At 40.6% G+C, this 124,032-nt stretch overlaps 1 protein-coding gene across 1 annotated transcript; it reads left to right on the forward strand.

Annotated features, from left to right (window-relative positions):
• Positions 1 to 54,386: 54,386 nt before the first annotated feature.
• Positions 54,387 to 121,008, forward strand: NHSL1 (NHS like 1). The gene is given in 9 exon segments (XM_020893067.2): positions 54,387 to 54,886; positions 58,053 to 58,205; positions 85,083 to 85,210; positions 98,772 to 98,964; positions 103,071 to 103,202; positions 109,992 to 110,656; positions 110,659 to 113,128; positions 113,657 to 113,789; positions 118,242 to 121,008. Coding segments are annotated over 9 exon segments (4,668 nt in total). The 5' UTR covers positions 54,387 to 54,828; the 3' UTR covers positions 118,978 to 121,008.
• The last annotated feature ends 3,024 nt before the right edge of the window (positions 121,009 to 124,032 follow it).

The raw sequence follows: 124,032 nt of genomic DNA on the forward strand, positions 1-124,032 counted from the left end.
GTGACAGATTCCTTTGCTGATCTTACCGAGCAGGTTTTGGAAGCCTTTCACCCACTCTGTGTCACAATGAAAGTTTTCTAAATAGATGTGTTGAAGACAAGCAGCTTACTGATGATGGCAAAGGCAAACGAGGAACAGCATTCACCCTGGAAACAGGCTCTTCTGGGTCACTTTGCTTCTGCTTACAAAGGCAAAATTCATTCAGGTTTCAAGGAATTGAAGGAAAAGAAAAAAACAACCCCTCCCCGCAAACAAACCGAAAACCTCAAGGGTCCCAAGCTGCAGCCTTTCCTTGATATGAGCTGAAGGCCCTAGAGACAGTTGAATAACTTACAGCGTCAGAAACCCACCTGCCTCAAGAGAAATAAGTGTATTTTAAAACTGTGAACCTTGTATTATGGTTTTGACATAGATGTTTTTCCTCTTGAGAGACTGTAAACTTTCATTATCCTTAATAGCTGAATCTGCTGAGATGTGTTAAATAAAAATAAAGCATGAAGTAAATGCCAGCTATTTCCATCAATAGAATGGTAGGTGATTTCTATTAGATGTTAAGTGAAGAAGAGGGGAAAAAGAGAAAAGGAGAGAGGAAGAGAGAAAGAAGGTGGGCAGGGAGGGACAGAGGAAGAGGTAAAACAAAAATAAAAATGGAAAAGGCTCAAATCTGTTTGATCAAAGAGGAGAATCAGAAAAGAGCTGTTTCTGTGGGATGTTCTACCCACTGTGGATCATGTAACTCTGTGATTATCCTGCACTGTGGCAAGAAGCCACCCTGAAATTGGTCTGCCAATTTGAAGAACCATTTTCCTGCTTATTTTTAAACTCCTAAGGACAGGGAAAAAGACTGAAGGAGCCCAAATGCTGCGGTTTCCTCAAACCATTATTGTTGTAAACCCTATGGGTCCTGAAATAACTTGCTATTCCTGAATTTTCAAACTGCCTGGCTGCTCAGAAGACTTGGCAGTTGAAAGGGAAATGATTAGCTCTTTCCTTTAAGTGTTGTCCGCAAGGTTTAAGTGGGTCAGAAGTTGGAGAATGTGGTGATTTCAGAAATAAACTACTCTTTTTAAGTGGAAATTCTCTAGTTCTTTATACAGAGCTCTGAGTTTTTAAAATATTTTATAAATCAAAATATTTTAAATGTACAAACCTTAAGTAACTTAAATATTAGATTATTTAATTATCTATGCAGAAATTTTCAGGAGCCTGAGCATTTTAACTTGGTATCTACCTTTTAATGTTAATGATTTTGCTTGATGATTAAAAGTAACTAAGTAATTATAGTCCAGTAACTGTCTCTGGTTACAGGCTTATGTTTTATTAACAAGTAAATTGTGGCTGAACTTGTGTTCCTCCTGGTTGGCTGGTTCGTGATCCTGAATTCTGTTGACATGTAGTCTGACTTCTCTTTAGAATGATTTAGGACCGTGATTTTGTGGATAGAAGATCTTGTGTTGCACCTGTTTCTACAGTTGAAGGTTGACTAATGTTTTAACTTCCTCACATTACTCAGATGCTTAGGAGAAAATGATACAAGTGACCTCTTTATTTCTGGTTAGTTGGATTTTTGCGGGAAGGGTTGCCACTGAAGTGTGTATGTTTGGAGTCAGTCCCTTCACAAGTACATTGATGAAATACACAGCATGAAAGGATGTGAGGTTATTTTGATGCTCCAAAATATACACATATTTGGTGCACTGACAATGGTAAATCTTGAAGAGGATAAAATTTTACACTCTAGTGGTTTTATTTTGCTTCTATAATACATCCATTGTAAATGCACCAAGAAAGGAGATCTGGGGTCATTATTATGACATCTTTTGGTGTACTCCCTCCAGCTGGACACACTGACTTCAGCGTTCTTGTATGGATAAAAAAATTTTTCCCTTTCCTACTTCCATCATCCTTCAAATATTTAACTTAGGCTGAATGAGAGAAGGAAAAACTGCCTTCTGAGTTTGTTCTGACGAACTTGCCTTGAAAGAGAATAGCATCTGTGTTTGAAAATGAAGCCTCTTTGGACTATTAGTCTTTAAAGAAATGATGATTTATAAAAATTCTACCATAAGTTCAACTATTTAATAACTACTATTTAGTGATGAGCTTTTGTACAATTGTGTGTGGGGCAGTAGTGTCTATTTAATTCTAAGGAATATGTTAAATAATGCAGATTTGATACACTTTCCTCTATTTGCTTTTGAATGAAATGGTAGAGTGATGATAATTCCGGTTTAGGCTATAAGCACTGATCATCTGTTGTGTTTCAGGTACTGCACAGGGCGTTGGAAGTAGGTGTGCCTGAGCAAGTCCTTATTTTGACAAGTAACTCATTTTAGATGGGCAGACAGAATTGTGACACTCTCATAGCTACCTAAATAAAGCTGGGGGAGAGAAGAGTGGTCAAGGGTGGCTTCAGAGAAGTGGGAAAAAAAATAAAAAAAACAACAACAACCCAAAACAAACAAGCTGTGAAGGTAGGGCTGTATTCCAGACAGTGATAGTCTGATCCAGGACAGTGCAGATAGGAGACCATATGAATTATGGAACAAAGCCTACTGATAGGGCGGCTTATAGGGAAATGGCCAGAAAATTTGCAGAAGAGAATTGAGTTCAAGTCCAAATTTATTGCTGGATGAGGAGTTTGGGGTTTATTCTTATCTTGTGTCTCTTACATAAGCAGAAACATGTGTTTTGTTTTGTTTTGTTTTCCTCTCCCCTCAGGGAGAGAATGGAGTGGTTGGGGCTCTTTTGGAAAGATGTAGTAGGTATGACAGTGGTTTAAGAAGTCTGACTTTGAGAGAAATAAACTAGTATAAAGTTACAAAGGAATACTGTCACTTGAAGAAATATCTAAGCCATTGGCACAGCCTTTTGGAGCTTCTTCTGGCTGGATGAATGGAGCGAGGTTTCCCATTAAAGGCACCTTCCTGCTGTCTTTGCCTCGGAAGTATTCTGTGCTCCTACACGGGGTGGACTGAAGCCCAGTGGACGGCAATGAAGTCAAGGAATCTCTGCACATCTAAGAGGAACAGGAGAGGCTGTAGGATGACTCAAGAGCTCAGGTCAACGTGGACATTTATCCTATATTCCCTAGGGACATTAGAAGCACAGAGGCCCAAGGGTTCTTAAAAAAAGAAGAAAAAAAGAAAGAAATCATTGAGTGTTAGAAGAGCTAGGGTTTCATGAACGAGACAAATTTCATGATAAAGAGACAAATGATGGCTTCCTTCTTGGTTGTGATGTCAAGAAGTCTAGATTAGGCTCTGAAGAAAAAAAAAATTGAAATAACTCTAAAAACTGCCTCAGGAGAGTATATTTTAACCTGGCCCATTAAAGCAGAATTTCCATGATTCCAGGAGGAAATACAGTGACTCAAAGAGGCTCCCTACAGCCAGAAGCCATTCAAGAGCCCCCAGTGCAGAGTTCGCAGGACTTCCTGGGGCTTCATGGTTGGTTTGTGTTCAGCACAAAGTTACCTGTCTTTAATGAGCCAGGATTCAAAGGTCTCCTGAAAGAAAAGTGACTGCAGGAAAGGATAAAGGTTGCCCTTAGTTTCAGGTTGGTCAGCTCTGGCTGCAGAGTGCAGAAAAACCAAACAGGATACCAGGTTAGATGAGGTGAGGAGGAGGAGGTGTCCACAACAAAGTCCTGTGTGCCAGCTTTCCCAATGATGAGCAGTGCTGCCTACAGAGGTGGCCAGACTGGGGCACTGTGACCAGTGCATGCTGTGTCACTTCAGTTGCGTGCAACTCTGTACGACCCTCTGGACTGCAGCCTGCCAGGCCCCTCTGTCCATGGGATTCTCCAGGCAAGAGTACTGGAGTGGGTTGCCATGCCCTCCTCCAAGGGATCTTCCTGATCCAAGGGTTGAATGTCTCTTACATCACCTGCATTGCAGGCTAGTTCTTTACCATAAGGGCCACCAGTAGTAGCTTTAAACTAGCCAGTTTAAAGGTACCATGTTATCATTTTTTTTTTTCCTTCTTTCTTCTGGGTCTGTGGGAGTGATAAATATGCAGAAAAACCCAGACCGAATCTCTTTCTTCTGAGAACTTCTGAATATTGGTAAGAACCGAAGTATCCTAGCACAGTGGATGAGATAAGAATGACTAATACTTTGGTAAGATGTTCAGATGGTGTCAGTCAACTTTGGCCACCAGCATGGCTTCTTCTGTGGACATTCTCATCCAAACAGCCTCACAAGTTTTCAACATCTTCAGTCTCTGGCAGTGTAGTGGAAATAGGAGCACCTGTGACGGGGAATATGTGTTTGGTCTCCTCTGACTTTTATAAAATATATTTTAATTTATTTATTTTTAACTGGAGGAGAATTGCTTTACAATATCGTGTTGGTCTCTGCCATACATCAGCATCAATCAGCCACAGGTATACACATAAGTCCCCTCCTTCTTCAACCTCCCTCCCACCTCCCACCCCATCCCATACTCTAGGCTGTCACAGAGCACCTGATCTGGCCTCCCTGCACCACACAGCGAATCTCCACTGGCCATCCATTCCACATTTGGTAATATACGTGTTTCCATGCTACTCTTCCCACGCTCTCCTTCCCCCACAAGTCTGCTCTCTATGTCTGCGTCTCCATTGCTGCCAAAGATACAGATATGAAAACAGACTTTGCCTGATTGAATACCTTTTTAGTTGATGTGAAACAAATCCTCAAATGGGTATGGAAAATGGTTTTTCCATCTTTGGCTTTTTGAGTAAAAGTAAAAATCAGGATGCATTAAAACAACAACAACAACAACAAAACTATGGTTTGCCTGTGTTTCCTGTATAATTTTGTTTTCCATTTTGCCAGGAACAAAGTAGAATTTTGAGCCCATCTAGACTCACTCATTATATGTATTATGCAAATTAATTCCTAATTTACCCACATCCATACGATTTTATTGAAACCAAACAAATTTTTTTAGCAGGCAAATGAAATAGCCTTGGAGTGGTTCGGAAGACATGAGCATCTAAACATTTTTGGCTGTGCTTGTGGCTACCACTCCCTCTGTCTGAGACAATAATATTAAGCTTTAACATGATGCAGAATGTTGTAATCCTACAAGGGAGTGAAGAGGTTGGGGCTCTAAAGTCATGGTTGGCAAAGGCAAGACATTTGTTCTGTCCAGAGGACTATAAATTCTTCAAGCAAGCATCATCCCTGGCCTGCTCCATTCACTTAGTCTTCCTAGGGATTAAGTTTTGAGTTTCACTAGCAATGATCAGTTGTTGTTCGGTTGCTAAGTCATGTCTGACTCTCTGCGAACCCATGGACTGCAGCACGCCAGGCTTCCCTGTCCTTCTCCATTTCCCAGAGTTTGCTCAAATTCATGTCCATTGAATTGGTAATGCCATCCAACCATCTTATCCTCTGTCATCCCCTTCTCCTCCTGCCCTCAATCTTTCCCAGCATCTGGGGCTTTTCCAACACACACAATAAGCCCAATAAGCTCAGTAAACATTTGTTGTTCAGTTGCTAAGTCATGTCCAACTCTTCACAACTCCATGGACTGCAGCATGCCAGGCTTCCCTGTCCTTCACCATAATCCTGGAGCTTGCTCAAACTTATGTCCATTGAGTTGATGATGCCATCCAACCGTTTTGTCCTCTGTCATCCCCTTCTCCTCCTGCCTTCAGTCTTTCCCAGCATCAGGAGCTTTTCCAATGAGTCAGCTCTTCACATCAGGTGGACAAAGTATTGGAGCTTCAGCATCAGTCCTTTCAATGAATATTCAGGACTGATTTCCTTTAGGATTGACTGGTTTGATCTCCTTGCAGTCCAAGGGACTCTCAAGAGTTTTCTCCAACATCACAGTTCAAAAACATCAGTTCTTCAGCACTTAGCCTTCTTTATGGCCCAACTCTCACATGACTACTGGAAAAACCATAGCTTTGACTTCATGGAACTTTGTTGGGAAAGTAATGTTGCTGCTTTTTAATATGCTGTCTAGGTTGGTCATAGCTTTTCTTCCAAGGATGAAGCATCTTTTAATTTCATAGCTGCAGTCACCATCTGCAGTGATTTGGGAGCCCAAGAAAATAAAGTCTGTCACTGTTTCAGTTGTTTCCCCATCTATTTACCATGAAGTGATGGGACCGGATGCCATGATCTTCGTTTTTTCAATGTTGAGTTTTAGCTAGTTTTTTTACTCACCTCTTTCACCTTCATCAAGAGGCTTTTTAGTTCCTCTTCACTTTCTGCCATAAGGGTGGTGTCTTCTGCGTATCTGATGTTATTGATATTTTGCCTGGCAATTTTGGTTCCAGCTTGTGCTTCATCCAGTCCAGCATTTCGCATGATGTACTCTGCATATAAGTTAAATAAGCAGGGTCACAATATACAGCCTTAACATACTCCGTTCCCATTTTGGAACCAGTCTGTTGTTCCATGTCTGGTTCTAACTTGACACTGTTAGGTCTGTTGCTTCTTGATCCCCATACAGATTTCTCAGGAGGCAGGTAAGTTGGTCCAGTATTCCCATCTCTTTAAGAATTTTCTATAGTTTGTTATGATCCACACAGCCAAAGGCTTTAATATAGTCAGTGAAGCAAAAGTAGATATTTTTCTGGAATTCTCTTGCTTTTTCTATGATCCAATGGATGTTGGCATTTTGATCTCTGGTTCCTCTGTCTTTTCTAAATCTAGCTTGAACATCTGGAAGTTCTTGGTTCATGTGCTGTTGAAGCCTAGCTTGGAGAATTTTGAGCATTACTTTGCTAGTGTGTGAAATGATTGCAGTTTTGTGGTGGTGTGAGCATTCTTTGGCTTTGCCTTTCTTTGGGATTGGAATGAAGATCATCTCACATAGATAGAATATTAAGGAAATAGAAAAAAATGTTTTTTCTTGTGATGAGAACTCTTAGGATTTACTCTCAATAATTTTTATATTCAAATACAGCAATGTTTTTTTTAATTTATTTTTTTATTGAAATATAGTGACTCAGCAGGTAAAGAATCCACTTGCAATGCAGGAGACACAGGAGATGCAGGTTCGATCCCTGGGTTGGGAAGATCCCCTGGAGGAGGCCATGGCAGCCCCCTCCAGTATTCTTGCCTGGAAAATCCCTTGGACAAAGGAGTCTGGCGGGTTACAGTTCAAAGGGTCACAAAGGGTCAGACACGACTGAGCGACTAAGCACAGCACATATTTGAATTTCACTATGGTGTTAATTACTGTTGTACAGCAAAATGACTCAGTACATATATATACATTCTTTTTCAAGTTCTTTTCCAATTGCACTTTATCATAGGATAGTGAATACAGTTCTCTATGCTATATAGTAGGACCTTGTTTGTTATCCTTTCCTTATATACTAGTTTGCATCTCATACTGCAGTGTTAACTATATCTGTCAATATGTACATTACATCCCTAGTGCTTATTTATCTTATAACTGAAAGTCTGTACCTTTCGACTACCTTCATCCAATTCTGCCTCCTTCTCACCCCAGGTAACTAGAAATATGACCACTATTTCTATGAGTCTGTTTGTTTTTGAAGTATAATTGACCTAAAACACTGTTAGTACCCGGTACACAACAAGGTGATTTGATATTTCTGTGCATTTTAAAATGATTGTCCTGGTAAGTCTAGTTATTATCTGTCACTGTACAAAGATATTATATAATCGATAGCTATATCCCCACACTGTATGTATATCATACCTGTGACTCATTTCTTTTGTAAGCGAAAATTTGTACCTCAATCTCTCTCACCTTTTTCTCTCCTCCCTCCACCCCCACCCCAGATAATAATTTTAATGAATAGTTCTTATTAATTTTTCCTAGTTGGAACAGCATGCCTTTACATATTTTATTTCTCAAACATATTCAGTTGTTTGGTGAAAACAAGGGATTTCTTTTTAAAAATGATAATCTTATTCAATGTTAATAAAGGCCTATTCTATTTCCACTGCTTGTGTTTAATGCTGTGAGCTTTCCGACAGTGATGTCTATCATTTCACCAATCTAAGGTCATGTTTGTGCTGTTTGGCAGTGTTATAGAAAGATTTTTCTTTTTGGTACTATACTTTTACAGTAATAATTTAGCCATACTATATGCAGTGATTTGGGAAAAACAAGTTTTAAGCCCTTGTGATCATAAATTGAAGTCAGTTTAAAAAGAAAAAAAATTATACCCCTTCTCCCACACTTACTGCCTTGCTAAATGTAGTCGTTCCCTTGAGCTGTTGTACGAAAGGACCACAGATGGGGTTGCTTAACAGAAATTTATTCTGTCGTGGTTCAGGTGCCTGTAGGGCCCACTCCAGCATTCTTGCCTGGTGAATCCCATGGACAGAGGAGCCTGGTGGGCTACAGTCTAGGGGTTCACAAAGAGCCAGATACAACTGCATGACTGAGCAGGCACACATGCGGGACCATGTTCCCTGCCAAGGCTCTGGGAGAGAATCCTTCCTTGCCTCTTCCAGCTGCTGATGGCTCTAAGCAGTCTTTGCCTGGTGGCCTCATAACTCCTTTCTTGTTTTCACATAGTCTTTATGTGTCTCTGTGTGTTGTTTTCTGTCTATCATTATCCTTATTAATATTGCTGTTGTTACACTTAACACCATGCTGATCCAGTGTCACATCATCCTGATCCTTATCTCAAGTGTGTCTACAAAGGCCCTATTTCCAAACAAGGTCACATTCTGAGGTTCTGATAGGTAGGAACTGGTGGGGAGAGGACACTCTTTAACCCATTACATTACAGATGATTTAACCTGGGTAGCAAGAGTAACTTGGTTAAATGGTAATAGGCAAGAAGCTATCATTGATCATTATTAATTTTGCATATTCATCTATTATATAATTTATCCTATTGTATTATAGTTATTTGTTATATTTACTGACCTCTTGCATTATGTCATAAGAAAGCAAAGATTGTCTTTTTCTTAACATCATGCACTTAACAAAAATACTCATTTATGTTAATATTAATATCCACTTCTGTATATGTCACAGCAAAAAGAAATCAATGGAGTAGGTTAGGATAGAATCTTAGAGTTAATTTAGTCCCTACCTTCAGTCTGCATCTTTATGGGTCATGAGCTAATATACAAGCCAGCTAGATAAGGCTATAGACGTGGCTGCAGTCATGTTCTCTTTAGTTTCCAATTCATTGTTCTTTCTACATTGTTAGGTTGTCTCTGTATTAAAAGGTTTAAATGTGAGTTTCCTTGGAATAAGAAAGGCAATCCCAAAGAATGCTCGAACTACTGCACGATTGCACTCATCTCACATGCTAGTAACGTAATGCTCAAAATTCTCCAAGCCAGGCTTCAGCAATACGTGAACCGTGAACTTCCAGATGTTCAAGCTGGTTTTAGAAAAGGCAGAGGAACCAGAGATCAAATTGCCAACATCCGCTGGATCATTGAAAAAGCAAGAGAGTTCCAGAAAAACATCTATTTCTGCTTTATTGACTATGCCAAAGCCTTCAACTGTGTGGATCACAATAAACTGGAAAATTCTTAAAGAGGTGGGAATACCAGACCATCTGACCTGCCTCTTAAGAAACCTGTATGCAGGTCAGGAAGCAACAGTTAGAACTGGACATGGAACAGCAGACTGGTTCCAAATAGGAAAAGGAGTACATCAAGGCTGTATATTGTCACCCTGCTTATTTAACTTCTATGCAGAGTACATCATGAGAAACGCTGGGCTGGAAGAAGCACAAGCTGGAATCAAGATTGCCGGGAGAAATAGCAATAACCTCATATGCAGACGACACCGCCCTTATTGCAGAAAGTGAAGAGGAACTAAAAAGCCTCTTGATTAAAGTGAAGGAGGAGAGTGCAAAAGTTGCCTTAAAGCTCAACATTCAGAAAACTAAGATCATGGCATCTGGTCCCATCACTTCATGGGAAATAGATGGGGAAACAATGGAAATAGTGTCAGACTTTATTTTTTTGGGCTCCAAAATCACTGCAGATGGTGACTACAGCCATGAAATTAAAAGACGCTTACTCCTTGGAAGGGAAGTTATGACCAACCTAGATAGCATATTTAAAAGCAGAGACATTACTTTGCCCACAAAGGTCCGTCTAGTCACGGCTATGATTTTTCCAGTAGTCATGTATGGGTTTGAGAGTTGGACGGTGAAGAAAGCTAAGTGCTGAAGAGTGGATGCTTTTGAACTATGGTGTTGGAGCAGACTCTTGAGAGTCCCTTGGACTGCAAGGAGATCCAACCAGTCCATCCTAAAGGAGATCAGTCCTGGGTGTTCATTGGAAGGACTGATGCTGAAGCTGACACTCCAATACTTTGGCCACCTGATAGGAAGAACTGACTCATTGGAAAAGACCCTAATGCTGGGAAGGATTGGGGGCAGGAGGAGAATGGGACGACAGAGGATGAGATGGCTGGATGGCATCACCGGCTGGATGGCATCACCGACTCGATGGGCATGAGTTTGAGTAAGCTCCAGGAGTTAGTGATGGACAGGGAGGCCTGGCGTGCTGCGATTCATGGGGTCGCAAAGAGTTGGACACGACTGAGCAACTGAACTGAACTGATCGTTAGAATGCTGTTAAAAGCATGCAGTCACTCCAAACCCAACTCAGCTGAACACAGGTTAGTACCCAGGGTTTGGAGTGACTGCATGCTTTTTAACAGCATTCTAAGGATACTCTTAACTCTTCAAAGTGTAAAGTTTCTCTCTGTGTGTACAGTTTAAAAAGTTCAGTCCAACACACAAGAATACTTTCAGGAATATCTTGCAGTTCATACATTGCAAGAAAGACCACTCAAAATAGGAAAAGATAAAGGATGACTCCAACACTCTGGGGGGAGGGTCAGGTGGTTGAGATGGTCAAGGCTGAGTCAGGTGGTTTGACTTTGATCTTGAAGTTGCTGCTACTTAGTTGGACAAATCACCTCATCTCCGAACCGTTCTTCCCCATCAGATGAGCTACTCGTTTCCTTCTAGTTCTGTTCTAGGAGTGAGTATCACTGTTTGTCATTCCGCGTGCAGGCTTCTTTTCATTCCTGCTAGCTTCTGGCTAGGGACCACTTCTATTTCTCAGTGGTCATAGCAACTAGTATTACTGCAGTGACTTCCTTATGGTAGCTTGTTAACCAGGCCCTGCTAGTGATACTAGATGAGGAGCAAAACCCAACTAGGCTATGCTGAGCCCAGTGTTGAAAGCCAGAGACTCAGCATCCACAGTCTGTAGCCACGGCTGCAGCAAGCACCCTAGGACACAGACAGATAGATTGGTTCTGAGTCAGTTTCCTGTATCCTGTAGAGTCAAGAGGAAGATCTGCACACAGCAACGGGCTTGTGAACAATGGTCATTTCCTGTGACCAGGAGACTGGAGAGAGTCGCTGAGAACTGGGAGACACTCCTGGTCCAGCTGACACTTTCAGGCAGGGGTACTCCTGGGGCCTCATCTGCAGACTGTCCCTCTTCAGATCTGCAAAAAAACCTTCAAAACAATCTGTCACTTTTTAATCTGTGTTAAAAGAGTTTACGGTAAAGTAAGCCTTGAACTTGCCAGAGTGAATTTTAGCTTTCTAGTGGAGGGTGAGATACTTAATGATATGCTAATGACTGCAACAGAATTAGAAGTTCACATACTCTGATGCCAACTTGTGTGTGAATCTTTATTTCCTCATCTGAAAAATGGCAGTTCCATAGAAGTGTAATACCCTCCACATTTTTTATCCTAACACAAAAGCCCATTAACAGTGTGTGTGTATATTAGTCACTTCAGTCATGTCTGACTCTTTGTGACCCATGAGCTGTAGCCCCCCAGACTCTTCTGCCCACGGGATTGCCCAGACAAGAATACTAGAGTGGGTTGCCATTTCGTTCTTCAGGGATCTTTCCAGCCCGGGGATCGAACCCAGGTCGCCTGCATTGCAGGCAGATTCTTTACTGTCTGGGCCATCAGGGAAGCCCATATTAATAGTAGTAGTATTTATAGCAGTAATAATAACGGTAGTCAATGCTTCCATGATGCTTTACAATTTGTCTAGCTCTGTTTTGAGCACTTCACACATCAACCCATTTATGTAGACTCAACTGTGTGTACAATTTCGTATCGCAATGTTTAGTGCCAGAACTGTAGTGGTATATGAGTTGTTCCACATGAGAAAGAGTGTGCCTAGCAGAAGAGTAATGATGACAAAGCATAGTCATGATAATTAATAGCAAACAGTGAAACCAAATCGAGGGATTTCTTTTTTGTGTTGTTGATCACGTGAGGTGCTCCATCTGCTGCAATGGAAAATGCTGAGAGATAAAGACAGACTAAACCCGGCCCTCGCGCTGCCCGGCACTGGACCACACGAACAGCCACTGCCCACCTGCCGGCTCCCCTCACTTTCCCAGATGATCCTGGCTGATTCCAGGGTGTGAAACTCCCCGTGAGAGATAGGGAGGTGTCAGCAGCTCAGCCCAGAAAGCTGGGGATTGGGCAGTGGCTTCCTGTAATCCCCGGCGCTGGCTGGCTGCCCCGTTCTTGGCAGTGAGGGCTGGGCGGTGGGCTGGAGACAGCTGTGTGAACCCTGCTGCCTGCTCGGCCCGGAGCACGGCCCCGAGCACGGCCCCTCATGGAACGGCCGCACCATGTTCTGCCTGAAAGGTGAGGGGGCTCTGGGCCCACCAGGGTGGTGAACTAGAAGAATGTTCATCAGCATCAGAACCGAGGGCTGGTTCTCTTAAAATCAGAGTTGGAGAGAGTTTTGTTAAGTATGAAAGTGAAAAAGTCATTGTTCTTTTCTGGTTGCAAACAGGAAGAAAGACCTCCTGCTGGGGAGATGGAATTTTTCTTTTAGACAGGATATTTCTCTGTTTGGATGCGTTTGGGATGTGTGTTGTCATAGACTAAGTAATTAAAAGTTTAGAATGAAAGGAAACTTCATCATCTAAGTGGGCATGGTTTACAGTTGGGATATCAGTCCTGTTAGAGAAGTTTTCATGTGATGAGTTGCTCGTGGAAAGGGTTAGAATAAGGGGGGAGCAATCCTATTACTTGCAGCTTTAATGTGTGATTCAGGAATGAAATTAATTTTACCATAGAATAGAAATTCTTGTCCTAGCTATGTGTGTATGGACTATAGTACTTTGGGAAGTACTGGAAGATGGTGACTATATGAATATATGTACTGATTCCCCCATTAGTTGGAGAGCGCTTTTCTCTCTTTAGGCAATTATTTTTTCTTCAACTCTTTTTCTTCCAGCTCTGCCAATGTAATTATAATTTAAGCATTTGAGAATGTGTTTTTCAATGAGATTGTTGGAATGGGGGAGTTCAAGTGAATTTCCTTGGAACTGGAGTTGACTATTTTGTTCATATCTTTCAGTGTATGTCAGCCTGTTGATGTGAAATTCTTGACAGTTTTTCAATTCGGGGAATAAAGTGAGCCTGGCTTGCTTTGCTGATTGCTTTTTTGGTCCTCCCTCTGTCCTCACTGTTTCTGAGGTGCCGACCAGTATTCTCTACTCTCAGGCTTTACAGTTTTAACCCTAACCTGGCACCTTAAAAACCACCCAAGTCTTTAATATTAAATTCTGAGTTTGGGTTATTTGTTTATATGGTTGGTACAAATTTGATCAAATTGACAAGGTGAAAACAGGAAACAGCTTCACATCTTTTGCTCCCTAAGAATTCAGCTAATTCTTATTTTAGTGCATTTAGTTGAAATGGATTTCTAAGGCAGCCCATCAGCTGAAGTGAATTTGAGTATTTCTGAAAAAATATTCTTAGGTGAAGTGAGTCATGGGCCCTCCTGATGCTGTTTCTCAAAAAATTGTTTGCTCCCAAAAACATGTGACTAAGAAGAGCCAAAATTCAGTATCATTGGATGAGGATGCCTGCTACCCTGGTGTCATTTCCCCAGCTGAAATCATTATGATCTAATGATAGCTTCCGGTTTAGGGTTTTTAATTGAATGCAGGTGTGGAGTTGTTGCAGGGCATGTTTTCTGTTGCTTCAATGTATTTGCCCCACCCATTCCCATCACAGCAATTTCATTTTATTAAGGAATCTTACCAGTGTCATGGACTCTTAGTCCGAGGTAACTTGGGAGATTTGAGAAAGTCAGATCAGTGGCATGTGATAGCAACTAAGTGCTTTTATGCTGAATTGTGTGTTCTAACCAGGAGTCTACAATCCCTTTTAAAATCTACTTTCCCATCACCCAGCAGCCAGGACAGCCGTTGCCATTCGCTCTCTTCCTGTGATTTGCAGCCTCTTCATTTACAATAATGACTTTCAGATTGCCCTCCAGGTCCTCCGTGTATGGCCGACCTGTGATAAAGTCGTGGTGAGACTAAGTCCAGGAACGTCAAGGGCTGCTGGGGATGCTTTGCATCCTTCCTTCATTCGTGTTTGCCTCTGTTGGAGGCTTTTTTAGAGGATTTCACTAATTGGCCTGTTTCTGTGGCTCACTGAGGTCCTAGGAGCTCTTTAAGTCTGTGGTTATGATTTGCGTGGATGTTAAAGGAAGCATGATTGCCCTTTTGGGTTAAAATCATGTCTTGTGTATTTCTTTTAATTGTTAAAGAAAACACATCAGAGAGCTTCCCACATGCATGCAGAGTTTCCTTTTCCCCATTTAGACTACTTTTTTTTTTTTCTTGAAGTCATGTCTACTCAGGTTTTGGTTGATTTGGTGCTAGAAAAATTGCCTTCTTGGAAGAGAGATGTCATCTTTATCATTGCTCTTGACTATAATAGCTCATGTAGTTATAATCTCTACTGTCTACTGTTGCCATTGAAATAGCTCAGATACATTCACTCCACCTAGGTTTTTTTCGCATGAGCAACATCTGAGCTCCCAGTCTCTGGGAGCATGTTCTCTCAAGCTCTGCCCAGTCCCTGTTGGTACCAAAGCCATGGTGTGTTGTTCTTCACTGTGTAATCAGGGGTCTTGGAAGTGAATTTCCAGCTTATTAAATAATATGATTAACAGGAAACTACCTTGCATATATTATATACCCTTCATGGATTACTTTATTCAGAAAACTTAGAATAAAATACTTCTAAACCTGCATGGAATACAATTAAGTTTTCCTGAGACAATTCAGAAAATGCAAATTTCTTAATTACCGTGTGCCAGCTTCATCTTTATAAATATTAATTATCTGTTCAGTGCATCTCTAACTGTGAGGACTAGGTTTTTTTCTTTTAATTTCCAATCCATCACGGATATTTTGTAAAACATAGAATCACATGCTGTGGGCTATCACCACAATGTCAAACAGCTGTAATAAAGTTCTTAAACATTTATTTCATTTCCTGTTGTAATCTTATTGTGTTCTGGTAACAAGGCGTTGGCACTATTTAGTAGACAAATCTGTAGTAGTTTCCTAGAGAGACTGCAACAAATTACCACTAAGTGAGTGGCTTGAAACAGAAATGTCTTCTGTCACAGTTCTAGAAGCCAGAGTCTGACAACACGGTGTTGGCGCGGTCATTGTCTCTCCACAGTCTCGAGGGTGGACTCTTTCCTGGCTTCTCCTGGTCTTTGATGGCCTCAGGCATTTCATGACTTGTGGCAGCACCTCTGCCTCGGTCTTTGCATGGCCTTCTTCCCTAGGAGCCTGTCTGTGACTCTGTCACTTGGCTTTCTTATTAGGACATCTGTCATTGGATTTAGAGTTCACCCTCCTCTGGTATATGACCTCATCTTAGCTGATTACATCTGTAAAAACTCTGTTTCCAAATAAGGTCACGTTCTGAGGTTCCCAGTGGACATGGATTGGGGGGCACTAGTCACCCCATTAGGATGCCTAGTTGCTTGGATTGAGGGTAGCATCATAGGAGATGTATTTAATGGAGAGCTGTAAGGATGACCATCCAGTATAGCTGTTTTGATGATATATTTGAAATGTGTAGCATTGTTAATTTTGACCAGTTGGTGTAGCTAGAAGGGTTGAATATATGCCCACTACAATTAGTCGTGCAAAAGAAAACATTGCCTTTTTGTTTCCTGTAAATTACCCAGTTTCCATATACTCTGATCCTGCTGAGAAGGGGGAAAAACAAAAAAACAAAATCAAACTTTAGTTCACTGCAGTCAACTCAGTGTGAGCCAAAAATTTAAACAGTTGCATTAGCTAGCTCAGGCTGTGAGATGACTGGGTCTCTCAGAATTCTCCTGTTATCTCTTCTCTCCAAAGTGGATTCTGTTGTTCAGTTTCTTCCTTGTTAACATAACAAAAGTGATGCCTGCTAAATTGTGTACTTTTGAATCATGGACTTGCTCCTTACATAATTTTTGAAATGTTGGAGCAGGATACTTCTCTATAATTGAGTTTAAAAAAATTAAGATATTATTTTGAAAATGTCCTTGCTCTGAATGTGGAAATGATAAATATATACATCCTTTTGTACCCTAAGAATTATTTCAGTACACTTTATGAGCATCATGGATCTCAAGCTTCTGAATTTAGTATTGGATTTTACCTGGTCCAGATTCTCTCCAGGGATTTCAACCTGGCTTCAGTGTTGGTCTAGATTCTTTCCCTTACTCTCCTCTTACGTGATGTCCAAGATCTAGAAATTGAGTTTCATGGATTAAAGAAGTGGTGCATTCTGTTGATGGGGTGTATCCCAGCTGCCTGCATACTTAGCATGGTAGGGTCCCATCTATATCCTTTTCTGCTTCACAAGTTACAGATTTAGGAAAGCCTTTAGGTTGTCTAATAATAGCAGAGTTATGTTGGAGATTACAGCGATGAACTATGTCAGGCATGTACGTCTGCTCCCGAGAGGGCAGTTCATCCTAGAAACCCTGCTCTGTCCTTCCTCCTCGTGCACGCTGGAGCAGATCATAGGCCTCTTCCCAGTTGTCTCGTGCGTGTTGTACATGTAAAAGGATTCCTCAGATTCTTTTCTTGGCAGCATTTGGAAAATAATGTCTGGAATCAGAAACAGATTTGTTATTTCTGTGCTGAAACAAGTGCATTTTTTTCAAGTTAGCAAGCAGCCATTTGCTCTGGACGGTTCCCCTACCCCTTCTTCCCACCTTTTATGAATCCAGTAATAAACTGTCAAGTAAGCATTGAGCAGAGTTGATGCTATTTTACTATTTGATTCTGAGTATCATTTTAAAGGGCTTGAACAATCAAAATGTGAAGTGACTTTGGGAATCTTGTATCTGGGTGAATCTGGACATTTCGTTATCATACTTTCATATTTTGAATTTTACTTAAATTAGCCATAGCCTTTAGAGCCATTTTTCTTCCCTCCTTTCATTTAAAAATTGCATATAATTGCTAGCCAGTAACCTACAGCTACCAGAGGAAATTCACATTTGCTCAATCTGCAATTTAAAGTAGCACTTTTAATAAACACACTGATGATATCATGCATTTTTCAAACTGGCGGGCAAAGCCTTTGAAATTTAATAAACCAAACAAAGCTAGCCTTTTATTTCCTTTGTTTTTCCCTTGAAAACTTGATCATGCTTTCCAGTTCTCTTTCTTCCTTCTACTACTAATCAAAATCTTGCTTTTAAATATATTGCAGCAGAAGCCAGATCACTGTGCTGAAGAGATGATATAATAGAAACTAGGAGATGCTATCCTTAAGGTATGAAAGAGCAGTTAACAGCTTTGCTGCCAGAAGCGTGCAGGGCTGGGGGTCTGCTTGTCTGTGGAGCATGCTCTGTGCAAGGACAGTGCCCTGTGATTTGGTGGAACTGAATCAAATGACGAATTACCAAAAACATTGGCAAAGGTTTCCATGAGTTTCTTTCTCCATTTGAAGATCTCCTGTCCCATTTTCACCTACTCTTGTTTTATTTCCTGATTTCCATATCTCTTTTTTCTAGTTATTCCATTTCCTCCTTTCCTCCTCCTCTGATTGCACGTTGATGGGGGGTGTATTATCCCTACGCCAGATTGAACTCCCTCTAGTTAAGAAGGTGTGATCAGTAATCTGCACATGCGTTAGTAAAGGTGATAGTTAATAGACGAAGGCAGATGGACCAGTGTGATAAAGGCAATTTACCACTCAGGACGTCATGTCACCACCATCAGCCAGGCACAAAGGTATGCAGGGATATGTATTTTTCTGTTTTAAACATCAGAAGAAAATCCTGCTGAAACAACCTAAGGGCTTTAAAAGCAATTAATAGCTTTTGCATGATTGAACATATTGGTGATGCAGGGTAGGAAGATGGATATTCTTAAATTTGAAAAATGTCCATTGGTTTATAAAATCACACATAGCAGTTGGATTTGAGATAAAGAGGTCTTCATTTGACAGGCAGTAGTATAATGACAAACTATTGGGTATCATATTAGCAATGTCCATCCTCCATCTGCTGATTATGTCATGTTTATCAGGTTTTGTTAACTTGGACTTTAGAATTTTTATTGTTGTTACTGCCAAAACGTGGTTAATGCCGAGAGCCATTGAAACAAAGGCCATGATGACTTGAACAAGGATTTAATTTGAGGGGGACGGGTTAGTTGCATGATAAGAGAAATGTAAGTGCTCATTGCCACTTCTTCATTGGAATGTCTTCTTATAACAAAAAGATATAAATAGCATAAACTGAGCTTTAAGAACCAGGAGTTGAAATATAGTCTTAAGCCAATTTATATTTAAGCGGAGTATGGTTTTCAAAAGTCAGGTTATATATTACATGTTTGCTCTTGAGAGATTTGGCAAGACTGCATCTGGAAACAAAAGGGGAAAATTCCCTCCTCTGATGACCATAAGAGGACATCTATGCTATTTTGGTCTTATTTCACTGAGTGAAACTGTGCAAGCTTCGGAAACTTTTAGAATCAAAGTTGTGACACATGCCTCCACTCTCACTGATGAGCCGCTGATGGGCGGAGGAGGAGGGAGGGAAAGGTACACTGCGACTTGCCTAGGGGAGTGTTCTTAGGAGAAGGAAGGCGCAGGGCATCCAGAAGGGTTAAAGTGGCTTCAGGAGAAGGCAGGAGTCCAGGAGACTTCAGAGTTGGTTAGAAGACTGGCTGGGGAAACTTAAGTTGTAGTGAGTTTTCTGTTTTCAGAGAGAAAAGTTTCCTCAGCCAATCTGCCAGAGAAGATGCCCATGAGCTGGCATGGCAGAGAGAGAACCAGACTTAGTTAGGGGAGCCCCTAGACCCAAGTGGTCCTGCATCGCTCCTCCTTCGGCTGTCTCTTTCAAATTTGTTGGAGTTTTTCTTTACCCCTTTCCTCTTTTTTAAGAGGATAAAAGAAACTCTAATCCCTTCTATTCCTTACAAAAGTGTTGCTGTAACAGACTACCTAGTTTTATGCAAAAATGCATATTATCCCAGAGTGGCTAATTTATATATATATATAGATATAGATTCATCCCAAATTTGTTGATACCTTGAAATACCTCTTGAGGTTCATCACATCTGACCAAAATGTTTTGATAGAGTTTGGGGTGTAAGTATTCATCAGATGTTGATGGCACTGACCGTGTGCCTGGTTTCCCTTGCCCCAGGAAAGCCTCCCTTCTCCCATGCTCCCAGACTTTTTCCCCAGGCCTGGGTCTTCTCAGCACCAAAGACCTTTCCAGCTGCTTTCCTGTCCTCTCAGAAGGCACTACTGCTTGTGCCTGCTTTGAAGGGGGCAGGGGGAGTTCTTCTTTCCCCAAGATTCACTTTGAGTACAAAGCAAGGCCAGAGACTTTTTTTTAAGGTTTTCTCTGCTAATGGCCACCCAGATAATAAAACATCAACAGGTTAGTGAAGAAGATTCAAGAAATCCCAACTGTGTCCATTAATAATATAAGCCTGAATAAAGATCTCTTAACTAAGAGTAGCATGCGTGGCTGCTCAGTCGCTCATTCGTGTCCAGCTCTTTGCAACCCCGTGGATGGTAGCTCGCCAGGCTCCTCTGTTCATGGGACTCTCCAGGTAAGAGTACTGGAGCTAGTTGCCATTTCCTCCTCCTGTGGATTTTGCTGACCCAGGGACTGAATCCATGTGTTTTATGTCTCCTGCGTTGGCAGGTAGATTCTTTACCACTGAGCCGCATGAGTAGCATCTACTTGACAAAAGATTGAGGAGTAAATAATAACTTACATAAGGTGCTAGACATTTTATCACAAGTATGTAGTAATATTAGTTAACTGTGACCTTGGTAAGTGCTTCATAAAGTTACTGATTAGAGCTACCTTGGGTTTTCTGAAAGTAAAGACTAATTTCTATTAATATCATAATTTAGGAATATGATGTAACTACATAGTGAGAAAGGCAGATATATTTCTGGTTTTTCATTGCAGCATATTTACACCAACTTTTGTAAAGTTTCCTGGCATCACAGTTGTATAAATACACCCAGGTGAATACAAAGACTCATAAGTCACATATACTGGCAAATGAACCTTATAGCAACACAAATATTTTGAAAGCCAGGGAAGCTATGGAGAATATCCTGACACAGTTCTGACTGCTCCAGCGGAAGTATTTGCTGCCACAGCATTTGAGACAAAAACCATTCCTTTTTGGAAATGTTTTCTGGCAGAACATACACTTGATAAAAATCCTAAACAAGATTTGGACTACTTATGTGGTGCCTTTTATAAAATTGCTTGTATTAAAAGAAAAGAAAAATCTCTCCATATCTGGTGAGGGGGAACGGCTAGGTGAGTGGTTTGATCCTTCATCGGTAGACATGTCCTTATCTCAGGTTGACTGCTGAGGAATCGGTAACTGGCTCTCCTTACTGAGTATTTCTCCTTTCACTCAGTTCCTTCCTCCATTGGTGACTGACCCGTTTTCCATCTCAGAACAAGTTAGTGAGTGTAAGAGTTGTCCAGCTGAATTATCAGTAAATTACAATGAAAGTTAAAAAAAAGCAGACTCAAAAGATGACATTGTATGTCTATCCTTCCAAAACTGCAGGGTCCATAAATTCCAAAAAGACTGAATGCAGATGAGTAAATTTTTGATGGCTTAAAGCATGATTTAAAGCATTGGTTAACATGAGATAAAACATTAGTTTGATATTTGCCATCAACTTTTAGGTTTAAAATTATAAGACTGTGACAGAGATGGCTTGTTTTCAGTCACCCATTGAGAATATCTAAATTTAAAGTCCTGTGCATTTTCTGCTTCCCACAGAAAGTTCATGTTGGTGTGGCAGATATTATGAATCTTTATTTATATGCTTTTTGGCTTAAGGTAACAAATTTGGCTGAAATTGAGTTTGACTTAGTTGTTCCCTGCCCCTCACTCACCTTCATAAAATTGGTGAATAGATGCATTGTGGGACTGTTATCTGCAAAAGATAAAGTGTCTGTGAACTGATGGGAAAACAGGAACCCCTAAAATATGTGAGATTCCTTTGGCACATGACATACCAAAGGGTTCTCCTTGACTCCTGTTTTGGACAGTGCTCGACTGGATTTCCTTTAAATTTCGCTTTGCCTCATTTCCACATTGGAAAGTGATCTGCCTGCTCTGTGCATGAAGACAAGCTTTCTCTCCTGCTTGATACTGGCCTCTAGCGACTCTTGTGTGAGGCCTGCAGTCAGGTCCCAGGCTTCTCACATCTGTTCTAAGACAGTTCTCTAATCAGTGTCAAGAACTTTTCGCTGCTTTCCAGTAGGGGAATCCAGTACTAGTGATACACTGATAATTCCCACATGTCTCTCTGCAACTGAGACCTCTCCCCTAAATTTCAAATATGAATATCCAGCTGTCTCCTCCACATTTCCAACTGTGTGTCCAGTGGGCTTCATGAACTCCTGGTGCCTCATCCATCTCTTTACCCTCACATCTATTCCGCTGCAGCCTTCTTCATTCCCATAAGGGACAAATCCTTTTTGTTTTTTCCAATTGAATAAGCTATAAACCTTGAAGTCATGTATGACTCCTGTTTTTCTCTTACCCCCACCCCCACCCTGGTTCAATGTGTCAGAAAATCCTGTAGACTCGATGTAAAATATCTTTTCTGGGATCTGACTCCCTCTCGCCCCGTTCACTGCCGCCTCCTTGCCCGGGTCCCACCTGGGCAGCTGTCACAGCTTCCCTCAGCAGCCTGTTTTCAACCCCGTAGCCAAAGTGAGCCTTTGTGAGTTCATGCTACTGCTTTGCTCAAAACACCATTTTACTCAGAGTAAAAGTTCAGGTCTTGGCAGTTCCTCTTTATTTTGGGAACATCAGTCACGGGCCAAAATCAAACCATAGAGGAGAAAGGTGGTTTTCTAAGCTACAGAACTGGTAGCTGGTCAGATCCTTCATTCTGGCAGAAAAGGAAAAGGTGTCTGTGCTGAAACTGCAGCTCCCGGTTAGTCGCGCTCGTGTCTGGTGCTCCTGGAAGGTATAGTCTACTGAGAGGCCTTCATCTTCTCTGCAGTGGGGGTGAAGATCATTCCAGTCTGTGTCGTTCCATCGTCACATGTAGCCATGCGTGTATTTAGCGCAGCTGCAGGTGTGCCTTTAATTTGTACAAAACAAGTTTGATAGAGTTTCTGTTGGAATTTTGAAAAATTGATTCCCACGGCTTTTTTATCCCCCCCTTAATAGGGATTCAGTTTGAACTAAATAGTAGGGAACCTGTCCATATTCAGTTAGGAAGCTAACTGAAATGTTTAAAAAGCAGTTCAGTTTTTATTCTTGTGCATATATTTGTTTTGCTGAGCTTTGGTTTGTTATAAGGAATATCAGAAAGTCCTCTCATGATAAGTGCTTGATATTTTACTCTTTCATAGAACCCCTGTTTTTGTTTTTATTTTTTCTTTCATAGCGTTATTAAAATAGAGGGCAGGCTTGGACCCCACTCATTGAGTGTAATTTCTTTGGGACATACACATATACATACACATTGTGTGGGTGGTAGTGATAGGTGCTGTGGCTTCACTATTAGATTCTAAGCTCCTTGAGGGCTTATCCCATTGCCTTAACCAAGAAGGAATCCTAGTTGACATTTGTAATTAAGGGGGGCTTCCTAGTGGCTCAGTGGTCAAGAATCTGCCTGCAGGAGACCTCGGTTTGATTCCTGGGTCAGGAAGATCCCCTGGAGAAGGAAATGGCAACCCACTCTAGTTTTCTTGCCTGGAAAAATCCCATGGGCAGAGGAGCTTGGCGGGCTACAGCCCATAGGGTTGCAGAAGAGTCAGGCAGGACTTAGCAACTAGACAACAACAACAGTTTGCAATTAAAGGAATGAAATGTAATAGTTAATCTAGTTCAAGTAAAAAGGACTTTAGCCATCACTATCCATGAAAATAAAAGGACTCTTTTGAGGGTAACTTAAAAATAGAGAAGTGGATTTTTCTACTTATAATGGACTGAAAATATGAAGGCAATAAGCAGAGCAAGAAAGATTTTTAACTTTTGAAGTTTTATCTTCTATAGCAACTGGATGGAAAAACCCAATGTGACAATTTCAATCAGTAATGACTTATAAGAGGGGGAAGGAAGCTGATCATGGAAGAGGAGAAAGGTTAATGTGTTTCTAGAAATTCAAACATTCAAGACAAATGAGTCTAGACTTTCTGGTGACATGGTGAGAGATACACTTCCCAGGTACCCTCTTGGTCTTTGAAGTGGCAGGTCACCCTCAGGAAAATGGACAGTCCCCCGCCGGCTCCTCTCGAGTACTGTTCTGAAGTGGTTACTCTTCTCTTAGAGGACTGAGGTTTTACTCAGCACGGAGAAACACAGCCTTCAAGCACTTTCTTCCCTCTTGAGTTTTCAATTGGAAGAAAGAGAACCAAAGCACTCCAATGCATAGTTCCAAGAATGAGCAATTGACTGTAGATTAAAGGGAAAAAAAGTGATAAAATTATATTTAGAAATATGAGATCATTTTCTCATAGCAAGTCACCATGTAACTATGGGACTTTTTCCTTTTTATATCTGTTTAAATATTTCTACTGAAATTTTATCTCATTTGACCTTCCTATTCCTTATTCTAAATTTTTCAGATCCACTGGATTACTTTTTAGGATTCTCCTGTGTGCTTTTCATTCTATTTCCATTACAACACTGTTCCCCATTTTCTATGTAAATGTCCTTACAATTTGGTCACTGTGTTTTTCTGTCCATCTTAGGTGCAATGAGAACAAGCTGGTTATTTATTCAGGACCTTCTATCAGAGAGTACCTCAAGGTGTTATTAATATCTATTGATTGAATGAGTGCTTGACTGCATTGAGGACTTTATTTCTTCCTCTTTACCTCTGTGAACTATTACGTTTATTAAAAATTACAGGAACTTTGACTTGGAGGTTGTGTTTTCAGCTCAATAAAATGGAAGTGATGGACCTGTCATTTTAATGACCAGTTGAGATCTTAATAAAATTCACATTCAGGGTGGTGAGCCTGAAATTTGCACGTTGTGATTAGCCACGAGTAAAGTTTTTGCATGTGAAGCAGAAATACCTTTAACCTAGGCATCAGAGTTTTTCTTGTCTGAGTCTGTCGCTTACTGACTCAGAGGAAACCACTTAACCACGAACCATTTTCTTCATCTAATAAATAGAAATGTCTCCCCTGCCTACTTGATGGGATGCTCTTTGTGGGAATCAAATGAGATAAAGCACCTGGGATGTTAGCACAGAAAGTGGCAGTCCTCTTTGCTACTCCCTCTTTCATTCTCCTACACGTCCTGTCAGTTCCACCTTCTTAGCATGTTCTGGATCCCATTTCTGCTCTTTATTCCCTGGACTAGCACTGCCTTAGTATGATGGCTATTAGCATTTCATGCTTTTAGTTTATTGGGCTCCTAAGTTTCTGATTCTGGGCTAATTGCTCTCTAATCCCTTACTCCAAACCCTATCCAGAAACTTTCTGATTCTCTGCTAATTGTTCTCTAATCCCTTACTCCAAACCCTATCCAGGATGTGAATAACAGACTTCACTTATAATGTTTTTTCTCTAAAACTCTTCAGTTTCCCCCACCCAGCCCCCTACCAGTACAGTGCCTTTTGGATAAACTTTAACTTTGGAGGAGCCCTGTATTAAGGAACACCTCCATTTTCCTCTTCAGCGTCAATTCTCATGAGCCTTTTCACCCATCCACATTCATAACTTTTGCTTATCTTTCTTTGTTGGGACCCTCCGCTTAGAAGGACTATCTGTTCTCTTGTCCCTTCTACCTAACACTGAGTTTGGACTGACAGGACTTATTTCACATGTCACCTCCTCCAAAGCCAGTTTTTAATCCCTGCTCTGTGCTGCCTGTCACATCATCATGTAGCGTCTTGTTTTAGGCAATAGGAACCTAAAAGGCAGGGCATATGTATTAGTCGTTGTCCTTGATGCCAAAGATCATGTAAAACCTGGTTGAATTATTTCATTAATGTTTGAAAATCTTTAAAATAGGAGGGAAAATTCTGGTGTATCATCTGGCTTTGTATTAAAAGCAAAATAGAAAACATTATCCTGCCCTTGTATATATAAAGTTATAAACTGTTCATACCTGGGGTACTGAGGCTCTTTCCAACTGTTCTCTTTAAGTAATTTCTAAGGAGTTGAAATGCACTAAGAATTGCACAGGTAAACTTTTTTTGCCTGGGAAGAAGTAACTGTGCAAAAAAAAAGTCCTAAAATAATTTGGATTCTACCTGGGAAAACCATGATTAGGATGCAGTACCACAATTTTCTGTAGGAGTAAATGACATGGATGTTGTCAACCAAGGTCAAGTGCTCAGGACTAGGGATTTATTACCTGGATGATGGTGCAAGCTAAAAATATGAACCTGTTCAAGAAAAATACACATAAACACTTTCATGGTTGAGCCATAAATGCTGATCAAGGTAAAATGGTATGTTTGAGTCTAGAATTGAGGAATCCAGATTATGGAATGCTGCTCCCCCGTCTCCTGTGACAGGCAGACTCTGGGCCCCTTGATGCTCATCACCTGGTGTCATGCCTGTCAGTGTGTTATGCACATGTGTGCTGAGTTGCTTCGGTTGTGACTCTTTGTGACCCTATGGACTGTAGCCCACCAGGCTCCTCTGTCCATGGAATCCTCCAGGCAAGAATATTGGAGTGGGTTGCCACACTCTCCTCCAGGGGTTTTCCCAACTGAGGCATCGGGCTGCATCTCTTATGTCTCCTGCATTAGCAGGCAGGTTCTTACATTGCTTGGTAAAAAGGGACTTTGCAGATATAATCAAAGTTGCTATTCGGTGACCTTAAGAAACGGAGATTAGCTTGGATTATCTAGGTGGACCTCATGTAATCACATGAGCCTTTAAGAGCAGAGATGCTGGCAAAGGGGAAGTGGGAGAGGTTGAAAGGATTCAGTGTGCTGTCACTGGCTTGACTGGGGAACCTTGAGAAGGAATTGAATTCAGGGAGATCAGTCCTGGGTGTTAATTGGAAGGACTGATGCTGAAGCTGAAACTCCAATACTTTGGCCACCTGATGCGAAGAGCTGACTCATTTGAAAAGACCCTGATGCTGGAAAAGTTTGAGGGCAGAAGGAGAAGGGGACGACAGAGGATGAGATGGGTGGATGGCATCACCGATTCAGTGGGTTTGGGTGGACTCTGGGAGTTGGTGATGGACAGGGGGGCCTGGCGTGCTGCGGTTCATGGGGTCACCAAGAGTCGGACACGACTGAGCGACTGAACTGAGCTGAACTGAGCAGCCTGAATGAGCTCGGGAGCACTTCTTCCTCTGCAGCCTCCAAGTAAGAGCCCACGCCAGCTGACACCCTGATTCAGGCCTCGTGAGACCCTAAGCAGAGAACCCAGCTGAGCCCACTGGACTTCAGACCTGTACAACCAAAAAAAAAAGTGGGTATTGTTTTAACGTGCCGAATTCATGGCATTTTGTTACAGCAGCATAGAAAATGACCGCACCAGCAAAACAAAGCAAAAGATGGAGCTGGTATATGGGAGCTTCTTCGTTTAGGAATCTGTTTGTTAGGAAGACTTGATTTCCAGCGTCCCTTCATGTTGAATGGACTATGTTTGACGAACCCTAAAATTAAATGCTCTTTCTGACAGCCGCGAGGGGATCTTTATTTCTGGCTGATCTGAGATCACTCCCTGACCTCTGGGACATCAGAGCTGACCTGAAGCATGAACCTGAGTGAGTCTTAGACTTCAGGGGCTCCAGTGGAAAAATCAGCCTGGGGACTCTTACATTATTATGTGCTGACTTTGTTCAGGACAGTTAACAATAATCAATCAGAGGAATGGAGGTTGTTTTGGGTAGTACGATATCAAAGGCTCAAGTCTCAGGTTTTCCAAGTGATGTATAAAGTAGGACATTTAAGATGTTTGCTTCCTTTTAGCATAGTTTCTCTAATATTGTCTTTATGAGAGTCATCCTCTTTGTCAAAGGCCCCCTCAAGCCCCCAACACTTGAAACACACTAAAAAATCTTTTGTTAATGAAAACAGAGAGGATTTGATTTTGACATCACTTCAGAAATACTATACTCTCGTATCACAGTTCTAAAAGCTCTTCATTTTATTTGTGATGTAAGGGACAGGCAAAGACTGAAGTCTGGACCATGCTTTGTCAGTGTGGTAAATCTGTTCATATTAAACACTAAAATAGTTGCCTTGTATCAAAATAGGGAACAGTTGTGTCTGCATAGGGTGATGATAGCAGAGTCAGAAATAAACAGAGCTGATAACCTGCTTGCTTGCTTACCTTGGTAGAAATTAAATGACCGCCGTTTCCATCTTTCTAGAGCACAAATGTATTCCTCTCAGGGTGTGAAATAACAACCTTATAGATAAATCTTTGAATTATTAAATAGTTGAAGAATGAAAATTAAAAAGAACGGGTTGCTGGCTTAATAGACCAACACCACTAACAAAGTTTTAAACCGTGAGTTTCTCTTATTTTCTTGCTTTGGTTATTGTATATGCATAGTGCATTTGAGATGATTTTGACCTTGGAAATGAATTTCATTTGACCTTCTGCACATTCATCATTCAGATATTGTCTACATTTTCTTGCTTTTCTTCAGTTTGTCTCTGTACATTTTTTCAAAAGAAATATTTACTTAGTATGAGAGCAAACTTCCTGCCCAGTGGTGTTTGAAGACTAGCTTGGCCACCAAACTGTCTCTGTCCCTTCCCTTCTTTCTTGGCTCTCACACTTGGCGTATTTGTTAACTCAGATCTGCTCGCTTTTTTTCTTCTAAATATGTTTCATATCTTCCTTTTGAATGCAAACCTTTGGTTCCCCCCCGCCCATTCTACCACTCTTTTTTTCTTCTTTATTACTCAAGTTTCTCTCTATTAAGAATGTATTTTAAAAACTATTATTGGAAACAAAATCTTGATATTTTAGGCTTTTTATATAATCGTCTGACATTATATTTACTTATAAAGCCTTATAATTATGTCAGATAACTTGCTTTCTCTTCCTGATCCTCTCATCTGAGTCTTTTGTATACTATTTACTAGTTTCCTGTAAATTACAAAGTAGGAACTGGAATATGGCCCATGAACCTCAGAGGAGGAATGTTCAGTCACTCAGTCATGTCCAACTGTTTGCAACCCCATGGACTGCAGCACACCAGGCCTCCCTGTCCCTGTATCCTGGAGTTTGCTCAGACTCAGGTCCAAGAAGTCAGTGATGCCATCCAGCCATCTCATCCTCTGTCGTCCCCTTCTCCTCCTGCCTTCAGTCTTTCCCAGCATCAGGGTTTTTTCCAATGAGTCAGCTCTTCCCATCAGGTGACCGAAGTATTGGAGCTTCCAATGAATATTCAGGGTTGATCTCCTTGCAGTCCAAGGGACTCTTGTAGTCCAAGAGTCTTCTCCAGCACTGCAGTTCAGAAGAATCCGTTCTTTGGCACTCAGCCTTCTTTATGGTCCAACTCTTACATCCATGCATGACTACTGGAAAAGCCAGAATATGGAGGGATAAATTGGGAGACAAGTCTGGCATCTAGTTCACAGGCTCTTTTGTGGAGCTGATGACTTTAGTTCTGCCAGGAGACCGTATGACAGGGATTGAGTCACTCACCTTCCCTGTGTCTTCGCTCTTTCACCTCTAACACACAGATGGTAATGCTCTAACTCAGGAGATTTTTCATGCACTTTAAGTGGGATAATGCATGTGAAGCTTGCTTGGAACCTGCTAGCCCCAGTAACTGTTAACTATGGTTTTTCTTTCTGTCCTATATGTGCGTTCAGTGTGGCATAGCCTCTGCTAATCCAGCCACTATTTGTTACACCGCAGCGTCAGAGACGACCCTTTCATTTTGTGTTTTCTGTTTCCTAAGTGGACAGGTAGGGATCATGGTACTCACCCACTGGTTTTTATGGTTCATATGCAAATGCTCTCAGCAAGTGCCTGCACACTGGTAATCCTACTGCTCTCTGACTTGCCAGTAATGGGAGCTATAAATTCAGCTGCTATTCATGAATGAAAATGAGGGGATTTGTTTTCATAGTGTGACAAGCCTTATAAGCCTTATTACTCTTTTGTCAGTTCAGATTTCAGAAAGAACAGAAACTTCTTTTATCGTCATTGCACTTTTGCCTTTTCTGCTCCACAGTCCCAGGCCGCCATTTGTGAGCACCACTGAGACTGTCATCTAAATGGTCTTGGTGTTTTGTTGTGGGTTTTTTTTTTTATATTGGACTATAGCCAGTTAACATGGTTGTGATAGTGATTCAGCCATATATACACATGCATCCATTCTCTGTGGGGTTGTTTTTCCTCCACACATAACTTTAGTTTCTAAAATATGTAACTATGGAAAGATCCTTATCTGTACAAAATCCAGTGCAGCCTCACAGCCCTGATCTTGACCTCATATGTCAATAGGATTGAAAGGAGGAGCCCGGAGAGAGACAACGTTGATTTGCATGTGCTTACACAGCCGACTCGATTTGCTCTCTTGTTTAAACACTGCAAAGCCAAGACAAAGAAGCTAATGTTATACATTACAGGGTGTATTACCTTTTTAAGGCATCTCTTTGAGTGTAAAGAAGCAGGGCAGATGCTGGAGTGATTTCAAAAAAGGATCAAGATTGACAAAGTTTTGTGAGTGTTATCAAGACAGATTTTATTCTACTTAAGACCCTGTGTCAGATCATTTAAAATTCATTAGTATTGCAGCTAAAAGATAGAAGGAAATGAGGATATTTAAATACATAAGTAGACTCTTGAGAGTAGTAACTCAGAGGAAGTTAAGTTTCAGAACTGATGAATCATAGCCAAAACTGCATGCAGAGGAAAATTAGTAAACTTACATGTTTTTATTTCTAAACAAAAAAATGAATAAAAAGCTCTTGACTCCAGGAAAAGTATGAAGGTACATGGTTATTGAAATGGCTTATAATAAAATTTGGAGAAAAATGGCAAATCCAGTGGGATTTGTTCACCATTATTATTTTAGATGTCTCCGGTGCTCTTTTTTTCACTATGGTTTGTCATAGGATGTTGAATATAGTTCCCTGTGTCTCTGTGCTGTACTGTAGGACGTTGCTGTTTATCCATTCTGCATGAGTAGTTTATCTCCGTTAGCCCCACACTCCCAGTGTTTCCCTCCCTGTCCCCACTGTGCCTTGGCAGCTACAAGTCTCTTCTCTACATCTGTGAGTCTGTTTCTGTTTTGTAGATAGCTTCATTTTTGCCAGGTTTTAGATTCCACATATAAGTGATATCATATGGTATTTGTCTTTCTCTTTCTGACTTACTTCACTTAATATGATAATCTCTAGTTGCATCCATGTTGCCGCAAATGGCATTATTTCACTCTCTTTTGTGACTGAGTAGTATTCCATTGCATATAAGTACCAGGTCTTCTTTATGCATTCATCTGTTGATGGACATTTAGGTTGTTTCTGTTTTGACTGTTGTGAGTGCTACTATGAACATAGAGGTGCATGTATCTTTTTGAATTATAGTTTTGTCCATATATGCCCAAGAGCAGGATTGCTAGATCATATGGTAGTTCTGCTTTCAGTTTTTCTGAGGAACGTCCACACTGTTTACCCTAGTGGCTGCACCAACTTACATTCCTACCAATAATGTAGGAAGGTTCTCTTTTCTCCACACCTTCTCCAGCATTTATTATTTGTAGACTTTTTAATGATGGCCATTCTGACCAGTGTGAGGTGACACCTCATTGTGGTTTTGATTTGCCTTTCTCTAATAATAAGTGCTGTTGAGCATCTTTCCATGTGCCTACTAGCCATCTGTATGTCTTTGGAGAAATGTCTATTAAGGTCTTCTGCCTATTTTTTGATTGGGTTGTTTGGTTTTTTGTTGTTATTGAGTTGTTTGAGCTGTTTATATATTTTGGAGATTAAGCCCTTGTCTATCACATCATTTTCAAATAGTTTCTCCCATTCTGTAGGTTGTGTTTTCTTTTCTTCTTTTTTCATAGTTTCCTTGGAAAAGGAAAAGCTTGTTAAGTTTGTAAGTGCAAAAGCTTGTAAGTGTGACTAGGTCCCATTTGTTTATTTTTGTTTTTATTTCTACTGCCTTGGGAGACTGACCTAAGAAAACACTGGTACGATTTATGTCAGAGAGTGTTTTGCCTATGATCTCTTGTAGGAATTTTACAGGGTCTTGTCTTAGGTTTGTCTTTAAGCCATTTTGAGTTTACTTTTGTGCATGGTGTGAGGGTGTATTCTAACTTCATTGATTTACATGCAGTTGTCCAGCTTTCCCAGTTGATCTGGTGCTGTTACATGGGCATCCACTTTGTGGCAATTCAGTAAGCTGCTCACTTACCATTTGTGCACTTTTCTGTACCAGATAAAAAGTGCACTTAAAATTCATGCTTAATTTTAGCTTTTGGTTCTCAGGTTTTGTGTGCATCTGTGTGGGACTTGGTTCTCTGCTTCCCTAAGTGCTTTTTTCCTGCCATAGGCATCTCCAGAGGGCCTATGAAATGGTGGGTAGTTAGGAGGTAGCCCCTGGCATGCCTGGTTCTAATGAACCTGGTTCTAATCCTCGGGCCACCGCTGGACATATGTAGGGCCTTTGAAAATTACTTTGCTGCTTACCGTGTCTCCATCTCCTCAACAGCAACTCAGACACCTCAGGACTCTGATTAGCATCGGTGAGTTAAATGAGACCATGTATGGGAATACTCAGCTCAGGGTAAGCAGTGCTAACTTCTAGCTATTGTTTTTATTTAGTCTCCCTAAAGGATATTCTGTGCTTTATCATACACAGCAGTCTTACCATTTGGCACTAGGCTAGACCTACAACATAGACATGGGTTTGGGCTTCCTGTTCTTAACGTTCTCAGGTTTTGTACTCTCCATTATTCTTCTATTCCAGGACTTCCTATTCATGATGGTTCCATGTCAAGAGTTCCCAATCAAGGAAATTGAGAATTCCCATTTTAGGGCACTGTCTTCCATTCTTGGGGCTGTTGAGCTCTTTTGCTCCAGCTTTTTTACCTTAAAAAGTTATCTTTAATCCATTGCCTTCCCCTTCCCTCACTGATAGTTTCTTCTCCTAAATACAGAAATTGCTGGGTGAGCAGCAAGACACTGTGGACAGACTTTCTTTAATTGCTTTTGCTGGGTATTTTTTGCCCAAATGAGTGATTCTTCTCAAGAATGTTTGGAACCTGGCTCCAGCCATTGTTTGGTGAGAAGATGGTGGTTGCAAATGTTATGCAGAGAGATCGTGAAAAGGTGTGGTGAGGGGATGGAGAACTTTTCTTTTTTCCATTAATGAAACTTATCAATTCAGAAAATAATTCCCTGCCTTTATGCCTAAAGATTATTGTCATTCATTAACCCTGATTGTTGAATCTTGTTTTGCAATGTGAATCTGAAAAGGATTTTTCAGTGACCTGTGGACACAGAAATAAACCAGAGAGCTTAATGAGAAATAAAGCAAAAATTTTCTGAAAAAGGATGTTACAATGATGTATTTCAGATTTTGAAATTTTCTCGACCTCACATACTCCTCCATGCCCACTGTCCACCCATTTTTCTACTTATCTTCAAAGCAAAACATGTTAATAAACAAATTACTAAAACCAGTGGTCTGTGTCTGCACCGTCTCCTCACTTTCCCACCTCTTCTTCATAGTTTTCATGTATCTGCATTCCTGCTTCTCTGCAGTGCTGTTCATCCTCCACAGGGGTACTCACGGCTTCTTCATGGCAAATGCAGCGCTCTCATTTCTGTCTTTTCCCCACTTAGGAGCACAGTCTATGGAGTTGGCTATTATTTATTCCCCCCACCACCCGCCCCTTGAAACAGTTCCCTCCCTTAGATTTTAAAAACCTACTTCACTGACCACTTCTTGACTCTTTCTTCCTCTCTCTAACCAAGAGCTGAAGGGTTCAATCCTCTTTCCTCTTCTCTACCCACCCCTTTCCCCAAACATCCTCATTCCGTGCTTTTTAAGTACCTTTTTGATGCTCATTTCCAAGGGTGTGTTTTCTTTTTTAGTTTATTTTATTCAAGTATAGTTGATTTACAGTGTAGTGTTACTTTCTGCTATGTAGCAGAATGATGCAGTTATATATATGTACATTCTTTGTTGTATTCTCTTCCATTATGGTTTATCACAGGATATTGAATATAGTCCCCTGTGCTATACAGTAGGACCTGGTTGTTTTCTAAGTTGTCATTAATCTCCTACCCTGCCCTTTCCTCTGAGCTTCAGACTTCGATGCAATAGCCCATGTGAGATGTCCTTTTGCACTTGAGGGTTTCCATGAAGCATGTTTTGACTCCCTTCTCCTTCAACCATTCCCCCTCCAGAGTTCCCTGTCTCAACAAATGGCATCACTAGCATCCTCCCAGGCAAATTCTGCAACCCCCCCCCCCCCCAAAACCAAACAAACAAAAAACTCTGAAATTATCATTGATCTCTCCCTTTCTTTCTGTAGCACATCTAACTAACCTTTCTGTTCTACCTCTTAAATATATTTTGAATCCACTCATTTCTCTCATTTTTCAGCATGAGCTCAAAACCACATTATTTCTTGCCTAGTTTATGACAATAACTTCCCACTTCTTGTTGCTCATACACAATCTGTTCTCCATGCAGTGGTCAAAGAGATCTGGTACTCATGTACTTGTCCCAAAAATTAGAAGTCAAGGTGGAACTGGTCAACTTCTCATTCACGCTCTTTTATCCACTGAAAGAAAAACACCCATCATCTAGAGTTGTGAGTCATTCGGGGTCTTACTGAGGACTGCAGCCCAGGCGACAGCCACTCAGTGGCTCTGAGGGAGCTGTTCTGAGGAGGCAGGGGTGGAAACCAGTTCATGTATGATTTTTGGTGAGAAAATATGTGCAATCAAGCATACGTCTTGGTAAAAGGTTGCTGCTGATTACCAAGATCTGATATCTCAAGTGAATGATTTTTAATGCTTTTCTGTGTATGGGATATGGGGTCTTTTAAATTTTCAAAGATGCAGGGTCTTTTAAATTCTCCCTGAGATACGCATCTAAGAGACCTGCTTGTCTAAAGCACAGAGGGCCTCACTCTGCTGCTGCTAAGTCACTTCAGTCGTGTCCGACCCGGAAATGGCAACCCACTCCAGTGTTCTTGCCTGGAGAATCCCAGGGACGGGGGCCTCACTCTATTACCATCTTAATTTCCTCCCAGGGTGCCCTGTGGGTCAGTGACTGCAGCTAGTTATGGCTTAACCCTCGCAGAACTGGGTGGTGAGCATCTGTGTTCTTCTCTGTTCATTCTGCCAGAGAGGGCTCTGACATGTTTCTTTTCTAGGGATAGAACATTTCATTATATAAACGTGAAGCAAATAGTTGCTAATCAACCCTCTCTGAATCCTGAAATAGAAGGAGTAAGAAATACAGCCCATGTAAGTGTCCTGGATCCTTCTCCAGACATCCTGTTAGAAACCCTTGGTTGTGTGTGGAGAAGTGTCCTTTCTGAAGTTCGAGGAAAAACTGGTACCAGACAACAGCACTATGCTTGTTTTCAAAGATCATTTGCGAAAGTTCCCCTGCTCCCTGCTGCTCTTCCTAGGGACTGTGTATCACAATGATTAAAAAAACATCTTGTACACATGTCACTCTCGCCTTGAAAAATTAAGTAATTCATATATGGAGATGGCAGCAAATTACTTTCTTCATCCAAGATGCCATTTCTCTGATTTTTAAAAAATTGGATAAGAGCATTAATATTTAATGCTTTTATTATTATAATATCAGGGTGTTTATGAGGAAGTAAATATTTTGAGTTATGAGGTACATAGAAATTCCATTTGATTGCCATTTGTTTCTTGATGAGACTGTTTTGAGGTCTTTATTTTATCAAAAGCAAAATTGATCAGCAGAATAGAATTTTTTTTTTTAAGATTCACTTTCTAGTATTACCACTAAATTATGCCTTGAAAAAAATACTGTTGAAGATAATTACTATGTACATGGTAAAGCATTTTTTCCTTGCCTCATTTGTGCAGTGTGCTCAGAAAAATTATATTCTCTCAATAAATGCTCACCTATGGAGTGTTTAATTCTTCAGTGATGTTTTAGAATGTGTGTCAAAGTTTCTATATCATTGCCTAGATTATTCCCTCTCCGTCCTGAGAACATATGATACAGTAGAGAATTAAGGCCAAACACAAACTTTTCTAAGCTTTATTTCTGCTCATTTTCCCCCTAGTTTTAATTACGTAAGGTAATTGGGAAAGTGAGCTTATTGAACTTGGTCTTTTAATATGTGAAGTCAGATTGCAACAATGTACGGAATATTCAGTTTCTTGAAAATCATTCCTTTGAACCTTCCATCCTCACTTCTGTTGCCATTATTTTTATATATAATGTGAATCTGAGTGTGTCTTTTAAAGAATCTGCTGTAGTTTTTTTAAGTTCTCCAAAAAAGGGAATCTATAGAAATAAACCAATCTGAGGCTGTGTTGAGTTGATGTACTTAGTGAGTGACCATGTCGAATACTACTTGTGGGCCATTGATGCAATTTGTGTAAAAGAATTCTCCAACTTTCTCAGCTTCTGATTTAAGAAGTTCAGACGTAAATAACCATATTTCTGGATTTGAATCAAAAACAGATATAAAAATTGACAAATTCCAGTTGATTTTGGAGCCTCTTAGTCACTGTTCTTGCTCAAGATTTGGTCAGACATTCTGTAGCAGGTTCTGTCACTGGCTCATTTAGCTCCATCTCACTTCCTGTCTGGCCTGACTTCTATCATGTTAGCTAAGCTAACTTTTTCACTTACCAGACTCCCTCGTATCTAGAGTTGCAGGTATGTGACCTAGGCTCTTGTTGTCCAGACTCATTGAATTTGGATGGCAAACTGCGGAATTGTAGGCAGTAGCTATGTAAGCTGTTTGGATCCACTGGCAAGCCCAGCAGCACTGGTTTCTTGCTCTTCCAGCATTCGTTTATGTGGACACTTGACTTCCAGTTTTGTACGTGACCAGTCATAGCCACATGCAGGTGGTAACAGCAGCAGTGTGTCATGGTAATAGCTGTGTGGTGTGTAAACTTATCCTCTGGCCACCTGGAGATTCTGAAAGCTTCTTAATGTCTCTCAGTAATGCCTTTTAGCTTAGTATAGTGAGTGGATTCTGTTTGAATCTAAGTGTTCTGGCATGGGCGGCATAGCTGCTTTAACAAAGTGTTGGCAGTCTTGTTTCAACTATTGGACGTTCTTTCCCTAAATACTGATCGTGGCTAGCTTTTCTTGTGTATTCTTTATTGGAATTGATGCAGTATTTCAGAGTTGTATGTAATTAACATTGAGGAAAAGACATTATTTTAAAATAAATACAGAGACTATGTTATTTTTCATTTATGGTCTTTTTTTATGAGATATTGCTTTATTTTTTCCAGTGTAGATTATTATAAGATATAGAGTATAGTTCCCTGTGCTATAGAGTAGGTCCTTGTGGTTTGCCTGTTTTATATTTAGTAGTGTGTATATGTTAATCCCCAGTCCTAATTTATCTCTCTTCCCATCCCTGCTATCCCCTCACTATCCCCTTTGGTAATCATGTTTGTTTTCTAAGGCTATGAGTCTGATTCTTTCTTGCAAATACATCCATTTGTATCATTTTTTTAGGTTCCTTATATAAGTAATATCATATGATATTTGTCTTTCTGCGACTTCACTTAGTATAATAATCTCTAGGTCCATACATGTTGCTGCAAATGTCATTCTCTGTTCTATTTTTATGGCTGAGTAATATTTCAGCTCTTCTTTATCCATTCATCTGTAGATGGACGTTTAGGTTGCTTCCATGTCTTGGCTATTGTAAATAGGGCTGCTGTGACTATTATTGCCTGTATCTTTTCAGATTCGAGTTTTCCCTGGATATATTCCCAGGAGTGGGATTGCTGGGTTATATAGTAACTCCATTTTTAGTTTTTTAAGGAACCTCCATACTGTTCTCCATCGTGGCTGTACCAATTTACATTCCCACCAACAGTTGTAGGAGAGTTCCTTTTTCTTCACACACTCCCTAGCATTTACTATTTGTTGGCTTTTTGATGATGGCCATTCCGATCTGTGTGAGATCAGAATACCTCATTGTAGTTTGGGTTTGCGTTTCTCTAGTAATTAGTGATGCTGAGCATCTTTTCACATGTCTGCTGCTCGTCATTTATGGACTCTGATCATGACCACACAGTTTATACCTGCTAAGTCACCTCAGCCGTATCTGACTCTTTACGACCCTGTGGACCCCTGCCAGGCCTCTCTGTCCGTGGGATTCTCTAGGCAAGAATACTGGAGTGGGTTGCCATGCCCTCCTCCAGGGGATCTTCCTGACCCAGGGATCAAACTCCTGTCTCTTATGTCTGCTGCAGTGGGAGGCAGGTTCTCTACCACTAATGCCACCTAGGAAGCCCATAACCATACAGTTTACACAAAGCCACTCTTAGGGGAAAAAAACCCATTTGTCAAGGTAAGAAGTATTAGGAACTAAAATAGTCATTCAGAATTGCTCAACAGTGTGAAGTTGAAAGGAGACTGGTAGACTAGAGGCTTACATGAGCCAGTGGATAGCTGTATCCCACCCTCCGGATTGCTGGTCCTACCTGGCATAAATTAGCATTTAAGAGAGGGAGGCAGCATTAGGGTACAGCCAACAGTTAGGCCTGGGGGAAGTCATGAACATAATAAGGGGCACAGACTGCTTACTTCTATCCCTTCTTTCATCAACATTAGCTTACCTTGGTTTTATAGAATGTGCCTACCTTCTCAATTCATTTCTCTATGTCTCTAAAATTTTTCTCAAACACAGAATCACTGTTTTATATGAAAACTCTTGATGTCCAATCATTACTAAGCAAATGAAGTCAACAGGCCAGATTCCTCCAGCCATATTCCCATCACCACCCCTGGGAGCCACACTGTGTCATCGGCAGGGCCAGCAGTTTGTCTCAGGCAGGTTCAGGTAACAAATGTAAGCAGCAGTGGATTCAACAGGGTGTAAGTTTGGGGGAACAGATTCAAGCTGAACTCCCAGGAACGATTCCCAAGAAACCAGCTCAGAACTAGCTTTCCAAGGGAGCCATTAACCTCTGCTGCAGGCAGAAAGCTGGCACCCAGTTTTGGACTCCGAGACCACACTGCCTCAGCCATGTGCCTTACCTGCAGAGTGAGGGCCCCCCGTCCCGCCTACCATCCTCACCAAAGCAGGTACCGGGCGCTGAGACTGCAGCTACCACTCCTAACAAAATGCCTCAACAGCCAGACTTCGCCCCAGAACTAGCTGAAGCCCCAGGCTTGTGGACTCAAGTCCTCAGTCAAGTTAAGGGATAGCGGTTTTTCAAACCAAGAGGCCCAGGTGTGCAGGAGTCTGGGAAATGTGGTTTCCAGCTCCCAGATACTCACGTGCGGCACAGTCTGCAAGGGGGATTGACTGGGGCCGCCACCATCTGCCATCCATGTGACTTCATTCCCAGCACACAGATGCGTCCCTCTCTTCTTTATGCCTTTGCTCTCGCTCGTTTGTCTAGTTGGAATGTGTTTCATATCCTTCTCTATGTAGCAGGCCCATCAAGGTCTAGCACATGTGTCATCTTGCTTTGTCATGTTTGCCCTGATATCATTTCCTCCTGGCTTCCTTTAGAGGTTACCCTCTGTTTTAAAATGTGTCTTATTACCATTTTCTTATATCTGTCTTCTATTCGATAGAATTCCTTACAATCACCAAACCTCCTGGCATCCCTAAAGCCAACAAAAGCCTAATTACTGTCCTCAAGGAGAGAAAGTCCTAATAGGGGAGACAGATGAGCACAAAGATGGAACGGATAAACCAAAAGGGAGTGGATTATCCACTCTTGGGGTAAAAGGGAGATGAAAGGATCAAGGAAGACTTTGTTTTAAAAAAAAAAAAAAATCTTTTTTTCTTCGTGTTGGTGTCCCTGGTGCCTAGAGTAGTGCTTGGTGTGTAGTGTCTGTAATAAAGGAGACCGGGTTAGAAAGGAGTAAAGTGGTTTTTTAAAGTGAACTTTTGTCTCTTGTTTAAAGCTCTCTGTCGATACTGATACTTTAGTTATTTTTTAATGCCATAGAATAAAGCTAAATTCTCTCGAGCTGCGTTAAAACTGTTTCTTTTCTTCCTGTAACTCACTTCTTTAATAAAATAATATTAATTGCATACCTACTGTGTATCAGATCTGCTGCCTGACACCTCGGCCCTGCAGACCCACTGATCCATGGCCTCTGTTCTACAGACTAGATCCTGTGTCTGGTGGGACATACAGTCACTAAACAAATAACTGTGCAAAGGCAAAGTAGTAGTGTCATGGAAGCAGGGTACAGGTCTCCATGCGTGAATAATAGGAGCTTTTCCCTTTGACTCCTCTCCTCTGTCCATCAGCTCCAGCAGTCATTTGGTTGCCAGCACACCCTGGTGGCTCCGATAGTAAAGAATCTTCCTGCAATGCAGAAACCCAGGTTCATTCCTTCTCCAGGGAAGATCCCCTGGAGAAGGAAATGGATACCCGCTTGTCTTCTTGCCTGGAGAACTCCATGGACAGGGGCGCCTGTTCACTTCATTTCACTTCACATGAATGTTATGTGTTGTCACATTGTATCAAGTTCCCAAGCATCTGGCTTTGCCTGGCATCAGGGTTGGCCCTGTGCAAAGAAATCTGTGTGGATTTTGTCCCAGCCTCCTAGGACCTTACAAAATGGCAGAGGGAGTCTTGCCATGTGTAGCATACACAGAAAGTGAAAGTCGCTCAGTCGTGTCTGACTCTTTGCGACCCCAAGGACTATACAGTCCATGGAATTCTCCAGGCCAGAATACTGGAGTGGGTAGCCATTCCCTTCTCCAGGGGATCTTCCCAACTCGGGGATCGAACCCAGGTCTCCTGCATTGCAGGTGGACCCTTTACCAGCTGAGCCACAAGGGAAGCCCAGCATACACAGAACATTAAGTTAAACAACTTAAACCATTTGAATTAACCCAAGAATGGATAACGGATGCTGAAGCATGAATAGATTGAGAGTAAGTACATTTACTTAGGAAAGTGAGAAGGAATGTATTTGTTATGGGGGATGGAGGCAACATTAGAGAAAGCCCTTGTAGACAGGGCAAGCTGAGGGGAATTAGTTCATCCTTCTTTGATCACCATCGGAATCTTCCGAAGCCGGCTACACAGAACTGAGGAGAATTTGCTGGTTACGGCTGAAAGCAGTCCTCTGCCCCAAGACTACCAAACGAATCCCTTTGTCACTGCGATGTTTTTAGGACATTCTACACATTTTAGCACTCTCTGAATGAAGCATTCACGTTGCCATTCAACATGTTTAGTTTGGGGTGCATTCTAAGTCAAATTATACAAGAAGCTATTTGTGGCATGCAGCAGCTGCAGAAAGAAGAGGCCCTTTGGCGGGGAGGGGAGTGTTGATGTTAAACAATTTGAGTGAAGCTAGAAAGTTCAGAATATAGAGTTATCCTTGTTGATGGGCGGCTGTGATTGTATTGACAAGAGGTAGGGGGAGGCTCCTGAGCGAAGAAGTGAATCTTATCCTATTTCAGCATGGAGGGTCCTACTGAAACTAGCTCCCCAGAGGTGCTCAGGGGCTTAACTGATAATGAATATGATATATTGTCTGGAGTCTGTGGTTGGTTCCACTGTTGCTGGGTACAATTGGTACTTCTCCTCGGAACGCAGTTATAACAAAATAATTGAATTCAAGGTGAAGGTGATTGTACATGAACATCAAGGCAAGTATTGAAAAGTACAGTTATTTTAGGACCACCCATGATAGCCTAAATGTATACTTAATTAAATGCAATTTGTTAATGAGATTTGATTGCGGCAGCTTCATCTGAACTTGTTTTATCATAGAATGATATGTGTGGGCCGCCATTCATATGAGAGATAGGTGTTTCAGATAAAGTGACAAAAATGGATGGAGCTGAGCCTTCAGAGGATTGACGTGTAACTTGAGAGAGATTTAGGAAAACTATTTGGATTGTAAGAACTTAACTGTTTTATTTTCTCCCCAAATAATTCTGGTTGAGGAAAACAGTGATTGCCCATGTGTTCATTACCAAATTCCTATAATGACTTTATCTTTTTTCTTTAGTGAAAAAAGCATGCAATGCACTCTCACATGCACACACACTCTAAGCAGTAGACCAAATTATGAAATTTCCCTACTGTCTTTATATTTTCAGGCTTCATATTTTGGGCTGCATAGTAAAAATATTGTTAGGCACATAAGATTGTTGACCTTAATCCTTTCTAATATTATTATATTTGCTAAGATATGAAAATTTTCATTTTTTTCTGCTTTCTATTTTGAACTGTCATGATGCTGATGCAAAGGAGCTAATAAACATATCATTTTTTTTCCCCCCACAAAACCAGTGGTTAGTTATTACCTAGTAGTAGCATTACTACTACGATTTGATTATCATTGATTTTTCTCAGATTCTTTGTGGGCCTAATATGTGGGCATAGCAGTCACCTCCCTTCCCTTCCAGCTGTCTGCAGTTTCATACTCTGAGCACCACTGAATGCCCACAAGCATGGAAACACTTCCACAGTGTCAGTTCAGAAGTCTACATCATGAAATCCTTGCTTTGGAAATAATAGATTATTAGAATCTAGGGATACTGGATATCTGTCTCTGTATAATAATCTGTTTTTATTCTTGCCTCTTGCTGTCATTTGTTGTATCTAACTTTTGGGCTTCTCTGGTGGCTCAGATGCTAAAGAATCTGCCTTGCAATGCAGGAGACCCAGGTTCAATCCCTGGGTTGGGAAGATCCCCTAGAGAAGGAAATGGCAACCCACTCCATTATTCTTGCCTAGAGAATTCCATCGACAGAGTAGCCTGGTGGGCTACAGTCCATGGGATCGTAAAGAGTCAGACACAACTGAGCAGCTAACATATATTTAACATTTATCACTGAACTGAAAAGAAAAATCAGTGGCGATATATGAAGAATTGAGTTTATAGAAAGGTTTTATTAATGTCAAAAGTCTGTGACTGCCTAACTTCAGTAAACATTCTGTAGTCTCTAGACTAAGCCTGAATGTCTTTTTATGCCAGGCTGACTTTGCTCCTGCTGGGATAGCTCTAGCATGATTATAAAATCTTTGTATCACTTATGGTTAATGGGGAGCTGTGGTTTATTCGAAGAATTCTGCTGCTATTTATTCAGTGGTTTAGGGCAGTGTAATTTTTAAAAAAATAAAACCTAACACGAATCAGATAAATATTATCCTTACTTGAATCAACTTTTACCATTACTGGAAAACCAGATACAGTTGGAGACATTTAACTATAAGTATTGCTGTCAGTTTGTCAGCAAACCAAAGCAGTCTGTCTTAATTTGTCTGATTATCATTTTTAATGTGAACCAGCTGGCCTCTTAACAAAAGTAGTTGATCACACCAGATTATTAATTGTAGCCTTCATCTTAACCATATGTGAAACAATATAAGAAATCACAGGAAGTAGAAGAAAAGCTAGACAGTTCATAGGATTGTCCCATTGCTTGCAAAATAATAAGCTCAAGTAATTCTTTTCTCTAACTCTTCATACTTATCGATGATTACTTGGGAAGAACTTAGGCAGTTAAGAATCTGATTTTCCCTCATTCATTTAAAACTAAATGACGTATGGTTTTGTATTCACAGACAGTATGGCTTCAAATCATCTTCTCTCCAAATGGAAAACACTCCTTTGGATTCCTTTGTTATAAAATTTTACCTTTTGGTTGTAAATTGATGTGGACTTCTTTTCTTCTTAGTCCCAGTTATTCACATGTCATGTAGCTTCTCCCTTATTGATTCAGAAATGCCTTCTCTAACATAGGAGCGCTTCCTTGATCTGGGCTTGGTTGCAGATACTAGGGAGTTTAGGAATATTCACAAATCTTCTTGGACACACGAGATCAACTTCATTTAAATTGAGGCTCAGAAAGGGCATGGAGATTATGAAGTATGGTCTTTCTTTGGTGGAAGAAGATGAGAGCACTCTTTTGAGACGTGACCTTGAAAGGGGGTGTGTTAAACCAGAGCCCTTTTCCCCAAGCTTTTTTGTTGAGAGACAGCAGCAGAAATCCTTCCCTCTACCAGTGTCTCAGTGAGTGGACAGCGTCCCCCTGTAGGTGGCAATCTTTGACTTGATTTTGACAGTTTTCCCCTGGTAGTCCTGACTAGGAAGTATCCTTTGCTCTCAGTTTTTTTCTAGGTAGAAAATTTTTCTCAAATGTAGATTCTTTGTTAGTTTTGTAACACTACCAATCAAGCAGGTCCTTAATATCATCTAATTTTAAAAATATGAGAGAGCCCAAACTATAAAGCACCTTAGCTAATCACATGACTCTCTTATATTTCCAAGATCATCACATTATATGTTGGCTTTTCATTCTATAATGAGGTTTATTTTTTTCTTCTTTGAAGATTTAGAAGAAAGTTTGTGTTGATTTTTCTTTTCAAATTTAAAAATTTATTTCTCTGTAAATTATTTTTGTTATAAAAGGATTTAACTACATTGAATTTTAATAGCCCAGAAAATATATCTCTTTTTTTTTAAAACTTTTTATTTTGTGTAGGACTGTAGCCAGTTAGCACAGTATAATAGTCTCAGGTGGACAACAAAGGGACTGACCATACGTATACATGTATCCATTCTTCCCCAAACTCGCATCCAAGCTGCCACATAACATTGAGCAAAGTTCCTGTGCTATACAGTAGGTCCTTGTCAGAAAATACATCTTAATTTCCAAGTGATTGAAAATTACTCTCTAAGATGTGCTAGCCCCTTTATGTATATCCAGAAAATATGTTTCAAATGACTATATTGGGAAAGGTAAAGTGTTAACTTTACAGTTGAACTAGTTGTTATATCACTCTACTCATATAATTTCCCTCCTGAAATGAGCTTTTATATACCTGAGACAGGCGGAATAAAATGAATTCGATGAATCAGGACACTCAGGTGAATGGATTAGGACTAAAAAGCATGTGGCACATAATTGGTCTAAGTATAAAGGCTTATAGTTCATGAAATTATTCGTTCTCTTTCTGCATGTCAGACATAGTTCACTTTGGAGGAAATTATCCTTCAAGTAAAATGACACAATTTTTGAAACAGGGAAGCTGTTAAGGAATGCTTCTAAAGGATGGTTGATGTTTGAATTATAACTTAAAAAATGAATTGTTGTTGTTTAGTCACTAAGTCGTGTCCGACTCTTTTGTGATCCCGTGAACTATAGCCTGCCGGGCCCCTCTGTCCATGGGATTTCCCAGGCAAGAATACTGGAGTGGGTTGCCATTTCCTTCTCCAGAGGATCTTACCCACCCAGGGATCGAGCCCATGTCTCCTGTATTGGCAGGTGGATTCGTTACTTCTGAACCACCAGGGAAGCCCTAAGGAATGAATAGGAGCTTGCCAAGTGGATAAGTCAGGGATCTGGCATCCCCATGGAAGCATGGAGGGAGAAATGAGTGTGGATGTTCGGTACCCCACCCCATCAACCCTCTGCAGTGCAGGCAGAAATATGGGGTGTATTAAAATCTGGAGCGTGAGATGGAGAATCCACTCAGCTGCTGGGTAGCTCTGTGATCAGGTCATTTATTTTATAAAATAAATGGAGTGGATTGGATGTTCTCCAGGGCTCTTTTCAGCTATAACTTTCTAGTTGCCTGTGACATCTCCCTTTTCCAGTTTGTCCTTGCTGTATCCCTACACATCTGTGTTTCCAGTCTCAGGACCCATTCCCTTCACAAGCTCTCCCCTGTCTGCCCCACTTTGAGCCCATCATCTCAGGATGGCCTCTGGATTGTCTCATTCCCTGCATTAGAGAGATGCATCCTCCCGTCCCCTCAGGCAGGGTTGAACTTTAAATGCTCAGTCAGCAGGGCTCCCTTTGTGTTTTTAGACTTCTAATGGGGGTTTCTCTTTTCCATAGCGTGCTTTCTGTCTGCCTTGCCTTTCATTTGTTCAACATTTGTCACATGAACATTGTGACATGACTAAACTAGTCATAGTGATACCAGACGTTCCAAAATTGACTGAGCAGATGGTACCAGTGGTTTTAGATTAAATTATTAACTAGGATCCATAGCTGAAGCCTTTAGCTTCTACACATGCAGAGAAAAGGGTATTTCCTAGCATTAGAATGAACTGGCAAAGTGGATGCCAGATCAAGTTCCTTCTAAAGAATTGATACATTGTCATCTCTCAAGGTTTCCCTTTCTACTCCCAGCCACTCCCCCAACCAGATATTGATGAGAAGACAGTTTTCCGTTTGTCTTGTTTTCAGCGTGCCATATGATTCATCATTAAAGATTAATTCAGAAGCAGAAGAAAGAAAAGACTATTGTACCAATGAGGTTCTAGAATATTGGTGATTTTCAATGCATTTTTGTGAAATAACATGATCCATGGGATAGTTAAATAACTCTTCATGAGCATCTGCCATCAGACACATATCAGTATTTTCATTCCAGGCCAGCATCTCTACAATGTGTGTGTGTGTGTGTGTAACAGTATCCAAATGTTAAATGTGTAAGGTTACACCCAGTGCATATTCAAATTTCCCTCTTTGTCTAAAAGGGTTTTCTTTATATCTGGTTTATCCAAAAACTAGCCTCCTATCCAGGATCATACATCTGGTTGTGATGTTCCTTCAAGCTTTTTAAACCTGGCACATTCTCTTTATTGTTCTTATTTAATTAATTTATTGCAGAGAGGCCAGACCAGGTAAACATTAAGCTTTTTGGTCTGAGTGACGTTTTCATTTTTTCCTCCAGCTCTAGCATTTCCTGTAAACTGGAAAAATGTAATTGGTCAACAATGTTTAACTCTTAATTCACCGTGGGTGATGTTTATACTTGGTGTTTCATCACCTTGGTGCCAACGTGATACCATTGTCCCAGGAGCGCCTGCTGGGTTAGGGAGATGGCAGGCTGATGTGCGTGTCGTACGGTTGCTCCAACAGACCTCATGTTTGGCCTCTCTTCTGTAATGGCATATAAAACTGGCAAGTAAATCAAAGAAGAAGTTGTGCATGTTTAAAATCTAGACTACAGAGATGAAGAGTAGTAACTTGTAAGAAAAATGCCTGATATGAAAAATAAGAGATCAGTTCTTTAGGAAACAACTGACCAACCCATCTTTCAGTTTTTAATCAATTAGATGCCAAATAGCAAGAGCCTATAGTCAGTTCAATTTGTTTTGAATAATATAAAGTATGTTTTTCTGTCTGTTGTATGAAATACTTAAGGCTATCTTTTAATATCATAAATTACAATTGTACTAACAAATGAATTTAACTGTACATTTTTTAAAAGTCCCTGAATTGTCAAATTTCATCTACCTGAAATTCAGCTTTATCTGGGCATTCTGTATTTTATTTGACAGCCCTGTTTTTTAATTTACTCTTATTTATATATTTACTGATTTCATTCATTCATCTGCCTGTGTTATTAATTTGCTTTGCAGCTTCTAATGATTGTTATTTTCATAGACAAGAATTATAGGCTGTATATAATTGCTCTCAATGTGAAAGTATTTATAAAAACATGAAACATAAATCTCACTTCCAGAAGTTGAAATATGGGAAGCTTTGTTCCTTAATAAATAGAGGCCAGGCCTAAGTTTTCTATAAGTCTATTACTAAAGCATTATTATGAATATTTATTAAGGAGATTATGTTACTAGTTTATTTTTATAAATTTCTCAAATCTCTTACTACTAAATGTGTACATTTTATCCTACAGGCCTGTGGGCTTATATTGGATACTCTTCTGCTATGATGATTTCCAATCCAATGAGTCTGAAAAGCAGAAGAATGAATGGGTGTGTCTGTGGATTTAAACACTGTATTTCAAGTATTTTAACCATGCATAAAGATAATCAGTACACTTAAATTAACTTAGTTAGGTGCCGTCTTCTATTTCAGATGTTTGATTTAAAAAAGAGTGTACATCAACAGTCATTAAAAACACCATTTATAGATAAGGCTGGGCTGACATATTTTCTATTTCCAAGCGCTAAAATTCTTTTGAGGCATGCTTGCATTAACATTTAGAATCTGGAGCTTTGACTGGAACTGAGTTTTATTTTCCTTCCCTCCCCTCCCCACTTAACAAGACCATGGTGATCTTTATTGATTATACAGTCCACTTTCAATTGATCCAGGACTCATTTTATTTAATTCAAAATGTGTGTATTTATTATGTGACATAATCGTGCCTTGTTTCTGCTTATAACTCCTGTGTTCATTGTTTGAAAATATTCCCTTTTACTAAATACTTTTAAACAAAGTTTGTGAAAGTTCTGGATTCAAAATAAACACTTTTAATGCCCTAGCTTCATTTAATGCACTGAAGGAGGGCCTGAAGCTTTGTGTAAATGGGGAGGGCTCCAGGGGGATAGAGGCCTTATCTAGAGTCCCTAGACAGCTCTGCTCTTAAGCTTTTAGGTTTACACATGCAATCTTTGGTCCTTAATAAAAAGAATAAGGGCATAATTTAAGGTTTACTACAAGTGAAAGCATGAATGGTAACAAGGTCATTTATTAATAACTAAGGTCTAATTTTTAAAATTTTATACATTAAGTATATAATGGTTCCTGAAACATAATACATGCTGTTAAAGATGGGCTGCTAAGACCAAGGGTGTTGTAGAAAAACAGCCCTCCGTGAGAACTGGTTCTGACCTCCTCACCATTGGCATGATTTGCTGGGCTGGGTCCCCCCACCTTCTCTCCCTGCCTCCAGTCAAGCCCACTCAGGCGCACTCTTCACCTCCACCTGTGATGTCTTTACGATGTCACAGTGGCCATACAACTTCCTTTTGTAAACTCCTTCAGTGACTCCCTAGCCCACCCACTGAACTCCACCCCCTTATGACAAGCAAGGCCCTTAGGGTAAGGCCCCACCTCTCCCTCCACCTCCTCTGGCACTCTTCTCCACGTTAATTTCCCCTAAACTTACACCGAGGCCTGTGCAGACCTCCTTGTGTCCCAGGACTGGGCTTTTCCAACAGGTCCCCTCTTTACCTCTGTTCCCTAACAGTTGTTTGTCTTCTAAATGAGGCCATGAGGAGGCGTAGCCAGAAAGTGATTACTACGGCCGATGTCAAAGGGCATACTGCCTGTGTTTTCTTCTGGAAGTTTTATGGTTTCTTACATTCAGGTCTGTGATCCATTTTAAGTTGGTTTTTGTGTGTGATGAGAGATAGTGGCCTCGTTTCATTCTTGCCATGTGGCTCTCTAGTTTTCCGAACACCATTAAATGCCCATCAGCAGATGACTGGATAAAGATCACACACAAACAAGATGGAATACTACTCAGCCATACAAAAAGATGAAATCTTACCACTGGTGACAACGTGGATGAACTTTGAGGGTATCCTGCTATGAGAAATAAGTCAGATGAAGAAAAACAAATACCATATAATTTCAGTCATATGTGAAGTGAAGACACTCAGTCGTGTCCGACTCTTTGCGACCCCGTGGACTGTAGCCTATCAAGCTCCTCCCTCCATGGAATTCTCCAGGCAAGAGTACTGGAGTGGGTAGCCATTTCCTTCTCCAGGGGATCTTCCCAACTCAGGGGTCGAACCGGGTCTCCCACATTCCAGGCAGACGCTTTAACCTCTGAGCCACCAGGGAATCCCAGTCATACGTGGAATCCAAATAAATAGACCAAATATACACACAGATGCAGAGACCAGAGTAGTGGGGAACAGAAGGGATGGGAGTGGGGAGGACAATATGGATAAAGGAGGTTGACTATATGGTGATGGAAATTAAACTTTTGGTGGTGAATGGGCTGAAGTTTGGACAGAAGTTTAAATATAATGTTGTACACATAAAATATATGTAATGCTTTGTAGCATTTAATTGCTTAATTACGCGGTTGTGTCTGCCTCTTTGCAACCCTTTGGACTGTAGCCTGCCAGGCTCCTCTGTCCATGGAATTCCCCAGGCAAGAATACAGGAGGGGTTGCCATTTGCTTCTCCAGAGGATCTTCCCGACCCAGGGATTGAACTTGTGCCTCCTGTGTCCCCTGCATTGCAGGTGGACCCTTTACCCGCTGAGCCATTCGGGAAACCCAGGAAATGGCTACTAAAAATATGTTTAAATTTGCTTGAATTCTTCAAAACTGTGACATTGCTTCCTGACCTAAAACTTCAGATCACAACATAGGGGCTAAAGCTAAATGCATTCACTTTCAAACACAAAACAATAGTTTATAAAAAAATTAAAATAAATGAGCTGCGTGCCCTTTGTCATCTGTTCAGCTAACAGCATTGTCTTTATCTCTCTCCCTGTACTTATTCATGATTTTATTATTTTTATCTGTTTGGGTGTGCCGTCCCCACTGGACTATGACCTTCCTAAGAAAGTCAGTGCCCATGTTGGATTCACATTTAACCCGGATGCCTAACATAAGGCAACTAATAAGTCCTCAGTGTGAACTTGCTGACTGGTGGAACATAAGTGCACATTTACAATTAAAATGTTTAGAATATGTATTACTTTAAAAAATATTCCTCTGTCTCTTTGCTGGTTTGTTATATACCTGCTCCTGGGAAGTAATAGGATAACTGTAGAAATGATCAGATGACTTTCTAGAAGAAAAAATTTAAATGTTGGTTAAAAGTAAGATTTCATTTCAGTGAAAGATTAAGCAGAATTATTGGAGTTTTAGAAATAAGGATGGCAACTTTTATGTAATAGTGGTGGTAAAGAATTTAAAAAATCTGGACCAGGATAATCTGCCAGGATTATTCAAGTGATATTAGAGTATATTTTTCTTTGTCATATTTGACAGCATTTTTAGAATATAATGCTTTACTCTTAAATATATTTGTTTATGGTCTCTATGTGTCTTTTATATAAGATACATTAACTTGAATGCATAAGCTGAAGATTTTTAGTCTTAAATATTTTTATTAGTTATGGACTCTAATAAAGACTTTTGTGTAAGATATATTAACTTGAACATACTAACTAAAGATATCTTTAACCCAGGTCTCCTGCACTCCCGGCAGATTACCATCTGAATTACCAGGGAAGCCCAAGAATACTGGAGTGGGTAGGCTATCCCTTCTCCAGGGGATCTTCTCGACCCAGGAATCGAACCGGGGTTTCCTGCATTGCAGGTGGATTCTTTACCAGCTGAGCCACCAGGGAAGCCCTTTGCAAAACTTAGCATGTGCTAATTAGAGATGGATCAAGACGCACAGAATCTCATCTTAGCTCTGACAGCATTAGCTTTTAGATCTTCGTTCTCTCATTTTAAGTGGTGTTTAAATGTACCTGTCTGGTTCAATGAAAAATTGACTGTCATCCCTAATAGATATCAAAAAGTTCTTGATAAGCAGCAGATTTAAGGAAACTGGCTTAAATTAGGCATTCAACTTGAGATAATGTGAGATTTAAGTAGAGGGTGGTTAAGATGGAGCTGGAGGGCAGACCAGTGAAAGACAGCAGATGGAGGTGAAGACTGAGGGGGCTGTTTAAAGGCAGTGGCTTCATCCAGAAGTCAGCCTCTCAGACAATAAATGTATTCAGCTTGCGGGCATGTGTTAGTCTTTGGCACATGATTCCACTCTGCAGTTGTGAGCAGCCTGAGAGCAGAGGATACAGTAGATGACGCATGGGCATAGCTGTGCCCTCACAACTTTACTGTCGGACATTGAGATCTGAGTCTTATAATTTCACATGTCATGAGATATTATTTTTTAATTTTTAAAAACCATTTATAAAGGGGCCAGCTGGCTTTGACCCAAGAGCCATGATTTGCTGACTCGTACCTCACACCAGCAAAGTCATTAAGGTTTCAAGGGGGAATAAGTAAATAGCGTGAAAGTGAAGTCGCTCAGTCGTGTCCGACTCTTTGCGACCGCATGGATTGTAGCCTACCAGGCTCCTCCATCCATGGGATTCTCCAGGCAAGAGTACTGGAGTGGGTTGTCATTTCCTTCTCCAGGGGATCTTCCCGACCCAGGGATTGAACTCTGGTATCCCGCATTGCAGGCAGACGCTTTACCCTCTGAGCCACCAATAGCATAGGGCAGAAATTTAACACCTGGTTCTTGGAAGCTTGTTAAGAGTTTGCCAGACTCCTGAGAAGGAGCAGTCAGATGTAGGAAAGGAAATAGTGGTCTGCAGTGTTGATGAAAAACAGCTCCACAACTGGATCACTAGTAGTATATGATTAAAAAGATAACTAGAAAGATGAGAGAGAAAAAGACCGTTGGTACTGGTTAGAAGTTCATGGTGACCGTGGAGAATTTTTTTTAAATGATGGGCGATAGAATTTTAGACAGCAGGAAAGATAATGTGTGCATCAAAGCTGGAATTGATAGGTTTAGAGCAATCACTGGGGCTTCCCCGGTAGCTCAGCTGGTAGAGAATTCACTTGAAATGCAGGAGACCCTGCTTTGATTCCTGGGTTGGGAAGATCCCCTGGAGAAGGGATAGGCTACCCACTCCAGTATTCTTGGACTTTCCTGGTGGCTCAGACAGTCAAGAATCCGCCTGCAGTGCGTGAGACCTGGGTTCATTGACCAGGTTGGGAATATCCCCTGGAGGCAGTCATGGCACTCCAGTATTCTTGCCTGGAGAAGCCCCATGGGCAGAGGAGCCTGGTGGGCTGCAGTCCCTGGGGTCGCAAAGAGTCGGACACAACTGAGCAGCTCTACACAGCACAGCACACACAGATAGTAAAGTAAGAGATGAGAAAACCACTGGGGAAGTCTTTACAATTATAAGGCTCTTTCCAAACCCTTCCTAATATTTAACACAATAAATACCATAGTTTATGTGTTTCCTTCTGGAAGCTCTGGACTTAGGGAGTTAAGAGGCAGCGCAGAATAATGCCGAAGGACGGTGTGCCCTGGGATCCTGAGGTGCATGCTAAGTTGCTTCAGTCGTGTCTGACTCTTTGTAACCCTATGGACTCTGGCCCGCCAGGCTTTTCTGTCCGTGGGATTTTCCAGGCAAGAATACCAAAGTGGGTTGCTATTTCCTTCACCAGGGGATCTTCCCGATCCAGGGATAGAACCCATGTCTCCTATGTCTCCTGCATTGGCAGGTGGGTTCGTTGCCACGGGCACCACGTGAGATGCTGGGGTGAAGCCTGCTTTTTAACCCCAGACTTGCCCCTGATCGCTGCGTAACCAGTGGCATTATCTTTACACGACTGTGGTCACTCGATATCCGGTTTTATTAATGAGAAAGGAGATTACTCCATGTGTTACTCTTACCAAAGTTCATTTCTTAGAGCACTTCTCTGACTAGTCCTGGTGGGTTAGAACTGTTTCACTACCCAATAAACTTATCTCCTCCCTCTTTAAAATGAGAGCCAGTTGGATTCACTGCACAGATTCTTGTTCTATTGCTCTTGCCTGCTTCAAGTTTTCCCTCAAGTCTCACCTTTCCAATGAGCTCTACCCTGACTCTATTTAATAGTACAACCTGGCCACCACCCTCCTCCTTTCAAGCCCCGTTTATCCTATGCAACTTTTTCTTTTGTCCATTCCACTTACTGTGTTCTAGCATACCATATAACTGTGGTGTATGGTCAAGTAATGTAAGCTCCAAGAGGAATCTCAAATGAATGACACTTAGTACCTGTTCAGTATTTGTCTTTGAATGAGTGAATCAGTGTTCCAATGCCACTGTTGCGTACGTGAAAGGCCATGTGCTGTTTCTAATTGGAAGTCCAGATGGGGATGTTCAGCCTCAGAAATTCATGGATAGGAGTGCTTCTGGTTAGAACTGACTACTGCCTGTTTTGAGTATAGTGAGCTAAGAGGCAGCTCTTGCTTATAAATGTGTTCTCTTTAAGGGGAATGTTGCACACTTTTCAAGCAATTATATAATTTAACTTACACTCGCAGTCTTTTCTCATTTGCCATATGGCCATGTAATTACTTTTAAATAAAGCAGTGTATAGGGTGAAAGAACACAAGTTGGAAATCTGTGATAATATGTATGGTGGTAGGATAATATGTGTTTTGGGTTTTGCTTGCTTCAGTTTTGTTGTTTAAAAAATAAGATTGTGTGTGTGTTGGGGGGATGATTTGAGGAGGAATCATTCCAAAGTTTTCCCTAGAGGGAGCCCCTTATATAAATTTTATTCTTTGACTAAAAGCTTTTGTTATAAACTAAATGTTTTGAATTAGAGGGTTATTACATTTTTCCATTCAGTTGTTAAGTCTGGCCCAAAGCTATGAAGTAAGAGGCTGTCTAACGTGTTTCAAAAAATGTTTTGCCATGAAGTGAAGTTGGGGAGAGCTGTGAGGCGCATTCTTTTCCTTTGTCGCATTTCATAATATGTTTTTATTTGTATTCTTTTCCTTTTTGTTCCTGTCTCTTTGCCCCGAAGTGTATCTTTTCTAGTGCCTGCTTGTACCACGTTTCTGATTCTTCTCTGTTTATATTTACCCAGTTCTCTGTGGCCAATTGCACACGAGAAAAGAACTGTAACAGTACAGTACATTCACATTGAAGAGAAAAACTCAGATAATTTTTGTTAGAAATTATTCCTCTTCTCTCCCATTGGGGAGGTGTTTGGTGTGGAATTTTAAAAACCTGGCGCTTAGGCTAGGTTTTTAAATTTAAAATACAGATTTAAATGATTAGGCTACTTTATCATCTGTTTTCTCCTTTGGGGTGGGAAAAGTTAAGGGTTTGGGGGATGGGGGTGGTGAGAGAGTTGTGGCAGCTAGATGCAAACAAGATCACCCTTTGGAACAATGACGATGCTTTTCTCATCACTGGCAAGGAAAAAAAAAACCAACTGGGTGAGAAGACTGGGTGTACTAATTTGCAACTAAAATACAACCAAGTCATCATTTACAGCTCCCTGGAGATTGTATTGTAAAGTTTTACTGCTTGCAAACCTTACTTTGGTGTGGGAGGCAGAGCCTGGGGGCGTGGTTGGGGAAACAATAGTTTGGCTCCCCCCCCCCCCCACCCCAACCAGTTCAAATGCCTGACTTAACTAGGGAGTCAAAGATCAACAGACTTGCTCTGAGACCTGTCGGCTCCAGTAAAAAGATCTGGATGTTCTCAGTGGCCCAGTGAAGGTGGGGAACACCTTTGCTTCACCTTGACTTCCGTAAAGGAAAATCTCTACTGACTGTTTTTGTGGACTCCAGAGAGGAGGCACTTCAGATCTGTTGGAGAGAAAACTGAATCGTTGAGCTCCAAGGCAGAAAGATAGATGTGGCTCTCATGCAAATAAGAACCGCGATTGGCTTTCTCTTTCTTTCTGTACACATTGTCATTGGTGACTCTCGGTCTTAAAGATTAGGTTTCAGTGGGAGCTTTTCAGGTTCAAGGATTGTTAATGGTTTGTAACTGCCTGACAATAAGTTCAACCTCAAAGTTACATCAGCCCAGGCAGATGTCTGAGGATTCAAGACCAGAGGAAAAAAGTTAGAATCTGGAGCAGAAGGATGCCGATTGCCACCTGCTTGCTGGACTGAGCTTTTAATGGGATTCAAATTTCTAAATCCTATGTAATGTCCTGGAAATGGTGGTCTTCATTAATACAAAGATCAAGTCTTTGATTAAACTTTTTAAGAAGAAAAGTAAGTAGTTTCTTTTCTCTGCACTATATGTGAGTATGTGTGTGTGTGTTTTATGTATAACTTTCCTTTTGAGTGATGGAATTAAGAGCGTAAAACAGCATAATTGGTGTTTGTTAAACTCCTTTCTATACCAAGTTCAAATACCTCAGACCTTTGTAACTCTAGGGCAGAATTTTGTGATTTTTTTTTTTTTTTTTTAAAGCATGACTTACTTGTTTATGGTTGGGATTTTGGGTGAATTCACTTCTGTTGGGCTTCTCAAAAAAAAAGTAATAATCCTTTGAAGAAGGGGGAAAAAAAGTCCTTGTATTTACTTTGTGTCTGCCTTGATGTGCAGTGTATGGTGTTTTGATTCTTTGGCTAAATATGAGGGCCCCTGTGTGATGCATCACATGTTTTTGGTGAGCATGATCCTCAGCATCTCTGCTACACTCTGTTAGGTGTTTAAGAGCGTAAGGACAGCTTCTGTCTAGACTGATCAGTCATTGTAAAGTACACAACTTTTGTTGTGTGGCTTCATTATGTACTTACAGTTGGTTTCAATTTCTTTAAATCCAGGTGCTTCTTCATTCTTTGCAAAGTATAACTTTTATTTATACACGGTTTTACATAGTTGTTGGTTTATCTTATTTTAGCTTTGGGGCCATGGGTTTAAACTGCATAAATGTAGGTAGGAGCATTGGTAAGAGAAACTGGAGAAAGCAAATGTACAGCCCTCGGGGTTCATTTCTACGGCTCACCTGGTCAAAGATTGTCTTTGAATGGACTGATTAAAATCTACCCTGGCAAGAGTGAGATACACCAGGGAGAGACAACTGTTCTTTCTTAGGAGCCAGTTGGTAGTCGTATGGTGGCCCTGAATGTGCAGTTACTTGGACACTATCACTTGGATTTGATTTGTAATTGGTGAATAGGAAGAGTTTCCATTTTTATTATTTTCCAGCTATGAAGTATGATAATTCAGTCTTTGAAGTAAATGGGCATCAGCACAAAACCTTATCATTAACTGGCTACTCTTTGGAGGACATACAGCGGGTTCCACCCTGTGCAAGATTCTCAGATCGTAACTAAGAACTAAGTCAGGGCTGTTTGGATTTTATAGATTACGATTGATAATTCTATGTACCATGCAAAACATTTGTTCCACAGAGGTTATGTGAAATGCCAAGTGCCTAATTTACATGCAGCTTTTAGTAAACATTAAAAGCAGAAAGCACACAGGACGTTTCTGTTTTTAACTTGATGTCTAGTTCTCAATGTTTATTTTTCCATTTGGCAATTTGTAGAGAAAGTAGGGTGATTTGTAAAAAAAAATTTGTCCAGTTTTATTGATGTATAATTGACATACAGCACTGTATCCATTTATGGTGTATAGCATAATGATTTGACTTGCAGTCATCATGAAATGATTCTCACAGTAAGTGTAGTGAGCATTCATAGTCTCATACAGATACAGAAGAAAAAGAAAAAATGTTTTCTTTGTGGTGAGAATTCGTAGGATATATTATCTTGTTGTTCAGTTGCTAAGTCATGTCTGACTCTTTGTGACCTCATGGACTGCAGCACACCAGGCTCCTCTGTCCTTCACTATCTCCTGGAGTTTGTTCACATTCTTATCCATTGAGTTGGTGATGCTAACTATCTCATCCTCTCTTAGCAACTTTTATATATAACCCAACAGTGTTAATTGTGTTCATTATGTTGTATATTACATACATAGTACTAATGTATCTTATCACTGGAGAGAGTGGGATGATTCAGGAAGTGAATTACTTAACGTCCGGCTTGTGGAATTCAGTACCTGTAAAGAAGATGGTATACAGGGTGAGGGCTGACCTCACCCTGGTCAGTGGGGTGACTCATGTTCCCAGGGGTGCTGAGAAAGGCCAAGTTCCTCTTCATCGATGGTTCTAAAAGTCAGGGACTCCCTTCAAGTAATTGTACTAATCTTGCCACAACCATTCTTTTCATGAGTTATTTCATAAGCTGTTATTTCATTTCCGTATATTAGCTCATTTGATCTGTAGAATGGTTGTAATAGCTGAGCTGTTAGGTACATTGAGTTAATTTTAAACATGTTCGTATAGAAAGGTTCAATAGTTCATGTATGCCTGTTCGTTTTATTTTGCGAATCTACTTTATGGTCTCATTTCCAGGGACACATTCTGTTGTAGAAACGCGTATGCCCAGTGTGTCTTCTGTGGCATAGGTCGGAGCTAGGGGAAGATTCCTCCTGACTGACAGCTGTCATATCTGCTGGTTTTACAGGTGTTAGACTTGTCACCCTCAGTAAACACCTCAGCACAGAGTCCTTCTCAAACTTCTCTAGTCTCTCCAATGTTGGCTTACAGCGACGGCTATATAAAAAGTATTTTTAAAAATTGTTGTTGAATTTGTATGGTGTTGTCAGTTTCATGTTGGGATCCATTGGTAGCCCTTCTTGGGTTGTGTTGTCAGGAAAAATTCAATAGACAAAGCAATCCTAAGACCTAAAATGTAAAAGGAAAATTATCATAGAGATTTAACCTACCATTTCTTCCTCTGATATCCTCAGTCTCTTTTGTGTTGGAAAAATTCAATGAAATTGGATTATGTTGGGAAAAATCAATTGCATTGGAGTTTCTAAAAACATTTGAATATGAACATATTCCATAAAAGCAGGAAATGCAGAGAACATTTTTCAGCACAAATGGATTTCTAATTGAACTATGCTATTTAAATGTATTACATTGAATGTTTATGCTTAGTTTTTAAAAATTTAAATGAGTTTATAACAGTGATGTTTTAAAATAATGCTTTAGAGGGGAAAGAATTGGTGCCAGATTCTTAGTAGAAAAGTTGTTTTCTGTCTTGCAATCTAACATTTACTAATGTAGTAACATAGTGTAGTTGACTAATAGATATTTGTCATGATGGAGTGACGCAGATTTTGTTAATCATTTTCTAACTTTGGAGTAAAAGAAGGGCCTAAAAAGCTGGGAAGCATTTAACTGAACAAACACAAAACACAGTGGAAAGGACCCCTGGGGCCTAAGATTGAATCTTATTCAAAATTTGTTCTATTTCTCCCTTGCTGATCCTTACCTGAGAGTGTGTTAGGTACCCAGAACCCATCTTGATGTAGCGTAGTTAATTTAACACCTGAATGTATTCTCTGTTTCTACAGCTGTTTCCAACCTAGATGAGGAGAGTCGATGGACAGTCCACTACACTGCTCCATGGCACCAGCAGGAGAATGTGTTCCTCCCCACCACAAGGCCCCCCTGCGTAGAGGACCTGCACCGCCAAGCCAAGCTCAACCTCAAATCAGTACTGAGGGGTAAGATGAAATCCTTCAAGCTTGATGTTCTTGCATTCTTGGCTGATAGAAATGAAAACATAGATTCGGTTGCTATTTGTAAAAGAAGACTATTTATAATGAACCTGTAGTATCCTGTGTCTTTATAAGTTATAAATACAACCCAATACATGCTAAGTATGTTCTGGTGTCTATAGAAAGCTGCCTATTTTTAGATAGGCAAATGTATCCTCAAGGAGGCTTCTCCGAGTTAGAACCCTTTCAGTTCAGTTCAGTTCAGTCACTCAGTCGTGTCCGACTCTTTGCGACCCCATGAACTGCAGCACACTAGGCATCCCTGTCCATCACCAACTCCCGGAATTTATTCAAACTCATGTCCATTAAGTCAGTGATGCCATTCAACCATCTCATCCTCTGTCATCCCCTTCTCCTCCTGCCCTCAATCTTTCCCAGCTTCAAGGTCTTCTCAAATGAGTCAGCCCTTTGCATAAGGTGGCCAAAGTATTGGAGTTTCAGCTTCAACATCAGTCCTTTCAATGAGCACTCAGGACTGATCTCCTTTACGATGGACTGGTTGGATCTCCTGGAAGTCCAAGGGACTCTCAAGAATCTTCTCCAATACCACAGTTCAAAAGCATCAATTCTTTGGCGCTCAGCTTTCTTTATAGTCCAACTCTCACATCCATACATGACCACTGAAAAACCATAGCCTTGACTAGACAGACCTTTGTTGACAAAGTAACATCTCTGCTTTTTAATATGCTGTCTAGGTTGGTCATAACTTTCCTTCCAAGGAGTAAGTGTCTTTTAATTTCATGACTGCAATCACTATCTGCAGTGATTTGTAGCCCAAAAAAATAAAGTCAGCCACTGTTTCCCCATCTATTTGCCATGAAGTGATGGGACCAGATGACATGATCTTAGTTTTCTGAATGTTGAGCTTTAAGCCAACCTTTTCACTCTCCTCTTTCACTTTCGTCAAGAGGTTCTTTAGTTCTTCTTCACTTTCTGCCATAAGGGTGGTGTCATCTGCACATCTGAGGTTATTGATATTTCTCCTGGCAATCTTGGTTCCAGCTTGTGCTTCTTCCAGCCCAGCATTTCTCATGATGTACTCTGCATATAAGTTAAATAAGCAGGGTGATAATATACAGCCTTGCTGTTCTCCTTTTCCTATTTGGAATCAGTCTGTTGTTCCATGTCCAGTTCTAACTGTTGCTTCCTGACCTGCATACAGGTTTCTCAAGAGGTAAGTCAGGTGGTCTGGTATTCCCATCTCCTTCAGAATTTTCCACAGTTTATTGTGATCCACACAGTCAAAGACTTTGGCATAGTCAATAAAGCAGAAATAGATGTTTTTCTGTAACTCTCTTGCTTTTTCGGTGATCCAGTGGATGTTGGCAATTTGATCTCTGGTTCCTCTGCCTTTTCTAAAACCAGCTTGAACATCTGGAAGTTCACAGTTCACGTATTGCTGAAGCCCGGCTTGGAGAATTTTGAGCATTACTTTACTAGCCTGTGAGATGAGTGCAATTATGCAGTAGTTTGAGCATTCTTTAGCATTGTCTTTCTTTGGGATTGGAATGAAAACTGACCTCTTCCAGTCCTGTGGCCACTGCTGAGTTTTCCAAATTTGCTGACATATTGAGTGCAGCACTTAGCATGTTTAAACCACCAGTACTCAAATAAACCCCTGCCAATATGGGAAATTTTGCCACTGCTTTTTTAAGACCATAGTTTAAATATTCAGAGCAAACTGTTAAAATTAGTACTTAGTGATGGTCTGTTCAGTTAATTCAAGTTGGGTGGAAAGGAGACCTAAATACATACTTCGAGGGCATGCAGAGTGGTTTGATTTACCAGAATTTGGACTGATCCCAGCAGTACTTCTTCTAGCCCAGGTGGGCAGAGTGCACTGTGGCTCGTAGGAAATCCAAGAATAGTAGACACCTGTATCTAGTTTAAAATTCTCATTTTTACCTCAACTTGTTGATGTTAAGAAAAGTGTATGCATGGCAAAGAGGACATCCTCAAAGTGATAAAGAAGGGAAGAAGTGATTTTTAAAGAAGAAGTGATTTTTAAGATTCAGAGTTGTTCAGCCACTAAGTCATGTCCAAGTCTTTGTGACCCCATAGACTGTATGTAGCATGCCAGGCTCCTCTGTCCTTTACTGTCTCCTAGAATTTGCTCAAATTCATGTCCACTGAATTGGTGATGCTATCTGACCATCTCATCCTCTCTCGCCCCCTTCTCCTTTTGCCCTCAGTCTTTCCCAGTATCAGGGTCTTTTTGACTGAGTCAGCTCTTCACATCAGGTGGCCAAAATATTGGAGCTTCAGCATCAGTCCTTCCAATGAATAGTCAGGGTTGATTTCCTTTGGGATTGACTGGTTTGACCTCCATGCAGTCCGAGGAACTCTCAGGAGTCTTCTCAAATACCATAGTTGGAAAGTATCAATTCAGATTTAGAGACTTTCCCTTAAAACAAAAAACCAACATTCTTATTCTCCCAGATGCTGTTTCTACCAGTTTTCTCCTACCATGTGCTGTTTGGGGTCTAATTATATTTTAAAAAGTACTTGTTGCTTACATGCAATTTAATTTAACTGGACATATCCTGTATTTTATCTAATTGTGAAAGACTTATATCTGGAGAAATACTGTTACTAATTCAAAGAAACCTCAGCTTGAGGATCCCTCTAATTTTCATTATAGTTTTCACTTGTGTATCAGTCATTAGTTAATCATTTATTAATGTGCTCTGATTATTAGCTAACATTTAACACTCAACTATATATGAAGTACTGTTCTAAACTAGTGCACATAGTATCTCATTTAATCCTCACAATAATCCTACTACAAACCATTACTATGCCAGGTTTTACAGATGAAAACATGGAGACACAAAGTTTAGAAATGTGCTTGAGATCTCAGACTCAGTGATAGATCCAAGATTTAAACTTGGACCATCTCAGGCTGCAGAGCCTACATTCTTAACTGCTGCCTTTAACAACCATTTGTTGGAAATCTATTTTTCTAGCAAAATGCAGAATACACCAGCAGGACCTCAGCTGTCGATAAATTTATACTTATATCTAGAGTACAAATCACAATGTGAAAAATACTTGTGAGGTGCCAAAAACTGCTGTAGTGCAGTTAGAGAAAGCAGATCATCTCTGCTTAGAGAAAGAATAGCTGTCAATAGAGTCACAATAGATTTGATATTCTGAACAGAACTGTACAAACATTTTTAATCATAGCCCTGTTTTTTCTTCCTTTTATCTTGTGTGATGCTTTGATTATTTCATATGTACCTTACAGTGTTGGCATTGCGCCATCTAGAAAGGAGGACATTACTGGGCTCCATTTTTCATATAGCCTGAGTAACCTCTTATATGGGCTTCTCAAATGGCACTAGGGGTAAAGAACCTGCCTGCAGGAGATGCTAGTGGTGTGGGTTCGATCCCCAGGTCAGGAAGATCTCCTGGAGGAGGGCATAGCAACCCACTCCAATATTCTTGCCTAGAGAATCCCATGGACAGAGGAGCTTGGCGGGCTACAGTCCATAGCATCACAAAGAATCGGACACCACTGAAGCAACTCAGCACACAACCTACATATTTAGTGACTACAAGCTTAGACGAAAAGAATCATGTGAGTTGGGCTCTTCTGTGTGGCCTTGGAGATGCACTTTGGCTGTGTTGCCTTCATGATGTGCCTAAATCCAACCAGAATTTCTTCTCCATCCCTTCAGTTCCTAGTGATTTGTCTTTAGTAACTTCTGACAAAGTGCTTCTCTACCTAGAGTTCACATTCATCCACTGAAGAATTAATAAGAATATTAAATGGCACAGTTCCCAGGACAAACCCCGGAGGCAGTGCCATTGTTAACATTTCTCTTGTTGCTCTAAAGACCAAGCCCTGCCTAGTCTGGCCTGTAGAAAATACCTTCAGGAAGGTATGTGTGAGTTTGAATATTCAGGTCCAGTGGTTTTTTGATCACTCTCCAGGAAATTGTGCTTCATGACCTCTTTCATGTATTTTCAAGTACCTAATCAGAGCTTCTCTTTTCTGCCCTTAGGATACTGTACATCTATATATAGATTTTTCTGACTATTTTCTTTTGAACTGTTCAGTAGATACCTATGAAATATCATCACCCAAATTTTGCCTACATTTAGATTTTATTTTGAAAAGGTAAATGCTTTAGTGATTGCTTAAGTGCCCTGAAATGGTTCATCGAAGGGATCTACTATTAATAAGATTAATAAATTTGGAAAATTCTTAGAGCTCTACTTTTAAGTCTGGATTTAAATGAGCCTTAGATAATTGATAACTTGAAGAACAGTGGTTGAGAGAGATGAAACAAGAAAGAATATCTGAGTGCTTTTGTTTTTCATTTATTTACTTTTAATCACATGTACCTTCACATACCACTTCCCCGACATCATGTTAGCAACCTGTAATACAACATAAGTGCAAAGTATCTGTTATATCATTATCAGTGAAGATTAAAAAGAAAAAATCCAGTCCCTGAATATAGGGTACTATTCAAGTATGATGTTATATAAGATTATTAGTCTAAGATAACTTAACCTCAGCATTCTCTGATTAAAAATATAGAAAGGTACATCAGTATTCACAGTGAGTAACCTGTTTTGTTCCTCCTTCTGTTCTTACTGTGACCTTGTTCACAGTTTTAAGGAAGGAGTACTATCCTTTGAGGGCATCCCTGATGGCTCAGTGGTAAAGAATCCACCTGCCAAGCAGGAGATGCAGGCTTGATCCCTGGGTCAGGAAGATTCTCTGGAGAAGGAAATGGCAACCCACTCCAGTACTTTTGCCTGGAGAATCCCTTGGACAGAGGAAGCTGTTCGTGGGATCACAAAGAGTCAGACACAACTGAACGACTAAACAACAAGAAATTAATAAGTAGGTGTTGTAAATATTGGTTTATGTTAAAGTAATGCAGAAATGCTTACTGGTCAGTAGACCACAGGTTTACTGAAAATGTTTTTATGAAAAAGCTAAGCTTTCATTAGTACCTAAAGGTAGATGTAGATGCCACTTAACATGTATTTTAAGGATCAATTTTGTGCTGTGCCAAGAGTTTTTAAATGAATGGACAAAAGATCGTGGGTCCCCAGCTTTAAAGAGCTGAGCTGCTTGCTGTCTGGTGTCAAGACTGAAATGAACGAACAGTAGAATAGTGGAGATGTGTATGAAGTACACTGGGTGTGTAGAGGAGAGTTCAGTCTGCCAGAAAAGCCTTGGGAGACCCCACTCTCCCATTCCCCTGTTGAAGAGAGGATGAGCTTTTATGGTGTCAAATGGCATGTGAAGTGCCTAGAGGAGGCAGCTTCCATTCTGGCCTAACTAATGCAGAGAGATCTTTTGTATTTGTTCTTGGGGACTAGTCTCTGGAGAATTTGATAGAATTTAGTGGCCATGCTCTTGGATCAAATGATTTTATTTTAATTGATGTATTTAGTTACTGGAGACTTAGGTAATGATTTATTGCTAACAATAACACAAAAATGTACCGAGATTTAAAAAGAGTATTTTGATGTTAGGCCCAACAGGACATCTGGCCAGTAATGAAGAGTGAATTTTACTGAAGAGTAAATTTTACTAACTTTCCAGAAGAATTCTACTCTTTCAGTCTCCATGGTTGTTTAAACCCTTCATGAACTTCATCAGAGTTAGCTGTGATAATGAATAACCTCTATCTAACTAAATGCTTAACTGGATAGTTTTAGCTTTTATTGAAAGAGCCACAATTCAGTGGGAAGGGGGTATTGAGGGATGGGATAGGCTTGCCTTGGACTCAATAAAAGTTTTAGATTTCATTTCTTTATAACCTGTGGGCCTCATTTGACAATTATAAGATTATTAAAGGTTGTAATGAAAACATGTTATTTCAAGCCCTCATCCCCTAAAAGCTCAACCTGGGAGAGAGATAAACATACTTTCTCAGTGTGTTTAGTAGGCAGTTTGGTTACTGCATCTGTGTAACTCCTGCCTGAATTAGTTCACAGAGCATCTGTTGTTGATATCAGAAATGTCTAGTCACAGCTCTCTTTCCTGAAAAAACATGCATTAGCAGGTCAGCAAGCTGGGTGGCTCCAGAATTAAAAGTGTGAGCACAGGGAGGAATGTTGGATCTGGCTTGTGTTACTTCAGAGTCAGAAGGTTATATTTATTATATCTGGAGACATAGGAATTGAGGATATACATTGTGAAGAAATGACTACTTATACCAACTGATTTAAAGCAATAGAATGTGTGTGTGTGTGTGTGTGTGTGTGTGTACAAACCAACCTGTTTGACATTAAAGAGTGGTATACCTTTTTCAAAATTGTGGACAGAGTTTCTAAGTTGTTCCAGCCAGGTTTCTCTGACTGTTCCTGACACACAGACTTTATCTGAAGGTCACTGTGTAACCTTTCATTGTCAGGAAGCCATCAACTCGTTCCATGTAGCCTTGGACGGGTGAGTCTGTTCTGGGAAAGGCTGTGGGGGCCTCTCTGGATTTGATGAGGGGCTTGGTGGTGACATCTGTGTGCGCTGGGTGCATGTGCCCCTGGGTTTTGGCTGTAGAGTCTTTTCTTGGTGATCCTGCGGCATTCCTCACAGGACTTTCTGGAAGATACCTGTCTAACCCTTGTGAATGTGAAGTGAAGTGAAAGTCGCTCAGTCATGTCTGATTCTTTGTGATCCATGGACTGTAGCCCGCCAGCCTCTTCTATCCATGGAATTCTCCAGGCAAGAATACTGGAATGGGTTGCCATTTCTTTCTCCAGGGATCTTCCTGACCCAGGGATTGAACCTGGGTCTCCTGCATTGCAGGCAGATTCTTTACCATCTGAGCCACTAAGGAAGCCCATGGTGCTATTACTTTCGTCAAAAAATAGAGTATGATCTGACTGACTGCCAGACACCTCTTGTTGTTCTTGCTTTCTAATAGGAAAAGGCCAGGTTTCATGAAAAGTACATGGGTGACATTTAGGTTTATATCCTGCCTCTGTTGTGTACTAGGAATATATTATTTGAGTTTAAATTTGAGTGTGTCTCTTTAAGATTTTGAACTTGTATTTTATCTATTAGATAAAGATCCCAATACCTATTTTCATGGGAATAAAACCAACTTATTTAAATATAGTATCTCAAAGTACCTGCCCCTCAGTGTGGAAGCAGAAAGTGTTTGTGGAGGAGGAGTGTCTTTTAATACAAGTGCAGTGGGATACAGATAGAACTTTCGGTCCTCTTTCCCAGATGCTCATGATTTAGCTGACGCTCTCCCTCCCAGCCATTATGCTCCAGAGATAGACACTGGGGAGGAGGGAGAGAGGAAGAGAACAAGGACAGATGTCATCAGATGACAGTGACGGTCACAGCCTCGTTCACTTCATCCACAGTGAGCAGGATGCCTTTTCCTCCACTCCCGTCAGTCTCTGAAAGATACCCAGGATGCTAGAGCAGAAGGCCCCTCCCTGGTCTTCTGGTTAATCAATCCCCTCTGCATTTGAATCCCATTTCTTTTAGGAGTTTCCCTGATAGCCCAGTTGGTAAAGAATCCGCCGGCAATGCAGGACACTCCGGTTCAATTCCTGGGTTGGGAAGATCCCCTGGAGAAGGGATAGGCTACCCACTCCAGTATTCTTGGGCTTCCTTTGTGGCTCAGCTGGTAAAGAATTCGCCTGCAATGTGGGAGATCTGAGTTTGATCCCTGGGTTGAGAAGATCCCCTGGAAAAGGGAACGGGTACCCGCTCCAGTATTCTTGCTTGGAGAATTCCATGGAATGTATAGTCCATGGGGTCACAAAGAGTCGGACACGACCTAGCGACTTTCACTTTATTTTGTATATGATAAACCAGGATGTATTGAAGTTAAGGGATTAATTGATAGCTACTTAGGAAATGGCAACCCACTCCAGTATCCCTGCCTGGAAAATCTCGTGGACAGAGGAGCCTGGTGGGTGTGCTGCAGTCCATGGGGTCACAAAGAGTCGGGCACGACTGAGCGACTAACACTTATAGTTTATAGATAACTCTGCCAAGAACTCCAAGTCAGGTTTCTCGCCCAGCCTGTGCCTGCCTGTTTTGATCTCAGATCCCAAGGGCCTATCTCTGATGCTTCTTCAGCTGCCCTCAACTTCCAGAAAGGTCATCGGGATGGAACTCACTTTGCAAATCAGAGCCTCCAAGGCAGACTTAGTTTCTTCAGCCAATTAATTTAGGAAATGCAAAATAGCCTAAAGTTGGTGGCTTCCCTGTTGCACATGCAAACTTCTCTTCACTCATTCTTGATTTCATTAAAATTCACACATGTTTAAGAGAAATAAAGAAAGGAAGGTTCATCATGAGACATCATATGTAATGAACATCAGTAATCATTGTTTCATCCAAATGGGCTTTGGAGCTTATTTTTAGGGTTATAATAAGTCATTAGTACTTTGATGGACTTAAGAAACATGGTAATAAGACACAGGTTATAAGAGGGACAAAGGAAAGAAAGATAAGGGATTAGAAATTTTAAATATATCAATGATTTAGCACTTGCAGCCAGTTTACTCTCTGCCTCGTTCATTACTTACATTCTTCCTGAAGAATCTTTTGGTCAAATTGATATGTAAAAGGAGACTGTTAAACGTCACTGGTTAAAGAAAGATTATCATCTATTTTTTTTAATAAGTAAGAAACATTAAATTACACTCATTCATAGAGAATTTTAACTTGTTTTCTAGTTTAAACAAAAATAGGCGTAGAATGGAGAGCTTGGGGGAGGAGTGGTTCTTTATTGTGGGAAAGCCACTGCACAGAAGTAGGATGTGTAATCGTTTCATCTTCCCTGGACCACGGCAGCATTGCCACCTTCTTCTGTTATTACCTATTCCGAAAAATGAGATAGGCAGCCAGAATTGTGATTCTAGTGCTGCCTATAGCCTGGAAGGTGTTGGAAAATCATATCCCATTTTTGTACGTGGCTTCTCCCTCCGGAAAAGAACTTTTTTTATCTCCAAGTTCCCTTCTAAGCTCCAGAATTCTGATTGGCCTCTCAGTACGTAACTGCTTAAGGGTGATATGTATGGGGTTTACTGACACAAAAGTAGGATTTACAGCTTAATGCAAGTCCTGAGTTGTCTAGAATCGAAGTTTGTGTTGACACAAAAACTGCTAAGTGCATCCAGCAGATGAGGTGCTGGGCGGAAGTTGCAGCAGTCAGAGATGAATCCACACGGCTGCTTCCCTAGTTTACACCCAGTCAGAGATAAGTGTATGAATAACTCTCTGACAAGGTTGATAATGATGATATCATTGAGCCGCACCCTTGCCCCTGGGTGTTGTCTTTAAAACACAAGTCTGATCATGCCTCTCATTAAAAATTCTTTACCAGCTTCCCACCATTGGCAGAATAAAACATAACCTCTGTCTTGACTTCGTGCGCTCACACATAAGGGTAAAGTCCTTCCGTTGGAATGCTGGCTCGTGTTGCCCTTTCTGTCTGTCCACACATGTCTCAATCCACTGCCTCTCCTGAATCACAACCGCTCACACCTGCCCAACTCCTGTTCCCCTTGCGAGGGCCAGCTGGTGGCTGCCTGGGCTCTCACAGAGCTTTCCTGGACTCCTCAGGGCAGACCCAGACATCCCTTCCCCACTTTTCCACACACGCCCACAGAACCCTACACCCCTCCGTTCAACTGCTGGTAATTGTGTTCACATGTTTATCCCCCACCTGTCAGCAGGACCTTTTCTTGTCACTTGTGTGACCCCAGTGCTTGGTACTGCAAATACTGTTGTGTCTGTGGAGGTCCTGGAATGGTCATCTCAAACTCACGAGGAAGATCAGTCATAGCCGGGGAATAACTGGTGAGGATGCGGGAGCGAGGAGATTGGAGATGAGAAAGTGCAGAGAGAGGGTGATGAAGGCTGAGCCTGGGAGGCTCTTATTTTAGGGGCTTGGGAAGGAGCAGTTGGGGAAAGAGTAACTGGGGAAGAAGACAGCAAATCAGGATGGGGCATTGGTCGTGGTCCTCAGGGACAGGCAGGGTCGGAAGAAAGGTTACTGAATTGGTCAGGAGGTGGCCACTGGTGACTGTCAAAAGTGTGGTTTCCAGGGGGGTCTGTGGATTTAAGAAGCCAGGTGTCATGAGATAAGAATTATTTTAATAAGCAGAAAAATAATAATATAAGTAATTTTTTTTTTAAAGAAATAAATGATGTCGCCAAGGCAAAGAGTATTTTGAGGTGGTTGCAGGCTAAAAGTAGTAATATTACTTGTTTTAAAAACTAGAGCCAGTTAAAACATGATTTTAGACAAAAGAGCCCACAGGAGGAGGAAAGACTGCAAATATTATAAAGAGAGTATATTATATTATATCATATTATAAAGGGAGCATATTCCATCAGTAGTCAGAAGGCAGTGAACGGGCACAGGCGGAGATCAGGTTTTGACTTCCAACTCCCAGACAGAAAACTGGAGAAAGCATGTTTTGAGATGGAGCAAAAAAACACTGATGTTATTTATTAGAGTCTTGATAGAAATGTGGCCCCCACTGTGTGGCCAGTTCCTTGGTGAGAAGGATGACTTCATTTGGAGCTGACTCCTTCAGTGCTTGTGAATGTAATTAGGTTGACTTTTCAAAGCCAAGTGGTAATGTTATTAAAGACTTTTTTTTTTTTTAATGTTTAGTATTTTATTGCACTTCCTTTGGAATTTTTGTCCTTAGGGAAAGTTGCCCAACATGAGGAAATAATGGATTAAATTCCCTATTGAGAAAAATGAAGTGCAAGACAAAAATAAAAAATTAACAGAATGGAATGATACACAAAAGGGTGTCTTAACTTCTCTTGTTGGATTCAATGGTGCACAAAATTTTTTATAATACTAACTCTGGGTCTGTTAACCCTGAACGGGTAGTTAACCTGTGTGAAGGAAGTCAGATGCAAGAACAAAGGAAAAAGGAACAATCTTTGCTTTTTCAGGGGGTAAAGAGACCTGTCGCCTTTAATAGCAACAACACACAAAAGATAGAATAACAAAGACAGTCATTTGAATGATCCAGGTCTTAACAAAGCACCATGAATGGTTTGAACAAAAGGTTTTTTGTTTTGTTTTTGTGTCCATGGCCAGTCTGCTGTTTCAGCAATTCCAGTTTAATTCCTGATAAACTGAGTAACTTGAGTGGCTGCTGTATTTTCGCCCGGTGCAGCATAAAAATGCTACATTGAAGGTACTGTGGATAAGGTTTGTTATCATTCCCCACACAGCTGAAGTCCCTGGTGTTGGTTTAGACTCTTTGCAAGTTATTTGACATTGAGTAACCTTGGTGATGCTCCACGGCTGCAGTGATAGGGCTTTTCATTCTAAAGTGAAATGAGGTCACCTCCAGTTTGCTTGTGCTTTGGTGGTGCTCAGCTAGGACTTGCACACCCACAGCACCCTCACAGTTATCATGGGTACGAGGAAGCTTTTGCCTTAATTTAAATCAAATTTCGTTCTTCAGGTCTCCTTAAATGATTTTGGGTATGTGAAGAAAAGCAATGTTAAAAGCCAGTTTTCTGCCATGGCAAATAACATTTGAGGAATAATTCTTTCCATGGTTTGCAGTGAAAAATAAAGCTAACAAACAGTTTTATCCGGTGGTGTGAATTTTAATATTTAATCCCTAAGTGTTTACGGACAGTTTTATTCCACTCTAATAGAAATTAACTATGGAGGGAGAATATCAATCAATATGACCTCTTTTCGCCCTTTTGCATAAATGACATTGCCTATGGTGTTTAATATTAGTCATTGAAGGAGATACTTGTCCCAAGATATGGAGGGAAGAGACTCTCTTCAATGCCTTTTCAGTGTGTTATTAGTCAGCAATTCCTTTCCTGTGTGACTGTTGAGCTGATACAATTACTGCTAAGTGTTCTCATGGTACTCCACCTTCCAGGCCCTGACCACTTTATCTCCCCAAACACATAAGTAGATGGAAATGAGAAGTCGTTTGGAATTGTTCTAAAGTGAGTATTAGGTGTATGATTTCAGAAGTTTGCTTGTCATTTCCCCCCTCCCTTGGTGGAACCCATTTACTTCAAAGGCAGCTTTTCCACCGTCTCTCTTCCACCTTGTGAAAGTATTAGTCACTCAGTCATATCTGACTCTGCGACCCCATTCTGTAGCCTGCTAGGTTCTTCTCTCCATGGAATTCTCCAGGCAAGAATACTGGAGTTGGGTAGCCCTTCCCTTCTCCAGAGGATCTTCCCATCCCAAGTATCAAATCCAGGTCTCCTGCTTTGCAGGCAGATTCTTTACTGTCTCAATCACACAGGAAGCCCTCTTTTCCACCTTACTCCTTCCCAGAACCTCTCTGGGAGCTTTCCTGTGACATCTGTTCTGACCAGAAATCACAAGAGTTGTCCGTGATGGAATAAGTATTGTGATGTTGGATTTGGTCAGTGTCTCTAACATTCTACTGAGACCACATTTTCTTGGAGAGATAACCCTAACAGAGCAGTGAGCTTCATCTTCTCTACCCGCTCTTCCCTCATCCTCTTAGTTACTGACATATATATAATAGGTGCCCCTCGCCCATTAAATTCTGTGTTTATGCTGGCCCTAACCCATACATGTCAGTTGTGGTTAATAACCACTGATGACATCTTTGGTGTACCAGACAGGCAGGTCACATGCCTTGGGTAAATTAAGATAAAAAGTATTGCCAAAGATAAAATGGACCTAGGTAAGGGCTAGGGACAGCCCCCCTGTCACATCATTACAGGGCCCTTTCAAGCACTGAAGGTTCATTCATTTAATGAACTCCTGGCCACCTACAATGAGTGAATCGTATGTGGCTTAGGCACCTTCCCTCATAGCTCAGTTGGTAAAGAATCCACCTGCAATGCAGGAGACCCCGGTTTGATTCCTGGCTCGGGAAGATCCGCTGGAGAAGAAATAGGCTACTCCCTCCAGTATTCTAGGGCTTCCCTTGTGGCTCAGCTGGTAAAGAATCTGCCTGCAATACAGGAGACCTGGGCTCGATCCCTGGTTTGGGAAGATGCCCTGGAGAAGGGAAAGGCTACCCACTCTAGTATTCTGGCCTGGAGAATTCCATGGACTGTATAGTCCATGGGGTCACAAAGAGTCAGATACGACTGAGCGACTTTCATTTAGGCACCTTTAGGAGGACACTGGCTTTTACTTTCAGGGACTGGGAGGCCATTGGAAAAGTTTGAGCTCAGGAGTGACATAATCTGACTCACACTGTTTAAGTGGTTCAGTTTGGTTCTGTGTTAAAAGTTCGAAGTAAAAGAATCGGAGTGACCCAGGACATTGGTTGGAGATGACTGCAGGAATCAAGGGAAAGGTGGAAGTGGCCTGAAAAGAAAATAGATATACCAGATAAATCATTTCTTCTTCCACAGTGCTCTCTATACTCTATCAGCTAAATTCTTCTTCATACTTTGTTCCCCATCTTCCTCTCTAGTTATTCCGTTGGTGAGTGTGGATCGTCATGGCACAATAAAAGAAACAGATAGAATAAAATGAAATAAACCCTCTTTTCCCTTCAGGCCTTTTATCTTTTCTCACCTGGAATAAGGAAAATTCTGATCTTCGGGAGCCTCATCTAGCACCTCCTCCAAATGGAAAGCTTTTCCTTTTACTTTATACCTGCCCCAAATGGGTTCATGGATTTCACATCAAGCACCTTTCATTTTGTTTCTCCTCCTCTGTGGCTACTTACTTTCCTCTGAAACAGTTTTCTTGTAGTGTGGCTCCCAGACCAGCAGCAGGAATATCACCTAGGAACTTATTAGAAGTATTAAGTTCTCAGGCTCCAATGCAGACCCACTGAGTCACATACTCAGGTCAGCTAAGTGGTTAACAAGCCCCCAGGGGATTCGGATACACCTTCATCGGGAGGAGCCGCTCCATAAATTGTCATGTGAACTTGTTTAATCAGTCAACCAAATTGTAAACACCTGGAAAGCTGTACCCCTTTCAGTTTCACTAGCTCATTGTGAGCTAAGATTTGAACACACAGCTGCTCACTGCCAGAATTGAAGATCTTGGCCCCCACCACTCATCTCCCTGGCTGTTAGCAGAAGGTTGCTTGAATGAATTGATTCATCTCCTTCCAGGAAGCTTCCTTTTCCTTGACACGTGGGTGATTGTTGGCTTATTTTCTGATTGGCCGTCTCTTTCTTACCCACAGTTAATAAATTATACTCTAGCACCTGGAGCATTTTGTCCTTTGGAGCATTATGTCTGTTGGAGCATTATGTCCAGTGGTGCATAATGTCCATGTACCATTAAGACATGAAGAGAGGAGAGATTTTGTAACTTTTTAGAGAGACTTGGGCTTAATCTTTAAAGCCATATATTTTCTCCTTTCATATTTTATGGTATTTTGGATGCAAAGTATCATTGACATGATAATTGATAAAGAAGGCATCTTATGGACTCAAATATGGATTTATTGGAAGATAAATTTGGATTTTATACTTCATATATTATAATATGCTTTTATATCATTGTAAGTATTCCTGTGTAACTATATACAAACAATTACTCTTAAGGGTAGAGGGAAGAAAACAATGAATCATTAGTGTAATAGTAAACCAATAAATCATATTAATCTGGAATCTATTATTTATAATTGCTGTCAAATTATCTAAGACAATATCCATTGAAAGTATCTATATTAAATCCATGGTGTCTTTAAGATTTAACATAGCTTTTCAGCTCACTTGATATGCTGCAAGTAACTGAGTAACTTAAAAAACTTTTGACCATTTATAGTCCCTTAATTATGTTCTAATTTATTGATTATTGAAGACAATTTCAGTAAATTAAAGTACAGCTAGCTGCTTTGAAGGGGGCTTAGCTGCTTTGAAGAAAAGAATTTATGGAAAATCCAAATGTAATTTTGGAAAATCCAGTGTACATGACTGGTAAGGCAGAATCTTAACTACAATATCCGTATGATTTCCTCTTCAGGATTGCCAGACGCAATAAATTAATGTACTAGAAGGCAGATTGCTTCTACTTTGAAATGCATTTTGGTTTGATTTTCAATAAGAAAATAACTTCCCTAATGTTCACAGAGCATAATATTTGACTGCAGTAAAATTTTTCCTATGTTGCTTGTTAAATGAAAGCTCAAACTAGGATCTTTAGCTGTATAAGACCTGATCCAGCTGTTGGACTGGAATTGATTATTGATTTTCTTCTAAATATATGTTTGTAGTCTTCCATGTTCTCAGTCCTCTGGTACCAGACAAAGATATAGTATAAGAACTGGCTTTCAGCCCTGTCACTGATAATCTGATGGATAAATAACTGGGATAGAAGTTTGGAAACCTGGATCTACCAGAAATGTAAAACATTTGTGTCTCATAATCCATAAGACAGGTATAATATCTGCTTTCCTTCAGTTCACACAGAAATATTTTACACACAAATCAAATAATGATGGCCAAGGGCTTTCAGTTTAGAAAATAATGCATTTATTAAGTGTCAGGAGTAATGGCTTTAAAAATCAATGATGTGAAAAAAAGAGTTGTTTAGACTGTGGTTCATCACAGGACATTCTCACTGAAGCAGTACATCATGGCCATTATTTATAATTAACTTTGGAACTGGAGTCCTCCCAGTTGTTAATGACCTTGAATTATAGGAGGAGGATTATGAAAGATTTAATACTGTTAGAAAGAAACCACATTCAGATTTTAAAGTATGGTATGTCTAAAATGCCATACTGTTGTGAAATATCAGCATTGTGCTTTGGACATGAAATGTTTAGACACTTTGCCAGCAGTTCATACTCTATATACCACCACTATCCATACAACCTGAAAAATGACAGAACAGCCTTTTTTAACTAACTGGTCCTCTGGCTTTTAATGCAGCAGTGCTTGTTTTTTGTTTCTTTTATTTTAAATTATAGTACAGTTAATTTATAGTATTAGTTTCAAGTGTACAGAAAAATGATTAAATTATATTTTTTCAGATTCTTTTCCATTATAGATTATTACAAGATGTTGAATATAGTTCCCTTTGCTAAACAATAGGTCCTTGTGGTTTACCTATTTTATATATAGTAGTGCATATCTGTTAATCCCAAACTCCTAATTTATCTCTTGCATCCACCCCCATTATCCCCTTTGGTAACCATAAGTTTCTTCTGTTTCTGTTTTGTAAATAAAATCATTTGTATCATTTAAAAATTTATTTTTTATTGAAGTAGAGTTGTTTTACAGTTTTGTGTTAGTTTTGGTTGTATAGCAAAGTGATTCAGTTATATTTGTGTATTTTCTTATTATATATATTTCAGATTCTTTTCTCACATATATATATAACAAAATATTGAGCATATACTAGGTCCTTATTGTTTATCTGTTTTATGTATATAGTAATGTATGCATATAATTTCCAAATTCCTAATTTATCTCTTCCCCTTACCTTTCCCCTTGGTAGCCATAAATTTGTTTTCTATGTCTACGAATCTCTTTCTGGCTTTATAAATAAGTTCCTTTGTATCATATTTTAGGATTCCATATGTAAGTGATACATGATATTTGTCTTTCTCTGACTCACTTAGGTTGATAATCTTAAGGTCCATCCATGTTGCTGCAAATGGCATTATTTCATCTTTTTTTTCTGAGTGTATATATACCACATCTTCTTTATCCATCCATCTGTGGATGGACATTTAGGTTGCTTCCATGTCTCGGCTATTATAAATCGTGCTGCTGTGAACATTGGGGTGCCTATATCTTTTCCAGTTAGAGTTTTCTCTGGATATATGCCCAGTAGTGGTATTTCTGGACCATGTGGTAACTCTATTTTTAGTTTTTTAAGGACAAGAGTGCTCATTTAATATTACTTCCCTTATCATTTCTTCTTCTTCTTACTCAGATAAGCTAACATTCAGCAAACTTCACTTTTTTTCCCTTTTAGCATCCACTCATCTTTTCACCTCATTTCCTCAGGGAATAAATGATAAATCCCCTTTTGTTCTGACTTTGCATTCAGTTTCTCTCTCCATCTCCTCCTTTTCCTTCCATCTTTCATCTAAAGAAGTCAGAATTAGTGACCATTTAAGTTAAAAGCATTCTCTTGGAGTATATTTCAAAATCTTTATGATAAATTCATGAAAAGTTCCACTCACATGTTTTTCTCATGGAATTATAAATATGAAAAAATTAATTATGACAAGTTATACAAATCAATAGTAAAATGCTGGTAGCTTTTTTAAAATAATAGCTATTTATTTATTGGCTGTGCTGGGCCATGTGGCCGTGCGGGCTTTTCTTGAGTCGCGGTGAACAAGGCCTTCTCTTCACTGCAGCGCTCAGCCTTCTCACTGCGGTGTCTTCTTGGGTTGTGAGTGGGCTTCAGTAGTCGCAGTTCCCGGGCTCTAGAGCACAGGCTGAATAGTCATGCATGGGCTCAGCTGCTCCACGGCATGTGGGATCTTCCCGGCTAGGGATCGAACCTGTGTCTCCCACGTTGACAGGCAGATTCTTCACCACTGAGCCACCAGGAAAGCCCCACAGTGCGTGTTTACTAGCACCACTAGGTGATTTACTGTTTCCTCTTACAGGTTTATTCAGAATTCATATTTGAGTACTGTTAGGCTAAGTCCTAGTGCCTGGGAGAAGAAGGTAGGCAGGAAGAAGGAGGTAAGTGCAGGTGAGATCAAGTCACTTCTCTGTTAGAAGTCTCCAGAGGCTACCGTCCAGCCTTATGGTTAAAAGCAAGTCCTTACAGGAACCTCCAAGGCCCTTTACATGTTTAACCATCTCCTACTGCCCTTTCTCTTCACCCAGCCCCATCACACTTCCCTCCAGCTCTTTCTCGGGGTGCTGGGACCCCCTTTCTTCACTCAGGCAGGCCTGCTTCCACACCACTCCCTATACCCTTCTCTGCTGACTTTCTTTCTTAACACTTAGGACGTTCTTTCTTGTTATGTAGTTGGCTCTTTTTCCTGTTTGTTGTCTGTATCTTCTTAGAGCCCAAGCTCTCTAAAGACAGGAATTTTTGTTTGTTCTGCTCACTGTGCAGTCTCCTGTACCTACAACAGCATTGGCAGATAGTAGATGCTCCATAAATATTAATATTGGTGACTTAACAGATAAACGTGGGACGGGATTGCTTTGCTCTGCAGTCATGACACACAAGGAACTGAGAAAAGAGAATTGTCTTAGAGTTGTTCTTCCAAGACCCTACCTTTTTGGCAGTAATTGCGACTATACCTCCTTAATCCTCCTTTCTCCTTTTTATTCCTCTCTCTCTCTCTCTCTCTATTCTTTTGTTGAAAACACTAGTTGAACCTTTATACTGTGTGAGGCACCGCAGAGGATCTAAGGAAGTATGCGATCTGGTTTATAATACTGAAGATTTTAGGCTAGCATGGAAGGCTGTGGGCTTCCCAGGTGGCACATTGGTTAAGAATCCACCTGCCAATGCAGGAGTTGCAAGAGACATAGGTTCGATCTCTGGCTCAGGAACATGCCTTGAAAAAGGGAATGGTTCCCCCCTCCATTGTTCTTGCCTGGAGAATTCCATGGACAGAGGAGCCTGGTGGGCTACAGTCCATGGGTCACAAGGAGTCTGACATGACTAAGCAGATGCATGTGCGCACACACACACAGAAGGTTGTAGTAACTAGAAAAGGCTTTGTGAAGAAGGGGATTTGAAGTAAACCTCAGAGGATTTGGGGGAAGCTGTCATGAAGTGGTGAGTGCAGTGACTTGGATTCCTGTAGGCATGGCAGCTGCCACTGCCAGCCAGTAGACCCTGAATGCCATCAGCTCTAAGAGAGTTTGGGAGCTGGTGATGGTAGTGTACATTATATATTAATATGTATAATTAATATAAATTGAAGAATTTATAAAATAATTTTCAGAAGGGATCAAAGGATTTTCCATTTCATCTTAAAATGTTGAGTCTGCTAATATTTTCATTATTTATGAGATAGGTAGTGTTTTCACCTACAGGCCTGCTTTCCCTTTGAGGAAAAGCTAAGAGTCCGTCTCTAATTTTAACTGTGAAGTGAAGTCGCTCAGTCTTGTCCGACTCTTTGCATCCCTATGGACTGTAGCCCACCAAGCTCCTTCTGTCCATGGGATTCTCTAGGCAAGAATACTGTAGTGGGTTGCACTTCATTCTCCAGGGGATCTTCCCGACCCAGGGATCGATCTTGGGTCTCCCACATTGCAGGCAGACGCTTAAACCTCTGAGCCACCAGGGAAGCCCAAATACTGACATTCTTTAAGATGAACAATACTCATTACATTTTGTACTCATATTTTTGTTGTTGTTGTTGTTGTTATGGAAATTTAAGTATAGGAAAAAGCTCTAGTAAAACTAGTCCAATTTCTTAATTTCTAAAACCCAAAAATGTATTATTGATTTATCAGAAAAAGACCAGTGTTATTTTATACATAATTAAGTGAGATCCAGAGACATATGGGTTTCCCTGATGGCTCAGTGGTAAAGAATCCATCTGCCAGCGCAGGAGACATGGATTCAATCCGTAGGTCGGGAAGATCTCCTAGAAAAGGAAATGGCAACGCACTCCGGTATTCTTGCCTCGGAAATCCCATGGAGAGAGGAGCCTGGCGGGCTTCAGTCCATGGATCACAAACAGCCAGACATGACTGAGCGACTAAACAACAAAAACAACCCAGAGACATGGAGGAGGATAGTTTCTCATCATCAGCAAGTTGACACTCTCAGGAAAGAGCACCAGCTTTGTGGCCAGAGCACCTGGAGTCTAATATTGGTTCCACCAACTGGAGCAAGCTTCTTTGTGTCTCAAGGTCTTTTGTACATAAAGTGAAGATATTATCCCCATCTCTTAAGGTCATTGTGGAGAGTAAATGATTTACTGTATGTAAAGTGCTTTGAACAATGGCTTGTTCATAGGGAACCCTCAATCAAAGTTAATATTAGTAATACACAGTAGTTACTATATGTCTGCTGAGAGTTTCTTTACATCTTGCCTTTTCCTACTACAAAGGCTAACTTTTCTTGGAACCTTAGAGCTTGGTGCTGAAGCTGACAGATGTTTCTTGCCCAGAGGTGCATAGCTCTTCAGCAGCCAAACAGCCGACCCCAGGTGCCCAGTTCCTGTTGCAGTTTCTTCATGATGCTCTAAGATTGCTACCAAAGGGAACCCCACCCCCTTTCTCCAAAGATCCTTATGAACATCTTTCACATCCTAGCATCTCCTGGTTCCATCTTTGTTAATTTCCTTGGGCTGCCATGACAAAGTGCCACAAACTGGGTGACTTAAAACAATAGAAATTGATTGTCTTATAATCTGGAGGCCAGAAGTCCAAAGTCAGGGTGTTGGCAGGGCCATGCTCCCTTCAGCCTCTGGTGGGCACGCTCTTCCAGTTTCTGGTGATCCCGTGTGCTCTTGTAGCGGCATAACTCCAGTCTGTCTCTGCCTCTGTCTGCACCTGGCTGTCTTTCCTCCATGTCAGCGTGTCTTCAAATGGTCCCAGGGTCTCTGTTTCCTCTTCTCACAAGGACATCAGTCATACTGGGTTAGAACCCATCCAAAAGACCTCATTTTAACATGCTTACATCTGGAAAGACTGTAAATAAGGTCATAGTCATAGGTACCGGGGGTTAAGACCTCAGCATTCCTTTTCTGGGGACACAGTTCAACCCAGCACACATACTTTCAGATCAAAAAACCTTGATCCTTTTTTCTCCTTGCTTTAGAAGTTACAAAACATCGAATACATTTACCAGGCATCTGGCTGATACTCTTTTAGTGTAAAAATGCTCCTAAGTATAAGGCTTCTTATTACATGAAACCAATTAGGTTTATAAATTTTGTACTTAGATCAACTCAAAAATTTGTGCTCTTTTTTTGGGTTGAGAGGAGTTAGAAATAAATGTTTAGGCCACTGACAGTAAGAGGATCCTTGTATGAGTGTCATATGCAGAAAAAGAAATACAACCTCATGATGTTTTAGTCAAGATGTAGTCAACAGTTTGGTCAAACTATAGAATCTTAAAGAACTGTGTAGCCAGGCAGGTCTTGTTATGGACTTGCTTACTGACTTTTAAAAGTGAGAGGATTTGAGGTAGTTATGGCTTATGTGGTAAATGTTGACATCAGTGACCATGTTTTTTGAGCCCTGGCCAAGTGGTGGGAGGGTTCCGTACCAAGTCCCGACACACCCTGACCTAGTCTCTTACCTGAAAGAGCAGAGTTCTCAGAAATAACTTGTTGACCGATTCTCATGACAGCTTCCCAAAAGAAGTAATGGCCCAGCTTTAGAAGTGGAATCTGAGTTTCTAGGAGGTTAAGATGCTGTCCCCCAGGTCTCACAGGTAGTGAGTGGTACCTGGTTTGTCTGAATTACAGGCACTCAGCTGCTCCTCTGTAGACCCGTCCCACGGCCATGCCACCCACCCATCCACCCACCCCCGCCAGTGGTTAATGTTCTGTTACTGAAACACGCAAGTGTAGCTTTTCATTGCAAATCCCACATTTCTCAATGTTATTCAGGAAGGATTGGAGGTAAACATTTACCAAGTGTTGGGAGAATGGGTGACAAGGATCTGGGAAGTCTTAGATTCAGTGTTGTCTCTGGAGGAGTCATTAGAGTTGGTTTGGAATAGTTGGATTTTCCCCTTGCTTATGAGGTAAGGTTGCCCTTCCTTCTCACCTCCGAAGGTACATGTGAACGTGTGACTTGTTGTGCCCAAAGAAACAGGAGAGGAAGTAACCTGGTTACTTCTGGCAGAAGTTTCCAGAGCCAGTGGTGCTGCTGTGTGATGGTCTGATCACTCTCTGAAGGCAATCTTCCTCCAGCCTGATCTCCGTGTGACTGCCACCTCTGCCTGGACCGGGGGACTGTGCAGAGTCAGAAAAGCATCTTCTTGTTATGTTAAGTCCCTGGGCTTTACAAGTGTTTGTGACTGCTTTATACTCCAGCTCATTGTCACTAATTCATTACACTTAGGAGCAAAACAGAGAGCATGGAAATTCATCAAGGAATTCCAGTAGAGAAAATGAGTTTGAAGATAACTCTAAATCTTCTTGCCGCAGACTCCCTCAACATATCTAAACTATTAAAGCAGAAAATCCAACAAATAGTGTAATATGTGGACATTGGGAGGACAAAACAGTATTAAATTCATAAGATAGTTAGGTAACCCTCTAAGCCTATGACAGTACTTTTTGCTTCTATATTTAAAACTTTGGTCACCCACGTTATTTGTCCATTGTTCTTGTGCTAAAGAAAATAGCTGGACAGGAAAGGAAGAAGGAGGAAATTTGTGGCTGGGAAACCAGAGGACACTATAAACAGTGACACCTTTATCTGCGCAGTACTGTGAGAACAATAGCCTGGTTTTACTCTAAATTTCTGTTGCAAGAAGCATATGTGTTAGAGAGAGAGCGTCTATTACATTTAGTATCATGTTTCCCGCCTGTGGTTGCTGGCATAACCTGGCTTTAAGTTATACTTTGCCTTGCCCTTGCCATCAGTTTAGTGTTTGAAAAGTCTTTGTTTATTCATGATTGCTAGTACTCGCTTAGATCTTACTCCATAGGCAATAAACTCGGTTTTTAATGAACAAAGCCAAGGTTTTAGAAGCTGAGGGCCACTGCAACTTGAGAGGAGGAAATTTTCCTAGATTTCCCATTAGAGTTGAAGATAAATGACAGTGGAACTTGATGAGTTTATTGATTAATTAGATTATTTATTAGTTAATTAGATAATTAATGAATTTGTTAGATTGATCTGGTAAGAATTAAAAAATTGGTTATCTGCCATAAATTTACATGGCATAATTTAACCTTAGATGAGCACCATGTTCATTTGACATGCTAGTTTGTTATACCACTATTTAAACATTTTTGTGACATAAATTTAACCATGGAAAGAAAAGACATTGTCCTTTAAACTAGGCTTGAAAGATGACACATACTGGGAATACTAACAATTGCCAGCTTTTCATGATTTTAATATATGGATAACAATTTTGCAGTATTTTGGTTTTATAAGCTTTAAAAGGTATGTCATTTGGCTATTTTTAATTTCCTTTTAGTTAAAAAGTTTTGAAGTATAATTGATGTACAGTATAGTTTCAGGTGTATAACATACTGATTTGATATTTAAATACATTGCAAAATGATCATGGTAAGTCTGATAACATCTGTCACCATACAAAATTATTATGGTATTATCAATTATGTTCTATATAAGGGTGTATATTACATCCCTATGACGTATGTATTTTATAACTGGAATTTTGTACATCTTAATCCCCTTCACCTATTATGCCCAACCCCATCCCCCCTGCCATCTGGCAACCACCCACTTTCTCTCTGTATCTTTAAGTCTGTTTCCGATTTGTTTTGTTTTTTAAATCTCACATGTAAGTGAAATCTTATGGTATTTGTCTTTGTCTGACTTATTTAACTTTGCATAATACCTTCTAGGTCCATTCATGCTATTGCAAATGGCAAGATTTCATTCTTTTTTACAGCCAGGTAATATTCCTCTCTCTCTCTGTGTATGAACATTGCCTGTGTATGAACATTGGAGTACATATATCTTCTTGAGTTACTGTTTTATTTTCTTCAGATAATACCCAGAAGCAGAATTGCTGAATTGTATGATAGTTCTGTTTTTAATTTTTTGAGGAACCTCTATACTGTTTTCCATAGTGGCTGCGTCAATGTACATTTCCACCAACAGTACTGCGGTTCCTTTTTCTCCACATTCTTGCCAACTCTTGTGATTTGTTGTCTTTTTTGATGATAACATTTTGGATGTTTTTAATATTATTGCCAAGAATATCAAAACTAATACCACCTTTAGAGATGACCTAGCCTAGCAGTCCCTTACAGAGGAATCTTTTTTAAACATATTCTTACTTGGTACCTGATATTGAGAACCGATTTTTTTAGTGCTATAAAATTCTATAATTTAAGACTTGTACTTATCTTAAGGTCAGAGAATGAGGGTGAAAAGGATTATTTTTGGAATAAGAAAAGGATTTGGTTTAAAGGGCCTTGGCCTTAACTTTGTGTTTTGTTTTGTTTGGTAACTATTTTTGAAAGCTCCAAATTATGTGATAAGTAACCTACAGTGGTAATAGGTTTTTATTAGTTTATCTTACAAGATTCACCCTGAATCCTTAGGAGGCTTCAGTTTATAGGATTACAGAAAAGTTAATTTAGCAATACAAATTAATGACATGTAGAATTATAGGGTTGAGTGTTATGTTTTATTTTAGCTTTAACATAAAAAAAATAAAATCAGACTTCCCTGGTGGCTCAGTGGTAAAGAATCTGCCTTCCAGTAGCAGAGACCCGAGTTCGATCCCTGATCTGGGAAGATCCCACACACCATGGAGCAGCTAAGCCTGCATCCTCTAACTATTGAGCCTGTGCTCTCGAGCCTGGGAACCGCAATGACTGAGGCCCTTGCGCCCTGGACCCATGCTCCACAACAAGAGAAGTCCGTGCACCCCAGCTGGAGAGTAGTCCCTGCTCCCCGCAACTAGAGGAAAGCTCAGGCGGCATGAAGACTCAGCACAGCCAAGAGGAAATAATTAAAATCATTTTGAAAAGTAAAATATTTACAGAATCCAAGAACTCTGCACTGAATGCCATTTGAAAACTAGTCATCATGCTTTATGTAACACCCCTGTAGGAATGAGAACAGAATCTGGTGGTACTATTTATTTTTATAGAGAAGTTGTGAAATATTGGAGAAAAATGTGGAAGTCTTTTTCACTGAAAAGGGTTCAATTAGTGTTATAAATCCTCGTTTTTTCAAATGTACTCTGAGGTGTCAGAAATTTTTTTTCATTTTCTTTTTTTATTCAGTGTTAGTTAGCATGGGTTGCCAGTCCAGCCCACACATTATTCAGCCCATAAGTAACTGAAGTATTAGTGTTTAACTATCTTATGATTACCTGTACAATTTTTCAATTAGCTTGGTGTTCTAAAAGAACCTTGTGACTATTTCCATGGCGTTTTAAAAAAAAGTCTGATGTGTAGTTTTCATTTGATTCTCTGCTCCCACCATGAGATAGGTAACACAGGAGAGTGAGGATTTTTTTATTTTTATCCTTCCACTAAAGCAGCTGCTCATCTCCTCTTTGAAGAAGCAGCTTAGATCCTAGTGTTAAAAGGGAGCTCTGAAGATGCCCTGCTTTAGTTCTGTGCCATTAGCTGCATGGTTTTGTAAAACTGTACAAAGGAAACTCGCCCCAAACCAAACACCTGTCACCTTCCTTTAGCAAGATGGATATTTAAAGCAACACTGTGGGGAATCCTTTTGCAAGGCAAATACTTTTCTGAGGTATCTAAGTCATAGGAGAGCTCCTGGGACTTTAAAATGTCATTAGAACCCTTGCTGTGTTCTCCCTCAACTGATGGGAGTTATCCGTGCAGTGGTTCCTCCTTGAAGAGAATCCCCAGTCTCTGAGCAGCCAACGGCCCCAGTCATTGCTCCATGAACTGGAAGACATCTCAGACTGCCACCCAGCTTTGTGCTAAACTCCACACAGAATTACAGGCTGTTTGGCATCAAATTAAACTGGAAGTAAAAACAAAATGAGAGATTATAATCCGTGATTTCTCACTTCCAGTTGATCAGTCTAGAAGGCAAGCCTCACATGAGAATTGCTTGTGTTTTTTGATGTGGAATTACATCATCAATCGTTACATGTCGAAAATTATAGTACGTATGGAAAATAGTATGGAGGTTCCTCAAAAAACTAAAAATCGAGTTGCCATGTCATCTGGCTATCCCAGTCCTGAGCATACACCCAGACAAAACTCTTAATTTGAAAAGATACATGCATCCCTGTTTTGTAGTAGCACTGTTTACAATAGCCATCAAAGCAGCCTAAATGTCCATCAGCAGAAGAATGGATAAAGAGGAGGTGGTGCATATATACAATGGAATATTACTCAGTCGTGTAAAAGAATGAAATATTGCCATTTGCCGCAACATAAACAGACCTAGAGATTATCGTACTAAGTGAAGTAAATCAGAAAAAGACACATATCATGACACCATTTATATGTGGAATCTGAAATATGACACAAATGAACTTATTTACAAAATAGAAACAGACTCACAGAGAATAGACCTGTGCTTGCTAAGGAGGAGGAGAGGAGGAGAGGAAAGGATTGGGAGTTTGAGATTAGTGGATGCACACTATCACATATAGGATGGACAGGCTTCCAGCTGGCTCAGTGGTGAAGAATCTGCCTACTAATGCAGCAGACTTGGGTTTGATCTCTGAGTGTGAAAGATCCCCTGGAGAATGAAATGGCAACCCACTCTAGTATTCTTGCCTGGGAAATTCCATGGACAGAGAAGCCTGGCAGGCTACAGTCCATGGGGTCGCAAAAGAGTCAGACACGACTTAGTGACTAAACAATAGCAACCTACTACATAGCACAGGGAATTATATTCAATATCCTGTGATAAACCATAATGGAAAAGAATGTTAAAAAAGAATGTATACATGTATATCTGAGTCAACTTGCTGTACAGTAGAAATTAACACAACATTGTAAATCAACTATACTTCAATAAAAGTAATGTAATTACCCTGACTCAGAGAGTTTTTGAGAGGTGTAAAACAGCCCCTTTGAAGTGTACTAACATATTGGGATGGGGAACACATGTAAATAAAAGAAAAAAAAAGTGTATTAACATGGCATATAAGGTGTGGTAGCTGCTTTACTAACTCTTAGTTCTTTTTATCATCATTTTTGTTATTATTTTAAATCATTATTGTATGTAGAAAAATATCACAAGAAAAGGTAAATAAAAAGGAGTAAGCAAATCCTGGTTCTCAAAGCCCTTTCTCCCCTCCCTGGCCTCTACCTCTGCAGAATGTGATAAGTTACGGCGGGATGGCTACCGGAGTTCTCAGTACTATTCCCAAGGACCCACCTTTGCAGCCAACTCTAGTCCCCTCTGTGATGATTACCAAGACGAGGATGAAGAAACAGATCCAAAGGTAAGGCTTCTAAATTCAACACATGATCCTCGACTGGCTCCCAGAACAGAACAAAGACCTAAGTTAGAAAAACTCGTGAAATAAGAATAAAGTCTGTTTTTCAGTTAGTAGTATTACCCTGTGTTAATCTCAGTTTTGGCAAATGTACCACGATGATGTAATATGTCAATATTAGGGAAGACTTGGTGATAAGTACACAAGGAATTCTCAGTACTGTCTTTGCAACACTTTATTATAAGATAGGCTTTGTATTAGATGATTTTGCGTAACTTTAGGCTAATGTTAAGTGAACTGAGCATGTGTAAGGTAAGCTGTGGAAAGCTGTAATGTTTGATAGGTTAATGAGTTATATGCATTTTGACATTTGTTTTCAGCTTATGATGGGTTTTTTGGACAAAACCCCATTGTAAGTTGAAGAAGGTCTATACAAAAAAAGTCTTTTAGCATAATAGGAAAAGCAGCTATTTCAGAATTGATGTGGTCTATAATTTTTTAAAACTTATTTTTTTCTTGTTGGCATGAGTAAGAAAAATTAAAACCAGGAGATGAATTACATGGTAAGGATTTTGTTTTGTTTTTATTGTTTTTCAGCTTCATTGAAGTATATTGACAAAATTATATATAAGTTCAAGTGTGATAATTTGATATACATGTGTTTTGCAAAATGACCACCACAGTCAGACTGATTAACATGTCCATCACCTCGCTGCTTTAAACACAGAATTATAATCATTTTTAAAGCAAGTAGTTACTAAGCTTCTTGCGTGCTAGGAAATATTTTAGATGCTGGCAATGTAACAATGAAGCAAACAGAAGAAATCTTCTCTTGATAGCGCTTTGATTTGGTGCTGAGACACTGAGACTAAGTAAGCAATGACGCTGTTTCAGTGATCTGTGCTCCTGACTAAAATAGAGCCGGAGATTGCAATTTTAAATTAAAGGGTAGGTTTTTCCCAAGCAAAGAGGTGATTGGGATTAAAGGAGTTAGCTATGCAGAAGTCTTGGAGAAGGACAGTCCAGGAAGAAACAGCAGCCAGTGAATAAATGTATATAGCATATTCCTGATACTACAAAATGCAAAGATTAATAAGGTATTAAGCATGTACAGACATGCCTCAGGAAACTTACAGCTCTCAGGCAGGGAGAACTCACCAGAATAAAAAGTTTTATATACATTACATGCTACAATAAGTGTTTGTCATATGGTAATATTTGAAAGAGGACTTCTTACTTGGGCAGTTAGGTAATGGGGAAGGGGCTGGGAGAGGGTGTAGTGTGTGAAAAGAATAGTTACAGGGCTCTTGTAACAGGTAAGACATACTAAAGACCTAGAGATCTGAAGAGTGGCTGTGTGAATGGTGAGGAATCAGGGAGGGAAAGGGGGAGGATATTAAGAGATAAAGGAGTTTATTTCTGGGCTTTCATCTTGACCCATTGATCTATTTTTGTGTGTGCTAGTACCATATTGTTTTGATTTCTGTAGCTTTGTAATATAGCCTGAATTGGGAATATAATTCTTCCAGCTCTGTTCTCCTGCATAAATATTTATTGAGTTAAATGAACGGAGGATGAACAGCCTGTCAAGAAGATCTTCGAGAACAGTCTTCCACTCACCACTTTCTAGATAAAGAAATTAATGCCTTGAAGATGCAAATGATGCATACAGCAAGTGGCAGAGCTAAGACTTGAAGTTTGTCTCTTAATTCCTAGAATAATACTACCTCTTACCTTTTTTTTTTCTGATTTTATTTTTTTTTTTTTCCATTTATTTTTACTAGTTGGAGGCTAATTACTTTACAATATTGTAGTGGTTTTTGCCATACATTGACATGAATCAGCCATGGATTTACATGTGTTCCCTGTCCTGAACCCCCCTCCCACCTCCCTCTCCATCCCATCCCTCTGGGTGTTCCCAGTGCACCAGCCCCGAGCACTTGTGTCATGCATCCAATCTGGGCTGGTGATCTGTTTCACCCTTGATATGCATCCAACCTGGGCTGGTGATCTGTTTCACCCTTGATAATATACATGTTTCGATGCTGTTCTCTTGAAACAGCCCACCCTCGCCTTCTCCCACAGAGTCCAGAAGTCTGTTCTGTACCTCTTAACTTTCTCTCTTAAATTCCATACATGGAAGTTTTCTAAATTTCTAAGCTCCAGTCCACACTCATGCATTTATCTGCTTGCTGTCCATCTCCACTTAAAGGTCTGTTACACCTATCTCAAACTGATTCAAATTCAAATATGATTCTCGCATCTCTCTTCCAAAAAAAAAACCCTACCTGATTCTTTTATAGTTTTCCTCACCTCAGTAAGTTTCAACTTCTTTCTACCCATTTTTAAGTCAAAATCATTGGGCACATTCTTGATTCTTTTCTTTTTCTCAACACCTTGAGCAAATTCTGTAGGATTATCTGTTAGTGAACCACTCCAGAATTGCAGTTCATGTATTATGTGGCAACTAGGTCTAGAGTCTGTCCCTAAGAGTGGATGGCTGAGGCATACTGGAGGTGCGATTGTGAAGGATCAGAGCAGGTGTGAGATGGATCAGCTCAGTGGATACTGAGGTCGCCAAGAATGATGACAGGAGTAGTGGTGTTGAAAGAGGCTGAAGTGAGATTACAGACGGGCAATGCCAAGTGAAAGAGTTAGCTCTTATTGCATAGCTAATCAGAAATCACTAACATTTTTCAAACAGAAGGTTTTATGGTTAGGAATACAAATTATATATACCTTTTGTTAGATGGAAGACATAGCTACTGTTGAAACTGGTTTTCTAATTTATTTAAAGTGACTTAGAACATCTAGAGGGGGAATATTAACAGACTAATTTCCATGTTAAAAAAAATCGTATCAAAAATTACATCATATTGACCTCCAAAGTAGTAACTGAGTTGATGAAGGTGTTAACTAACCTTATTTTGGTGATTGTTTTATAATATACATGCATCAAATCATCACATTGTAGACCTTAAACTTTCACAATATTAATGGCAGTTATATCTCAATAAAACTGGGGAAAAAGTGAAATAGTAAAAAAATTTAAAAATTGAACCAAATTGAGGAAGAACACCAAGCTTAGATAGTTTCACAAAGAAGAATCTACTAAAGTTTTTAAAGAGTAGGTTAATCCATTGCTTGAAACTGAGAGCAAAGAAAAAGAAGGAAAAGGTAGAATCAAAAAATAATAATAAATTAGTTTTAACACTGATGCCAAAACATGACTACACAAGTCAGAAGATAAACTGGCCAATCTCACTCATGAATATTGGCATTAGAAATTAAAAATAACAGGAAACATAATCTAGTAACTCATTATGAGATGAATACCTCAAAATCAACCTGGATTTATTTCCATAGTAATGTAAGAATGTTCATCATTAGGTAATTCAGTCATGTATTAATTGTGTTAATATACTTCAAGGGAAAAATCATATAAAAGCTGTAAATATTGACATTTGATACAATTTTACATCCATTCTTGATTAAAAAATAATAATAATAATATGGGAACAAGTGGATATTTGTAACTTAACAAAAGTACCTACCTGTCACCAAATCCAGTGTAATTTTTAATGGGCCATTCTCATTAGAACAAAGAATAAGACAGGCATTTGCAGTCACTATAACATAGTATAGATATACATATGGTGTAATATTTATGTATAGAAATCAATAACTTTCATATCTACATATGCAAGTTAGAAGAGATAGCAGAAAAAGTCTTATTCAAAATCGTTATAATAAAGTAGGGAAAATTTTAATTTAAAAATGCAAGTTATATATGAAAAAGCTTTAAAATACTTCATGGGAACACAGCTAAGATTTGAATAAATGAAGAGATATAACATGCTCTTAGAGGATTCAATATCAAAAAGCTGTCAATTCTGCCCAAGTTAATTTTAAAAATTAACACAGTAGCAATAAATAATTGAGTAGCTTTGTTCTGTTTTAGTGTGGAATTCTTTTAGGGGATGGGAGGAGGAGAAAGAGGATTGCAGAGGCTGAGTCCAAGGTTCCTCCCGGCAAAGCTGTAATCTAGAAGAGCAATGGGGAGGCAGAATCAGCCTGACCAGGTATTAAAACACAAAGAGTCAGGAATCACTGCAGTGTGGCACCTGAATATACAAACTGGTAGGACAGAATGTAAAGTCCAGGAAGTGACCTAACTTTTTAGGGCTTCTCAGGTGGTGCTAGTGGTAAAGAAGCCACCTGCCAATGCAGGAGACCATAGCAGACCATGGGTCTGATCCCTGGGTCAGGAAGATCCCCTGGAGGAGGGCATAGCAACCCACTCCAGTATTCTTACCTGGAGAATCCCTTGGACAAAGAGGCCTGGCTGGTTATGGTCCAAAGGGTCACAAAGAGTTGGACACACGTGATGCAACTTTGCATGCATGCATGCATATGATGAAGTTGGCATTTGAGATCAGATGGGGATCTATTCATTGTATGAGGGGCTCCAAGCTAACAGTTTATGGTCTCTATGTTAAGACCAAGACCTCTGACTGCAATCATGTCCTTAAATGTCACTCTAGCAGTTGGGGTCATTTTAAACATGGAGTACACAGAAGTCAATTTAGAAGGAAAATTCTACTGGGAAAACCCTTTGTATTTCTAAGTAGGCTATGCTGAGGACAGCAGTGAACTCTGGAGAAGAAGGGACAGGTAATAATTAAGCATCTTTTATGTGCTTAGGATAAAAGCACTCTCCTAACATGAGAGTTGCTAATAAGGCAGAAGTTAAGGACATGTAAATAAGAATGGAGAACTTAGGGGATGTCTGTTTTGGTTACTTATTCTGGCTCATCATTCCAAAGTAATTATCCAAATGCAAAACATTTCCCAAGTAGGACTTGTGTTTATGGTATAGTGAAAGTTATTTTGCTGATGATTTCCACATATATATCTTTCAAAGTAGTGATGTAGTGTAGCAAGAAAAGAAATTGCTTGGACTGTTTCCAAGTATATGTTATATATGTCATCTACACAGTAAACATGCTACTTGAGAAATAGTGTCTGCAAAGGGATTCAGAAATCTCACAAAATAACATTTTTATTCAACTGTGAAATCAAAGAGTAAGCAGTTGCTTTAGTATTGTTCTAGTCTTGACAGTTTTTTGTTTTGTTAGTTTGCATTATGTGCCAGGTACTACCAAAGAGGTTATTCAGGTATTTGAAGGAAATTTCAGTTATAGATGGCAGGATACTTCCTGTGAGTTGAGAGGGCATATCTCCAACTGCCATTGTGGGAGGTTATGTTTGATGACATGTTCACTGAATCAGGGAAACATTCACAGAGGCCCCATTGTCTCAGCAGAAAGGATATCAGTCATGAGTTACTCAATCTCTTGCGTAAAATTTGCCCCCCTTCTCCCCAGACAGATAAATTAGACTGGGATTGTGGCAATAAATGGTTGGCTTTCATGGTATTGATAGAAACTGAAATTTTCTTTTCTAGTCTCTGTTTTTTTTTTGAACTGCCATCATCTCAGGTTCCATTTTAGTCTTTATTGACATGAGAGATTTAAATCGAAGGAGGATTTTGGGATTTTAAGATGACAAAAGGACAGTGGCCTTACTCTGTAACTGCACATGTAGGAAGCATGGATAAGGTGATGCTTGGGAGACTGGTCTAGAGCAGCTTTCCCACCTGTCGAAGTTGGTGGCCTTGGCAAATTGCTTCCCTCTGCGAGTTTCAGTTTCCTCAACTGTGAAGGGTCATAAACCACATGTTCTGGTTTTGCTCAGGATAGCCCTGGTTTATGGCTGCTGTTCTGTGTAATTATTAAAAGGACTGCTTTCACTCTCAAAGGCATTCTGGTTTTGATAATAAATTACTTGATTGCCTTGCCCACCTTGAAGATGATTGTGAGGCTGAAGTGAATTAATGTTTTTAAATCCTTAAGCGTGGTGCCTGGCACAGTATATGCTCAAATAATGATGACTGATGTCTTTAAACTGCTTGGTTTTTCAAACCAGACTTCAAAGAAATTAGCTCAGTAGACAGTGTCTGGTTTTATGAAAATTTGGCTACTCTTTCAATCATTCTAAGTCTTTTATTCCACAAACATAGAATTTCCTACCTAAGGCAATAAATTTGAGAGGTTTCAGCAATTACTAAAACTTTCTAGTTGTTGTGACTTTACAGGTTATCTGTGTGTAGAACTACCAGTGGTTATTATTCTGGTATTCACTTTATAATAATAGTAGAACACTTCTGAACTATTTCACAAATTATATCTCATTTTCACAAGAACTTCCATAAAATCAGTATTTTAAATAATTATTGCTATCATTTTAACCATCTGGAAACTGAGACTCAGATATATTAAATTACTTTCCCAAGATCACATAGCCAGAGTGTATTCAAGAGGACATATAAAGGGCTTCTCATTTTATATTTCATTTTTCATTGAACTATATTGAAGTAATAGGACAAGATTATAAATTACCCAATTTCCTTCTCATTATGCCTGCTATTGTCACTTTTCCTTCTGTCTTTGACTTGTTCGGTGGTGTTCATTTATTCGTGGTATTGTTTTAAAAAACCATGTTAAGTCCTGCTTAGTCTCAATATACAGACAGAGCCCCTGGCCTTGCGTCACGTAACTATCTAGAAAACATGATTCTAGATACAGTTGTTTTCTTACTGGGTCTCTCTGGGTAAGTAATTCCAGGACACAGTGAAAACACAGGAGTTTTTGCTGATTCCTATGTTCGCTGCTCTGAGATCTGTGGCATTTGTTCTGTCCTCTTTAGGCAGGGTGAGAAGATTGTGGTCTGTCATTTCAGGCCTTGATGCATTCAAGTAGTGAGGGCATCTCTCAGCTTGTTCCAGTTTCTCTTGTTCCACGCATCCCATTACACTGGGATGAGGCTCTATTCCTATCTGCCTTCCCTTCTAGATCAGGGTGGAGGTGGGAGGCCACACAGCATCCCCATCATATTGATTTTGATATTCCCAGCATGGAGCCAAGCATTTGGCGCATGGAAAAGCTTAGGAGCCTGAGGCTGGGCTGGTGTTACCTGTGAGTCTGCTTAATTCTTACTGCAACCACATAAGTCAGCTTGTACCCAGGTCACAGATGTGTCTTGGAGGAATCATACTACTTGCTTAAGATCACATAGCTTTAAAATCCTGAAACAGAGTTCTCCCTCTCGTTGCAAAGAGCATTTTGAGGTATAGTTTATATAAAATAAACTACACACCTTTAAAATACACAATTTAATATGTTTTGACATACTTATACATATATGAGACCATCGCCACAATCAAGATGGTGAACACACCCTTCACCCCTAAAAGTGAACTAGGATTGAAACCCAGATCTGTGACGCCAGAGCCCATTTTCCCTCAACAATGAGTATGTGGAATTGAGCCTTAAGCTATATCTCTCACTGGCTAACCACTCTCTTGGTTAGGAGAGTTTAACTTGTTGAGATAATAGGATGAACATCTTTTTCAACCCATCATCCATCAGTAAAAGAGTGGATAAATGTATTAGAATGGAATGTATGCTTCAGTGAAATGGATTAACCATAAGCTCACATAACTACATGGATATGGCTTAGAAACATAATGGTAAGTAAATAACACTAAAGAGAATGGCAAAGTATCATTGACATGATGACTGATAAAGAAGGCATCTTATGGACTCAAATATGCATTTATTTGAAGATAAACTTGGATTTAATACTTCATATAATCATATACTTTTACATCTTTGTAAGTATTCCTGTATAACTACATACAAACTAAGCAAGTCTAAACATGTAATTTATACATATTTATGCACATACATAACAAAAGTTAAAGGCATAATAAATAACACAGAATTCAGGCAAGTGGTTACCTCGAGGCAAGCGGGAAACAGTATGGGGTAAATGCAATTATTGGTAATATTTTAAGTCATGAGTTGGGTAATAGGTTCTTAAAAATTCATTGTTATGTTACATACTTTGTATATATGATTTATTATAATAAAAGGCCATTAAAGGCAAGAAATTACATTATCATTTTGAACATTTATGTTCACTTTATATGTGATAGTTTAAATCCAAAATATTTCAATTCAGTCCGTGGTAAGAAAGTTTAGAGCCTGTGATGAAGGGGCTGGATTTTGGTGATATATTGAATAGGAGAGAAGGAACAATTGAAATTATTTAATAATGTGAATGTAGAACCCACCTCCTGGCCTTTGTGGAGCTCTGGATGGGCCACAGACTGTGTTTCTGTGTGTATTCCCCACAAAACCACTACCCCTGGCTTTTGTTGTTGGGTCCAGAGCCCAGGGGAGGGGGAAGGAGAATAAGGAGAGAAGAGAATGAAGGCGGGATTGCTTGTGTCTAAGTATATTAAAGGTGGAATAAGCATATAGCCAAAAAAGGCTGCAAACATTTTGGCATCTTATAAACTATCTAGAATCTTTAAAAAGAAAGAGTCCACCCAAGAGGGGTTTAATTCTGAAGAGAAAAACACCATAGACTGAGTCAGTGTAAAAGGACTGAAATGTATGTGGCTTTCCTCTTAAGTGGTGCTCTGTATAGTTCCATCTGTTCTATATCTATTTTTATATAATAATTGCTAAATAAATGCTAAGTTTAACTCTGGCTATAATTAGGCTTTCTAATTTTTAAAAGCATAGCAGATTAAAAAAAAAAAAAAGCCTGGGCAAATGTGTTTTTCAGTTAAGCCCACTTTTTGATAATTTGGCAGTCTGCCAAAGAGACCATGTTTCAGGCCTCACCATCCATATGGTAGGAACTTGTCTGATTTCCAGACAGGACCTCAAAGTTCTGAAATGCAGGACTTAACAGCATCCAAAATCCACAAAACAACTGCTGGTATGGCAGGTGATCTCCCTTTGTAAATTAAGCAATTTGGCACAAGAAATCATGGTTTCTTACGTTTCATTTGTGACTGTCCATTCCTTCCAGATTAAGGATATGAGATATTAATGAACATTATTGATCAATTAAACTGCATTTATAAATCAAGCTGCATTTAAGTTCTGAAAGCAAGTCCACTTTAAACTCAATATTTAAAAAAAAAAAAATTCACCCTGTACTGAGGGTTCCCTTAACATGAAGCATGGCAGTGCTATTTAAGTTATTCTGTTCTTAACACAGGGAGCTTGAATTGCTCAAAACATAGAGCTGGTAAATGGCAGAGCCAGTGTTCTGATACTTAAAGTGTTCCATTCATTATACCACACTGCTGACTTTACTATAGGTTCTTTTTTTGTTTAAGATCTTTTTCTTATTCAGAGATATAAATGGATATTTTTATTTTTAGATTAGAAAACATAGTAATTTATTGCAAATATTATCAAGTTGTTATTTTATACTATTTAGTAGCAGAGCTTTGAGGCCAGCTGTAGGTTCTAATCCTTTGCCCACTTGTCAGCTTTCCACAACTGAAGTTGCTTTACTCCATTTATATATTTACAAAACGAGGCTAATGCTATGAAGATTAAATGAGGTAAAAAAAAAAAGATTAAATGAGGTACCAATTCCTCTAAAGCCTGTAACCTAGGGCAAGGTGTTGAGACATCAGTCACTAAATGGTGACTCCTTTTTAGCTAAAATTGTGGAATTGTACTCTATGTCATTCTGATTTAAGGCCTCCTGAAACTTACATTTTCAAGGGCAAGACAAACAAGATAAATAGCTAAAATATATGTATATTGGTGATATGTACTAAAGAGAAAAAAGAAGAGAAGGGAGATATAAAATATTAGGGAGGAGTTGAAATTTTAGGCAGGTTAGCAGGTAAGACCTCAACAAGAAGGGGACTCTTGACTAAGCCCCTGAAGAATAAGAAGGTGCTATCCACTCATCGGATGTCTAAAGGACGAGCATTTCAGATGGTGGAAACATCATGTGCAAAGACCCTGAGGCAGGAGTGTGCTTGATTTGTACAAGGAACTGGATGGAAGATGGTGTGGCTAGAGTAAGGTAAAAAAAGAGATAGGATTGTAGGAGATGAGGTCAGAGATAGCAAGGCGCCAGTTCACAGGTCATGTAGGGTCTCGTAGGTTCTAGTAAGATTGCACAGGAGCCGCATGATCTGACACGTTTTGAAAGGATCCCTCGGGCTTCTGTGTTGAAAAACAGACTATTAAAGCAGGGATGGGGAGAAGTGGAGGGTGGACAACAAGAGTTAAGAGGCTAAGGGAATAATCCACGGCATTCCAGTATCCATCTTAATGGAGTAATTGTGATGTGTTCCGCCGTTGAGATGGATGAGGTTTTTCCTGTGCCCCTGCTGTATTTACAGATACTGCGAGCAATGGGAGTCAGATCATTCTGAAAGGTGTGCCATCCTGGTTTCTTATTTTTCTTTGGTAGATTGTGGCACCTGTGTAACAGTCACATTTGCATATAACTTTATCTGTGCCCTGCTTGTCTGGGAAATTTTCTCACAAAGGAGGGGAGTACTTTATAAACTAGATTATCTTTGTCAGTTGTTATACTGGAGCAATCCCTAGTGATCATCCCATGGCAACGAGGCTGAACTGAAGATCTGTTTCATTGTGAGAGTTATCAAATCTGACAGTCTCAGTCAACTGAAAGAAAAGTAGGTTACCAGGGCTGATGAGTCCCACCGAGCAGAATACAGACCATAAAACAGTGCTTCACCATCTCCCTAGGCAGACGTCACATGCAAGAGGGAACCCCCTTGGTAGGGTGTTGCCATGCTATTTATTTTCCATCAAGCTGAAGCTTACCTGTTAAGATTTGCTTCTTATGGCCTTTAAAAATCTGTGCTATATTTCAAGGTTGCCTGAAAAATTATTTCTATGTATGTATGTATCAGAAAGAGTAACATAATTTACTAAGTTGAGATTCAGCTTCAGACATGTGAAGCTGAATGTGAACTTTACACAAACTGTCATGAAATTCTCAAATAAAATTAATTTTAATTTGTGTGTGTTTTGTGGACCTGCAGTGTGAGGGTAGATAATAAGTATTGTATATCAAACCTATTTTGAGTGTCACAACTGCATAAAGGGTAGACATAATTGACTTACATTGGTATGACTTTGTTGTTCAGTTGCTCAGTTGTGTCTGACCCCTTGCAACCCCATGGACTGCAGCATGCCAGGCTTCCCTGACCTTCACTATCTCCTTAAGCTTGCTTGAACTCATGTCCATTGAGTCAGCGTTGCCATCCAACCGTCTCATTCTCTGTTGTCCCTTTTTCCTCCTGCCGTCAATCTTTCCCAGCATCAGGGTCTTTTCCAGTGAGTCGGCTCTTTGCATCAGGTGACCAAAATATTGGAGTTTCAGCTTCAGCACCAGTCCTTCCAATGAATATTCAGAGTTGATTTCCTTTAGGATTGTCTGATTTGATCTCCATGACTTAATTTAATTCTTTCAAACATCCCTGTGGTTGAAGGTTGTTATTTCCTCCTCCGGGGGATCTTCCCAACCAGGAATCGAACCCACATGTCCTCTGTCTCCTGCATTGGCAGGTGAATTCTTTACCACTGAGCCACGTGGGAAGCCTTCATTGCTTTTCACGGATCTGTGGTAAGATGCAGTCATTTTAACCAGTGTTGGATCAAACATGAATCGAAACGATGCAATTTAGTATCACAATAAGATGTCAGTAACATGCTCAATAAATTGAATATATTTATTTGTCAGTTTTAATTACAAGCATTTCACATTTTCCTTAGGTGGCAAAGAAAGTAGGTTATCATTTTGCATGTATTATGTACTAATAATGTAAAATCTCATATATTGAGATGTCTGTTCATATATATATATTTTTTATTTCCACAATGCCTTTTTCATAGCTATCATGTCATTAGGTTCACAAGTGCCCTTAGTGGGATGTGGTAGAGAGTACAGCCCTATTTTACAGCAAAGGAAACTTCAATGTTTAGGAACAATTTCAGGATCCCTTGACTGAAAAATATAAAGTGAATAGACTCAGGTCTTTGGATTCTTAGCTTAGGACTCTATCCCAGTACCACACTATTTTCATAGCTCTGGAGAAGTCTTTTTCAGAGATGTGAAGTGCTATTAGTTGTAGAATAAACACAGATTTTTTTCAGGAAGGCTAATTCAATAGCAGTAAACAGAGATAGCAGTGTTCTTCTGTTCAGAATATCTAAGAAATGTATTTCTGTAGATGTCTTACTAATGTCCTCTTAGAAGCTTGTATTAGATCTGGAAAGGTATCAAGACATGCTTTTGAAAGATAGATAAATCTTCACAAATACTGTGTTAAATGAAAGAAGTAAGTCACAAAAGAGAAAATACAATATGATTTCCCTTAGAGAAAACCCAAAAACAGGCAAATGAAGCTGGATGTTAGAAGTCAGGATAGCAATTACCCCTTTAAGGGGGTGTGGTTGAGAGTGTTGAATTGACTTGGCTGCTAGTTTTACAGGTATTCCCTTGGGAATGTTTATTTATTCATTCATTTTTAAGTAAAATTTGTCTTAATGCCTTAGGTAGTAGTTTAAATGCTTTCAACTTGAAGAGCAGTTCTTAGGCGTTTATTATGATTATAAACTGCTGTTCCTCAACAAAATGCTGTTGTTCCTGAGTCTGTGACAGGCTTCCCAGGTAAAGAACCCGCCTTTCAATGCAGGAGGCGTAAGAGAAGCAGGTTTGATCCCTGGGTTGGGAAGATCCCCTGGAGGAGGGCATGACAACCCATTCCAGTATTCTTGCCTGAAAAATCCCCATGGACAGATGAGCCTGGCAGGCTACAGTCGCTAGGGTCACAGAGTCAGTTCAGACACGACTGAAGCAACTTAGCACGCACGAGCCTGTGGCAATTTTTTCAGTTCTTGGCATTTGTCATAGAACTAGCTGCTGGAGCCATGGTGAAGTTCATCATGAAATGCTTGCCAAAACAACTTTCTTGCTTACACTTTTTAAGATGGGAGGAAAGAAAGGTATTGAAAAGGGCTCCCCAGTTAGGATGTTAATGTGTATCAAAACAGACACTGCTAGAAATGTCTTCATGGGGCTCTGATAGGCTCCAAGCAGAGCTTTGGTCAGCTTCTGATAATTTAATAATTTCGCAGTTGATTTTTTTTTTTCTATGTAAATAACTTACAAAGAGCACAGATAGTTGAACAACAATAGCTCTATCATTTTCAAACTTGAGGTCAGAGCCTAAAGGAAATGAGATTGAAGCTAGAAATTACTTGAAGTGAAAAGAAATTTTAATAAAAATAGAGACTGATGGCCAAACCCATGATGTTTCTTTGGGCTTCTAATGTTAAACTAAATCCATAAGCTTTCTGATCACAGTAAATATAGAAAGAAGCAGGAAGAACTTAAAAAGTTTCATGGGTCAGCAAAACCTTTTCCAGTCCTCATGGCTTAGAGACTAAGGCCTTAGCAAATCATGTATATTATGGGTTACATGCAAGATGATGAGCAGTTCCCTTGTGAACCATTGCTTCTTATTCCTAAATGTGACCAATTTTTTTTTTTTGGCTTGCTTCAGTTTAATTTTTTTTAATGTATTTTTAAATGTTTCTGCCAGCAATTACACACTATGGCTTCCTCTCACTTTTTTCCCCTGCAGTGTTCTGCCTCTTCATCGGAAGAGGAAAGACTTATTTCCACCAGGAGACCTAAGACGCCAACATCAAGTGACTGCTCTGACCTTCATACTCAAACCAACTGGACCAAGTCACTTCCCTTGCCAACACCGGAAGAGAAGATGCGGCAGCAAGCCCAAACAGTCCAGGCTGACGTGGTTCCTATTAACATAACTGGTATGCTTTGCTCTGTGGATAGGTTCCAACTGTTCTGGGAGAATGACTATGGCTCTTTGTTTGGTATATGCTCTTAGCATGTCATTCATACAACAGAGGTAGATAGCTGTGGTCTGACTGCCTGCTCTTTGTTGAATGAAGGGAATACTAAAATGTATATGTGTGTGCATGTCAAATGTCTCTTGCTTTTAGATTTGTAGACTGTATCACCAAAGGTTGATGTCAGAGTACTCCGTGGTCCAGCCATTCAGCTGAAGTGTGTCTTTTAATTGAATTGCCTTTTTAAAATATTTTGGCTATATGGAAATATCTTCTAAATGTGATCTTGGGTGAGAAAAAATTAGGTTTACTTTCTAAAAGGCTATTTTAACTCATTTATAAAAGTGAAAAAGAACACATTTAATATTTCTGAATGATTTTCTTACCTTCTTGTTTTCTCAAGTAGAAAAAGGGGGAAATTACTTGAAATAAAAATATGAAATATACATTTAAAAAATCTAATAGGATAGTAAAGTTGTATCTTGATCTCCATAATTTGAATTCTATAATCATAAATAAAAATCCATTCCTTCTAAGTATAAAAAATTTAGAACATGTTAGGCTTGCATATGAATATTAATTGCCAAATGTGAAATTCAAGTTCTTGCAGAATATTCTATTCAGGTTTTAATCATCTGTGGTAATTAAAGTGACAAGGTACATAAAACTCAAAGACAGTTTTTCACAAACATAGAGAACTGTTAATAAGTATCAACATTTTCCTGCCCTGTTACTTCCACATCCTGCAGAGAAGATAGATCATCGGTCTGGGGAGTGTACAAAATGCAAAATAGACATGTTAAGAGTTGGTAGCTTCAGACATTAGACTGTGTTCAAGAGAAAACATTACTGGTAGTCATACTAATGAATCAGCTCATACAAAATCTGACTTATAAGGCCAGAACCTAAAAAAATCAGTTGATCAATGAGGATAAGTTTTCATAAAAATTAGGATGAAAACTCATCATACCTTTGCTGTGTTTCTGAGGCTACTGCTCTTGACTACTGTTAGAAAGTTTTTTACCATGGCATTGGTGAGCTTGTAAGAGACTTAAGAGTATTTTGATAGTTATTGACAAATTTTTTTAAACCTTACAAGATGTTTAAAAGTTACATTTAAAACTCTGTTTTGAATTCCAGAGAAATTTAATAAGTACATGAATTATTTTAAATTACATGTACATTTCCCCACATTTACTGTACTTAAACCTTGCAGAAATAGCATGGCATTTTATTCCATTCTCTTTGCAAATAGCATTGATTTTTCTGAGTATGATTGTCATTCACCAAATCATACTTTTAAAAGTGTTTTTAGATATAATTGTATTTCAGAACAAAGTATAATGTTTATATGACTGTGTATTTTCTGTGAGAAAATGCATTACATTATTTGATTGATTAAAAGCCTCAGAATTAATATTGTAAGATTGTGCTATGAAATGTAACAATCCTTAATGGAATTCAGATAAAATGCATTATCGTGAAATTAGGAAATTTAAAGCAGAATAGATTTTCAGGAATAAAGAATAATTTACAGTGAAATACATTGTCACAACAGCAGACAGTGTCAGCCTCTGAACTTTATTCTCTCCTGTCTGATGAGTAAGTGGATATGAATTACATAGAGTTTAAAGGGAGGCCTTGAAAATGCCACACAGTAGAGGTGAATGACAATAAAGTAATGAGCAATACAAGTTAGGACAAAATGCAGTTTACTTTTGAGTGATTAACATTTTCGGAAATGTGGAAGGCAAATGCCTAATGACATATTTATTGATCCATTTTCTGGATCTGTGTGTTTACTATACACACAAACATTTCATAAAGAAGTAGTTTTTCTGATATTCTGGTATAAAGAAGTATTAAATTTGTTTACTTTTAGTGGTTGAATTGACATAGGTTATGCAACTCCCTGCTCTTTAAATGATACATTTCCAAAGCACTAGAAGATAAAATGTAGCTTCCTGTAGGGCGTTGTTGTCATGTGCTCATTCATTTGGGTGAACATTGACCTTCTATTTGGTTTTCAGTACAGTTCAGCAGAGGAAAGAATGCCAATAAATATATTATTTCAAATGCAGAGAGATGCTTGCCAGGCAGAGAGGAAAAAAACATTAGTACAATGAGCTGCTGGCTTGAAAATCGATTTACTCCCTTTAGTCACAGTCCTGTGTCCTGTGGGAACTCATCCTGTTCTAAGAGTTGAAGAGAAAAAAAATGTGTAAAATAAAATGTGCATATGAGTATGTTGTTTAATCTGCCATGTGGGATAGCAGCTCTTACACCTGGAAGATAAACAGAGTGAGTAAGCATGCTGAAGCAGTTCTTACAAACTGCCTTTGGACTGATGTTTAACCTAGCTAAATTGATTTCTAAGTAGTAACCCTGACAGACTACTGCCATTTTTTCAATGAAAAGGAATAATTAAATCCCTCTCAATTCAGTAGGCATTTACTGAATAACTACTTCATGTCAGGCATCGAGCTGAATGCCACAGGCGATGCCAGGGTGCATGATCATGGTCCCTGCTCTTAGAAATGTTTAACCCAGTAGAGGAGAAATCCTTTTAGGTCACAATGAAGGATGGAGAGTTTGGCACCAGTAGTGGTATGTGTCTTAGATATTCATCCTCGCAGTTTGTTTTTTAATTTCCTTGGAGCTTGGGTGGTTTATCTTTGTTTTTTGTGTGTAAGAAGCAAACCTGGAGACTAAATGCAACTGTCTATTAATATTTTGTCCATTCTTAATAATTTGAGTCAAGAAAATGTGTTTTCTCTGCCACGGAAAACAAATGAACCAGTGAAGTCCTGACTAGCCTCTTCTAGGCCATATTTGCTACTTTACATAGTGATGCATTTATCACCGTGATGGTACCTTCTGGTGTTTCAGGGTTTTCTCTAAATCATTTCTGTTTTTCCTCTGTTAGGAACAAAGTTGTGAGCATTTTCAAATTTACAAGCCCTCATCTAAGTTTGTTGCTTTGTAGGTGAAATGTGTTTTGATCATTCCGGTCTTTTATTCTCTGTTTTAATTAGAACCATATTGGTTCTGTTCACAATGTATTCCTATTAAAATAGAAGATACATTGTTCACAGTATACCCACTTTTGAATGTGCATCGGTGTTGCTAAAAAGAGTGAATAATTTTTAAACTTTTCTTATAATATGGAAGTATATATTTTGTATGTGTACATATGTATTTTTTAAATCTCTTTTTGAGGAGAAGAACCATTTAATAAGGTCAATGCTATAAAACTTCTCTTCAAGTGTCAAGTAATTTGAAGCAGACCAAACAGTAATTGATAACCTATTTTAGGTTATCCCACGGTGTGATAATCACACAATATACACACTAGAAAGAAAAAACTTCGATGTGTCATTCTGGGTTTGATTTCAACATACCTGTAATGAATTTAGATCAACTTTTAAAATGTGATTAAGAAACAGCGAGAAGCAGTTTAGCTTTAATAAACCACAGTGCTACTGGGTCTCATTGTGATAAAAGTACTTTATCATTATAAGGCTTTTTCATTATCATTGTGTCTCACACCATAACAATTACCGCAGTCTATTCAAATTATGAGCCTCCTTGACTGAAGAAAAGTCTTCACCTAGGAATTCTTGATTAAATTATTTGTTTCATCACATCGTACAAGACAATACTTTGGTCTCTGATGAGGACCAGATGAAGCAAATAAATTCATCTGCAGCTGATGTAAAGTGTGATTTTGGTGACTGAAGACTTTGGTGAAACACTTCCAAAATAACCCATTTTTAAAATAACACAAAATCACTCGTCCAATGTGTTATTCACCAGTTTGTATTTGCAAATGAGCTCAAGGTGCTTTCTTTGAATGGACATACACCCAGAAACTGGAAAACAGCCTTATGATGCTAACGTGCTTTCCTCCCTTTTTTGCCCTTCAGCATCCATTCATCATTGTATGACTGGCTAACATCGTTATTAATACCTTCTTATCATTTTACAACAAGCTTCTGGAAGAAAGTGCATGGTGTCGGCTTGCTTGAAAATAACATTGCTTTGCTTGTTCTACTACTCTGCATTAGGGGAGAATTTCGATCGCCAGGCCAGCCTTCGGCGGTCTCTAATTTACACAGACACTCTGGTAAGACGACCGAAGAAAGTCAAAAGGAGAAAGACTATTACAGGAGTCCCTGACAGCATACAGAAGGAGCTAGGTATGGCTCATCAGAACTGTATTCTGTTGCCCCTCATTGCTACTCACCATTACTACCCTTAACCTTATCGGTGGTCTTTATGAAATCAATACATTCTGATAGCCTTTTGGTAGCCCAGAGGGTCAGCCTCTTTCCTGAATAAGGCACTGGGTACAAATCTTAACATCCCATGCAGGTGATTTGTTGAATTTTGATGACAAGGTAAGAGGAAGAGCGTATATGAAAACTATTGACTGGGATGATAGAAATTAAACAGTTATGTCATCATCTCTGTGTACCTTCAACAGTGGGCATGCCCACAGTAAAATTCACTTTCAATTTACAGCTTAAGTTTTCATGAAACCAAAAACTTATTCTAGGACTTCAGATTGTGAGTATGGGCTTCATTAGTTATACTGACAATATTGGTGGCATTTTTTTCATCTAACATCATTAGTAAATACCAGTAAAATTGAAAATAGTCATTTGTGTTGGATAATGCCTTACTGGTACTTCTGGTGAAACAAATTTGTTGCTTTTTGGTTTGGTATTTCTCAACATGTGGTTGAAAAACAGAAACCAAAAGTTTCTTTTGACTGGTGCAGAAGATGGTTTACTTCATTATCCACTCACCCATCTTGTTTCTGCTTATCTTTACATATGCTTTGGATAACGTTTTCTTTTCTTTCTGTATTCTTTGCCTGTACCTGTTTTGTCATGACCCATCAGGAATGTCTGCTGAGGCAGCAGGGGCTTCAGTACCAGGCTGCTTCAGAGTGAATCCTGTCTCTGCCACTTACTTGCTGGGCCACCTCAAGCTGGTTATTTCACCTCTCTGAGTCTACTTTTTCACTCAAAAAAAGTGTGGTTGCTGATGTTAGTAGAACCTAATTCATAGGGCTGTTCGAGGATTTAATGAATTTATACATGTAGAGCGTGTGGTCCCTGGTATCTACCTACCAGTGCAGGAGATAACGGTTCAATCCCTGAGTCAGGAATATCCCCTGGAGCAGGAAATGGGAACCCGCTCCTGTATTCTTGCATGGAAAACCCCATGGACAGAGGAACCTGGTGGGCTACAATGTAATGGGGTCACAAAGAGTTGGACACAACGGAGTGCACACACACACACTACTGTTAACGTAAACGTATTCTCTGCTGTTGTAATTATTGTACCGACTGACCACGACCTATTGTGAGTCTTCCTTTTTCTCTTTGGTCCACCTGTGGACTTCTTTGCTTATCATTACTCAACACGCAGAAAACTAAGGTCACGGCATCCGGTCCTGTCACTTCACGGCAGATAGATAGGGAAACAGTGGAAACAGTGGCTGACTTTATTTTTGGGGGCTCCAAAATCACTGCAGGTGGTGACTGCAGCCATGAAATTAAAAGACGCTTACTCCTTGGAAGGAAAGTTATGACCAAGCTTGAAAGCATATTAAAAAGCAGAGACATTACTTTGCCAACAAAGGTCCGTCTAGTCAAAGCTATGGTTTTTCCTGTAGTCATGTATGAATGTGAGAGTTGGATCATAAAGAAAGCTGAACACTGAAGAATTGATGCTTTTGAACTGTGGTGTTGGAGAAGACTCTTGAGAGTCCCTTGGACTGCAAGGAGATCCAACCAGTCCATCCTAAAGGAGATGAGTCCTGGGTGTTCACTGGAAGGACTGATGCTGAAGCTGAAACTCCAATACTTTGGCCACCTGATGGGAAGAGCTGACTCATTGGAAAAGACCCTGATGCTGGGAAAGATTGAGGGCAGGAGGAGAAGGGGACGACAGGATGAGATGGTTAGATGGCATCACCGACTCAATGAACATGAGTTTGAGTAGACTCCAGGAGTTGATGATGGACAGGGAGGCCTGACGTGCTGCAGTTCACAGGGTCACAAAGAGTCGGACATGACTGAGTGACTGAACTGAACTGATATTTTTACTTTTATTTGCTATTGAGGGCTATACTCTAAAAACTCCAAATCATTACTTCTGAACTTGCCTATCAGTGTTTTAGGCAAAAAGAGTTTATCCTAGCAATGGTGGTGTATGTTATAGCACGTCGAGGAAGTTTCAGCTTCTAGGTGTCACAGACACCATTCCTATGTGCTTTTTTCCTTGCTTACACACATGCCTTGTATTAGGGAGGGAAGGCTTATTCTTGTTTACCTGGCATTTTCTCTCTTTACTGCCATCCAGTTCTACAGGATGTGTTCTCTGCCTTCCAGACTGCAACTACAGAGGGATGAACAGTGATGCTTTTCATCTGTGCTGGGTGGCTTCAGTGACCCAGATGACACTGGACGCTCATCTTACCCCATAACACAGGGATTTTATCACGAACAAAGGCCAGATTGCATCCACAGGATTTACGAAGGCTGCCTCTGGTTCATGCCCTCACATCACCTCCTTTAGTGACGCAGGCCTCCTGTATCCCATTCTTTTATACTGTTTTTCTTTCTCCTTTAGGTGACTGGCAACTAATTTGAGAAAAAATAATGTGTACTGGTATGTCTAGCAGATATTAATAGGCTAATTTCTTACAGTACTCAGGTAACATTTATATTTGAGTGCTCTTTTAAGAGATGCCTTAACCTAGAAAAGTAACTTTACAGACAGCTCTTTGTAAGATAACAAGGTTGATGTTTCCAGGTAGGCTACATTTTAAGTGACTTTCCAGTCAAAATGAGTAGGTTTTGGATGGCTTTGTGCCCAGAGTTTAAGAATAGTTTGGCCCAGATAAAGATAGACATACACGTAAATATTCAGTATGAATTGTCTATCTGTCTGTCTATCTGATTTCTAGAGCCTCAAAGTTATGAGCTTTTAACACTTTTTTTTTTTTTTTTTTAACTGAGCCAATCAGTATGGAGCTGGTAACTCAGTTGCCACTTTGACCTTACTGGAAGTATCTGATCAGCTAGGTAAATCATATCCTCTGTAATTTTAATATTTTTAAAACTGGTGATAGAGTCTCTGAGGCCCTGATGCATTTCTCTTTTGCCCATAACAGGAATACCACTAATACTCAGGCAAAAAAAAAAAAAAAGCTTCCTGCACATCACCTGTGTTGTGTGCTGCCAGATAAGAAACTTTTGGTGTCGTTGCACAGTTGATGAGATGCCTTGGATCATGGCTGGAGGTCAGCTGAGACAGCTGTGTCTAAGTTAGAGATTTTTAAAAAAAGACAATTAGGCAACCACTCTAGTCTTATAGATAGGCCAGTTGGAAGGACTGGTGGTAGAGTAAGGGAAAGGAACATTTGAAAGAAGTGAAGTGAAAGTTGCTCAGTTGTGTCCGACTCTCTGCGACCCCATGGACTATACAGCCTATGGAATTCTCTAGGCTAGAATACTGGAGTGGGTAGCCTTTCCCTTCTCCAGGGGATCTTCCCACATTTAGCAAAAAAATTGGATTGTACCTTTCCTTTGCTTCATTCATTTGGGCAAGGGTTGACTTTGCCCTTTCTCCTAATATTTTGTACTTATAAGGCCTCTGATTTGAGAGCTTTGTGCTATCTTACTAATTATTATCAAAAGTAGATACTTCTTATCTTAAGAGTTAGTCTTCCTTAGATATAAAGTGTGGGGAAGAATGACTGAGTCAGACAAATTAGACTTTAAAAGGATATGATTGTCTGAAAAAGAAGACATTCACTGGAAAAGATACAGCCTGTCCACAAAACACTGCCTAAATTGCTGGGACTTTCAATTTTAAAATCTAACCAGAGATGCTCCTAGTATTAGAGTTAATTGTGCTTAACTATATGCAGCTTCTACTTCAAAATCTGTAGTGGACTCTAGAGACTAGTCAGCATATGAAGTTTTAAAATCAAGGTATGATATTTTCTGTTTAAAGCATATTTATGGCATGTAATTTGTTGCCTTCCATTTAAATAAAAGGACAAAGTGTCTTTTTCTTTTCTCTCATCTTAAATGTACATGGAATTGTATTTGAGCAACCTGTTAAGAGATTCCATCTTTTAGAACCAGATAAGATTATTTTGTTCATATATAATTATGTTTGGCTGCTGAATAGTCTGTGTTTTCCTGGAACTTATCCCAGTATGTTACTCCCCAAGCAGAAAAGGACTTATTTAAAGGAATCTCCTTCTGAATAATTTTTGTTGGTTGATACTGAGAACATTACTGTAGGCCTCTCAAGACTTTTAAAAAAATTCATACATTAAGCCTTAAATAAAACTAACTTGTAGATTTCTATCATTATTTTTATTACATGTGTTTTTTTTTTAAGTTGGGTAGACCTTGTAGTATTATAAGTTAAAGAAAAAAAAATGTGTATTTTAAATAATTTAAGCTTTCATATTTATTTAAATTAAAATCAGGTAAATCCCATCAAGATTTTTAGCAGCAGCTGAGTGGACTATATTTGTAGTTCTATTTTTGTAATTTTTGCTACTTAAGATAGCATTCATTTGTGTCCTGTAATAATGTCACACTTTTTGTGAAAATATTGGAGGATCTGTTTCAGGAATAGAATTTCAGTGGGCCCTATGATAAATAATATATGAGTTGTTTTGTATATATATTTTAGAGGTCTTTAGAAAAACATTGTTATTTTAATTTAAAAATTGTATTGAACTGTAAGTGGTGAAGAAATGGCTATAGTCCCGTTTTCAGAATCCTAGAATTCACATGCAACATTGTTACCTGAAAGAATCAAGATTTTGTGTATGACCGTGAAAGTGAAGTCGCTCAGTCGTGTCCAACTCTTTGCGACCCCATGGACTATAGCATATCAGGCTTTTCCGTCCATAGGATTTTCCAGGCAAAGATACTGGAGTGGGTTGCCATTTCCTTCTCCATTAAATGTCTTTAAAAGTCATAAACAAAATCTTGATATCTATCCAACTTTTTAAAAAAAACACATAATAAAAGTAATGATAGAAATCTACAAGTTAGTTTTATTTAAAAATCTACCACTGACTTCATGTAAAAACTAGTACAAATTTGAAAGAAGAAGATATGAAAATCCATCTCAGAATGAAATAAGGTGTGCTGAATGTTTGGATTGAACTGGTGCAAACTGATCCAGTCCTCCAAGTCAACCGTCCACCTTCTAAAAGGACTTCCCAGGTGGTGCTAGTGGTAAAGAACCCCCTTGCCATCACAGGAGATGTAAGAGAACCGGGTTTGATCCCTGGGTTGGGAAGATCCCCTGGAAGAGGGCATAGCAGCCCCCTTCAGTATACTTGCCTGGAGAATCCCATGGAGAGAGGAGCCTGGCAGGCTACAGTCCACAGGGTCACAAAGAGTCGGGCGTGACTGAAGTGACTTAGCGTGCACACACTCTAAAATACTAGACTGAAATATTTGCGCCTTTTGTTTTTCTTTGCTGAAAGCAGACTTTTCTCTGTTCCTACCCTTTTGCCCACTTCCCCTCTTTCTGAGGGAGAGCGTCACGTGTACACGTGTAGTGTGAGTGTGCAGTCAGTGTCCTTGGCAGGGGTTGGGGGTGGGGTGGGTAGATTTTCTTTGCCAAAAACACGAGCACAAAAATAATTCTCCATCATCACAGTGAAGGAAATAGCTTAACACTGCGGAAACTTCATTGCCGGGTGGCTTCTCCTGTGCGGTTGATTCACGACCATTGCCGCCGATTTAGCATCGTGCTTTGCTGTTTGGATGGGCTATGCTATCCAATCAGGACAGGTGTCATATGATGGCTAGTGTAAGTGGGGAAGCGAGGGAGATGTCGGGAATCCTATCATCACCGGCGTCCTTACCCAGGTGAACAGTGATGCTTGTGGGCCCTTGTTGGATAATAACAACCTAGAAAGAATTGTGCTTTCACTACTATTTTTCAAGATTTAATTGGTCCTAATGATTGCTATGCATGGATTTTTTTTTTCCTCTATACACTTTGAGTAAGTTCTTGGCTTTATATTTTACTTTAAGCTTCTCTTCTTTCCTAGGTAGCTTGGAATCTTTACCTACGTGTAAGGATTTTTTCATCCATTTCCCTCCCTCTCTTTACTCTAAACCCTGCCTCCTGCTACTGTCACTGCTGCTGCTTCCTCCTGTCCTTTTAAACATACTATTCTTTCTGTTTGGTTGTGAAGCTCCAAGAAATGAATAATCCTAATTGGAGGAAATGTTCACTGGATCGGTTCCTGCTGCTTTTTCCCTCCCCACAACACAACAGATTGCTACTGAATTTTGAATGTCACTAACAGACAGATGATAATGGCTTAAGATGGATAATGAAATGTTTGAAACACAGATGGGCCTGTAAATCATTTTTTTCTTTTTCTTAGGACTTCCTTCTGACATAAAAATTAATGTAATTAATGCTGTTTTATACCAATATCCCTCCTAACTGATACCTCTGTAGCCCTTTTGTTGAGCTGCTACATTCATCTGTCTTTGAGAAAGACCGTCACTGCTAGATGGATGTTCTGTACAGTCACTGGATGGGTGAGAGTCTTACCTTTACCAAAAAGAGATTATGTAAAAAGGAAACCTTCCAAGGAGCCCTCAGCTTTGATCTCAAAGGGAGTACCTGAGAATTCCATATGCAGCACTTAATCTATAGGAGGCTATGAGGTATATATGAAAAGAAGTATGTGAAATTTATAATACAGGTCTTCATCTGGGGGGGTCAATCAGTAACTACTTAAACTGTCACCTAGGTGCTTATAGGAAAAAAGAAACAAGGCCAAATAGAAAAGTTTTTTTTTTTTCTTTTAAGTATAATACCACAGAATCAGAAGAGGGTGAAAGATCAAGGTGATGCACTCAGATACTGATTTTTATTTTTAGGTGATGAGCTTCTTTATGCTTTCTCTCCAGCTTCGGGAGGCACTGGCCAAGATGATGTTGGTGGTCACTCAACATATGCCCCAGACCACTACTCTACGCTTGGAAGGCTCGACAGCTATCGATCTACGGGACAGCGCTCAGAAACCAGGGATTCAAGCTGTCAGACAGAGGAAGTGAAAGTCGTACCACCTTCAATGAGAAGAATCAGAGCCCAGAAGGGGCAAGGCATTGCTGCGCAGATGAGTCACTTCTCAGGCTCCTCTGGGAACATGTCTGTGCTGAGCGACTCTGCGGGGGTCGTGTTCCCGTCCCGCCTCAACAGCGACGCTGGTTTCCACAGTCTTCCCCGGTCTGGAGCAAGGGCAAATGTTCAGTCCCTGGAGCCACGGCTGGGCGCCCTGGGCCCTGCGGAAGACCTGGATGGCACTCTCCCCTACCAGCGGGGTCACCCACAAGTAGATGAAGACTTTGGGCATCTAGAAGCTGCCCCGAGGATGGGAACACTGTTGAGGCCCAAATCTCAGGAGCTGAGGCCCTTCGAGGGTGAGAACGTCACCAGCCCTGCGTGTGTGGTGTCTCCTCACACGAGCTACTCCACCAGCATCATCCCAAATGCCACGCTCTCCTCCTCTTCAGAGATCATTGTGATTCACACTGCTCAGAGCTCAGGGCAGCTGGACAGTAAAATTACCAGCTCTCTGCACACTCAAAGGTCAGATCCAGAGACCACCTCCTCTCCAGGCAGAAAGATAGTCATCATTCATCCAGCGCAACCACACTGCTGTCCCTCTGTGACTCCGAAGTCTCTCTAAATACACCAGCAAATCGGGAGAATGGGTCCCAGGCCATGGCCTATAACTGTAGAAATAACCTGAGCATCCCAACCCACCCCCAGGATGTGGATAACAAGAGTGAGTCCAGTTATTCAGGCGGCCGGGGCCAGGGTGGCAGCGTGGAGCCCTGGGAGTACGGTGCCTCGGGCAGTGGGCGGGCATCCCCGCTGAAGCCACATTTGGCAGCTCCTGGTTATTCCACTCCTGTAAGCAACACGAGCAGCTGCAGTTTGGACCAGACCTCTAACAAGGATGATACCAGGTCTGTGTATTCAGAGGACCACGATGGCTACTGCCCTACTCTGCACCCGGACTCTGGACACAGAGCTGGGGATCTGTGCAATAGTAATGATGGCTTTGGGAACCCCAGGCACAGCGTGGTCAATGTTTTTGATGGAAGAGCGCAGAGACACCAAGGGGACCGGTCCAACTGCCAAGACAAGTCCCTCGCGCGAAGCATTTCTTTGAAGAAAGCCAAGAAGCCTCCCCTGCCACCCTCTCGGACGGACTCTCTGCGCAGGGTTCCCAAGAAGAACATCCAGTCGAACGGGCAGGTGCTGAACGAGAGCCTGATCGCCTCGCTCCAGCACTCGCTGCAGCTGAGCCTCCCGGGCAAGGGCGGCAGCTCGCCCTCCCGCAGCCCCTGCAGTGACTTCGAGGAACCGTGGCTGCCTCGCTCCCGCAGCCAGAGCACCGTGAGCGCCGGCAGCAGCCTGACCTCCGCCACGGCGCCCAACGTCTACTCCGTGTGCGGGCTCACGCCGGCACAGAGCGACACGAGCAGCGTCAGGTCCGAGTACACGGACCCGTGGGGTTACTACATCGACTACACGGGAGTGCAGGAGGATCGGGGGAGTGCAGGCGGGGCCGGTCAGGCCGGCAGCGCAGCATCACCTGGGAGCGGGCCGGGCCGCCATCTCTTGGAGGGGTCGCGGGCCGCGGTACCCCCGGTGCCCAGTGGCGCCGTCAAACCAAAGATCATATCGCCGGAGAAGTCGCACAGAGTCACTTCTCCATCCAGTGGGTATTCCAGTCAGTCGAACACGCCCACTGCTCTCACCCCTGTGCCTGTCTTCATAAAATCAATGTCACCAGCCAATGGGAAGGGGAAGCCCAAACCCAAGGTGCCAGAAAGGAAGTCGTCTCTTGTATCTTCAGTATCCGTCTCCTCCTCCTCCACGTCTCTTTCCTCGAATACTTCCACCGAAGGAAGCGGGACGGTGAAGAAGCTGGACTCAGCGCTGGTATCTCCCCTCGCCGCTGCTCCTCACGAGTCTCCTCCAGCCCCTTGTCCCGCTGAGAAGTCTCCTTTCCTCCCTCCCCCGCCGCCTCTGGCAGATTTCCCCGAGGGCTCACCTCTGCCTCGTTCTCCCCTCTTCCCGCCTCCGCCACCAGAAGTGCTCACTTCCTTCTGTGCCCCCAACGACACCTGCTTTCCTCCGCCCCCCACAGCGCTGAGCCCCCCTTTTCTGGATTCATCTGCCCCCCTGCCACCTCCGCCACCTGCCTTACCCCCCTCAGTGCCCCCGCCTGCCCCACCGCTTGACCCCAAATTGATGAAAGATGCCAGGCCTTCTTTCAAGAAACCTGGCCAGCCAGAGTCCTCCCGGGGGGCCTGCAGACAGCCTTCCACCAAGGAGGAGGGCAGCAGACCCCCCATGCCGCTGATCACCACCGAAGCATTGCAGATGGTGCAGTTGAGGCCAGTGAAGAAGAACTCAGGATCCGAGGTAGCCCCCTTACAGGAGCACGCATCTCAGGAAAAACAAACTCCGGTTGTTCCCCAGTATCATTTAAAGCCATCTGCTTTCCTGAAATCCCGAAATAGCATACATGAAATGGAGAGTGAAAGCCAGCCTGCCTCCGCGACGAGCTCTCTCCCGACTCCTGCCAAGAGCTCGACTCAGGGTCACCAGGACAGTGCAGCCGAGCGTGGCCTCCGGAGCCACAGTCCGGCCGGGGAGGCGGAGGGCAGCGCCGGTGCCACCCCTCCCCTCGGCTCGTCGCCCGGCAGAAAGCCGCCCCCCATTTCCAAGAAGCCCAAACTGTCCTTCCTGGTGCCACCTCCGCAGAGGGATTTCACGGCGGAGCCCGCAGAAAACGTGAGAGCGGCGTCTCCCAGCCCCACGAGCGGAGAGGCACGAGAGAGGGGTGCAGCAGGGGCTGGTTCCGATGACACCGACTCTGGCAGCTCGGTGGTTCTTGTGGGAGGAGCTGCAGGATCCGAGTCCCCGGGCAGAGTGGAAGCCAATGTCCTCATGGTGCCAGCCCCTGCGGAGGAGCCAGGCGCCAGGAACGGTGTGGAGCGCTGCCTGCCTTCGCAGGACCCAGGGCGTGAGTCTGGTTTTCTCTTGTTCCCTAGACCGTTGGCAGCCGAGGCGAGTAGGGCTGGTGCATGCTCAGGTTCCAGCCGGCTGCATGTGGGCTCCCTGTGCTGCCTCACGCTTGGGTTACCAACTTGGAATTTCTATGATTTTTCTTTTTTTTAACATCCAGATTTAAGGGTAGAGCTCATAGAAGGGCAGAAAATAGAAGAGGTGGGGTGGTGGGCTGCAGATTGAGTATTAAAAACTGAGTAATCCCCCCCTCCCAAACACACACACACACAGAGCGGCAAATGTTACAGCAAAATTTAAGAGAGGTTCCGTTTTATCTAGACTTTGAACAGAAAAGCCTGAGCTTTGACTGTCATGCTTGTGTCCTTTCCGCATCTTTGTGAAATATCAGACAACAGACCCTGCTGCCTCTCCCTGGGATTCTCACGTTGTCAGGAATGGCAGAGAAGCATATTTGGGAGCTTGGCTGAAGACTGAAATTCAAGTCACTCATGCATCTTGTGTCTGCCTGCTTGCTTCTCCATAGCTGGGGTGCCGGAGGCTGAGACAGCCAGTTCTTCCTCCGAGACCTGTGACTTCCTTAAGGACGACGGAGGTGATGAGGTGATGACCCCCAGTAGACCGCGGACCACAGAAGACCTTTTTGCCGCTATTCACAGGTACCCAGAACTCCTTCCTCTGTCTTGAATCTACTTTATGAGTCCCCCTTTCCAAATCGGTTCTCACTGTGTTTTTCTTTCTTGAGGTTCTTACTCTCACCTAACTGGACTTCATTAACTTGATTGTTGATTTTTTTAGTTTGTTTCTATATTTTTATTTCCCTTAACTCCAATTTCTGTTCCACTGATTTTTATGATGATGTGGAGGACAGAGGGTCAGTGTGATGATGTTTGGTTGGCCTTCCTCTTGCTAGCAAGAAATGCAGTGTCACTATATTTGACTGAATGTTTACAAGAGTTGGGTTAGAGTAACCAGTGATCCAGTCTAGGATGAGGGATGCTGTGTTCTGTGGACTTAACATGCCCAGACTAGCTCTGCAGGACTTCTTTCCTAAGTGTTTTGCTTTATTGCTTTTATTATTTTCATTTTACAGAAAAACTAGATTTTTATAGTGCAACTTCTTTGGCTACTGAAATGTTTCAATAAAAGAGTATATCTTTTTTAAGCAGGAGCAAAAGGAATTTAAATTTATTATTGTATACTGCTGGTGCCATCTGCTGGCATAAGAAATTACTGGGTTTTTAAAAAATGTGGAGTAAATTTTTCAGAGTAACTGCCTTAACTGTTGTACTTTTTACATGCGATCACCTTGAAGAGTGATTTAGCAATACAGTTTTATTTGTTGCGTAATTTTTCTGGCTATAAGCAGCTGAATTCTCTCACAACAGTGTCATTGTAAAAATGGATAAGATTGTATTTGTGCAAGTACTTTAAACTGTATGCTGTATAAAACCTTTGCTTTCTCCTAGAATTCTTTGCCACAGTATTTTCAGATAACTCTTAGGAATGCCCCTGTGCTTCCAAGGCCTTGTATTTCCCTGAACCAAGGTCCCCTTTCTTCCTCCTGAAACTAAACATCTGTAAAATCATTTGATTCTCTATGTGAGTAACCTGTGTCAGGAGTGCTTTCCCAGTTCTTGGAATCTAACTGAAGTGGCTGTGATCACATGAGATGGAAAGCATAGGATGTGCAGTCCCTACTTGAGATTCCTCTTGCAGGGTGTAAACATCTAACTTGGCCCAGGGCAGGGGGGTGGGGGGCCAAACAACCAAGCTGATGAATCAAAAGTGTTTGTCAAGAATTGTGTTCTTTACTTTTGGTTCCAGTATTGGTATAGTGTCCTGATAGACCCTAAACACTGCCTCTGTAATATTGTCTGACGGGTCTCTTGTCATTAGAAATTTTAAAAAGTAGCTAGTTATCAAATTATTCCTGCAAACAGGGAAATGAAAAATGCCACATCCTTTAAAACCAACTTCAATGACATTTGTAGAGATTTACACAAATGTTTCTAACCAGAAGCATGCTGGACATCTAACAAGCTCCCTGTGATTGTTTTCTGAATTAAATGGAACCAATTGGAATTTAACTGTTAGGAAATTCTTCCAAGGCCTGACATCTTCCATTTGGTATGGGATGCACTGGGTTGCCAAATATGCAGACATATATATATTTAAAATAGCATCCACTAAGAAGATGTGTTGCTGGTTGCTCTGTGTACTAAATACTTAGCCTCAGGGGCAAACCCAACTGTTGTGTGACCAAATTACTACATACTTTTCCTAAAAATATGTGAAAAATCTCTTCTACATTTTATTTTGGCAACCTTCTTAAGGCACTGAAAAAAATTGTGGTTTCTCCTACTAGGGAGTTATATATACTGCAGATGCAGAAATTGGCCAGTCTGTATTGTTCCATGTACACATGATAGAAGAAAGACTGAATAGGGTGTGGTTTGCAGAGTGAAAGCAAGGATGCAGTAGATCGATAGATAATATATTAGCTCACACATAATAGGAAGCCACGGAAAGTCTGAGTTTTAGGGCTTTATTTTGTATCCTTCAGTAGCTAAGCTAATAATTTAAAATAAAGAATATCTAAATTGAAACACAGCTTTCAGATTTTGTAATGCAAATTAATTCACTTCAGATTTAAAGCCAGATGGAAAATGTAGAACACCACCACTTGAAGTGTGAAGTTTTTATATTTATTGAAGTAATTAGTTTTTAAGCCAGTGTTAACTGTTTAAGCATGTTTTAAATAGCCATCTTCCTTAGAAATACACACACAGTGTGTGTGTATGTGTGTGTATATATTTATACATATATAACATACATAATATGCCGAGAATTACTGTATTTAGATTTAATTCTCATTTTCAGGGGCAGTTGCTCTTAAGAAACAACAAAATTCCCATCTTCTCTTCATTCTGAATCTACAATTAAAAGGCCTTTAATTATAGATTTAATCAAACATAGCTATGGCTTATTATATGGATCTCAGAACACACTCTCCATTAAAATGCCCAACAAAAAAATTATCCTAAAACCAATACCTGCAAGAATCAGATGAGCAGAGATGTCTTTGGGAAGAAACCAGAATAAATTGTGAGGTCTTGTGCTTTATGTGGAAAGATGGTCCGTCAGATTCTACTTTTTGTATTAAGCTGTGTGACTTCACCCTCTGGACATCGATTACTTTTTCTGACTGGACCTTCCTGCATAGCTCAGTTGGTAAAGATTTTGCCTGTAGTGCAGGAGACTTGGGTTCGATTCCTGGGTTGAGAAGATCCCCTGGAGAAGGAAATGGCAACCCACTCCAGTATTCTTGCCTGGAGAATCCCATGGACAGAGGAGCCTGGCAGGCTATAGTCCATAGGGTCGCGAAGAGTCGGACACGACTGAGCGACTAAGCCAAACCACCTCTGAAATTCTGAGCTGTTATTGTTTCCATGGGTTTTGTCAGTGGGTCAGTAACTTACTCTAAAGCATTGCTCTTGTTGACAGTGGAACAGGACCACGGAACCTAAGTTTCATAGGCCAGTTAGTGTCATCCCAAAGGAACTGGCATGATGTCAGCTCTGGTCACCCCATTCAGCCTCTTAATTGGATTTTTACCACTTCTGACCTTTCATTTTGGTAGCTTCTTTTTGGCCAGAAGGATGGAGAGGATCCTGGAAGCACCGAGCCCAGGGCAGCCCTCACAGGCCTATCCTTCCCATGCCTGGCTGTGCGGGACCTGTAAAAGCATCACTGAAGCCTGAGCTGGTAGCAGGAAGGGAGGATTACATTTCCCTAAATGACACTGAAAGGTTTGTTGGGCACCTACTCTATGCCTGACACTTTAAGGCTGTAACTGCATTTATTGCGACTGATAAGCTATGAGCTATCTACTGTTATTCCCCCTTTTCCAGATAGGAAACAGGATCAGAAACTGGCCCCAGGTCACAGAGCAAGGAAGCTTTCGCAGTGGGTAAAGCCAGGTCTTTCTCCAGAGATCCTTTATCTCACTGAATTGTCACAAACCTGTGAGGCTGGTATTATCACCCACATTTTACAAGTATGAAAAACTTGTAAATAGATGGATTACTGGTCCAGGATTACGTAGTTAAAAGTTGCTCAGCTTCAACTCTTAATCTGTATATTTCAGATAGTATCCTTTCAACCTTTGTCCGTTGCATGTTCTAGGATTTTATAGCAGAAGAAGAGGTATGACCACATATTTTTAAAATACATCGTTTTCTTAAAGCAAGCCCAACCTGCACTTAGCTGAGTGATTCATCCCACACTGAGTGGTTGTTATGAAGACACCAGCAAGGGGCCACTTGGATCATCTGCTTTATTTTCTGTAATTCACTCTCAGCAGAAAACACATTGAGCAGGGAGGTGCCTAGAGACCGAGGACAAGAACTCCCCCCAGGACAGTTTCACTGTCTCTGAAGGCCCCTCCTGCTTCACTGTCTACCCCATTCTTCACATTCTCTGGATCAGTCAGAGGACAGGATCGAGTGTGGAAGGTTCACTCTTGTTTTCTGAAAAGTTGGATTTCTAGGAGTTGACATATGGTCCAGTAAGAGCTAAAGAAAACTGGTTTTATGTTGAACTCTAGAACGAGTGAGAATGTAAAGTTAGCATTGTTCTAGAATCTGAGGTGGGGGCCCTGTCTCAGTCTGTGGGATATTCTAGGAGTTGGCTTATCTACTAGGCCATTCAGGTGCCAGCACCAAACAAGAAATGGAAGAGGAGAAAGAAAGGAAGGTCAGCCCCAATATCAGTCTCATGTAGAAGAGTTAAATAAGAAATGGCAATTATGAAAAGCTTTGGAAATGATCTTATCCAAAGTAAGATAATATGTTTGAGATTTATTTCAAAATAATCCAGTGAGTGTGGAAATGATATCACAGTGACCATAAGTTAATAATTATCATAACTGGGTCATGGACACACATAGTAATACAATGAACTATTCTTTTTGCCTGGGTGTTTGGAACTTTCCATAGTGAAAATAATAGATGGTGGCCTGAATATCAGTAAGGGAAGCAGGGTGGTTGTGGCCCACCTCCAGTGGTCCACCGGGAGCTAACCTTCATCTTAATGTTATTAAATCTCAGGTCTAAGAGGAAAGTCCTTGGCCGTAAAGATTCAGATGATGATCACTCCCGAAACCATTCTCCCTCCCCACCAGTGACACCCACAGGTGCTGCCCCCAGCCTGGCCTCCCAGAAGCAAGTGGGGTCCATTCAGAGAAGCGTCCGGAAGAGCAGCACCAGCAGTGACAACTTCAAAGCTCTGTTGCTGAAAAAGGGGAGTCGCTCGGATACCAGCGCCCGCATGTCAGCAGCCGAGATGCTCAAGAACACAGATCCTAGATTCCAGAGATCAAGGTCGGAGCCATCGCCAGACACGCCCGAGAGCCCGTCAAGCTGCTCCCCGAACAAGAACAGGAGGGCGCAGGAGGAGTGGGCCAAGACTGAAGGCTTGATGCCTCGGAGTCTGTCCTTCTCCGGCCCCAGGTACGGCCGCAGTCGAACGCCGCCTTCCGCCGCCAGCAGCAGGTACAGCGTGCGGAACCGGATCCAGAGCAGCCCCATGACCGTCATCTCGGAGGGCGAAGGGGAAGCCACGGAGCCCGTAGACAGCTCGGCTTTTCGGGCCCCGGGTGCTGCGAGGGGATGTTCGCTGGATGGACTGGTGGGGGGTGGTGTGGATGAGGGCAGCCCGCTCTGTGCCGGGGGACCCGCTGCCCCGGGAGGGGCCCAGGCTCCTGGTCCGGCAGTGGGGCTGCCCAGCGCAGAGGGCGGGAGCCCTTCCGAACTGCGAGGCGGTCTCGCCGGGGATGAGAGTTAGGGGCAAGAAACTCCCAGGTGATGTGGGGAAATGTGCAGCACATGGCTCTCGGAAGCCCGACAGGTCCCCTGCCCTGCCTTGGCCCGTGATGCCGCTCAGCATCTGTGCTGTGGGCCAGGGCACCGCCAGCCTCGCCACGGAGGGGAAGGGCTATTGAGGACTCACGTGGCACTTGCCCTGTGGCTTAAACGCAAGTAGAAGCTTAACTTCTGAAAGTGCTTCCTGGGGAAGATTTTTTTTTTTTTTTTTTTGCTAAATGCTGGGTGTGTGTGGAGGGATGTGCGTGTGTGTGTGTGTGTGCATTCAGAACACTTTTTACATTAAAAAAATACACACACACACACACCACCACCACTACCACCATCACCAGCATGTACAGAAATAGGAGAGCGCTATTAGGCTAGGTAGAGTGATGGAGCCTCTGGGCTAGGTGGTAATTGCTTTAAAAGTATCATGTTAACGGAAATTAGTTCCAGGGAGAGAACCATTACCTCTAGAAAGAGGGGGTAGGTTTGCTGGTTCTGAGCACATGGCGGTATGGGCTTTCCAGGCGAGCAGGTTGTGGTTACCCCCAAAAGTTGGAAAAGGGCTAAGCGACTAATTGGTTCAGGTACTTCCTTTTCTGTAAAAACGACAGACAGGTGGACATGGCAATGCTGTAACTCAGGGTTTGCTGCTGTGCTGCAGAGACGCCACTCCTATCCTGGTTGGAAGAAATGTGGGTCATTTTTTAACGCCTTGCCTCCCTGAGTAGCAGCTGAGACCTCCTTGGAGAACAGAAATGGCAGTGGCCCATGCAGAGAGGGTAATGGAGATGAGAGCAGGGGAGAGGAGTAAGTGATACACTGCTGGAATTTGGTTCCTGCTTATTCAATAAAATTATTTTTCAGAATTAAACTTTAAAACTTGCACTACAGAACTGTGGGTGGAGCCTTTCCTTTTACAACTGTTTTTCTTTTTTTTTTTTACACCAGAGTTTAAACTTCCATTTGGTAATTTCTTATCACTTGAAATGTCAACATTTGCTAACTTTTGGTTACACCAAAGAAAAAGTTAATGCTATTTTTCTTTGAACTGCCTGCAGTATCGTCCTCACTTAGAAAAGTTTATCAAAATCTATTATATACTATCTTACTTGGAAGAAGATGCTGACTAGCTCTTTTTGGTCAAATAAACTGATAAACATTGGCAGGGCTTGGCTATTAATTAGCCCTGGGCAATGAGTTTTTAGATTAAAAAGATTTTTTGCATCATTTGGTTTGTGTGTTTTTATATTTTTTATAAATAATTGAATTTGGCTAATTACCTTCTAATCTTCTCTGGTTAGAATTTTAACAGTTTTAGACGTGGAAGAAAAGTGTGTAAAGTATTTATTTTTATGTGATATTCTTGTGACCACTTCCTCCCAACTGTTGTGTACATAGACTTCTTTATTTGTTGGTTCAATAAAATCGGAGTCTTGTGTTCTTCATCAGAAGGACCTCAGAAGAGAGTTACTGAGATTATTGGCCTAAATACAACACGGTCGCCAATTATCATCTTTTTTGGTGTGACAATGTCATCTAAAAGCTGGACTGCACAGGCTCAGACATTGTAAGGTTTACACGCTAAAATATGACAAACCCATTTTAGATGCATCTTTGAAACAAAAACAAATCTAAAGAATTAAGACTCCTATTCTGTGAAGAAAGCAAAACACATCTTTTCACACAACCAGATATCAAAACCTGACACTTGGCCAAGAGCAAAACCACTTGGAGCAAGTGTGTTCTACGATGGGCACAAGAATCCTTTATCCTCAATTTCAGAAAAGTGACATTGGCTTTCGGATATGAAATCTTCTCAGAACTACCTTAAAAAGATTAAAATGTACTTGGATATCAGAAAACAAATTTAATATATAAATCATTTATGTTGGAGATAAGTACCCTCAAAACTAATGATACAGCTTTTTTTTAATCCCCATTTGTAAAGGAAAAATATACTAGGTTTTTTCATTCACTTTGAATAAAACACTTGTAAATATTTAAACCTTTTTTGTTCTTGTTGTTTGTACATGCATTTTTGAATGATGAGTTAGGTCTTCTTATACCGACCTGCTGAGTGTTTTGCTGGAAACAGACAGAACAGCAGTGACGACCAGAAGGTGCCCGTGGGAGGTGAGGACCCAACAGAGAAGAGATAGAACATCACAGACACTGTGGATGGTGCCGTCTAAAAGGACAGTGGGAAAAACAACTCTTAAGTGACGGCTTGTGGCCTTTTGAATAAAATCCCAATTATGTGTTGACTGAGAGTTTAGGTCATGTGATGTGGAGAGATGTGAGAGCTTTGCAGGACATGGATGAAATGTAGGGAGACAAGAATCTAGACCCATCCCAGAACAGCCCTCTTCAGGTTTGCTACTTGATTTCCTCTGTGGGACTGGCTACTGTTAATGAACACATTGTATTTAAAAACTCAGTGAAGGCAGACTTGTTCACTCTTCTAATACCCCAGACTTGAAAGCCCCCCACCACCACCCTGGCTAAGCTATTTCCACCTTGTTTTTCTGAGAGTTGGGAGAGAAACAAATGACCATTTGGTCTGTTGGTTGGAAGCAGCCTTAGCTTACATCTGATTTCTGCCCTCCTGTTTCTAAAGAATGTTGATCGTAGCCATTGCTTCTCCGGTGGGGATGAGAGCATATTTGAGGAATCACAGTGTTGAGGAAAGAAAAGGAGGCATTTCTTTATCTTGTTCTTATTTCCCATCCACCAACACCACATCCAGCTCTGGGGTGAGCATCCCAGGAGGACAGGAAAAACACAAGATTGGCCTTGTTGGTTCTGCATTAATGTGCTTAACTAATTTGTATAATTGTTTATATTGCTGGGATTTCATCATGAAATGAGCACAATAGGATAATTTACCTTCACAAATATTAGGATGTTGTTGAGGTGGGGAAGAAGGGTCTTTTGAATAAAACATGGACCTGATTCTTGAGGTCTGATTTCCTTTTATAAACTATTCAGTTACTGTAACATAGGTGTTTTTTGTTTTTGTTTTTTTTTTGCAGTGAGCTGCCCTAAATTACCTTGCACAGAGGCCAGCCTTTATTTACAGAACCAGAACTAGTGACCTATAGTCATTCGTTTAGCAATGAAAAAAAGAAAGCATTTATCAAATTCTTAATCGTGTGCCAGGTAAAGATGAGGGAGTTCTAAGAAAAATGTGGATTAGAGATAATTAAGGTACATCAAACTTGGTGAAAAAGACATACAATGAACTATGCTATAAAACATTAGTGTCAGAGTGGATAGAAAAGGAAGAACACTGGGAAAACCCTGCTGGGACCCCCTCCCCCACTACATGAGTTCTCTTTGACCAACAGAACACCTGAAGTTGGTTCAGACCAACCAAAACACTTCCACTCCTCCTCCCCCATTGTCTATGGCACAGTTTTGGCCAATGAGACATAGGTAATAGCCTGTGAGTTTCCAGGAAAGCTGCTTTTCTTGTGTAGGTATCGTCCCCTTCCTTCTTTTATCCCTGGAATGATGGGAGGCTGGAGGAGAAACTACTCTTGCAATATTCGGGGCGACAACAAGGATGGAAGAAGCCACATGGTGTGGAAAGCAGAGGGGAAAGGAGCCTGGTCCATTGATAACATCCAGAGTCACCTTACCAGCCTTGGGCTGTCTACCTCCGAGACCCACTGGGTAAGTCATGTGTCACCTGCTTTGCAGGTGACTGATACAGTCACCTGTATCAGTTCTCAGGGGAAGATAAGAGGGATTGGCTATGGTGAAAATGAGCTAAGATGCAATGAATCAATGTGGAGTTTTCCTGCCTGTCAAATATGTCAATCTTAATTATATATTTGAGGGTTGGAGAAATAACCAGTGAGGGTTTGCAGACCCAGGGAACCCACTATAAGCAAAGCTTTGAACAGAACTCCATTTATTTTCCAGAGTCCATATGGTCCCATTTTAAAATGGGAGGGGAACTATGATGATACTTGGAGTTTCTAGGTATCAAATGTCAATTTGAATCCTGACATATCTTGGTATTTTTTTCTTTCTCCAGTGTACAGTCACCTGAGTAAATGACCATAGGACCTATTGGAAAAACACTAGGGGAATCTTTAGTGTATAGACTTGCTGAAATATTGCAGTGATCTTTCCCCTAAGGATTCAGTTATTCAGCCAGTGAGTTTTGTGTCTGGAAACTGGGCAAGGGATTACAGTTTTGTGGGGTTTGGGAGGAGTTGAGGGAGAAGATGCTCTCAGCCTGCTGCTTATCCATCCTTGCTCTCCTTTGATTATATATAATTACTCTTATTGGTTACTCTGTTTCATCCTTGTTGTTCAGTCGTTAAATCACGTCTGACTCTGCAACCCCATGGACTGCAGCACACCAGGCTTCCCTGTCCATCACCATCTCAGAGTTTGCTCAAACTTATGTCCATTGAGTCAGTGATGCCATCCGAACATCTTGTCCTCTTGTCCCCTTCTCCTCCTGCCTTCAATCCTTCCCAGCAAAAGGGTCTTTTCCAATGAGTCAGCACTTCACATTAGGTGGCCAAAGTATTTTGTCATTAAGGATGTCACGTTCTATTAACTATCTCCTAAGACTTAACGAGACAGGTCCCCTTGGCTGCCGTTTTGACCTTGGTGTTTAATACAATTGACGCATCCTGACTTTTGTGGTGAGCAATGCCACCTGGCCTCTGCAAGGTCGCATCATCACCCACATCACTGTCAGCAAGCAAAGCCCCATCACAGCCTCTCCAGCCCAGACTGCAGAGAGAGCCTCCCCAGAGTCCATGCCTCCTGCACCAGTGCATGCCCACTGGCCTTGGTAAATGGTGGGTCCTCTGAACCCTCCCATGGAACACAGTTTCTGTGGACTGAATTGTCTCCCCCTCACATTCAGATGTTGAAGCCCTGGCCCCCAAGGTGATCACTGGCCTTGGTAAATGGTGGGTCCTCTGAACCCTCCCATGGAACAGTTTCTGTGGACTGAATTGTCTCCCCCCTCACATTCAGATGTTGAAGCCCTGGCCCCCAAAGT

The sequence above is a fragment of the Odocoileus virginianus genome, chromosome 34 (genome assembly GCF_023699985.2).
Source record: "Odocoileus virginianus isolate 20LAN1187 ecotype Illinois chromosome 34, Ovbor_1.2, whole genome shotgun sequence".
Lineage (NCBI taxonomy): Eukaryota > Metazoa > Chordata > Mammalia > Artiodactyla > Cervidae > Odocoileus > Odocoileus virginianus.